The sequence below is a fragment of the Pholcus phalangioides genome, unplaced genomic scaffold, assembly GCF_987345545.1.
Source record: "Pholcus phalangioides strain wild (caught in Gottingen) unplaced genomic scaffold, Ppha-v1.0 ptg000017l_1, whole genome shotgun sequence".
In the NCBI taxonomy this organism is placed as follows: domain Eukaryota; kingdom Metazoa; phylum Arthropoda; class Arachnida; order Araneae; family Pholcidae; genus Pholcus; species Pholcus phalangioides.
The window spans coordinates 6,006,384-6,120,629 of record NW_028301610.1 but is presented as its reverse complement, the minus strand read 5'-3'; the positions used below and the strand labels follow the sequence as shown (position 1 = coordinate 6,120,629).

The following is a 114,246-nucleotide window of genomic DNA, read 5'->3' as shown; positions in this document are numbered from 1 at the left end:
TGATAAGTGCATGGTCGCTCATTTTGATTCGAACAACCCATGGTTCTCTTACGAGTTGAATGGTGTCACTATCCTGGATGCAACTAGGGTCACCGATTTGGGAATTCTCATTGACGAGTGGCTTAGGTTTTTGAACATTGTTCAGCGGTGGTCAAAAAAGTGAATAGAATGCTTGGTCTCATTTTCAAAAAGGTCTCTTTGTGTTCTCCTAAAGTCATTCTTCCGCTTTTTCGAGGCTTAGTTCGTCCTGGACTGGAGTATGCTGTAAGGTTTTGGAGACCATACCTACAGAGGGACATAGACTTGGTTGAAGGGGTGCAGAGAAGAGCTACGCGTGTCCTTATTGGCACACGAGGCTTGAGTTATGAAGAGAGACTTCATTTATTGAATATGTTTACATTGGATGAACGCAGGTGTCGAGGAGATATGATCGAAGTGTTCAAAATTTTCAATGGAATGGATAGGATGGACCATGAACCTTTAGTTCACCGCCAACCGACTGCTTTTACAAGGGGACACCAGTATCGATGGGTGAGGGACAATGCAAGGCTATGGTGTCGCAGGGAATTTTTCTCCAATAGGATTGTTAATAAATGGAATAGCTTAGCCCCGGAGGTAGTAAATTGTAACACAATTGACACGTTTAAAAAGAAATACGATAAACATGTTGGGGTAAATCGAGAAGCTATCCTTACTTAGAATAAGACAACCATAAGTATTCTTTATGGGCATTGTATAATATTTTATCATGTGTATATATTGTTTACAATTTTTTGGTAATTGCATTTTTAATTGGGTTGCTATATTTTTGAAATATATGACATCCATATTTTTTATGGGTATTTTTCCTGTTGTGGCGTTGTATTTATATGAGGATAAGATTTTATCGTTCCCCATCATCGGATCATGTAAATTACCTGAAGACGCATTAAACAGTCATGGTGCTTAAATTTATTTAGTTATTAAAATTTCAAAAGAATTCGATCCGGTTAAGTATAGGGAAAAGTGCGGTTTGTTTGGGCTTACTTGTCAACCCATATGGTTGCCACAACGGCTTCAACTTTCGTTCCTGATAGTACCTCCTGGTATTCTTTCCTCCATGTAGTGATTCCCTCCCCTCTTTGTATTTATATTGTATTTAATAATATCGTTCCTCTCAGATCAGTTCGTTTCATCAATTGGGCTTTTATTAATTCTTCTATCAAGCAGTTCCCTTGCTCTGATAATTGCGACAATTATTTATCAATTTATCCTCTCCCTTTTCAGAAGGCTTCATTTCTCAAAACTCGTACTCGTTATCCTCGCATCAAACTTGGTAAGGAGACCTTCTCCTTGTAAAAAAATATCTTTCTGGCAATATCGTAGAGCCCCTTCTCCGTTTCACATTAAATTTTTTCTGTAGCTCATCGTAATTTTTCTGAACCACTCGACCAGATGGAGTTACTTAAAACGCAACATTATATCCTTTCGTCTCGTTCTGCCCCCCCCCCTGAAGTTTATGGCCCTCCTCGTGATTTCAATCATTATATGAATCGTGATTTTACTGTTTTTGAAATACGTAGAGCGATGAATGAATTCTGGTAAATCAACCTCTCCTGGTCCGGATAGTATATTCCTATGCAATTTTTCAAATTACTTCTGAATCATGGTTCTGAATTTCTCTCTTTTAACTCAATCTGGCACTCTGCTTCCGTTCCATCTCCATTTAAATAAGGGAAGATCATTGTTATTCCTAAGAAGGGCAATCCATTAAATAATCCTAGCTTTTTTAGGCCTTTGACAATGTTCAATACTATTAATAAAATTTTTGAACGCATGATTCTCTTTAGATTTACTTGGATCACATTGCAACACAAGCTTTTCCCCTCATGCGTTTATGGTTTCCGCCCAAAAACCGGTGCTGAATCATGCCTTAGAGATATTATCAAATATGCATTTAACGCTTTTAAAAAGTCTAAATCCATTTATATTATTGGTCTCGACATGAAATCTGCTTATGACAGTGTTCAACACAATATTTTAATTGATAAACTTAAAAAAATTGGCTTCGAGGGTAATTTTATCAATTGGCTCCACAACTATATTGTTAATCGCAATCACTTTATTTCCTGGCGTGGTCACTCTTCTGATCAATTTTCTCCTGGCTGCGGCCTAATCCAGGGCTCTACATTTTATCCCCGATTCTCTTTTCCCTCTTCACCCTTGATTTTTTCCTCAGTTATTTCTCGACATATTAATGTCTTTTGTTATGCAGATGATTTTTTCTTGATGGTTCGCTCTACTGATGGACTTCGGGTGGAAAGGGAGTTGAAGACTGCCCTAAACAACACTATCTCTTGGGCTCATGAAAGTGGTCTTTCGATTTCCATATCCAAGTCACGATTCACTATCTTATATAGGAAAAACCTAACGTATGTGCTTTCTTTTAACGCTAATAGTGAATCTATTCCATATGACCCCTATTTAAAAATTCTTGAAGTTCATCTAGATATTTCTCTTCGTTGCAAAAAGCACATTAATTATCTTCTTCCGCGTTCGACCCATTTCACATTTCTCCAGAAATGAAGCCTATCTTTCTTAATATTATTAGTAGCCTTTTGGGATATGGTGCTATTGTCTGGTTTAATGCAGCCAAAACTCATATCGATAAATTACACTATGTATCATTCTGATTTGAGAACCATTATGGGCTTACCTATCTCTACTAGAATTGAAAAGATGAGAACTATTCTAGGTGTGCCTTCACTGAGCGATCTTTTACTCTTTAGATGTAGTAAGTTCTGCCTATCTGTAACTGCCTCTCCCACTCAAGCTCTTAATAATTTATTTGATTGGGGTTTTAGCCAGTTATCTCCACCTCTCCTCAAAAGGATGAACAACTTCATGTCTTCACTTCAATATTCCCACATTCCTTCACTCTCAGACTTATTTATTCTTTTCTTCCCTGGACTGTCCACAATGTTTCCATCATTATCGATGAATTGGAATTCCAGACAACTCAGGATATTTTTCTTCGTCCCCAATTATTTCAGCAATTTCTGAGTTCTTTGGACCGTTCCTCTGTTCTTATTGCTACTGATGCCTCTAAGAAAAACCATGTGGTCTGTGGCGTTTTCTGCCCTTCGACTAATGTCATGAAAACTTGGTGGATTCATAATCAATCATCGGTTTTTAATGGGGAAACTATTTCTATTGTTCAGGCCCTCTCTCGTTTTTTCCCTGTCAGGGTCAACTTATTTTTGTCTTTTCTGACTCTAGGTCAGCGTTGCTTTCACTCCGGGAATTTTCTATTAATTCCCTACGGTCATTCATTTATTGTATGCTCAGATTACTACAACTAGTCGTTTTTCCAGGCACATCTCACTCATTTGGGTCTCGGGTCATTCGGGCATTTCCTTCAATGAAATAATTAATCACAAAGTCAGCTCTATGGTCAACTGTTCAGTTACCCTTTCTCCAACTAGCCTCTATGTTGAAGATCAGAAAGTCAACCTCAGGTATCTTTTCAGATATTATTATAAATCTCTACTTGAGGCTTCGATCCCAGAGTTACATTTTTTTACAGCTGCTGTAAGAATTTATCACGTTATTTCTCTAAAAGTAAACTTGAACGTCTTTTCGATAGGCATATTTTTGTGACCGTGCCCCTCTTTTCTCTTACCTACATAGAATTAAGAAAGATGATAGTCCTTTGTAAGCATTGTCATATTGATGAAACCTCTACTCATTTTTTATTTCACTATTCAAGGTATGATTTTCTCACGCAATCCACATTCCATAGATTCTCTCCTCTGCCTCATAGTTGGAAAGATTTTTTTCTCTGCTCCACCACATGATATTGTAGTTTGTTTTGAAAACTTTGTTTCGCTTAGCTCCAGATTCTCTTGATTTTTTCCCCTCTTTCTTTGGTTTTCTCATCCTCTTGATCTTTTGGGTTCCTTCTTTTTGCACACACACTCATCTAGGGTCTAGGGACAACCTTAGAGGAGAAATATAAGAAAAATTTATATTTCTTCTCAATGGGGCCAACATGTCATAATTCTCATTTAAAGTGGTCTGGCATCGTCCCCCAGACCTGAAGAATCCTTTATATTGTACACACTCCCCTTTTTTCATCTCTCATTTCCAATCTATTGCCTTTTTGTGTGCCTTGCTTTGTATTTTGATATTGTTTGTATTTTGCTCTGTGTTTTTTGCTCTTTCCCTCCTTTCAGCCTAAAAGAATAACAATCAGGGAATAGCCAGGCTGCTGAGAACCCTGTATAATTAGAATTGAAATGCTACTGTCGCAATGCTTTAAAAGGTTATTTCCATCGAGGAGATACTTCTCCTCTAAGGTTATTTCACGTGACCGGTGATCTCTTCAAAAATTTTATTTTTTTGAAGGGTCGAAGAACTTGTGTTGGTGTTAAAAAGATTCTTACACTAAATAACAAATTCACACTTGGAAAAAGAAAGTGGTTCATTGATTTTCACATTTTCTTCTTGAAAATATCTTTTACTCTTTTTTTATAAACAAGATTTTCGATGAAATCCGAATCCATGTGAAATATACCGAAAAAGAAACTAAATATAGTTCAATCTAATATAATTCATTATTTATTAAATTTGTTTTCGGTAATTAAATTATCGTTCTAATAATGTTCTTTTTAAAGTTAGTGTTATATTATCATGCCAGTATTTTACAATTATTTTTCCGCATCAATATGTACTTTACATATACAAAACACTTTATAGAAAAGTTTTTTCTAAGGAAAAGCTCACTCATCACACCGGATATGCATGAGTATAAAAGCATGAGTTAACTTGTAGCTGGTGAACAATTGTTCATGCATAGGTAATGCTGTCTTAATACGTACACCCACCCATGTATGCAAGATGGCCTGAAGTACATGGAGGAACCTTGTGATAATGAGATTTGGTGCTGATTTTCAAAAGTATGTTTGTGAATCAATTTACAGATTGTCCCAGCTAGGTAGGGGCCCCAGAACACCACTTCCCTCAGTGGCCCACAATGATGTATGGTAAGATGACTCTACGCGTTAGCTCCCTTGGGTTTGGCCCTGGGGCTTCTTAATGCATAAGGGGCCTCTGATGATGCTGCATAACAGTTAAAATCAATTGTGCCAGTTTTAACCCCTCTGCGGATCTCAGTATGTGGTATGTTACAGGGAGCAGGCCTCTTTGTGGTTGACTGTACTGTACCTCTCAGTTGAGATTTTTTTCTGCTGTGCCTCCCCATTTCCGAATATCTATGGCTAGCCTTGGCCTCTTAGAAGATTGAGTCATCAATCATTTCTTTTGCCTAAATTTCTAAACTGGCTTGAAGGGTTAATAAGAGGATCCAGGCTTTTATATTGGCTTTGGCATAGGTGTATGCAGAATTTTCTCGAGGGAGGGTTCCGATTTTTTCCCCTTCCGACGGGGGTTTACGTTTTTTCCTGCAAAATAACACTATAATCTTGGGTGGGGGGATTTAGAATCCTAAAACTGCCCTTTGCGTACACCAATGGGCTTTGGGGTTTGTCAATGTTTGATGGTAAACTGAAATAAAGATGAAAATATATTAGCTTTATCAACTTTATATTCTGATATTTCAAATCTTTTTCTAATTTTGTCACAGAGCATTAAACATTGGTACTTCATGGAAAGTTCTGTGAAAAATGGAACAAATGAACTTGATGTGGAGCCACCTGATAAAAATGGTGTGCATCAAAAGACAGCATCAGAAGGTACATTCTCTTATATTTTTTTTTCAGTGAAAAATACTGTTGAAATCACAAAATTGAATAAATAAGCAAAACCCCATGATAATGTGGAATCAATCATGTCAGAAGGGGGCACTATTGTTTTTTAAGTTATTTTATCGAATTAACAAAAAATCAACTTTTAAATATCATTTTCATTTCATACCATACTTACACAAGGAGGTCATAAAAATACACAGAGAGAGAGAGAGAGTTAGCTACTATATATATTGTCTTTCTCCTATTCTATTATAATTTGCTACCTATCTTAGCTACCTATTTCCCAAGTTTGTTGCCCTTCTGAACTTGCCATTCCCTCTAAGATTAACCAAACCCCATAGATGAACCCTGCCAGACGCAAGCAGTATAACAATGTTGTATCATATACTCATTTGCCGAAATCATAGCCAGAAATTTTGAGGGGATTGATTGCCAAAATTAATATTTTTAGGGTACTAAACCTTTGAGGAGGTATGAAAGTAGAGAAAGAGAGAGCAAAAGTACATTTTCGGACAATTCTCCCCAAGGCATGCTACGGCCTTGCCCTCATAGCTTTTTGTTGTGGTCCGCTGATTATTTTCATAAAATGGTTGAAAACAAAATAAAAGATGATTAGTTTTATAGAATTAAAGAATTAATAAAAAATGAATTTTAAAATTAATGAAAAAAATAATTTCAAAATTAATGAAAGAAATAATTTCAAAATTAATGAAAGAAATAATTTCAAAATTAATGAAAGAAATAATTTCAAAATTAATGAAAGAAATATTTCAAAATTAATGAAAAAATTAATGAAAGAAATAATTTCAAAATTAATGAAAAATTAATTTAAAAATTAATAAAAAATTTAATGAAATAAATAATTTTATAATTAATGAAAGAAATAATTCTAGAATTAACGAAAGAAATAATTCTAGAATTAATGAAAGAAATAATTCTAGAATTAACGAAATAAATAATTCTAGAATTAATGAAAGAAATAATTCTAGAATTGATGAAAGAAATAATTTCAGAACAAATTGATGAAAATTCAGAATTTTTGAAACAAATAAATTCAAAATTTTAGAAAGAAATAACTTGGATTTTTGAATTTACTTTTTTTTAATAATTTTTAAGTTAATTTTTTAAAGTTAAAATTTTATCCTAATTTTTGATAGGAATTTTCTTGTTCTAAAATAATTTTTTTAACAATAAAAAGAAATATTTTTCCATCTTTGGTACATGATATATGGATTCCCCTGCAATCATAATAATAATTTATTTTAAATGGATAAAGTTAATTGGTTTCTATTAACTAAAAAAGCTAATTGAAAAGTTAAATTAGTTAAAAAGAAAAGCATATTAAATTAATCTCTAATTTTTTAAAACTGCTCAGATATGTCAAGTAACCAGTTGTCATATATAAAAGTTGTGTCAATTAGGTTAAGAATCGGAAGAGCATTTAAAAATATGTTAAGAACACACATCTGAACTACTGAAAATTTGTTCGCTAAGGGGAACATGAATATACTTGCAGAACACAGAGATAAATAGATTAAAATTTTTATTCAAAAGTGCAGAAATATTTGTAACCACTTGGTTGTGGAACTAAATTTCAATATTTATTAAAAAATTAACCAGATTGTGTAGCTTATTTAGCATTGTTTTTCCGCAAGTTTAAATGAATGCATCTTTGCATGGCAAACTTTAATAGCTAATATCTGACAGAAAATATAAAAATAATGAACAATTTTTTTATTCCTTTGAAACATTATTAGTCTCCCTTTGACATGCTTCCCATAACAAGCATAGGTACAATATGTGTGTGAAAGCACCATTATTAACAAAAATAATATACCTCCTTGAAAGAATTGAAGTACTAAACCTAAACTGTTGTGTGTTTGCTGGAAAAAACTAGTAAAGATATTCAAATATCTAGACAGACTTTAACAACACACTCTTTCTCTGAATTGTGTGTTTTTCGAGATTTTTAACCACTTAAAACAATTCATAATAGGCAAACTTTGACCTTTATTATCCTATCTATAAGTGTTGACAAAAAAAAATTACGTAGGAATGTGACCAGTAATTCGATATTCTTTTTCAAGAAAATCAAGGAATGATTTTATTTAGACCTATTCTCTTTTCTTTACTCATACCATGTATTCAAAGTATATGGTGTCCATTCATCGAAACTATCATTTCAATATCCAATCTATCAGAGGTATGTTTGGCTGCATCATGTAAAATATGCATTCAGCAGTTTGCTTTAACAATTTTTTTATTGTTTTCTGCATGCAGCTTGATCATGGAATAATGTTTTAAATAATTCATGAGTGCATTATCTGTACACCATGAAGTAACATTTTTTGCACCTACAAACTATGCTCATTATTACCAGAATTTGGCATGCTATGTCTATAGTTAGCTGTGTGATCACCTTCCTCAATGAGGTCCAGGAGCTTGTTTTTTATATGCTACTTAGAAGTCCAAAATATCTCACAACTAGAGAAAACACCATCGAAAAATAGAATTTTAACACTTTTACCATCCATAGTTGCACCTAAACAACAACATGGTTTTTTTTATTTGTTTTTTCAAATGTGTGTTTACAAATGTTATTTTTCACTTGTTTTAGTTAGCGTTTATGAAAGTGCAGAAAACTTGAACTCCAAAGAAGTCGCTAATCCAAGCTTGAACAATAATTTGAATTTATCTGAGGATATCAAAGACTTTGTGAATCCTATTGGAGAAAAGTTGGATACATATGATCATGCTAATTCTTTAAATTTGACTACTCCTGGAACGAAAAGCAATGATTCTTCATCCTGGAAAGTCACTGATAACTGCAATAAAATAGAGGAATTAGAGACATGTTCTATTTCATCTTTTGTAAGTTTAAAAGCTTATGATAATAAATAAATTAATTTATAATAAATCTTGTATTTATTTTATTAGTATGATGAAAAACAGTATTTCTTACCCCAACTCCCCCCCCCCCAGTGAACATAAATTCATATTTTTACAATCCCAATAGTCTTAACTTTATATTCTCGAGCCCTTAATTTTCTGGAATTTACATTTTCATGCCTCTTTATATAATCACATAATGGAAAATTTTTCTGACTCTCGCCTTCAACTTTGCTCTCTTGCACCCACAAGATTGTCCTTCCACACTCATAGGCAGTGTTAGAATTGAAAAATAAATAAGTCACTTTTCCCATGGACCAGTGAATATGAGAACCTACTGGTCCACAGACATCATGAGTGGTCCACTAAACAAAAAATCTCTTCTGAATAATAATAATTCATTTTCCTAAATATATTGTCATTTAGAAGAGTGATATACCACCAAGGGTTTCAAAAAGTCACAAACAATAACTAGAACTGTGGTCAAACCTTATGAAGTCACCACTGTTGATTCTGTGGCTTCATCAATAAAAGAAGTTTGGAGGTTTGAAGAGGCATTCCTTTTTTAATTAGAAAAACATTCAGAAAAAATTTTGCAAAAGGTATTTGCTACTGAGAATGTATAATATTCTGAATAGCTTTTTTGCCAAGATTCAAACAGCAACATTGATTACGAAATAATTAAAACAAAATATCTTCACATAAATGCACATGTATTTTTAGGATATTTAGCAAAAATAAGACATTATCAGGTGTCAAACTGACTGGAAACATTTTTTGCTAATGGTCCCGCGGATCATCACAATTTTTTTCGTAGTGATCTGATTATTTACTCACTGGTCTCGGACCAGCAGACCACCAATGATTTTGAATGCTGCCCAGGAGTGTATGTGTTCTTCTGGTTAAGAACCACTGATTTGAAAGGATTTTCTTATATTGTTGATCATTTGTAGTTGTAATTACAGTGATGTCTCACTTATACATTGGTACAGTGAATCAAGGAAAAACGGATATGTAAACAAGAGAAGAAGGGGGCTGTAAGATAAAAAAAGGTTTGGGAGAACTTGTGTATATATAGATGCTAGTAAATTTTATGGTAATTTAGGTGCTACAGAAAGATAGTTCTTAATTTTCATTTAATTGTTATTTCTAAATGTTATGTTACCAAAATATGGTTTCTAAATAAATTATTCTTTTTAAAAAAAATCATAGATTACTAATTATTTCTTATTCATTCATAATCATTTTTTGCATTTTTATTGACTAATTTTTTACTATCGTAAATTTTTTTTTATAGGAATCTGCTGTATTTTTCAATGATGGTAGAAGAAGAATTGATTTTGTTCTGGTTTTTTCTACGGATGAAACTGAAAATCATGATAATTTCTCTGCAGCTAGATCTATTTTTGAAAATAATTTAAAAGATGAAGGTCTTCATCTGGAACATGCCTGCCAAGTATGGGAGAATAATAATGATTCTCTTAATTGAAATGGAAATATTTCTTTTATCGTTTCAAATTTTTAATAGTTGTTACTAGTTTTTGAAATAAAAAAAAGCAAAGTATTTGAGAGGATTTTTTATTGTTGAATAGTCGTCATTTTTCAAGTTATTGAAAAAGTAGGTTATAGAACATTAAACCTGATAAAAACATTTATCATATTTATAGATAATTAAAGTAGCGAGAATTCTCTCTCTTTCAAAAAAATATAAGAAAGATGTAAATAAGCATTTATATTATTGATATTGGTTTCTTAATTGAGGCAGTGATTCTCAATCTATGGGGTGTAACCCCTTGTGGTGAGAGGCAAGATGATCAAAAAGGGGGAAGCAGAAATGCAGGGAAAAATTGACTTAAAAATGAGAAAACCAAATTATCCCAATAAATCTAAAATGAGAGAAAAATACATTCTGATGATACAAAAATTAAGTGTTACCCTCCATAGATAGTACCTCCTAAATGTGTACATACTATAACTAACTCATAATGTATTTATCAATCATTTAAAATTTGAAATAATAAAAACAATAAAAAGAAACCTGATTTGGGAAGGATGGAGGAGGGGATGGAGAGAAAAATTTAAATTGATATGTGTGTGTTGAAAGGGGGGGGGGTGCATCATGAGTGCTAAAAGGTTGATAAGTACTGGATTAAGGTGTCAAAGTATTCTGCATTTTCTGTTTTTTCAGTTCACAAATCTAAGTTTGCGTTATCTTTTTCAGGAAGAAATGGGATTAGTTTTTGTTAAGATTCATGCACCCTGGGATGTTTTGAGTCGTTATGGTGAAATTTTGAAGTTCAAAATGCCGATGAAAGAAGTAAGATTTTTTCACTTAAATGTATCACTTGATTAAAATATTTCTTTTTTTTATTTTAAAAACCCAAACAAAACATTACATCCAATCATGATAGTTTATCTAATGTTGTTTTTGAATCAGCAAGATTTTCTTTTTTTTAATTTAATGTAAAACAAAACATAAAGTCAAACCAAACATGTTGTATAATCTAACAATTAGAGCACAATCAAGTAATCATTTCCCGAAACCAAGGATAAGAAATTGCATGTACCGAGTTCCCAAATATAGTGAATCTATTATATTGGCATTTTTCTCATTGTAAAAAGTTTAATTATTTCAAGATTTGGGTTTTAACATTTTTCTTACATCCACAAACAAATTCATATAGTCAGGGTGTTGTTAATTACAGGGTGCAGTGGCATAGTAGTAGAGCTTTTGGCTATCATTATAAGGGAAGTGTCAGGGTTTCAATCTCAAAACTGGATGAAAAGATATCTTTCCCTTTGAAACCTAAGCTGACCACAGATGTCTCTGTCCTCACAAGATGTCTGCAAATTTCAGCTAGAAACAAAAGGAATGAACAAACAGAAAACAAAGTTGAAACTGCTTGCGAGAATGTAAGTGCAACTTGGCATGTGAACACATGTGTTACACTATCCAAATCTTCTTGGATCTGGACCTATTGGCATTCTAGATGGATCACACGTAATCCAGTTGCTTAGCAGAAATTCCTTTACTCAGCATGAACCTCTGGTTGTTTGGAAAGAACAATTTTCTTTTATCTGGGGTAAGCTGTTAGTAAAGATATAAGAGAGTCTAGATGCAGGGTTTTTAGAAAAATCCTTTTAATTTTAGAGAAAGCTCTCATTTTCTACTGTGTCATAAGCACAAACAGCAAAAAATAGTGCAAAAAAAGTAAAAATATCATGAATGCATTTTTAGAACTTATGTTTTTCAGAGCTAAATTTTAAGATTAACTAGTGTGATGTTGAAGTTGAAAACTTTATACCACCATACCATAATGAAAATTTTCTGTTGGTACCTTGCCCCTTAGGGGCAAACAGCCAACTTAAAGGCTGCCCTTATGGGCCTATGAAGAAATCAAAGACAAGGCTGTGCATGTATGTAAATTGTGAAAAGCTTGTTTGTGGGAGGAAAGAAAAATTTGGCACAATTGGGAAAAGAAAAAACTCAACAATGTGTGGGACAGAGATATCGTTCACAGGAGAATATTCTTCAGCAATTTATGAGCTGCTTTTAGCTCTAGAGCATGACAAGCACATGCCCATCATCACTAGGCAGTCCCGTCTGCACCCACCATCAGTACTGGAGCATCACAATGAGCTTGATAAGTTCAATAAATATACTAAAAGACTAAGTACTAACTACCTATTCAAAATTATAAAAGAATTACACAATTAAAAAGCTAAAAAAATAATTTCACCACCCCCTCCTCAAAAAAGGCCCCACCGGAACCAACCATAATAATTTAATTAAAAACTAACCAATAAAAATACAATTAAATACATTTAAAAGGAATAAAACTATCCAGCTTTAAGAGAATTTATAAAAATCTCTTGAGCTGTCGTTAAACATTTATCGATAAAAATCTTAAATTTCTCAGCATTTGTACCAACTCTTTGCATTTCACTAAGAGTATCTACCATAAGCTTAAATACTTCCCTTACTGGTAGGGATATTTAATCATCTTTTAACTCATCAATCTTTTCTTCCATCTCTTTATTAATTTGTCTAACCCTATCCTTACAGGAGACGGGAGTTCCCCCTCGGCAGACCACCCCCATTCTCCCCCTGACCATTTGTGCTTCTTTTAGCCACAATATCAGAAAAAGTTTTAGTTGTAGCATTCACATTTGGAGCATTTTGACTATTATTGGCTTGACCTCTTGGCCTACCAACTTTCCTTAAATTTACTGTTTTTGAACACTTATCTCATGAATTTTGTCATTGACAGCAATTTCATTTATATCAAAGCCTTCCCCTGGGACCAACGACCCCTTGAGGAGCGATTTCATTACTCTCTTATTATCCATCTGACGCCTTCTGGGATTTATTACTCTCTGGCCCTTGGACATCCTCTGAAATTGGCCATATGGGGGCCCCCACAATTAGAGCATTTTGGCAGATCTATGCCCTTCAGGGTCTCACAATCCATAGAATTATGCGGACCCGCACACTTGATGCATTTTGGGTCCCTAAAACATAAACTGGACACATGGAACCAGGATTGGCACCGATAGCACTGGGGGAGATTCTCCCCCTTCTTCTATATGTCTCCACCTTAACTTTCAAAAAGTTTAACCATTGCAATTCCAAAATCGTCCTACTCTTAGGGGTTCTGGGTAATTCTACGAGCCAAAGGGGTATACACACCTTTGTGCTTCCCTCGTCACCTGTCTTTCTACTATGCATTTGTGACAATCTTATTATATCAAACCCGAACTCCTCTAGGACATTTTTGATATCATACCTGGTATTTTTTTCCAATTTTTTAATCACTACTTTGATATTTCTGTCATTTTTACTGGGGTAGGTACTGAACTTAACCCCCTTCTGGATCAAAAATTCCTTTACAACATTAAAATTGTCATTATTTTGACAGAACAGGTTAATACCCCTCTGCACAACCTTAGCTTCGATATCCTTACAAATCAATTTAAGTTCTTTTGCCAGGTCACTCCAGACCCATAATCAGTAAGCATTAAGGGGGGGGGGATATTCTTTCCCTCCTATCCATTTCTCCACTAAAAAGATTTTCACTATTTGAGACAGGGGCATCATTTCTACGACCCCCCTGTACAACCTCCATATCACCCCCGAGTTCAATGTATGATCCAGAGTTTTCACGGCGTTATCCATATCCTCAGCCCCCATAGGGTCATCCTCCCTGTTTTCTACATTATTTTCCACAAGATCCTGAGATTCCTTTGTTTTATCAATACAAGACCTATCCTCATCTCTTGAAACATGAGAGAATTTTTTCAGGCTTGAATGCAGAGAGTCTCTAACTTTCAATTTCTTCCCCTCCTCCAATTCTTCTCTATACTCTTTTATATTGTCCTAGAGATCCAGGGCTCTCGTGTCCCAGGGACATACATCATCTAATGCACAATACCTTCTCACATACTTTTCCATATTAAGACCTTTAGTAAGTTCATCAAAACAGTCTATTCCCAATTTTTTGCACTTTTTTTAAATGGGCAGCGAGTAATAATTCAGGGTGTCAGCTGAGTGGGACTCAGGAAGTGCCCCAAAATAATTTTAGTATTCTTCCACAACAGTTCGTTTCTCTCTTTACTTAAAATACTATGATAAAAACAGAAAAACCTTGATTTAGCTTTTTTCGTCGTCTTAGCCACATCATTAACTTCACTCTCATCGTTAGCCCCTTTTTTACATTGCTCATCACTACTAAAATCCCCTTCAAAGCTAGAGTCATCTATACTATCACTAGAACTAGTACTTAAATCATCACTAGAACTATTGCTCATTGCACTACCACCGGCACAGAAAGCGGGTACAGAAACAGGACTTACCCACTTCACTGGTCTTCATTCAAATCTCCAACCGTCGGCGTCCACAGCTCCAGGGAAAGACCACCACGGGGTTAGGCCTAGCAGGAACAATGCGATTTATGCGACTTATAGCTAAACCATACAGCACCAGCACCTCTTTAGAATTTGACACCTGAAATGAAATCAATTCTTGCCAATCATCATGTCTATCTATTTAGCTCGGCTGTTTCCAGAGTCCAGCATCATCATATCCATCAAACTTTCGTGAACCATAGCCCAGTTTGGAGCCCCATTTCAACGTGTGTTCTCTTCAGCTGCAGTGGAGGGAATCCAATTCCAATTCCGAAACTTTATATATTAACTACGTATATATAAAAGTGTTTAGGCCATAGTAAATGCTGCCTGGCAGCTGATTGGCTTGCATAATAGCCTCTAGTTCAATAGGTCTGAGTTTGATAAAAAGTAGTGTTTCTGATGTGAATATTGATGCTAGAGCTAATATATCTCATCTTGATCCTTGAAATGATTGTCATGAGACAAGTAAAAGGCATGTATATGATGAACTGTAAGATTACACAAAAATATTATATTACAACGTAGATTATCAATTCTAACAAAATATTCAAATATATATATGTATTTTTTACAATATAAAAAAATTCCCTCTTTATAACATATTATTTTTTAAATTTTCAAATAAATAGTCTTAATAATTTCACATTTTTATCCTAGCAGCCCTGCTCCAGATTAGAGGAACCCTGATTGGGAATGAGTATATACGTCCTCTAGAAAACTTTTTTTTAACATAATAGTTGAATTTATTTACATTTTCTATCTTGTTTTCTTTTTTTCCTAACATATCATATGTTTAAAATTTTATTTGATGCAATAGGATAGAGGAGATAGCAACAGAGGAGTGAATTTGTTACTAAATTGCACTCCTCTGTTGCTATAAATTTCCTGTGTATTCAGTATTATATATTTTAATTTTTTTTCATTCATAACTTTTTTGTCCATACTAATTTAACTATCATTTACCAAGAATGGGTCATCTTTCTCTTAGTAATTTGTTTTCTCTCTCTTTTCTCATGTTGTTGTATTTGTATGATAATAATGATAATTAACTATTTGAGTTTGAAAAAAAACCTAGATTAAGCATTATTTTGAGGTGATATTATATGCTCCCTCATTATAATGAGTTGAGCAAATTGGGAATTTCATCAAATTTCTTACCATTCAAAATAATCTTCAGTTTTAGAAAGTAGATATATACCATACCATATACAATTATAACTCCCTTTAGACCTGTTGGAAGAACTTGTCAAGTCCCTTGGGGGTCACAAAGTGTTTGTATGTGTACCTTATGTGTATGTTTGTATTTGTTATTTAAAAAAAACAGAAGATGATCTGTGTGGGAAACAAATGTCTGGTAAATAAAAGTGTGAGTAACAACTTTCTTTTTGGTCAGTAGCTGTTGCACAGCTATGGTTTAATCACATTTCTGTTACTCGTCTTAATGTGGCAAAGAAGTTTTAGGGAAAGGTTTTGTTTTACTATTTGAAATGGGTAACTCTCAATCCTATACAAGACTTCAGTGTATTATCTTCGGCAGACACAGTTTGAACAATAGTAATGAATGTGAAGTAAATTATGTAAATGTGTTTTCCATTCTGAACTCATTCACTAAACTTCATTGCCAATACACACACATATATTAACCACAACTCAAATTCCATTATCAACATGAACTTGCAGGGCTCATTATGTTTTTTATAATCAGTATTTTTTTACAGTCCATCTCAAAAGTTTAAATAAACTTTTCTTAAAATAACAAGAAAAATGCAGCAAGTAAAATTAACACTTTTTAGTAGATAATACCTGGAGCATTTCTACATTTATAGAAAAAAAATTCTACGAAAGAACATTTAGAATATTTATGGTATCAAAAATAAAAAAAATATCTGTCTCAAAAGTTTAGAAAATATTCAGATTTACAAAAATTACAGGTTTTTAATAGATAACAGACTTTTCTTTTTTTTTTCTAACAACCTCAAACACGCTATCCTCCATGGATCTAATTAAATTCTGTAGGGTTTCAACATCAAAACTGTACTATGCTTCCTCAATAGAGCTCTTCATCTCTCATCAACAGTTGAATACTGTATTTTGTTTGCAAACATGTTTATCGTAAGTATGCCCCATACATTCCTAATAAGATTCAAGTCAGGATTTCTTGATGGACAGTCTAAAACCAATAAATTTTCACTAGATCTTTGAATAGACACGTTATAATGTTGAAATGTCAAGTTTGGTCCTCCTAAATCTTCTTGAATCAGTATCAAATTGTTCTCAAGGATTTCCTTTAAGAATCAGAGTTTTCATGACCAATTTCAAAAGTTAAGGAAGCCTCACCATTGGAAGCAAATGCTGCCCATACCATTATCGAAGCTTCACCTTACTGTCTGCTGAAAACATGCATCTGGAACATGTGAGTTCCGTTTTGTTTTGCACCACTAAATATGATACCAAGCTATTTGTCTTCATGAAATATATGACTTTGTGCCCATTTCTCAGTCTCTCTTTGGTGCTTCCTTGTGACAGGTGATTTCCTAACCCTATTTTATGAATTGAATACAAGCTTCTCTGATCTGTTTATGAACTGTATTTGTTGAAATTTTCACTCTAGGATCTTTCATAATTTCATGCAAGGTCATTTTTTGCATTGAAGCCAATCTTCCAATGGTTTTGTTTCCACACAAACTTTTACTGAATTACTTACTGCTTTGCCCACCACAACCAGGTTTTGGCTTTTGGGACACGCGTTGGGTCAATACACATCAGACATTTCATTTCTGCCTGCTCAAAGCTATAGCAATGCCTTCTACAGTCTTTTTGCTTTCAAATGGAGTATCCTAAGGATTTCATCATACAAAATATGCAACAACATCTGCCATTTTTTTTTTAAATGAAAACTAATCCAATAGCTTTTCACTTTTATGCTATCACATCTGTGATGCGCCACATAGGCGCAATCTTCAAAATTTGCATACAATCTGAAGTTTTTCCTAAACTTTTGAGACAGCCATTTTTCATAATTTTGAGTTTAAAAAATCTAAAACATTTTCCTCGACAATGACCAAAGTTTAAAGTAGTTTTTTGCATTCTGATCACAAACAAAAAAAAAATCAAAATTTGAAACGGTATCCATGGCGCAGTTAAAAATCTATAGTGTCTATATATAAACTTTTGAGACAGGCTGTCTTTCTGTGAATGCAACATTGTAATGTTTTTCCAGTGAATGGTTTTTGATTTGAATTTCATCTATTAATGTTTATCACTTTCTTCCCTATATAGTGCTTGTTTGATGACTTTCAGAGAAGCGAACGTGTAAGCATGGTTTTAACTAACCAATTAACACAACAAATTTTGCATGTCAGTTATGTGTATGTTGAGATTCCCTAATATTTTAAACTATCATGTTGCTACCCTATAGAATAGAATATATGCTTTTGGTTTTATTTATTCCTGTGCCAATATTCCTTTTGCCAATCCTGTGCTCATATTTTGTCTTTTTATTATGTCAATTTTTTGCTGAGTTACCATTATTTCAGTTTTTTTTATCAAGCCTGAAATGAAGTTAGTTTTTCCAGTGCATCGAAGAATTATGCTATGAATGAATTAATGTTATCTTACATCATAAAAAAAGATTGGCAAAATAAGACATTCTATAACTGATACTTTTATTTTTATTGCATACTTATGTATTATTTTCAAGAAAATTTTCCATGTTAATATTTCACTTACCATAGAACAAGTCTTTCAACTCTACAAGTAAAAACATGAAAAAAATGATGCCCCCTAGTTCACACTTTTTTTTCTTAAATACAATGCTTTAATAGTATCTCCCCCTCTGATTTTATTGTTGGAACAAATTTGAAGAAAAGTGTCATTACTCCATGTTTCCCCTTCCCTTTATATTATATTATATTCATATTTTTCAGGTGCCTGATTTCGATTATTCAAAATATTATCCTACAAATAACTATATGACTGCATTCGATCACAGTGTTTCTGATATTTATCTTCCTGATGATCCTAATTTTAAAGGCAAGAGAGTTGGTGGATATTCAACTGTCTACACAAGAGACAAAGAATATTTGTGAGATCTATTTTCCTTTTTATGCCCCAGTTTTAAAATGTCCCATGTAGTTTTTATTGCAGTTGAAGCAAAAAAAATCCAGTAAAAACTTTGGTCTATAACTCTTTAACTGTGTGATCAGTTGAAAATTCAGTTCCCTTTCAGTAGCAAAAGAGAAAAAGGTATTTTCTAATTTTGTTCTATCTCAATTTCACTATATTTATTTTCCTAATGTAGAAATAATTGAAGCATCAGCCAATATACAGAATGTCCCATAAGTGCTAATGCAGCCTTTATCTTATCAACCGTCCATCGTAGAGGTATGATTTCAATTTCAAAAATGCTCAAAAAATGTTAAAAAATTATCCTGTATCAGTTTTATACGGTTCACTTGTCCTCTAACTTTCAATTTGAAGTTGTTGCCTTGAGGCCAACAGAAAAAATTCAATGTTTCTAAGTGCAATAATCGCCAAGATATTTGAATTCAAAAATTGGAGAAAAGTTATGAAAGAACAGCAAAACCTAAGGGATGACGCTCCTGTCCCTCATTTATGCTGTCCTTCCCCAACTTTTCTCAGATTTTTCAATTCGAATATCTCAGTTAATATTGCACTTAGAAACTTTGAATTTTCTTTGTTGGCCTCAGGAGAGCTAGGGCAGCAACTTTCTAATTAGAAGTTAAAGGACAGGGTGACTATATAAAAATTTAGATTTTTTTTTATTTTGTTATACACACTGTATTTTCACTCTCAAAACTGCTACACAGTATTTTTGAACGCCTTTTAAGCTTTTTTTAAATTGAAACTATACCTTTACGATGGGCGGTTGATGAGATAAAAGCTGCATTATCACTTACAGGATGCTCTGTATATTTCCACTACTAAGCATTCATTTACTTTCATAACTGCTTCCTATTTAATGAGTGTGTCTTACTGCAAATTGTAAATAGGTAATGGGAGCAGTCTGCTGCATCTATTACTTTCACACAAAATATCTTGGGAAACCATGTCAAATATAGTTCAAAGTAATTTAGCCCACACATACCCACACGCTTGTCATATAAAAGCTATTTAATGTAATAAATTACATGGATAATTTTTAACATTTTTGTACGTCTAAATAGCAAGATATTTAAATGCTTATATCACCTGAATATGGCAACAGTAACTGATGGTAACCAATGGGATATGTAAAATGAACGTCTGTGAGTTGCTGAGAAATGCTTAGCAGGTTTTATATTTATGTTGTGTAGCATTTTTTTTTTTTTATTATTATAACATACAAACATATATACAAGCATATACATAAACACATTCAACATACACTTTTGACCTCAAGGGACATGTCTGTCCTTCCAGTAGGTTTACAAGGGTTTCTCCGTGGATTATTTTTCTTGGCAACAGCCTATTATGGTTTAGGTTGTTTATAATTGTTCAATATAAAGCTTTTTTTTTTGTATTTATGTAACAAAGAAATTTTACATACAGATGGATTGTATTATGTAGTTGTATTATTGTTGTAATATTGATTCTAGACTGGTATTCATAGAAAAAGTGAGTATATTGTTATTAGATCTTCTGTCATTATTTGTATGATTGATTGTATGGTATAGATTCATTATTTTTGGAGCGGTGTATCTATAACTCTTTTGAAATAACGTTTTATTTGTTTTTGGCACTTTATATATGTTATTTAATCTAGATGATGTTCTATTTTGTTTCATTTCTAACCAATAATTGTTTAAAAATGAAAATTTTATTAGTCTATAAACATGGTTTTGTCTTATAGTTAGCTTATGGCATTCTGTTTTGTTGGTGTTTATTGTGGTGCTTGTTATTTGGGATCTTATCTTGTTATATATATTATCTAGTTTTTGTATATCTGTTTGATATGCACTTCCCCAAGCAGTGATTCCATATGTTACTATTGAATATATCCAAGCATAAAATAAATCGTTTAGAAAGTTATTGTCTATTGTGTCTCTTAGTCTATGTAGAATTGCTGCATATATTCTTAATTTTTTTATTATTTTTTCACACTCTGATTTCCATTTTAAATAATCTTGTATTATTATTCCTAGGTATCTGTATTCATATACTCTTTCAATTTCTTGACAGTTACATTGTAAAATATGTTGACACGGACAATGATCATAACTTTTTATATTTAAATTTGCCAAACTATTTATGTTTCTTGTTTTTAAGCATATGTATTTAGTTTTCTGTATATTTAGTTTTAGTTTATTTTTCTTGAGCCAGGTACTGATTTTGAATAGGTCCTCTTCAACTTTTTTTTATTAAATTTGTAATTTCAGTGTCTTCAACATACAGTACTGTGTCGTCTGCGAATGAGATTAATTTACCATTTATGTTGAGTTTGAATATATCATTTATGTAAATGAGAAACAATATCGGGCCAAACACAGATCTCTGGGGGACACCTTTTTTTACTTCTAAGAATGTACTCATTTCTTCACCTATTTTAACTGATTGTTTCCTATTAGAACAGTATGATTTAAACCAGCTCAATATGTTTCCACGTATACCAGCTGATGACAATTTTCCTGTGATTATCTCTAAATCTACATTGTCAAAAGCTCTTTTTAAATCCAGAAATATCGTTATAGAAAATTTATTGCAGTTGAACACGGTATTTAAGTAATTGCACAGCTCTAAGATGGCCATTTCTGTATTCTTACTTTTCATTTGGCATGAACTGACAAAGTCATTTATCAGAGTGTCTGATATGTGAGTGAATAAAAACTAAAAAAATCTTCCTCATTCAATGTTTTTAGACTTATTTTTGACTATTTTTCTAATCAAATTTTTTTTTCCATTATTATATTTATTATCATCATCATTATTGATAGAAAGACTTTTATCTAGATATTACACTGAGGTGAACTTGGCAAGAAATGTCTAGTGATCTCCATCAGGAATTGAACCCAGGTCCTCTTGCATACCGGGTAAGTATGCTATCTGTATACACACACACCGCAGGAGACGCAACCATTCTTTTCTTATTTATGCACTGGGGCATGAAGCGTTGAAGTAGAGGTTCAGTAGCTTCCCTTAACTTTGACAAATGGCACCAGGTGGTGGCAGTAGGAAGAATGCAATGATTTTATGATTTTCTCTCAGTCCAATGTATGATAGAAAGACTTTTATCTGGATATTATGCTGAGGTAAACTCAGAATGAAAAGTCTGCTAGTATTCACCAGGAATTAAACCCAGGTCTTGTTGCAAACCAGGCAAGTGTGCTATCTATATAGATCACAGGAGAAACAACCATTTCTTCCTTATTTATACATTGTGGTGTGCGATTTGCTTGAGGACCCTGGTTCCATTCCCCAGCAGAGATCAATAAACTTTTCTTTCTAAGTTCACTTAACATAACATCCAGATAAAAGTCTTACCATCATCCATTGGGCTGAGAAAAAATCTGAAACACATCTCACTCTTGCTACTGCCACCACCTGGGAACCATTTGCTAAAGTTGAGGGGGGCTACTGATCACCTATTTCTCAGTGTGTCATGCCACACTGCATAAATAAGGAAGTAATGGTTGTGTCTCCTGTGGAGTGTGTATACAGATAGCATGCTTGCCCAGTTTGCAAGAGGACCTGGGTTCAATTCCCGATGGAAACCAGTAGACTTTCTTTCTGAATTCACCTCAGATTAATATCCAGATGAAAGTCTTTCCATCATACATTGGGCTGAGAAAAAATAAAACATGTCATCATTGCTTTTTTTTCAAAAGTAATTTTTTTCATCTATGCTTATTTTTTACAAAAAGCTATCTGATGATACAAAAATTTATTTTCATTTACTGGGAAGTTAATGCTGGATGAAAAATGTAAAGTATTTCCCATATTTTATCAAAAGAGAGAATTCCTATTCAAGTTTAATTCTATATTTGATCTATATATTACACAATGGAGTTGACTCAGTTTTAATGCAGCATGAACTGTACCTGTATATTCATCTCTGCATCAGTATTTGAGCAATTCAAGCAGTGATCTTATAAAAATTAATGATAGATTTCTTTCGAAGGTTAAAATATGCATAAACAATTTTTCAGTAGATATATATATACAGTAATTTTATGCATAAGCAGAGATATACTTGAATGGCGTGGGGGGGGGGAATGATGATGACTATGGACAATCCCAATTCATGTATATACATATGCATTCGATAAGTCAGCTCTGTCACTGATGTTGCTGAAAAGAGAAGGCAGCAGGCTTTCATGGCCAAAGTTTATAATAAAGTTCATACCTTTCAGGGGCTATTATATGGTGTGTTTCAAAATCCATACATTTGAATAATAATTAATTATATTTAACACCATAATTAATGAATTTTTATTTCATTTATATAATTTCTTGATAGATTTGAAATTCCTTCAAAAAAAGAGGATTTCTTCTCACCTGCTCAAAGATCAAGAATTGTGCAATTTATTTTGAAACGTAAGAATTTTACTGATGACCCAGCAGATGTTTTTGGCTTTGGTAAGTGTGAGAATGATTTTCTGTTTCTCTTATTTTGTTTTTTGGCTTCTAAAATTTTATCATCATCATCATCAACAACCATTTTCAATCCACTGCTAGATGAAGGTCTCCTCTAAATTTTTCCATTCTGCTCCTTCTGATGCTTTAGCCATCCAGTTGACTCCTGCCACTTTCCTGATCTCGTCAATCCATTTTGCGTGGGGACGCCTTCTCTGACGTTTAACACCACAGAGGTACCACTGTAGAATACTTGTGGTCCATCTGTTGTCCTGTCTTCTTGCAATATGTCCAGCCCATTTCCATTTCAAACGTTTGATTCTTTCCATGATATCATATACTTTTGTGTGGTTCCTTATCCAAGTGATTCGTTATCTGTCTCTTCTTGTGATGCCTAACATACATCTTTCCACGCTCCTTTGCGTTGTCTGTAGCCTTTGTATCGTCTTGTTTGTAAGTGTCCATGTTTCAGCTCCATAAGTCAGTGCTGGTAGTACACACTGGTTAAAAACTTTTCTTTTTGGACATAATGGCATGTGACTCTTCAGAATTACGCACTTTTTGCCAAAAGTGCTCCATCCAATCCTGATCCTTCTGTTTATTTCATTAATGATTCCGTTATCCATGGTGATTTCTTGTCCCAGGTTTACATAGCTTTCTACTTCTTCTATCTCTGTGTTGTTAAGCAAGATTGTCCTCTTCAACGCAAAGGGGTTGAACATAACTTTAATCTTTTGCAAATTCATTTTCAAGCCCACCTGAAGACTTGCCTTCGCCAATTCTTGTATCATTTCTTCTAGTTCGTCTGGATTACTGCTGATAACAACAATGTCGTCTGCAAAACGCAAATGGTTGAGAAACTCTCCATTTACTTTAATTCCTTTTTATCCCAATCCAGTTTTCTGAATACTTATTCTAAAACAGCGGTAAAGAGTTTTGGTGAGATAGTATCACCCTGTCTGACTCCTTTTCCAAGTTTAATTTTTGCTTTTCCTTTATCCAAACGAATCGTTGTAGTTGCTTTGTCATATATTTTTTTGATGATATTGATGAAAGTCTTCTCTACCACAATTACATCTAGAGCTTTAACAACAGCGGATGTGAAGACAGAGTCAAACGCTTTCTCAAAATCAATGAAGGCCATACACAATGGTAATTCGTATTCCTTATGTCTCTCTATAAGTTCCCTGATTATTTGGATTGTTCCATTGTACTAAATCCACTTTGAAATCCTGCCTGTTCTTTTGGTTGAGCTTCGTCCAATTTGGATTCAAGCCTATATGTCAGCACTTTGGTGAAGATTTTATAAATTACTGATAGGAGACTGATTGGTCGATAGTTCTTGATATCCTCTTTTTCACCCTTTTTGTAAAGAAGAACCATCATTGCATTATTCCAATATTCAGGCACATCCGATTTTGTGAGACAATTTGTGAACAAGGCAGCTAGCATACTGGCAAATTCTTCTCCAGCCTCTTTAATAATGTCTATTGAAATCCCATCTTCACCTGGGCATTTGCCTTTTTTCATACATCTTATAGCCTTGTAGACTTCCTCTTTCAGCACAGGTGTTACTTGTACAAATTTGGCTTCATTTTCTTTTCTTTCTGCTCCCTTTCCTCTGTCCCGATCCTGTTCTTCGTGTTTGTATAGAGTATTATAAAATTCCTCAACAATACTAATGATTTCATTTTCATCTTTTGTGATGGTTCCATCTTTTCTTTTTAGTGCAAAAATTACCTTTCTCCCAACACACAGTTTTCGTTTCGCTAATTTTATAAGCTCCTATTATCTTCCAATGCTTTCTTTACAATATCAAAATTAAACTTCCTGACATCTTCTGTAATCCGCTTTTGTACTGTCTTGCACTTGCAATGCGAGGATCCGGGTTCGAACCCCACAGTGGTGGTCGGCTGAAGTTGGTTTTCTGTGGTTCCCAACTTCAAGGCGTGAATGCGAGCCGATCTTCCCATTAAAAAGTCTCGCCACAGAGAGCAACAGGCCTACAACGTTACAAATATTCAATCATTACACTTCACTCACAATTTGAAGTATAGATGGCAGCACTGAAATATCATACACAACACTAGCTACACGCTCAGACTGTTAGGTGCACTCACTTTGTTCCAGACTCTGCCACGAAGCTGGGCTGGAAGAGATCTCGGCAACGGGATAAGTCCAGTGGCAGAGACCCTGGCGTTCATTCATTCATGTACTGTCTTGCAAAGTTCTGCATATTCCACTTTTGATTTAGGGCCATTCTTCTTAATCTGAAATTCTCTCCAGTCTTTCATAAGTTTCTTTTTTTCTTCTGTTATTTTCTTCACCGGTTTGATTTCTTTTTCTCCAGCGACTTCTTTTGCTACTTCTTTTAGGGTAGTGGTTAAAGTTTTATTCATCGTGGTGACATCTTGTTCATCCTCAGTGGTGTTATACAGCAAATCAAATCGGTTCTTCAGCTCTAACTGGAATTTATATCGATGTTCTTGAAGCTTTACCATATCGATGACAATTTTTGTATTTTTTATAAGTTTCGCTCTTATCAAAAATACAATATCCCTTATTCTACATCTCACCAGTCGATGATCACTTCCTGTATTGAATTTGTTGAGAACACTGCATTCTTGGATCATATGCATCGTATTAGATGCATCTTATTACGAGTCGGTTTCCTCTGTTGTTTCGTACACAGTAACCATGACTTCCAACTGAGCTTTCGCCATTTCTTCTCTCTCCAATTCTGGCATTGAAGTCACCCATTACTATCTTGATATGATGGTTTCCTTTACTATGCAGCTTGTCTAGTTCTTCATAAAAGTCTTCTACTTCTTCCTCAGAATAGCCTGTTGTTGGTGCATAGATTTGTATAATCTGTATCCTGTATCTGCTTGATGTCACTAAAATTTTATATTCATTTGTATATTGATATTGTTCTATTGCTCTGGATGGATCTTGCTTCTTTATATATACATTATATTTATATTTTTAATCTTATATTTCTTAATTTTCTTCCCTTTAAAAAAATTTCTAGTCACCTTTTTGAGCAATTTGCCTGTTGTGCCTTTAGAATTGGTGGAAAAATAGTCTTTTGCATATATATACTCTCAGAAAGAACCAACAAAAAGAAAAAAACCACGAAATTCCTAACAAATTTTGACATACAATAGGTGCTGTCTAAATATAACCACTATCATGCTGACTAGGGTACCCACAGAAGTTGGTTACCAAATCTAAACTCCAGGTTGCTCAATGGAAAAAGTATGTCCGCCTGAGTCAGACGTCATGGTATGTTCTGACCATGATGTCTTGAAAGAGAAATTGAAAACATGATTCTAATTTCAATAATGAGAATAACTTGCTTCTCATTGTTGGAATGAGAATCATATTTTCAATTTCTCTGAGGACAAAGTGATACAAAGAATAAAATTCAAATATCTACTGGATTTCTATGATGGAATATGTGTCAATAATTCATCACCGGAAAATTCACTGATAATAATTACTGCCACAGAATTCACAGACATGACAATTTACCACTAGGAAAACCCACTGACGAACAATTCATTAATAAAGTGACATAGTGAGTGAGTGGATGATCAAGTGAGTCAGGGAGTTAGTGAGTGAGAAGCAAATGATTGAATGAGTGATCAAGTTACTCATAAGGTCACTCACTCAATCTCTTGATCACTCATGCTGTCACTGACTCGCTCAATTGCCCATTCGCTCTGTCACTGGCTTGTTCAATTGCTCACACTCAGCCATTCACCGGTTTATTTATATGGTCACTAAATTTCTCACTCATCTAGTCACTCACTTGATCTCTCATATGGTCACTCACTTGATCATTCATATGGTCACTCACTCACTTATCTGGTTACTCACTCAATCACTTACTGGCTCATTCGCTAGCTCAATCACTCAGTCACTCACTTGTGATGAACTTTTGGTGGTGAATTGTTTGTCTGTGAATTTTCCCAGCTGTGATTTTCCATCTCTGAACTGCTTGTCTGTGAATTTTCCTATCAGTGAATTGTTGTCTGTGAATTTTCCATAAATCGTATACATCAAGATCTTCAAGAACATGTTAGTGAATGATATGAAATCAACACTAGCAATTCCATCACCATTGCTGACTTTATTTTCCAGGAAATGCATGCACCAGCTACAGGGTCACCAAGTGGACAACCAAATCCAAACTATCCAATTAGATAATCAGGATGATGCCCAAGTAAAGCAACAGATGTTTCTTTGGTAGAGTGACAGTTGCAACTCTCTCTTTCATTTAGTTATAACCTTTAATAACGGCACCCAGGAGTGCCAAAAAGCATTAGGTCATTATTTTATTTTATTTTTCCTCTTAAAAACTTTGTGTAGAACGTGTTAGAAATTTCATGGTTTTTCTTTGGCTTTTTTGTTGGTTCCTTCTGAGGGTTTAAAAATTTTATTCACTGTGATTATTGAAGTTCATTTTACATCATTAAATATATATATATAATATACACAATATTATTAAGTGTGATGATGTATCGAGCCCAGCAAAGATTTTTATGGTGAACTTAAGGTTTCTTCAGAAAATGTGATTCACATAGACCTTGCATGATTTATGGGACACTCAATCCTTTTAATAATTATCTGCTTATGCACATCTAGCAGCATATTTTTGGTGGTTGCACCACCATTTGTGATATCTTCAGCTATCTTTTCTCTATCAAAAAATCTTCCATGCTGGTAATACCAAATGTGCCAACCACACCTCAATATCATGATTTCTACATTTTTCATGAATTTTTAAAGTTTTTATGGACTCTACCTGCCTGGTACATAATTCATGGGATCCAGTTAGTCTTGCTTACACTTTTCTTTCAACTAGTGTTAAGGTGGAAAAGAGAAGGAGGGAACGACATACCTTCCATAAACAAAATTTCCCGTTAACAGTTGAGGTCTCAATGTTAGTTTCTCTAATTAAAATTGAAGCAATGAAATATCTCTTCTTTCATTCACACATCCCCTTGACAAGTTTATGATGTGTTCCACCAAAAAGAAAATAAAGTACTCAACCCAATACATCAAGGAAATTGACATTTTCTAGATATTATGCCAAGGTAAACTTGGAAAGAAAAGTCATCTGGTCTCCGCCAAAAATCAAGCCTAGGTCTTCTTGCAAATGTGGAAATGTGCTTGCCTGATTAAGTACAAAAGTGATAAAGAATTAATTATAATGAAAGTAAATAAGTTTTACAAATTTTGAAAGTTTATTTCTTGATTTTTATTGTTTCTATATATTTTAAATGTTTTCTTCCAATCTCACTTTGGCCATGCCAATTTCTGTAATCTCACTTGGACTGCAAATGTTAGAAAATCCTGAAAGTTATCATTAAAAAGTCCATCATTAATAAATGTTTAGCTGTTTTAATTTTTTTTTTCTTTTATCCAATGTGATGTATTTCAGCTTTTCTCGAGCAAAAGTTGCCAGAAATGGAATATTAGATTAAATTTACAAAACTAGGGTAAAGAGATGAATGCAGTGTGCAGATAAATGTTTTTTTGTATCTTTTTTTTGTTCAAGATGGGCTATAGTTTTACTGATGTGGAAACCATCAAATACAAAAGAATAGTGCTAAAAACCACTCTTATTTTGAACTATAGCCCCAAATACTAAGATGAGAAGAGGAAAAAAAAATTTTTCACCCATAAAAATTCATGGGATTGTCTCAACTTGTCACGCACATTCTCTGAAATATTAACTTGGCTGATACCAAAAAATGAAATACATTTCTTTTATACCACTGCTGAGATCAAAATCAACCAAGAAGTTATAAAATGAGAGGAAATTAAGAAGTTGTAATAACTTTTGTTTGTCTCTCATTCAATCACTGTACAATCTTTGTCACCTGTTGCAGTTCTTTTGCTTCTTTGTTTTTCTTGTTCAAAAGTTTACATATGTTATTTGTCTATATTTACAGGAATAAAGAAACTTCTTGCTGATGGCATATATACTGCTGCATATCCATTACATGAAGTAAATGAATATATTCATTTTCTATTGACCAATTTCACATTAATCAAAGTCATTAAAACTAGAGTTTTACTCTAGGAAAAAGTTTTTTCTCTTGCCCCTTTGTCCTCTTGAGTTTTATGTTTTGATATTGGTTTCATATTTCATTTGATTTAAATTTCATTAGTTCTTCAGGAAATGTGTTGTTTTTCACAAAACATCAACAATTTTCATTTATTTCAGTGTAGAGATGCGACATAAGAATATTCTCGGAAAACAAGAATATTCTCCTGGATGTAAAAATTGGAGAATAATTGAGAATGTTATTTTTTCTTTTAAATAATAAATTTTTTTTACTAATTTTGTTTATATTATGAAATATAATTCAGTTTTCATTGCCTGAAACATTTAGAACAATTTTTTTTGGCATAATCACCTCATAATAAAAAGTTTTAGTTCAAGAATATTCTGAGAATATTCTCTGTCATGGTGAGAGGTTTCAAAAGTTTTTGTTATGAAGATATGGAAAATTTCTTTTAAAATTAGATACATTTTCAGAAATAAGTTCAAAGCAGAAAATATAAAACCAAAGTTGATTGACAAAGAGAGCCATTCTCATGATCACCTTCATTCTAAAAAATATAGAGAACTGTCATTTTCTTCAACAAACTCAAGGAACATAAACTCACATTTTTTATCACTTGTATTTCTTTGTTCAATTCATCCATGTTGTTTTCATTTTCTTGCTTTAAAGGTGTAATAATATAGGCTGCAAACTTTAATTTTCCTCTTTTTGCCATTGGCAATTCCTTTATGCTGTATTTATGAGGTTCTGAAAGTTCTTGCAGCAATTTTAGAATGCAACTTCTGTTAAACTCATTCCAATGCACGCTCCTGTCCACCATATAATAGCACCAATGTTTTCTGTAGAGTTCCTATAACATTTGTCTTTCCAGAAAGTCCTATTTTTCTGGGTATTTGGGTAATTTTAGAAAGAATTCCTTCTTGTAGCATTACCTTCGGCAGTTGCCAAATTTTGAATAAATTCTGATCCACGCTCATCTCTGCTTAACCCTTTATCTACTGATGGTACTTAGAAGTACCAGGTTAGCTAATTTTTTATGTACCAACATGTCAAGTATACAAGGTTTTTCTCATCATTTCCTTTTACTATTGCTTTTTCTTTACTCTATTGAATTTCAAGCTATTGTGAATAATTAGTCTGAATACCCGTTTTGAACAGTTCTGTATCCTGTGAGAATGGGAATATTTTTTGTGCAGTTACACTTTTGTTTGAGGAAAATAACAAAATACAGCTTACCTCTTTCACAAATGTAAATATAATCAATTTAACATTACTTGTTATTATATATATATTTTAATAATTCATAAGCATGTAAGCATATAACAAACATATATATTATTTTTTAATTTTGGAAACATTCATTACCAAGCAAAAATAAGGTAAAGTTATTTATTGTAACTTCTAGAATATTCTCAAAAATCGTTCAAAAGATTATTACAGAGATTTTTTTACATGTATAAAAATAACTGGAGAATATTCTCATTGAAAATAATAAGAATATTTTCAAGTTATTTATAATATTTACAGAGAATATTCTTGAATGGTGGTGGATCAACCTTATTATTTCCTAAAGATTATTCTCGAGAATTTTACATCTCTATTTCAGTGTTTTTGTCAGCCCTAAAGCACATTTTGAAATTAATTTTAAAAGTTTTTAGTTTTTTTAACACTTCTAATTTGCCAATTATGAATGGTTGGGAGGGTTTTTCTATTTTTATTGTTTCATGTTTGAAAAGAGAAAAAAATGTTATTTCTCTCTTTCTGTTAGGTTATAAAGTGTATGAAGTACACATGGCCCCTTGTGGGGGAGGATGCTGACAGGTTTTTGGCATTGGGGTGGATCAACCTTATTATTTCCTGTTTTTTTCACAATAAATATATTGGTGGGGTGGGGGCCTAAAGAGACTCAATAAAATTCTGTCCTAAAGACCCTTGTCTGGGAAACCTGGTAACCTGGTGATAAAAAAATCACGCCTCAGTACTCTAAAGAACTCGCTGTATTTTACCTAAATCATATAGCTTTGCCTGAGACTATAAATGAAAGAAGAGGCTATGTAAAATTGTAAAATGATGAATTTTCAATACTTTCTTTTCTTTCTTTCAAACTGAGCACAACTCAGGTCTATCACAATCTATGGGCAATTTACTACCTAGTGAGTTGTGCCAGAAGTGTAACTGCATGTGCACCTAACAGTCTGAGTGAGTATGTAGTGTTGTGTTTGATTTTTCTGTGCTGTCATCTATATTTCAGAAGTGAAGTGAGTGATGTGTTATGATTCAATTATATTTGTACTGTTTGTAGGTCTGTTGATCTCTGTGGCGAGACTTTTTAAAGGGAAGATTGGCTCGCATTCGCGCCTTGAAGTTGGGAACCACAGAAAACCAACTTCAGCCAACCACCACTGTGGTGACGGTCGGGTTTAAACCTGGGACTTCGCAACGTGAGTCTGTCACTATGACCACTCGACCACCACAGTGGCAAATTTTCAATACTGGCATATATTTCAACACACACGAATGCTGTTTTCAAGGTGAAAGAAAATCATTTTCTGTACCAAACAAAAAACATGGATTACAACCATGGTTTTGTTTGGTGCATGGTTTTGCATAAAATAGTACCCATGAGTGCCAAAACATATGCCAGCATTGAATATTCATAACTTGTCAAATGTGCCTCGTCTCTTCCAATAAATTTGATGTTAAATACATAAGTTGTAGAATAATGGGAAACATTATTTGTCATTCATGTTTTGTAAGATACTGTAGTTTGCTTAAAACTTCTGTTTGGTCAAACAACACATATGTAGCATAAAGTATTGCTCAATTCTTTTGTTCTATTCAACAAAGGGTGATTTGGCTGACAGAAGTTCATCTAATCCAAGATGGTTCCTTCTTCAACACTGGGCAGGTTTTAAATGCATATTCAGGAAACAACCTTTGAATGAAATCAGGTTTGATTTTAATTAAGCTTTAAGCTTTTTGTGTAAAATTCGGTTAAAATGGAACAGCAAAATTTTTTAATTGGTTTTGAAATAGTGGTTCTGAACTAGAATGTGAGATGGAAAAAAATTATAATATGTTGACTGATTATTCAGGAAAATTCTTAAAAAAATATGAATCATACAAAAAATTTCTTTTTTGGCTAATGATCATACTTGTATACTTTTTTTTATTTTTTATTTCAATTAAAGAAAAATACTGTTAATAACCAAATTATTTTGCTGTTTCTTCACATTCATACCTCGTTTTGTCAGCACTTGGATTTGATTCTGTCATTAATGCCTCAGGAAAAATGTCAAAAAATTAATTAAGTCCCAAACAACATATGTATATTGTTGTTGAACTAGAATTAATAAGTGAAGAACAATTCACATATTCTCAATCTTTTTCTCTAAAATATCAAGAAATCTTAGAAAATTATAATTTTTTGGTTTATTTCTTTAATTAATTTTAGAAAAAAGAAGCCAAAATTACCTATCAACCATAGCTAAAAAGGGAATTTACTAATGTGTAAAAGAAGTTATAAAAATTAATTAATAGATAATTAATGTAATTTATTATGAAAAGCTAAATTTTCTAACAAATAGGAAACATATTATCAACATATTATCCAAGGGTAATCATTAAAAAATTAATGATTTTATATATCTACATCCTTTTTTTGAAAAAAATTTAATACAGTTCATCAGTACCCGCAGTTTGGAATTTTGATTGTATTATTTTTATGTGTGTATTTCAGTGATGGTTATAATTATGACTGATTTTACCAGGCATTATTTTGGTGTGAAGATTGGCCTATATTTTGCATGGCTTGGATTTTATACTTACATGCTCATTCCTGCATCAGTAGTTGGAATTCTTTGCTTTATTTATGGTTGTGTCACTGTTCATACCAACACACCAAGGTAAATCTTCAATATTCCATGCTGTGAAAATAAAAGAAATTGTATTTGCTTGTTTGTTATTTTAATTAGTGAGAATATCAAGACAGGAAGCGCTCTGATTTCCTATAAAAAGTTATTTTAGGAATATATTTTGTTTTATGGTTGATTAGTTGCTGCATTCCGCAAATTACTTTTGCTATGTAATTTCAAAATTAATAAATTATTTTTCACTCTGATTATGGTGAATCATGTGATCATCTAGCTATTACATTTGTGCATTGAACATGCTAACATTGCATTTATTGATATTTGAATATTTGAGTGTAATCATAAAATTATTATTGTGAAAAAAAAATTCATATTTAAAATAGCTTGCTAACATTATTTTCAAGTAATGAAATTTGCACCAGCGATCTCTTAATGTGTCCAAGATGTGATGATGAATGTCATTATTGGTACCTAAAGGAATCATGTACAGCTGCCAAAGTTACATATCTTGTTGACAATGCTGCAACTGTATTTTTTGCTATCTTCATGTCTCTTTGGGGTAAGTTTTATTTACTTAATTTCATCTATATTTTACTTTATGAAGTTCAATGCAAAAATGTTTTAGAGCATTGTTCTTCAATCTTTTTACAATTGCAGACTGCTGAAAATAGTTGAAGAACTGTGCGTACTCGCAAAAAATATGAGAATAATTCAGACTAGCAAATAATAAATAAATAGGAGAAATAATTTGGGGATCAGCAAAAATGAAATAAATAAGAGTAATAATTTGCAGACCTTCTGATGCCAAAGACAAAAAGAAAAACCAATATAGGGATGGTAGTTTATTTAATTAAATCGACATTAAAAGATTATGTAGCAGTTACATGAATTAGGCAAAATGTTTCCTTAGTGGCTCTGATCTGTGGACTAGTGGTTGAAGAATGCTGTTTTAGAGAATCAGTCACTATGAGCCAAAAATCATTTTCAAGGTTGAAATCCTGTTCAGTCACTAATATCAAAATGAAATGATTGAAAAGACAATTTTATGCAGGTAAAACACAGGAACGTTCTACAATTTATTATATGACAGACAAAAAAAATTGAAATTTGGTTACAAGATTATAACAGCAATTTTTCCCATGGTTGTCAGCTCTCATTATGATGAACTTTTACTATTGTTTTTTTTTTCGTACTTTTCAGTCATGGAAATCTCAAGATTCTGTGATTTTGTTAAACTGTTATCAACTTAAATATTTGTAGTTATTTTGTCCTGTGACTTCATACTGCTATATAATCATGTGTCTGTTCAATGAACACATTTTTTTTATTTTTAATAATGATACCAGTATCTAGTGGCTTTTTGTTGGAGGTGTGGTGCTGGAGGTTGCTGCTGTGGTGGTCGAGTGGTTATAGTGACGGACTCGCAATGCGAGGATCCGGGTTCGAACCCCACAGTGGTGGTCGGCTGAAGTTGGTTTTCTGTGGTTCCCAACTTCAAGGTGCAAATGCGAGCCGATCTCCCCTTTAAAAAGTCTCGCCACAGAGATCAACAGACCTACAAACAGTACAAATATAATTGAATCATAACACATCACTCACTTCACTTCTGAAATATAGATGACAGCACAGAAAAATCAAACACAACACTACATACTCACTCAACCGCGGGAGGTGTGTGGGCGGGGTGCATGTGTGGTGTAGCAGTAGTAGGTACGGCCTCCAAAAAATGGCTCAGGGATCCATGATGTTCTTAAGTCAGCCACCTCGTTGGGCAATTTGCCTGTTGTGGTGTTGTATTTGTATTTGTGTCTTAATGAATCTAGAAAGCCAATTTCCTGTGTATTATTATTCTAGTATACAGTTCGTTTGAAGCTCATGAACAACTGCCAGGGCCGTAACTAGATGCTTGGTCAGCCGGGGCAATCACAAATTTTGGCGCCCTCTTGTAATCTTGAGGTAGAGGTTAAAATGTGAAATTTTGTGCCTTGGGCACCGGACCTGCCTGCTCCCCCTAGTCGCGGCCCTGCCAACTGCTGTGAAAATTTGTAAGACTTCACACAGACATGAATAAAAACATAAAATTGTTGAGAAAAAAAAGCTCCAACGGTAAAATTATAAATGAAGGGAATGCTGAATTTCAATAAACCCTTGAATTGTAGCTCCACTCATTCTAACTAGGAAATTTATTTGTGTCTCATTAAATTTCATTATCATATTTATCGGCCATTCTAACCTTCATTGCAATGAAAAATTATAATTACTTGTTTTTTACAAGTACATTTATGTTGGCGGGCGATTAATGAAAAACTCCCCAAAAAATTTTGTGATCGAATCTCTAACCCATAGGTGCTCATTATTACTTGTGCAGTTCATGGACAATTCATGGACAATTAATGAAAAATACTGATAAAGTTGGTTTTGGTGTACTTTCTGCATAGTTATCATTCTACCCACACAAATCAACAAAGCATTATATAACTCTATTTCATATACATAAAGCATTTAATCACACAACCTAAAGCATATTTTGTGGAGTTGGGGAGAAAAAGATGTTTTTCAAGATAGTTGGCAGGCTGTGTAAAATTCCCAGATGGGCCAGATCTGCCCACAAGCTGGAGTTTTTGCAACCATGCTCTAACCTGAAAAACAAAATGAGAGAAAGTTACTGTTCTAATTGAAGTTGCAGATTTATTATAATGTTATTCAGATTTGTATAGCTTGTGTTTCCTGAGAGTCATCCATTTTTCACAAATCTTGGTACTCAATTAATTCAAATGAACACAAAACCCAAGAAAATATAAAAATAATATTGATTCCATCTCTTAGAATTCGCATAGACAGATCAAACAGCCTCAACAAAAATAATGGTGTTTGTGTGAGTGTATCACACATCGTTATAATTACAATAATAAATTGCAAACATTTCAAATCCTAGAAATAAGTTACCTTTCCAGTGAGATAATAGACATAGGAATAAAAAAAAATTTACATAAACCCAAAATGTGAAGAAAACAACAGCTAGATGCATTTTGGAACTGTATCAAGTTCCTTCTTCAGTAACTAACAAGAAACAAAATGAAAAAAATGACAAAAAAACCCATATAGTAAACTCTGCGAAAAGCTGGGTTTTTTTTAAATTTTGGGTTTACTTATGTTGTTATTATTATGTCTTCCAAATGGTGTTAAAAGTTTAACTTCCATGTTTTTTAGGTGCAGTCTTTCTAGAAATGTGGAAAAGATATTCTGCTGATATCACTCACCAATGGGATTTAACTGGTTTTGACACCTCAGAAGTAAATTTGTTGCATTAATTTCCTGGGAAATTTTGAAAAGCTATAACTTCATATAGTTTTTATTCAAAAAGCAACCTATTTTTATGTTTGTTTCATGAAGCACTAATTTTTATTAATTGAAATCATTGATTCCTTTAGAAACTTAAATATACATGAATTGATTGACATCGCAAAGCAATAGTTGATTATATCATATTCATTAAGGCATAGAGCTTTCATACTCCTTTGCTCTCATTAGAGCTTTGAATTAGATCTGATGAAAATAGTATTTTATACATTACATATATCATCATAAAAAACATGATTCATTAATGTGAAATCGTTAATCTATACATATGTATATATATATGTGTGTGTGTATATATGTATATATATAATAACATGTCTTGACCGACTGATTCACTGATTCATCATCGCCGAGCCGAAACCGCTGAAGCTCTAAATATCAAATTTTTTGAGTAGTTTTTTTTCATGACTCACTAAGAAAAGGTTTTTCAAAATTCGACCCCTAAGGGGATCATAAGGGTTATATGAAGCAATATCACTGAGCCAAAACCGCTGAAGCTGTAAACATGAAATTTGATCAGTAGTTTTATTTTATAATGTAAAGACTTATTAAGAAGGGATTTTTTTTAAATTAAACCCCTGAAGGGGTCTTAAAGGGCAATTTTCTGATTACCAAATCCACGTGAGCAAAGCCACGGATAACAGCTAGTAAATCATGTACAGTCAAATCCTGATATAACGCCACCATTTGTCTTGCAGATTTTTGGTGCTATAACGAGTTTGGCATTATATTGAATCACAAATTAACGTGTGTAATGCCTAGATATAGAAGATTTGTTCACTGAAAAACTTTGGCTTTAAGCGAGGTTGGCGCTAAATTGGGGACGCTACAATGAGGTTCGATTGTACTAACAATTGCTAATTTTCTATGTATGATAACAAAAATTTTATGAAATCAAGAAGGTATGAACAGTGGGTATCACTCATATTTACCAAATTATGATCGAATTGAAGACTTAATTTAACTATAAAATATGCGTCCAGTATTTTATGATTCACATATAATTCTTATTTTTTATCATTATATAATACCTTTATGATATGAATATTGCAATCCAGTATGCATTAGTTTCCATGGTACAGTTCATGAACATAAAAATGAATTTCTATTTTAACCATTTAGTAGTCATTTAAATGAAGTAGGTCATGAAAAATTTTATCCATAGCTAGATTAGCTTGAGCCTAATAACAAAGTTGAGAATCATCAGAATTGAAACAAACTAACATATCTTGAGTCTTGATGTTTTGCCATATTTATACCCTATTTGTTAAAAACTATAAAACAAATGGTTTATATATAGGAGCACTAAATACTGAAGCACTGCAAAAGCTGTATTTTGAGTATTATGTGATTATGTAATTGAGAAGCATTACCTATCATTTTTAGTAAAAAAAAGATTATATGGAAATCTATATCATTATCAAGTTACCAAGATATATTTTGTGATGCGTAGGCGTTAGGTTATTGGAAATATTGGGAGGGTTGAAAAAATGGGAACAAGAGAGCTCGAAATCAATATTTTTATAGGTATTATGGAGATGGGGTGACAAATATTGGAGAGGTTTCAGGCCCACAGACTGGATACAAGTTTATGCCTATGTTTCTATGCAAATCCTCAATGTGGGCTGTGCTTTTTTCAGGTGCTTTTTTCTGTCCAAGGTGAATCCTTATATTTTTACTTACGCTTGAATTTCTATATATAACTTGAATTTCTAATATCTCTTAGCAAATTTAATTTTATTAATTCAAATCAAATTTTTGGTAACTCAGAGCAATATCAATTGCTAAAAGCTCTTCAAGGTATTGAAGCACCAACTGCACTATAATTGGTACTCTGAAAGCACCACTCAAATAGGATGAGCTTATCAGAATTTTAGTATTTCAGCTTAGAAATGTTTGTATTATTGAGAGTTTCCCATAAATATAATAGTATTAGATGTGCAATATGGTTATTTCATAAAAATTGTTCAAATTGAGCCTTTGAAATGCTATTTTTAAATTAATTCATTTCCATTTCTACAGCGAAGGTAATAACAAAAAAAAATTAATTAATTGAGACCACTACGAAAAACCTACAAAAGCCTAATGGAACATAAAAATTGGAGAAACACTTTACACACGTGTGCTAAAAATGCACTTGGCATGTGCTGTTACCTTGGTCAAATTAGCATTGAGTGCACATAGTGTTTTAATCTTCTTTTTTTTTTTGGAACATTGTTGGACTGTCACATATTGTGTGAGTTTATTAATTTGGAAAACTTTCCTTTGATTTATGCTTGGAGGTTGCAAAACTACGAAAAATCTTCATCGGCTGATGTACAATCACAGGCAGCAGTTTGAAAAAAAATTAAAGAATTTTTCCCTCCTATAAATTCATCATACTTAACCCTCCAATGCACAGGTGAGAAAATGTTCTGTGAGTGCACGAGCCCATGCTGAATTATAAATTACATAAAATATCTATACACTTTCTTTTTTGTATTTTGCTACATTTATTATTACATCATTTTAGCTACAATATGAACATGGACGGAGATACGGGGGGCGTGGGGGACCCCCCCCCAGAATCAAAGGTGAAGTCGACAGATCTAATGTATATATGTATAGATGAATCAACATCATCATCATCTTGCCCCCCCCCCCCCAGACTTCCAAGTCTATCTCTGCCTGGCTATCTCCGCCTATTAATATGAATGCAATTACCAATTGCTGCACTATTTTATAGTAAATTTCAAATTAACAGTTTTGGATCACTCATAACATCATATTAAAGCAGAAACTCAATAATGAAAACAATAAAATTACTATTTTTTTAATTTACTTGAAATAAACCTCATAATATGAAAAAAAAATGTGAACATTCATATCTTTTTTGCAGTCATTTTAAAATAACCATATCAATCAACATTGAAAAAAAAATTGCTTGACTGCATGTGTTGAGTCTGACAGACTTTGGTGTAAATCTTTCAACAGTTTTGGAATATCCATCACGTCTGAAGTTGGCACAGTAGATAAACCAGTTTCAATAGGAAATTAGCGAGAACCTTAAGAAAATTGCTCCTGCACCAATCAGTAAATGAAACAAATGCTCCCAACCTGTGCACTTGAGGGTTAAAGACAATTTTAATCTAGGTTTTTAATAACTCAAAATTTTAACACCTAACGTAAAAACTGCTATTTTTTCATGATCTAAATCACTTTATAAAAAAATTTAAAATTTATATACGTGTGCACGTACACAAAAGAAAAATAGAAGTGGGAAAGAATTGAATGTAGTTTTACCTTTCCTATTTTTTTATTCCATCATTGTAATTTTGACCTTAAAACTGTTATCATCTGTAGATGATAAGCGCAATCGCCTACCCAATTGCTTTCTGGCGATTTACGATATAAGGAAAAAAATGGATTTTTCTCATGCATGAAAGAAAGCATAATTCTGACTATATGTGCTGCCAAAGGATTAAAGTTGTATATTGTATTTATTCCTGAATAAGTAATCAAGACTTAAATGAAGTGGTGATCAAAAGTTATGAGAAATATAAGGTTGTCAAAACTAAAGATTTTATTACAAAGTTTTTTATAACTGTTATTACATCAAAAAAGTTTAGTTCTGGCTTCATTTTGGATTTCAACTTTTTTTTTCAGATTAGTCATGTGAAAATATAGTTTTAACTCTGAATAATTCTAATTTATCTCAGGAGCATCCAAGACCAGAGTACTTGGCTCGGCTCTCTAATGAACGTAAGAAGAAGATGAATTTCGTAACTAGGGTAATATATCATTATTGACCTTATATATTATGGAGAAAACCATGAAATTTCATCTCACATATGAATACTTCGAATTTATACAGTTTTTTTTTTTCAGATGTATGAGCCACATGTTCCATTTTGGAGAAGGCGTCTTCCTTATTCGGTGATGTCAACATCTATTGTTCTCTTATTGGTAACAATTATCTTTATCTTTCCACAGACTCTATATATTAATGCTTCTCCTTTACAAATTTTCTTCAGTTAACAGTTTTTTTATTTTTAAAAAAATGACAATGTCTTTTAATTTTATAAATGTAAGACCTATGTTTGCCTTTGATTTTTTTTAAAATTTGTATCATATTCAAATATTTTGATTTAACAAAATGTGAAGAATTCTTTTTTGATTTTTCTTATATAGTTAAAAGAAATATTTACTATTATTGTGATAATATTTCTGGTCTTATGGTTATATGTTCTAGATAACCATAGCTCTAGCTGCTGTAGCTGGAGTAATATTGTATAGGATCTCTGTCAATGCTGCCTTGCTTCTCTTGGATGACAAAAGAGTCACTACTTTTGCCAGCATTATTACTTCTACAACTGCAGCCATGCTGAATCTCATCTGCATCATGATTTTCAATCAGGTCTGCGTATTTTTAACAATTTAGAATTTTTGGTTTTAAATAAATAATTATGGTATGCAGTGAAACCTCCCAAGAACAGACTAACAGGACCACAAAAATGTGGTCATTATTGGGATGTATGTGCATCTTTTTTTTCATTTCCATTTCCAAAAGTTGATGTTGTTCCAAAAATTCTTGTTTGGAGGTCCACCTCAATATTAATTCAATGGCATGCATTATTTTCCATGAAAATGTGACTTTTGTTCAGAGTTCACTATGTTCAGAGGTAGCTGTGAGACTGGGAGGGCTCCCATTTGCACCTCAAATGGGTTGGAAAAGTACAGAAAACCAACTTCAGCTGACCAACACTATGCCAGCTGCAGGTTTTGATAACAAAAAAATGTATAATATAAAGTTGTAATGTGTATAAAAACTGCAGAGAACAGGAAATATGTTTTTAAAAACTGTTCCTATTTAGTACTGTACTTTCCTGCATGCAATATCTGTCTTATTTATTCGGTTATTTTTAAAGAATGGCTAGGTTATTATGATCCAGAGATCTTTTTTGGCCTGTTAAAAACACTTTTTCCTATTGTTTTATGAAAGCTAGTCATGCTTATGATTCATCATACTCTTAGAAAAAGTAAGAATGTATCAAAGGGAGCTGATGTTGTGCAACACTAGTTGTCATTGTAATAAAATGTTTTCACAATGAGAGGAGTACATTTCACTGGTGTACATATCATAGACCTATATATTTTTTCAATAAAAGCTTCAGTTCAGGAAAAGTGTCACAAAAAAGCTGTTGTTCGATGAAACTGCAACATTCATGCGATCTTTCAATAAATTAAACTTCCATTCATATCAAACTGAAGGGGTTTGTTGGTAATATGGATGTTTGAGTTAACTTTATTATATATATATATATATATATATATATATACAGGGTGCATAGGTAACAGGACATATAGTATTTTACTGGTGAACCGTTTAATCTAGAAGACATACTTCCAATTAGAAATAGTATTCATATAACATGTATGTCATTCATGTTGCAAAGAGTTGTGTAGTTATTGAAATAAAAATGTTAACTTTTTAATGGGCACTCTGTGTTTTAGAACCCAATTACACAAAGTTGTTGCCCTTTTTCTCCTTATGCCAACAAAAATAATTTCACATTTCCAAGTGCAATATTCCCTGAAATATTTGAATTCAAAAAATGGAGAAAAGTTGAGAAAAACAGTGTTAAATATGGGTAAACCATTCTACCTGTCTAAATGCATACCCGCCATATCTGAGTGCTACACATTATTTAGACACTTTTTCTAATTAGAAGTATGCCTCTAGGATCAACAGTTCACCAGTAAAATGCCATACGCCCTGTTACCTATGCATCCTGTATATATATTATCTTTTTTTTTTGTTATTACAGTTTTACACAAAGATTGCTTCATATTTAACTGAGCTAGGTGAGTATAGCATTCAGTTTGCTCATTCATCATATTCACTGAATGATTAAAGTATGAGTTATAACAATATTAGTGAAAGTCAGCATAATGCATAAGTAATGACTTGTATATAACTCAAACTAGGACAAACTATTGAATAAATATAACAAAGTTTAATTAAAAAGTAACTTCTATGAGTGTCCCTCTAAACCAGTGTTTTCAAAAGTGGGATGGTCCAGGATGGTAAAAGCTGTGGTTTTATAGTATGAGGTCCTATGGGCAGATTTGAGTTTGGGGGTGATGAGAACAAAAAAATTTTTGAAAAGGGGGCGAGGGAACAAAAAGTTCGAGAAAGAGTATAATGGCACAACCTTGCACATAAACAATGGCATACAGCTATAAGTCATTTTAACTGCTTAAGTTTTTATTACATAATGAACTTAAACAAAGACCCACACTCACAATTTTTTTTGTATTAAAATTTTTTTCATTACATATTTTAATGAAAATGTGTATTTCTTTTTCTTGCACAACTACTTTATTTGTTCAAAACTGGAATTGAATCTGTTGCATGAACTTGATTTAGATTTCATACAAGCAAATCTCATCAAAACTAATTCATACTTAATGCATTTATAGTTGACAGATCGGGTATGAATTTTTAAGATAAAGTAAAATAATTTTGGTCACTTAGTTCATTGTTTCAACAATCAAATCAAAATTAATATCTTTTTTTCTGAAAAGTAATAGCAGTAAAATAAAATTCATTCAGTACACCCACTCAAACATTTTACAACCTCATTTTTCATTTTCTACCTATGAATAAAATAAAATTTTATTTTAAGATATTTGCATTAAAATTTCATTATTTTAATCACAAAATCAAGTGATACATTTCAATTGTAAAGAAGATTGCTTAATTTACATCAAATTTTATCATAAACAATAAGAGCAGGGAAAAAACAAATTTATCGGTAAACATTAAATCTCATTTATGTATTAAAATATTTGGGTTTTAGATTTGGAGGGAGAGAGTTTTCACCCTTTTTTTTCTTTTAAAATAAGAATAAAATAAGAATTTCTAATAAAATAGGAATTAGTTTTTAAATACTATTTTTTATGTATACAACTAAAATTGCAGCCTCTTGCTTTGTATTAAATTCTCATCTGGTGAGTTTGAAACTAAGAATGAATAAAATAATCAGTTTTACAAAGGAAATCATTATACTCCTCCTACTCAGCATCAGAGCATACTGCCATCATATGCATGTGTCATGCCCAGACTAGATGACTTATAATTTAAGAATTTTAATCAGTAGGTAGTTGTAAAATACTTTTAATCATTTAAAATTGTGTGTGGTAACAATAGGCTCTTGAGCCGTAAAGACATGTTTTTTAAATGTCCTTTGTTTATTATGCACTATGCATATCTCATCTATAAAGCAAACCCTGTTGAATCCAAATCTCTCACTCAAGTTAGAAACCTTCAAGCCTCTTAGCAACCAATGAAGAGCCGCCATGTAATTGTAATACTAGCAATCACTTGTCTCATATGACATCACAATTCTTCCATATCTCTAGCTAGTAATTTATGGTCCTCTGAGTAGATTACATTTTTTCTGTGCCTGCCACCAGGACTGCACTGATAATGTCTGCCATCAAAATGACTACACCATGATATAGCAACCTTGAAAGTGATAATAGTTCAATATAATATATACAGTACTGATAAAATTATATATGTAATTAGAATTACGTTTTTTATCAAAAAATTATGAACTCAAACCTCGTAAAACATGTGATGTATTTGAAAAATATGTGCATCTTCATTGGTGTCTTTGAATAACCACCGTATTTTAATCATCATAGCTACTTAATGCATATGATATATTTATGGTTATAGAAACGCCCTCTCCACTTGTCAATACAAGATTCATCGAAAGACTGGTTATTTGTGGAGATGAAGATTACAAGGAAGAAAATTCATCACTGCCCCACGGGGACTCGAACCCTGGTCTCTCGCTTGCCAGACGAGTGCTCTCGAGAGTGCCGGCGAGAGACCGGGGTTCGAGTCCCCGTGGGGGCAGTGATGAATTTTCTTCCTTGTAATCTTCATCTCCACAAATAACCAGTCTTTCGATGAATCTTGTATTGACAAGTGGAGAGGACGTTTCTATATGCATATGGCCATCTGGTTGGCTTTTGTCATTCACGAGGTATTAGTTGATTGTTGATGCCGTCCATGTACGGTGCCTTTCAACACATATATACGCTCCAAGGTTGAAATATTCTATCTGCTTCCATAGCTTAGATGGCAGAGCACTCGTCCCGCAAGCGAGAGACCGGGGTTCGAGTCCCCGTGGGGGCAGTGATGAATTTTCTTCCTTGTAATCTTCATCTCCACAAATAACCAGTCTTTCGATGAATCTTGTATATTTATGGTTATTTTTCTGAGGTGCATAAAATTTAAATAGGACACATAATTTTTGGCACATAAAATATCCAGGTTCAGATATTACAATAATGAGTATATATTATGTATATTTTCAGAGCTTCATAGAACTCAAACTGAATTTGATGATAGCCTAACTTTGAAGATGTTCTTACTGCAGTTTGTCAACTATTATTCTTCAATTTTTTACATAGCATTTTTCAAAGGAAAGTACGTACAAATAGACTTTTTTCTTTCATGACTTAATTGTCATTTTGATTTAATATAAATTTAAAACTTTCCATAATATATTGATGTTTTGATTCCTAACAAAACCTCATTGTATTGCTTTTAGTGTGAATTTTTTGGAAAAAAAATTTGGACAAAACATCTCTATAGTATTAAGATTTTGAGTTTTTGTCTGCTTGTGTTTACACACCTAAACAATTTATTTGGAAACAGCTTGCCAAACTTAACTAAACACTTTCTTTTTCAACAAATCATCAACATCATCCCATTCACTAAGGGCCAGAAAACAATCTTTAATTAGAGGGCTTAAATAGAAGAGTTTCAATTTAGTTATCAAACATTGATAGACAGTACTGATATATTGTTCCCAATATCTAACAGCACTTAATATATGCTTCTGACATGCATATGTAAGTATTGTCTTTATCTAAAAATGCAAATATACCCTGCAACTATTATTGGTTAAGTTTACAGATAAAGAGTTGAGAGTATTTATTGATAATAACCTTTTCAATCCTGCAAATCTAACAAATTTTTTAAGCATTTTTGTCATCAGATAGCTTTTGGTATAAAATCAGCACAGATAACAGATTATTTAAAATTTCACTTATCCTATTGATTAGCAGCAAGAATTATTGTCATATTTAAATGAAATAAAAATTAGTAGATTTATAAAGTAACAAATGCAACAATTGAAAAGATTTTTTAAAAAATCAATCTTTATATAACTATAAAAATGTTCATTAAGACATAGAAACCATATATTCAACCAAGTTACATGTTCTGTACTGTAAATGTAAAACTATGATGACTTACACATGAGACATACATATAGAAAAGCAATTCTATGTATATCCATTATTTATTTGTATTATAATAGTCTAAAACAGTAGTGCGCAAACTGGGGGTTGCGATCCCCCACATTCCCCACAGAGTCGTGCCAATGAACCGGAAGGGAGGGGGGGGGGTCACAAGAGATTCTCCAAACTTCCAAATAAAAAATTCATTTTTATTTAAAAATATGTTAAAACTAAAGAATGCCTTTATTCGGGTGAGCTAATTACCAGGTATCATACAATGTGATTTTATTATCAAATTTTACTTGTACAATAATCAATATATCGGCTCTGTCATGCCAGAATCAAGAATGTGTAATGTCCTTGCAAAAAAAAGTATGTGGGAGAATCACCTGCTTTCAAAATTGTATATTTCTTAAAAATTAAAAACACAGAATAAAATGATAAGTAATATGTGAATATATAAGAGAAAATGTGTCTACGTTTTATGAACATATTTTGTTTATGGTTGATTTCAAGTGTAGAATCATTTTGAAATCAGATGATTCTTTCTTAGTCACCCTGTATACAAAAAGCAAGGACCATACACTTTGCTGCACTTCCATCTTGCATAAGGAACACCAAGTACATCAATACTCTGGATGTGAGACAGGTGTTGGATGACCTTGATGAGAAACATTGAATATAGTATAAAATAATATGTGTATTGTTATATTATGTTATATTAAATTATAAAAAAGTGATTATCATAATAATGATATGATAGTAATTTTAATGATGATTATTATAATTAAAATTGTGTTATAATTATATTATATACAATAATTATTATATACTAATAACAATCATTGTTATCATTATTATCATTTTAATATGCAGTAGAACCTCAATTATCTGGGCTAATGGTAGAGAATAGAAACACAGATAACTGAAAAACAGTTAAACTGCTGGAAGTGAAAAAAATATTTTAAAATAATAAAATTGCAAAAAAAGAAGGTATTTATGTATTTTACCCATTTAAAATAAATATCCAGTGTATATAGTATATTATCCTTGTGAAAAAATCTATTAAATAGGATTACAATAATTTTGATGGTTTTGTAGCCACAATACTTCCACAGGCTTCACTGATGGCAGAATCCCTGTGCCTTGTCTTTCCAGTTCTTAAAAAAAGCAATACATTTTGAACAACACCTTCTATACATGAGGAAGTTTTTCCCGGCATTGGCTGTTCATCTTTAAATGTGGATTGCCCCAGGGCAATGTCCTGCCCTTAGATCTTTATGTGTGCACATGGGGGCTGCCGTTTCAATGCATTGACATGGGACCTCTGAGAATGGGGAAGGGAGTTCTTTAAAAAGAATGAAGAAATATAGTTCTACTAGATTGAAATGTTTGTTTTCATTACCACCTTCACAAAATCGTACATTACTAATGAAAAAAAAAAAAACATTAACAACAACACAGATAGGTAAGAGCTTAACATGAAATTAAAACTTCCATGCACAGTTAATCTGCTCCCAGATAATTGAGGTTCCACTATAATATCACCTCATTGATATACCTTATTTCAGCCACCTCAATAGGCAATCTGCTTGTTGTGGCTTTTGTATTTGTATATTATTTTACATTATATTCAATATTCCTTATCAAAGTCATCCAACACCCATTTCACATCCATAGTGTTGTAAAAAATTAGTTTTTCAAAATTCAAAACAGTAGTAGCAGCTATCACACCAATTTACACTTTAATGGTTTTACATCGACTGATGGGGTAGTGCATCTCTTAAAACATCAAAACAGTGTCAACACTGTATCATGTCTGATATGATCCCACACCATCTGACCTGACATGAACCCATTTCATGTCAGGGTAGTGTATATGTACCTTAACACTCTTCTCTTCATCCTGATGAGGAAATAATCATAATTGATTTTTATATACTTGTAATTATACTGATACTTTCAGGATTTTCTTGTTACCCAAATTTTTTCAGCTTTAATTAATAGTTTCTCAAAAATCCAGAACAATTTGTCAACTATTAGAAAGCTATAGTTAAAACTTTACTATGATTGTCGGGTGCTCTATTCACCAAATCCACGTTCCTTTAAATAATAGGATATGCTACAGATTCTTGCATGATTTTTTTAACATATGTAACTTGCATCTGAATTCATATTCTGCAACTGAGGTGAGTTTGATTGTGACTACCTTGTACTTCTCTTGAATAGCTTGAAGCTCTTTAAAATGCACTTATTTATTTGACCAATCACTTACGTGAGAGAGAGATTTAACTATTATCATTTTCATATATTACATGTCACATGTGTGCAGTGTCTAGAGTCTTATAGAAAATTTAAACCATTATTTGGTTTTTAAATTTAGGTTGGTTGGACATCCTGGAAATTACAATTTGTTATTCGGTTATCGTCAAGAGGAGGTGATTTTTTTCTGTTTTTTTTTCTTTCATTTTACTGAAAAATATTTATTGTAAGTATAAAAGTTTCATCAAAAGTTTTCAATGCAAAGCTTGAGTCATTTTTATTGTAATATCATTTGCTCTAAACTCAACTAAATGTTTTCTTCATCTGAGAGATATATGAAAATATACAGGGCGCATACAAAAGTCGTTTTTGTAGAAATAATTTGCAAATATACACTGCTGGCCACCGTAAATGCAACACCCTGAAGGAAGCATGCAAATAATATGAAATTTACAACATGCATTAGCAGAGGTGAGATATGCAAATGATTAGAATTTCAGCGCAGACGCACATCACGCGCGCCTGTGGCGCCACTTCAAAGCGCTATTTAAGGCTTGGAGATTTCGACGATTTGAAGTACGGCAATTGTGTTTTTCTTGTGGTTTTTCAAAAAAAACGATCAATTATGCCTCGTAGAAAACAGCGATCATCTTTTGATCAAGTATCCGAGTTCGACAGAGGAAGGATAGTGGCCTACCGAGATTGTGGATTATCTTTCAGGGAAATCGGTAGTCGTGTTGGACGAAACCAAACAACTGTATTGCGGATATGTGATCGTTGGATGCAGGAGGGTACGACGGACCGACGTGTTCGATCGCATCCACCTCAGTGCACCACTTCACGTGATGACAGGCGTATTGTGCGTATGGCAGTGACGGATCGCTCAGCCACATCACGAACCATAGCACAGCACATTCAGTCTGTACTGCATCATCCAGTGTCTGCGTGTACCATTCGACGCCGTTTACAGCAGAGTGGTCTGTCCGCAAGACGTCCATTGCTTCGTCTACCCTTGACGCAGAACCACAGACGTCTCCGCCGCCAATGGTGCGATGAAAGAAGGATGTGGACGGCACAATGGAATGAAATTGTCTTTACTGACGAGTCACGCTTCTGTCTGCAACACCACGATGGTCGGATTCGAGTCTGGAGACACCGTGGAGAGAGGATGCTGAACAGCTGCGTTATGCACCACCACACTGGTCCTGCACTGGGTATTATGGTATGGGGCGGTATTGGATATCACTCTCACACTCCTCTAGTACGCATTGCCGGTACTTTAAAAAGCCAGCGCTACATCTCAGAGGTGTTGGAGCCAGTTGTCCTTCCTTACCTTCAGGGCTTGCCCACAGCCATATTTCAACAGGATAATGCGCGACCACACGTGGTGTAACGTCCGATCCCTCTACGTTAATGGTGGTCTTGTCGTTATGTGGGAAATTCCTTCTTATTTTAGACCCCAGGGACCTCTCAGTTACCGGAAACCACCCGAGGACCCACTGGCGAACCGGTAAGGGCCAGAGTGTTCGATTAGTTCGGCAGTCGGCGGGTGGGGTCTTTCGGCTGTCGAACGAGAACGGGCCAGAGGTCGGGCTACTGATGTCCCACATAAATTAATTCCCCTCATGACGACGATGCCGCTATTTTCGTGGAGGGGTTTGATCCAATATATGTATAGTTGGGCGAGGCTTAGCCCAGTTTAAATTATTTTTATCGAAGAACTTCCCGGGGGAGTTGTTGCAAGTCTCGTTGTGCGGATACGAAAATATAGTGTTGTACTCACTTATTTTCGGCGGGGGGCTGCAGACCTCCGTCGGAACAATTCATTTCATATTGTTATGTTAGTAATGTTTACATAATCGGGAGAGTCTGATCAGCTCTCCGGATTATGTCATGTTGCCAGATTCCAATGTAATTAAATTGTAATGTTTATAATAGTGACGCATGAATATGCAAATTCGATAATTTTGTTGAGGCGAAAAGGCCATGCGAGGACATGTGGTCCCAAACTTCTTGTAAAAGGGGAGTATAAATTCCTCCCTCTTTGTCTCTCACATTGCGTTCGTCTAATCTTGTTCTGTTCAACTGAAGCCCTCTAGTAGGACGGTTCACCGTCTTACTACCGTACCTATTGGCCTTAGGCTGAATTGTTAAAATGCAATAATCTACATTATTTGAATCCGTTTTCCGGCAGGTCCGGAATCAAAATATAAAACAATCTTCACAGTCAAAGTTCTTCATTGCTGATCGAGGTGGTCCGGCCCTCAACCGAGAGGCCCCCGGAGCTGATCAAGGTGGTTCGGCCCTCAACCGAGAGGCCCCCGGAGCTGATCAAGGTGGTTCGGCCCTCAACCGAGAGGCCCCCTGGAGCTGATCAAGGTGGTTCGGCCCTCAACCAAGAGGCCCCCCGGAGCTGAGCAAGGTGGTTCGGCCCTCAACCGAGAGGCCCCCAGGAACTGATCAAGGTGTTCCGGTTCTCAACTGAGAAAACTCCTCTGGTATTTACGGAAAAGCTAACAACATCGGATGTCCGATCACTGCACAAGTTGACTGTTGTTGATCATCAATTGGTGAGCCAGTATCTTTACTGTTAACGTCAAATAGAGGGCTCCAAGATATACTAATCCATTGTTAAAATTAACTAACCCATATAATTGAATAAATAATAATATTTCATGCGAAAGTTTGTTTCTAATCATTTTCCACTTGTCGTTTGCCACTTTATTGCTGGATATTTCGAACCGGGCAAGCAACTCCCATAAGGGACGTTGCAATTTTGGGGGCTCGACCGGTTCTCAGTAAGTGTGGCAAACCGCGGGTGGAAAGTATTTTCGCTAAAAAAAAAAAAAAAAAAAAAAAAAATTTTTTTGATATTTAACATTGATTTTAGAGATGAATTCTAATAATCATAGTACGCCTAGAAATTTAGGTGATGATGTTCGTGTACAAATTGAACCGGAACCAAGTGGTTCACAATCGAATAATGGTTCACAAATGAACTTTACTTATCCAACAATGTCAAATCCTTATAACGAGACGCATGTAATACTTCCCCCGGCATTACCTTTAAATCCCGCAAATGCTTTGGTTCCATTGACCCAACGCAGTGTTGGTAGTCTTATATTTTCAGGTAGTGGAGAAGACGTTAGAAGCTTTTTATTAAAATGTGAATCGTATTTTAATCTTTACAGTGTTCCTAATAAGATCGAGTTAGTTGTAAGCACGTTTGAAGGTCGTGCTCAGGCCTGGTGGCAAACGATAGGCAGGCACGAATGGGAAAAATGGGGCCCCCATAAATCGTGGGAAAGTTTCAAGGGCTTGTTATTACAAACCTTTTCAAGGTATCATACCAGGGTTGAATTAGCTCGTGCTTTATTCTCTGAAAAGTTTTCGACGGGCTCGTACCTTGATTTCGTATTACATAAGTTAGATCTTTTTCAGTCGTTCGATTTAACCGTTCCGGAGTCGGACAAAATTGAACTTATAATGTCACAATTACCCTATAATGTGAGAACATTTTTGGAAGTTAGGAAGCCTAATTCTTTGCAACAATTATTTGTAATGTTAGATCAATTTCTTGCAACGCGTGAAAATGTTCAAATTGAATCTCGTAAAAATTTTGAATCTTGTGAAAATTGTGTTGAGAAATTTCAACCTGAAGTTAGAAAAAATTGTGTGGGACCTACACAAAATGTAGTACAACCTTCAAGACGGCCTTTTAGGACAAATAAATTTTTTCGACAAGTTACCTGTTTTGGTTGTGGTCAAATCGGCCATATTGTAAAAAATTGTAAATCAAATGGGAATCAGGGAAACTAGACCTGGGATACATGAGAAGGGGTAGTGTATCCATGGGTAAAAAGACCCCTAGTAAAAAATTTAGTTTTCTTAATCCAGTTGTGAGAGTTAACAACAAGATTTTGACAGCAAAAATTGATACCGGTGCCGATTGTTCAGCGATCAGTTTCGATCTGGCTCGGCAGGTTGGTTCACCCACTAATCAAGTTAGACCCTATCACGGTGATAGATTTCAGTTGGCATCCGGTGAGTACTGTCAGCCTGTGGGGATTCTTCGGGCCCAAGTGGAGATACGAAACAGTGTCGTGCACACAGATCTGATAGTGCTCGCCAGGGTCCCATTTGGGATCTTGATCGGCAGTGATATTTTGAGTAAAACTGAAATTATAGTTGACTTCAAAAACTTTGAACTTAAAGGAGGATTGTTGTCGTATAAAGGAGATGTCGATCAGGAAAAAATGCAAAATTTAGTAAGTAAATCGGAATTTGATTCCGATCAGAAAAAAAGGTTGTTTGAATTGTTAAAACAATTTCCGAATTTGTTCAGAAACACTCCCGGTAGAACTCACGTTGCTGAGCATAAGATCGTGACTGACGGAAAACCGGTTTTTCGATCCCCTTTTTCTCTTCCGCGATGGAAAAAACAATTAGTAGAAGAACAGGTGCAACAGATGCTCTGTGATGACGTCATTGAGCCAGCCTCCACAAACTGGGCTTCCCCGTGTTTTTTAATCAAAAAGAAAACTGGTGATTGGCGATTTGTCGTCGACTATAAAAAGGTGAATAAAATTACGGCACCCGATCGGTACCCTTTGCCTTTCATCGATCAAATTCTACAACGAGTGGGTGACGCACGATTCGTCTCTACGTTCGATCTGGCCTCAGGGTATTGGCAAGTTCCAGTGCGGCTAGAGGATCGGGACAAAACGGCATTCATAACCGATTCTGGAATGTACCGATTTAAGGTAATGCCCTTTGGACTCAACAATGCCCCGGCCACGTTCCAACGCATGATGACTACAATCCTGGGCCACTTAGTCGGTAAGTGTGCCGATTTTTATTTGGATGACATTGTCGTTTACAGTTCGAATTTTGAGGAACATTTACAAAACTTGAAAACAGTATTTTCGTGTTTGGAAAAAGCAGGCTTAACTCTTAAGCCAGACAAATGTAATCTCTATAAAAAAAATTTGGAATATCTAGGTCTCTGTTTGACCAAAGAAGGATGGCACGTAAAACAGGACCAAACCGACGCCATTTTGAGTTTTTCTAGGCCTAAAACAGTAAAACAGGTGCAACGTTTTCTGGGACTCTGCGGGTGGTACCGGCAATTTGTTCCCCATTTTGGTGATGTCGCTAACCCCCTTTACGGCCTGACAAAAAAAGGGCAAAGGTTCAAATGGGACAAAATACACCAACAGGCGTTCGAAAAATTGAAACATCTCTTGTCTTGTGCTCCCGTTCTAACCACAAGAAAAAAAGATTGTGCCTTAAAAATTTACACAGATGCCTCAGGAATTGGGCTTGGAGCCATTTTGCAGCAAGTTGAGCCTGACGGGGAAAAGCCGTTAGCCTATGCCAGTCGTACCTTGAATTCAGCAGAAAAAAATTATTCGGTAACAGAACAGGAGGGACTCGCTGTTATATGGGCGTGTAATAAATTTCGAGCCTGGTTTTCAGGAGAACCTGTTACTATAGTAACGGATCACAGGGCAGTCGCCTGGTATTTTGAGGCTAAACAATTGAAGGGGAGGTTAAGCCGATGGGCTCAATTACTACAGGAATATCCTTTAAAGTTTGAATATAGAAAAGGTTCGACCATGCAGGCCCCTGATGCCCTGTCCAGAATGCCCGCTGTTGTCACCGCCGAAACTGATTTCGAGGAAAAAATTGATAATAAATTATATTTGTTCTCGTTTTTGGATTTACCTGAGTTAATTGTTCAACAGAAAAAAAATTACCAAGATATTATACAGTATTTTAATGATAAATCTGTCGGAAGACAAAAAATTGATGAAAAAATTGAAAAGTATTACCTTTTCGAAAATCAAAAATTGTTTTTTAGATTCAGGAATAAAAAATTGCTAGTAATTCCTCCACCATGTAGAGAGAGATTTTTGACTGAAATGCACATGCATCCCATTTCAGGTCACATGGGAGTCAATAAAACTCTTCAGCGATGCCGACAACGCGCGTTCTGGCCCGGTATGCGTAAAGATATAAAAAAATTTGTCCTGTCCTGTAAAAAATGCCAAACATGCAAATTCGACAATACGAGGCGATGGGGAGGCATGGTGTCAACCTCTGTTGATCATCCAGGAGAAATGGTTGGGATTGACACCATGGGTCCCTTTCCCGTTTCTTCCAGAGGGAACGTGCATCTGTTAGTCGTCGTCGATTATTTCACAAAGTGGGTAGAGTTATTTCCACTAAGACGAATTACGACAAGTGCAGTTGCTAAAAAGTTTGTTCATGAGTACTGTATGAGATATGGCTTTCCAAAAAGATTAGTTTCCGATAATGGTTCTTGTTTTATATCAAACCTTATGAGGGAAACTTGTAAAGTTCTCCAGGTCAAGCAAAGGTTCACAACCCCCTATCATCCTCAATCAAACCTTACCGAGAGATTTAATAAGACAATTAAACAGATGATCTCCTGTTATGTTGGTGATAAACATAAAGACTGGGACAAAAATTTAACCTTTTTTGGTCTTGCTATTAGGTCGGTTCCCTCGGAAACTACGGGTCAGTCGCCAGCTAAATTGTTTCTTGGTAGAGAATTAGTTTTACCATTTGACTGGGCTATGGACATACCGGTTTGGGAAAGGGTGAGTTTGCCCGAAAACTTACTTAAGCAAGTTAAGGAAAATGTCAAAAAACAACAACGGAGACAAAAAAGATATTATGACAAAAAAAGATTATTGCACACCTTTAATCAGGATGATTTGGTATTAAGGAGAACGCATTTCCGTTCTAGTGCGCAAGGCAATGTTATGGCGAAGTTGAAACCACGATGGGACGGCCCGTGTAGAGTCCTGGAAAAAATTTCACCTATTGTCTACCTGATAGTGGATTTATCCAATGATAATGTCTATAAAGTCAATGCTTGTGACTTGAAAAAATTCGTTAGTAGTGACCAAATCGTTCTTGAGCCTGTCCCGCAGTCACCTGAGAGTAGAGAGGTCCTTGTACAACACACTTCCAGTAATCCGAGTCGACATCATGTTTCACAAACGCCCTTAAATAGTGCTAATTGCAATAACTCTAGTACGTCCTTTAACCGGCAAAATCCCGAGGAGGACACCACTCCTAAGATGGTGAAAACGAATTTCATTAAATCTTCCGTAGGTTACTCTAAGTTTTTGGTTCCGATTCAGAGAGGGTGGCAAAGGGTTCTCGTTAAGAGGAAAAAAGAACCTCGTATTGACGTCTATTATTACTCTCCCGAAGGGACAAAATTCAGAAGCAGTGTTGAAATTTCGCGATACTTACAAAATCAGGATACTGATTTGGCTGTCGATAACTTTTCCTTTAGTGGGAAGTTTAATATACCAGGTGATATGTTAACATAGTTTTTGCAAGTATTTCTGTAAATTAACTTTTTTTGACCTATAGAATTTTTTTTTTTTGGGAAAAATTCTTCCGTGGTGAGGGGGAATGTAACGTCCGATCCCTCTACGTTAATGGTGGTCTTGTCGTTATGTGGGAAATTCCTTCTTATTTTAGACCCCAGGGACCTCTCAGTTACCGGAAACCACCCGAGGACCCACTGGCGAACCGGTAAGGGCCAGAGTGTTCGATTAGTTCGGCAGTCGGCGGGTGGGGTCTTTCGGCTGTCGAACGAGAACGGGCCAGAGGTCGGGCTACTGATGTCCCACATAAATTAATTCCCCTCATGACGACGATGCCGCTATTTTCGTGGAGGGGTTTGATCCAATATATGTATAGTTGGGCGAGGCTTAGCCCAGTTTAAATTATTTTTATCGAAGAACTTCCCGGGGGAGTTGTTGCAAGTCTCGTTGTGCGGATACGAAAATATAGTGTTGTACTCACTTATTTTCGGCGGGGGGCTGCAGACCTCCGTCGGAACAATTCATTTCATATTGTTATGTTAGTAATGTTTACATAATCGGGAGAGTCTGATCAGCTCTCCGGATTATGTCATGTTGCCAGATTCCAATGTAATTAAATTGTAATGTTTATAATAGTGACGCATGAATATGCAAATTCGATAATTTTGTTGAGGCGAAAAGGCCATGCGAGGACATGTGGTCCCAAACTTCTTGTAAAAGGGGAGTATAAATTCCTCCCTCTTTGTCTCTCACATTGCGTTCGTCTAATCTTGTTCTGTTCAACTGAAGCCCTCTAGTAGGACGGTTCACCGTCTTACTACCGTACCTATTGGCCTTAGGCTGAATTGTTAAAATGCAATAATCTACATTATTTGAATCCGTTTTCCGGCAGGTCCGGAATCAAAATATAAAACAATCTTCACAGTCAAAGTTCTTCATTGCTGATCGAGGTGGTCCGGCCCTCAACCGAGAGGCCCCCGGAGCTGATCAAGGTGGTTCGGCCCTCAACCGAGAGGCCCCCGGAGCTGATCAAGGTGGTTCGGCCCTCAACCGAGAGGCCCCCTGGAGCTGATCAAGGTGGTTCGGCCCTCAACCAAGAGGCCCCCCGGAGCTGAGCAAGGTGGTTCGGCCCTCAACCGAGAGGCCCCCAGGAACTGATCAAGGTGTTCCGGTTCTCAACTGAGAAAACTCCTCTGGTATTTACGGAAAAGCTAACAACATCGGATGTCCGATCACTGCACAAGTTGACTGTTGTTGATCATCAATTGGTGAGCCAGTATCTTTACTGTTAACGTCAAATAGAGGGCTCCAAGATATACTAATCCATTGTTAAAATTAACTAACCCATATAATTGAATAAATAATAATATTTCATGCGAAAGTTTGTTTCTAATCATTTTCCACTTGTCGTTTGCCACTTTATTGCTGGATATTTCGAACCGGGCAAGCAACTCCCATAAGGGACGTTGCAGTGGCACGCATTGTCCAAAGGTTCTTCGTCAATCACCAGATTGAATTGCTTTCCCTGGCCAGCTCGCTCTCCGGATCTTTCGCCAATAGAAAACATGTGGTCCATGGTTGCTCAACGATTGACCCAGATTACATCCCCAGCTGCCACACCAGATCAACTTTTACAACGTGTGGAAGCTGCTTGGTCTGCTGTACCCCAAGAACACATCCAAAGTTTCTTTGAATCAATGCCGAGGCAAGTGGCAGCGGTGATCTCCAACAGTGGCGGCTACTCTGGCTACTGATTTTGGCAGGAACCACACTTCACAGAAGTCTATAAATTTAATCATTTGATGCTTGGTCAACATGTTATCTACAAAATAAATATTGTTGCGATATCTCTTGTCTTTCTTGGTGTTGCAATTTGGGTGGCCAGCAGTGTATATGGAGAGAAATACAGCTATTCAACTTGGAAAATGGGTATTGTATAGAGACCATGCCTGCTCAAATGCAACAAACAGCAGTGAATAAAATTAGGGATAAATATAAAAATTAAAATTTGTATATGGCTTCCAACTCAGTAAGTCTAGTAGTAAAATTTGTTCTTTTCCCTATTATATCAAAAGAAACTTACCATGTAATAGATGAATATTTACATAGATATTGGTGATTAAAATTCTCTATGTTCTACTTTTCAAGTACGAAAATAACCAAGTCGTACAATGATCATGAAGGTAATTGTAAAACACATGACAAAAACCAAGAACTTCAATTATCATTACTTTGGCAAATGTTTATCCAAATAATGTGGAGTCCATTTCTTTCAGTATATATAATAAAGAAAGATTCTTTATGGCATTATAGACATGCTTTTAATTGCAGACTATACACAAATTCAAATTTTTTATTCTCTAATAATTTCTTTAGGTTCTGCTTTGTTATATCTATTATTCACTTCATTATCATTACTCTCTTATCTATGTTGCATAGCTGTAGCTCTCTCTTCTGTTCACAAATTATTTTTAAATCAAAAGAACTTTTCTATGCACCCTGTTTATCAGTGGACATTTATTTATATGTATGTGATACAATATGTGTTCTCTCTTTATATACGCCAACTGGCTGGAAATAATTTCTCATAATATTCAAGATGCATGCATATCATCAATCATTTCAATCATGATACACTTTTAGTTAGACCATTGCGACTTCTACATGTGGCTACCTGATAATTCTGATAATTTCAGAAAGCTATACATTCTAGAGTAATTTTAAATTACCTTGAGCAATTTAAAAAGGAATCTTATTCCAAATTATCCTGTTTGTTAAAGCATGTTTATTCGCCCTGATATTAACTTCCAGAACCCATATTACCACCTCTATTGATACCCAATAATGAAAGAAATATTTATTACATATTTAATGCTCCAACTTGCTCATTGTTTTCTTTTGATCGATTGTATATAGAAAAATCAGCAGCCTGCAAGCCATAAATCTCTATTGCTGGGCCCACATTAGGGAAAAGCAAGCAGGCCTGGAGTCACTGGACTGGACCAAATGGGACACAAATTCAAGTTGAAACTGTTCAACATTACATTGGGGACCAAAATGCAAGCTTGCTCAACAGAGTGTTTAGTTGCAATCCTGCCTTATTGGAGTATTTTCAGCAAACTACTGCATGTCCCATGGATATTATTGTTATCTCAGCAAGCCATAAACGGATGCAGGCTCTTCAAATGAAGGGGGTGAATCATAGAGGGTGTGTGTATAGTGACCGTGAGGAGCAATTGTCTTTCTCTGCCCTTCTGTCTAATAGTACAATTTTTTCACTGAACGGAAGCAGGTGATTGGCCTCTGTATCCACATATGCAGTAAGCTTTGTGCAGCATTTGAAGGGATGCCAGAAACTGACTTTAAAGCCTACTTCCTTCAAAGAATAGAGCAGGCTAATTCGAATTAAGGCATTCTTTTGCCTTAATTTCTCTGAAAAATTATCATTGTGTGTAACCCATCCTTTCACTTGAGGACTACCAAATCGGCAAAAAATTTGAAGCTTGTGTATAAGCCACATGAGTTTATCATTATTTTTAAACAAAACTTTGTTTATGGTTGCATTACTTATTTATCATAATGACATAACTTCATGCTAGGTATATAAATTGTATCTGATTTTCTTAAATTATCTTAAAAACATCAACCTCAGTTGTAATGTTATAAAGACAAAATTTGTGTTCTCTTTTGATGTCATTATAACTGAGTTTGACTGTATTAAAAAACTAAAAACCAAAATTAGCAGTGAAAAAAATTGTGTTTTAACATGTTTTTTTCGAAAAGTGAGACTTTCAAATTTAATCCTTAAATTAAGAATGTTAGTTGCTATCAGGAAGCAAGATGCTATTGATTTCTATGAAATTCTGTTTGGACCATTTAATTTTATTGTTAAATCTTGGAAGTCATTTAATGAGGAATTGATAAATCAAGGTTTCATTGTAGTACAAAAAATGCATTGTGAATAATAATGTCAAATAATTTAGATCACAAACATGGTCTATCTTCAATTACTTAATATTAGTGAAGTTCATAGGTATTAAAATTCAATGAAAATTATGCAGTTCTGCATTGAAAGCAGATAATATCACTCAAGGAATTAAAACTTCCGTTTTAATGGTGTTTCCTGCTTCTTTTTCTCATTGGCAGTGTGGTACTGGTGGGTGTTTGATGGAATTAACTATTCAACTTGCAATAATCATGGTTGGTAAGCAAGCACTGAACAACATTGTAGAAATGGCTGTCCCGTAAGTTTTCTATATTCTAAGCTTATTACTAATTTGCATGCATAATTATGTTAAAATAAGGTATGAAATGAAAGTAAATAAATAAAAGAAATAGTGACTTAAAAAAATGACTCTCTAACCACTTAACGATCAAGGACGTAATATTGGTCCAAACATCAGTGGAGTAAATTCAAACAAGTTCTTTGTTTTTTCCTCTCTCCTCATCATTGCAAAGCTTTATTGTAACCCAATGAAACTAAGGTTGTTCTTTTTACATCTCTTTAATTCTATACTCTTATTAGTGATTTTTTCCCCATATATATATGATGTGTTGTACTATATATATGTAGTAGAACACAATATATATAGTAGTATACATATATGCATTGTTTTACATAAAAAACAATACAATTTTTTATGTAAAACATTTCAACCATGTCTTTATGTACTTTGATCTGAAAAGCTGAAAGAAAAAAATACTAAACTTGCATATGATGAGTGTAAGCATCACGGTTATTTGCATTCCATATTCTGTTCAGAATTTCAACCTTCTTATGCATATTAGTATTCAGGCAGTTTCTGATTTATCACCACTCACACTTGAGACCAATTTGATTTAGTAATTATTTATACAATATAAAATAATGGAATAAAAAACATTTTTTTAATTGCAGTAAATATTACATAATTTGCTTGAATTCTGATCTATTTCTGTCACAAATGCCTATAAAATATACAAATGAACCAAATACATACATGAATATAAAATAAAACCTACTTGCAATAAATCTGTGACCAATCATTTATAACATAACCTGGCTGGTAAGTTGTCTGTTATCTGCATATACATTTATAGTCTTGAGTATATTATTGACTCAACAAAAAAAAGTTCTGATCATGTAGACCAAGCAGTTCATCTTCACCTCCTGATGAAGCAACAGTTTAGCTCAAAATTGACTCAATTTCTGTGTTAACTGTTAAAATTTTGAATTTATTAAAATCTGTTATGTTTAACCAATGTATAATTTCATCTTATTTTTGAGTCAGATGCCAGCCACAATAAATGTTTCAATTATATAAAAAACAATATTTCTTTTTCATGCATTTAAAAATACCTATGCATATATCTGATAATCATAAAAAATGCTTATTTTTTAATCTGCTCTGTAATGCCAAGATTACACTATAAAGTTTTAAAAAGTTCTTTCACACACACAAAAGTTTTTTTATTATACTTGAAAATACAACTAATAAGTGTATGGTTATATTCGAGTGAATGTAACCAATAGCCTTATTGTTTTTTTTTCAGGTTTAGTAAAAGATCTTTTGTCAAAACTTTGTTAGTGTAATCCCGGCCTTAAACACTTTTTTGAATATTTAAATTTTCTTTGAATATATTCTGTGATCAAATTAATTATCCATAAATTTGTTTCTCATTCATACATAGATGGTTTTCTTGGCTATATCAATGGTACATGATAAAGAAGCGGCGCTGGGGAAGTCGAAATAAAAAGAAACATGTTAATACTCGCTGGGAAGAAGATTATGTGTTAGCGGATTGGGGTCCTACTCATCTGTTCTTTGAATATCTTGAAATGAGTATGTGAATTCAGGCAATGATTTCATTCAATCCTTTGAAAGTAGAAAGAGTTAAAAAAAAAAAAAAAAAGGATATTACTAAAATTTTTCTTCCCTTATAAATAAAGTTGGCAATGATTAACAGCCTATAAAACGAAGAAATAAGTATTTTCTTAAAAAAAGAAAAATTTATTTATTTATTTTTTCATTGCTAGACATTTTGCACAACATTGAATGTTTTATAAAAATTTTGAGTATAGTTTAGATCAGTGGTTTTTAACCAGGCATGTGGGAGCACAATCTTGGGGGTGTGAGAGAGTTTGGTGAAAGCTGAAAAATGTTCCATGATGTACAGTCAAATTTTGATAATGAATGTGCAGCGGCCAACAGAAAACTTCGAGTTACAGTTAGTTCGACTTATTGAAATTCGATTTCAGAGTGGTAAAGGAAGATACTGAAATATTTACAGTACTATTTACAAATATCATATTACTAAAATATGTCAAACTACTTTAGATGAAGAAATTTGAAAAGATAAGTTGTTTCATTTAATCATATTTAATTATTGAATGACAAGATATAGAAATAAGCTAGACAATCATATTGTATTATGGAAACGAACACATACATGATACTCATATAAATGAAGTGAATTAAATAAAATGTATACAAGATTATTTCTGTCAAAAATGCAATGATTTTTGACTGCCTCTCTATTTTTTGTCCTTTCGTGAGAAAGTCATTCACTTTTTACTAGCAGATGAATGAATCTGCTGAGTGCTAAATCTTATTGCTAAATGATAAAAAATATGTACTAAATTCTATTTCCAAATGCTAACTTCTGTTTCTCTAAATGCTAAATTACATTACTAAATGCTATTTCTCTCATTCCCAAAAACTTTGAATTAAAGGAAGAAAACTTTGAGTTGAAAGGGAAAATTTTAACACTAAAATACATAAAAAGTTCTAGGACTGAGTGAAAACTTCGACTCAAACAGATATTTGAGGTATCAGAGTTTGGCGAATTGACTTATCTGAAGAAATGTGAAAATGTATTTTAAGTTTACTGGGGTGCAAGAATGTGATTCAGAGTATACTGGGAGTTGTGGTCCAGTAAAACATCAAGAACCACTAGTTTAGTTAGAGTTTTATTGTTTTTATTTAACCTTGCATGTACAATGTAAAGTTAAATCCTTATACACCTTTATCTTGAATAATTTATCATGGAAGTGTACTTTCAGTTAGAAAAAGTACACAAATAACCTGCCCATCTTAGATTTGTCATTCAAGTGTAATTTGTAATCAATTTTATTTTCTTTACAGTTCTCCAGTTTGGTTTTGTGACTATATTTGTTGCAGCATTTCCTCTTGCCCCTTTTTTTGCACTGCTCAACAATATTCTAGAAATCAGATTAGATGCAAGGAAATTAGTGACAACGTACAAGAGACCCGTGGGTGTTCGTGTTAAAAATATAGGTTTGTGTGCATATTAAATTATAGTTTTGCTTTAAAACATTATTAAAAAGCAAAAAGTGTATCGCATATTTCATGAACTTGTATTTTTTAGGTAAAAGCATTTAAATGAGTGAAATTGCTCAAAGTTTAAAATTTTTTATTTTACTTTTGCAAATATTTAATTTTTTGCACACTCCAAGTTTTTAAACCATTGTTTTCTGAATCTACAAACAGAAACTGGTAGTTTATTTGGATTTTTTGCTTACTCTATTGAGATAGATGAGGAAAAATTAACTTGCAAGAAGGAAAACAAAAATGCTACTATCGAACCTTGTTATCTTAAAGTTTGCAGGAGCGGGAAAAAATAAAGATGAGAGAATAAATATCAAAGTTTGATGTTTATCATAAGCAACTAGTATTTTAGATTGATATAAGAAAAAATATGATAAAGAAATTGAATATATCCAGCTTAAAAAAAAAAATTGAAGAAAAATATTTTATATCAAACTTTTTCTATTGCGGTCTAAATGGCCACTTTCCGTTGTTCCAGATAGTTTGAAAAATTTTGGTTATTCTAGTGTCACCACTACCAAGTTCAATTCATTCAACAGGTTGTTGAGTGCTAATGTATTCATTTGAAAGTATGTATCTTGAATTAAGAGGTATGCAGGGCTCCCACTCATCCTACTTTTTGGTAAAATGTCCTACTTTCTCGGTTTTGTCCTTTCTAGTTTTTGTCCTACTTTTCCACCAAATCCTATTGACAAAATTTGTGTAATTGATTTTAATTGAGCAGGAAATCATTGATATATTGCCAAATATTACAAATGTTGAAGAATGCAATTAATGATTCTGCCAAAGCAGAAATTTTATCATTTTTTAGGTTATTTTGGGGGGGGGGTGTATGTGGACTATTTGGTTGATTAATTTTTCATTTGCTTAGTTTGAGGGTTCAACAAGTATAGTAGTCATTAAAAACTTCTGTCTGGATGGGAAAATAATTTTGTATTTATTACTTCATGGTCTTGGACAGTAACTAACATTCTTCATTCAAAATTACGGTGCAAATAGGTGAAACAACAGTTTGCATTTCAAAGAAGTTGGATACATAGGCCTATTCTAGGTTTGATGATTCTGGTGCTACCCAATAGCATTCAGTGGTCTTCTGTATTTTTAAGGCATGAAGAGGCATAAACAATATTTACAATGCTCAGCAAAGAGCTAGAAATGGAAGTGTTTCATTTGTCAACACTGGCATTGAACAGTAAAATGTGAACAAATCCCTTTAAAAAATTATGGACAATGCAGTAAAACTATCTGGTTCACCTTGCCTTATTTATATCGGATCTTGTAATCTGCACATTTTGCACACTGTGTTTTTGAAAGTGGTCTCGAAGGAGCATCATTCTTAAAAAATGTATGTCTTCAAAATTTGCTGTGCATTGTCGAAGAAAGTCAACAAGCTCTGCACTTTGGAAGACTCCAAAAAAAAAAAGAATGTAATATAATTATATGAGGAGAGACAGCAAAGAATTATCTGTGGTTGCTAGTACACTGTTTTCGCCAAAAATTGGTTTTGTAACCAAGTCATTTATCATTTTGCTTTGGTTTGAGTCAATCTTATAGGAAACTGAAATAGTGCTAGGAAAAAAAAAGTTAATTGAAAATTAAATTTTTTTTTTTAAATTTGAAATTTTTTTTCCTTCAAAAAAAAATTGTTTTTCCACTATGCTATGATTATGTTGTCTAAGGGGGTTACCCTCCCCCATTCTACTTTTTAGTCCTGCGTTTTCCTACCTTTTCTCATTTTTTGAGTGGGAGCCCTGGGTATGGTTAAAAATCAGTCTGATATTGGCAAGTTAAAAAATCACAAATCTCAGGAAAGTTATGATTGATCTTCAATCAGTATTTATTATGCAAAGCAATTGTGTAATCTTTTTATTGTGCTTATCATAAAAGTCTTCATGAACACATTTCACGTCTCATGTTTTCAGGTATATGGTATCGTATTTTAGACTCAATTGGAAAATTAGCAGTTCTGTCTAATGTAAGTACCACTATGCATTAATTTTTCATATAAGATATCAACCAACTTGAGAGAAAATATTATGATGAAATATATTCAAAATAAAATCATATGAACTGCTAATTGAGAATTCCAACAAATTGAATTTCTTTTTTCCAGGGCATAATAATTGCTTTTACATCTGATATGATACCACGCTTGGTCTACAAGTGGACTGTAACTGAAGATCGTTCTTTGACTGGTTTTGTCAATTATAGTTTAGCATACTTTAATACAAGTGATTTTCCTTCTTATGTCACCCCCCGACCCTTGTTTGTAAACAGTTCTGGTGCTGAAGTTCAATTATGCAGGTGATTTTTATAACTTCTTTTTTTAATGTAAACAGTGATACCTTGGATAACGAATGCTTCTGCTTACGAATTTTTTGGCTAACAAAGATTTTCCTCTGCTAACAAATACAGATTGAGCTAACCAACATTTTTGTTGATATGAAGGCACATGGTAACTTAACACAGCCGCACTGTGCGCTGAAATTTCGCACAGATCATCATCAGAATTACTGTCACACTTGAGCCTAATAAATCCATTTTCCACCTCATAATCACTTTCTAGATGTGTATTCACTTTTTTATAATGTTTTTGCACCATTTCATGTAAAATAAAAGATTAAGCTGAGAGAAAATGCATTAAAAAAAGGGATGCCTAAGCTTGAATGATTTCAGTACACACAGTATAATTTTTGACATCAAACTGAAGTCTGGATACACGTTCTTTCAGTGTAAGACTCTTATCATCAAACTGAATTGTGTATACATTCTAGAATCTTCTCTTTTTCATCTGCATGTATGAGACACAGAAATGAGCTGATCAAATCGCAAATGGATGTCGATGCCTATGAACCTGAGTCACTAATCAGCCTACATAGTATAATATAAAATGTTCTTCAGTTTCTCATTTTCTTTCAAATTCTTATATGTCCGATTTTAGATTGCCTCATAATCCTGACTTTTAGTCAGTTTTGGTTTTATTTCATGGTGCTTCTTCAGTGTTTTATAAGACTTATCTTTAAATTTTGTGCAGTGCTTCGAACAAATTAAATTATTTTCTATAAAAATCTATGGGAAATCACATTTTGGCTAACAGTTTTCGACTTACGAGTGTATGGAACTAATTAACTTCATTACCCAGGGTGTCACTGTATTTTGGTTTTGTATTTGTGCTTTATTCAAAATCAAACTGAATTGGAGTATATATGCCCCACATGTACTTTTTACTTTATTTAGAAATATATGCAGCAAAAAGTTTTCAAAGGAAAATTACAAGGAACTAATTACATATGTACTTTCCACACTGGCTACCTTCCTGTATTATACAGATTGCAAAAAACTTACTTTCATTCAGAAGTTTCTGTCTCTCCATTCCATGATTGAGTAATGAGACTTGGCATTGTCAGTTATTTGTATGTGTACTTGAGAAATAACTCTTTTGGCTACTGAATTTTTGACTTGCTAAATCATCTCGGACTTGTTTAGAGCAAGGTACTTTATCATCTTTTGTCTTTAGTTAGCTCGCAGGAATCCTGTTTAATATTGTGATATATGCTTCAGTAGGTAATGGCGTTGAATAATAGAAGTAGAATATGGTAGTAGAATATAGTAGAATATGGCGTTGTTTTTTGTTTAATTTTCAAGACAAAATCTTCAGGACAAAAATTAATAAGCCCCTCTCAAGTATACCTTCCAATCTCATACTTGGCCTCGATTTGTAACCTTTTTGGATACAATTAAATCTTGCATTCCAGGGATCAGAAAGTTTCATAAATTTCCGATATGGGATCATTTTGATCCCAGTAGATTTCTATGGTTTCATGGCTAACAATAAAATGAAATGCTAGTATAAAATAATCCACATTCATTAAAAATATAAAAATTAAATTTCTTTTGATCATTTTCCAGAAATTAAAAATAATAATCAAATTTATTAATTGAACATTAAGTGAACTTAATTGAAAATTACAAGAGAAAAAAGGTTATTGAATTGGCCGTATATCATCAAATTATCCGCAAGAGCAAAAAATTAACTTTTAAAGCTGTGTGAGATGCAGCATTTTTACAAAAAAATTATGGTACAATTAGAAAAATAATTCAAGTTTATATACTAAAAACATAAAAAAAAGATTACAGAAAGGTACTTTTGCTCATTTTTTAAATATTTATAATTAGTACCTGCTTGTTTATTTATTTCTAAATGGTAAAAGAATACTATAGAATTTGTTCACGTTGAACAATTTTTCCCTTTGATTTTCTGTGTTTACGATCATGCTTGAATGTGGAATCAAAAAAGTTCATTTGTAAAAAACCAGTTGAAATAAAAAGAATTATAATAATAATAAATATTAGTTGAATCAATAATTATAAAGTACTAATATATCTAGTAACACCAGAAACCTAAGTATTACAATGTAGAAGATGGCAACAGTAGCATGAGTGGTGATCAACAAGCAGGTCACACGTAATCATTATTTCAGTATTAAACCAGTTGAAATTTATCTGTCTGCATAATGATTTGTCAAAATAGCTGTCTCAACATCAAATTTGTGACACCTCACATATTCAACAATAGATAATTAATAATAATAATTAAGTAAATGTTTCTTTCATACAAGCAATTGAAAATTATTTATTGTATGTAATTTTTTCACAATTCAGATTTATATAACTTACTCTTATGATGCAAACTAATGTTAGTGTAATTCAACAGATATAGAGACTTTCGTGATCCACCATGGTCTAACGACAAATATGAATTTAATGAGATATATTGGCATCTTCTTGCTGTGCGCTTAGCTTTTGTCTTAATATTTGAGGTAAAGTTTTTGTATTTTTGAAAAGTTTTGATCTTTTTTTCTTTTGGTTCTGTCTTTTGTATAACTGTCATGTTTTTTTTCAAACAAATTTATATATATTGGATGTGTATTTATTTTACGCAAAAACAAATATATTACTCAGAGTTTGTTATCAATCTTGATAAATTATTTTCATTCACCTTTCTGATTTATTTGTTCAGAATGTTATCCTGATGACAACTACTTTGGTGAGATGGCTGATACCTGATGTGCCAAAAAAACTCAGAGAAAAAATAAGGCATGAAAATTTCATTACTAATGAAATAATGATTGCTCAAGAACTTCGACGTGCCAAAGGTTTTCGCCACGTTCAGGAATACGATGTCCGTCCAGAAAATGAGCAGAGAAGTGATAATAAGACGTTCAGATCTGAAGATGTGGATATTCTTTAAAACTTACTTAAGACAAATTTTTATCTTTTTTTAATTAAAGTTTATAAGTTTTATTTAAAAGTGTTATGTGATATTTTGTTTGTTATCACGGTTGTTGTTCATATGGCTTATATGTTGTCAATTTTTGCAGTACAAAACAAAGTGATGTATGTTACTATAGCATTTATTATTTAAGTTAATATTTTAACTTCTATTCATTTTGGAAAGTGTTTATATTTTCATTACCAAAGATTGATCCTAATTTTAATAGTCTATTTTTTTTTTCAGGATAGTTTTTCTTATAAAAAGAAAATTGTTTTGAGAAGGAAAAATGCTCAAATTTTTTGTTTCTATATGTGTGTTTATTTTTATGTGCGAAGATATTTTCCTGAAGAAATGTTTTCTAAGCCATTTTTTCTTGGGTTTTATAATTGAACTTTATAATATCAATTTATAATTTTTCTCATTTTAATATTTATATAGACAATGTAAAACCATAATTTTTATAGCTTTGGGCTATAATTTTTCATTGTCGTTATTTGACATTAGAAAAATTAGGAATTTATATTTCTATACTTTAGTGTTTTTTTATTCATAACATCAAATTGCTTGTTTATTATAAAAGTGCAATAATATTTTAATCCCTTTTGGAATGGGAGCCCCATTGCATTCAATGATAGTTGCAACAGAAAACCATATGTCTCATCAAGTGTTTTTAATACACATCAATCTATATGAATTATTTTTTCCCCACATGTCTCCAATAAACTAGGTCAGCTCAAGTTATATAAATCCACATATTATATACATGATTTCTAAGACAATGCTTTTCTTGAAGCCCTTTCAGGAAAAGGATCAGGACCGTAGCATGCCTTCTCAGGGCCGACTTTTTCTTGGGGCCTCATTGAAAGCATTACTATTATGTGAAATAATTGTATATTTTTCTGTGAGTGCCTTGGTTGAGAGCCTTGATAACGTTGAGAAGAAAGAAAACTGATATTTTCTCTAGTAGGGAATAAAAAGTATATGATTTATATTATACAGTACATATAGCATCAAATGGACATATTCCAATCTATGACCTATGTGCAGTAAGAATCAGGTTATGAAAAGACCACATGGAAATTTGAGTTTAAGATTTTTTTGTGCAAAATCGAGAGAGATTTGCATTGAACATATACAAAGAATGACTATTTAACTGCACAAGAGAGAAAATCATATGCTGTAGAAGGCATCAACTGAGTTTCTTCATGATCATTGTTTTTACTATTTCTATTTATTTAACCAAGGTTTGCTTATTCAGTGCAATTGTAAAGCATCTGATAAAAACGCACAACACAGTGAGCAAATATATACAGATGTAATATGCATACAAGCTATTTCAACAAAATTAAAGGGGTGATAGCATCCATCAAGACAAACAATATTCACAATGAAGCTCATGGCCGCATTCTACTCAGAGCGTCAGAAAAACTTAAAGTTAAATGTCTTAGTTAAACTTTCAACAGTGAAAAATAAAGAGAATTAATGAAATCATAAGTTGCACAATCCCCCATTCAGATCAGAGAAAGGCTTAAAGAAGATGAACAAAGTAGTACGATGCTATGACACAGCTCACAATGGCAAATGAAAGATTCTGCCACCTGATTTGAGTGAAAGTAAAAGTAGGAAAGCTTAAAGTCAAAAGATTATTTACTGAGCTTGTGTGGGTGGAGTCCAGCTTGAGATGAAGATACTAATGAAAAATAAATTTTAAAAATAAATTCAAAAATATATATGAGAAGATAAAATTTGACAATTTTTTAAAGTGCACAAATCTGTATTTTTTGTGTCATTTCAGAACTTAGCAAAAAAGAACGCCTTGTTGACTTTGCCTATGTAATTACAGTCAAGCTTCTATAAATCTTATTCTTGGTACAGTATCTGAAAGTAATTCTAGTATTCTGTGTTACATGTTTGCCATAAATCAGAGTTTTATAATTAAAATTTGTGATAACTCAATGCAGGGCTGCAGGTGGGTCTGGTGCCATGGGTGTGAGACCAGAGGGGGCACAAATTTGTCAACATTTTAGTGAGGCAACAAAATGTATGCTTGCCCTGGCTAATCACGTATCTGGTTGTAACCCTGAGCACTGACTCAAAATCTCAAAATAATATCATGTATATGTCGTAAAGCACTTTGAGATAGATATAACTTTGACTGTTTTTTCATAAAAAGTGTAGTGCCTTTTTTCATAAATACATTCAAAATAAAATACATAATTGCGTAATGAATAGATTGAAATGTCATATTTTTGCTTTAAGCTTCATCTGCATGTTAAAGCTTATCTTACTGGCCCTTATATTCTTTAATACTAACAAATTTGCCATTTTGAAAAACATAGTGCTGTATAAATTTTGTGAAATATATATATAAGAATTGTTAAATTTTTTAACAATGTTCATGAAAGACAATATTTTTTTGTCAAGACTCTGTAACCAAGTTTCTAGCCATTAATTTTTATGCTTATAAATGGAAAAATAAAGCTTTGACTTTTAAATTGATTTTGTCTGTTTAATGGCAAAAAGAAAAAGTGATCATTTCAAGCCAGCTGTTTATCATAATTTTATTCTGATAACTCAGTGATTCTCCTCTGCTGTTAATACCATGATTCAGAGTTTGGAGCAAGACCATCTCCAGCAAATAGCAGTAATCACAAATCTAAACAGATATTTCTTCCTCTTGATTTTTTAAATGCACAAAAAATTCTTTTTTTCATTCACATTATTTTTTAGTTAAGGAAGATTTACTTTAAAGCATATTTCTTGAGTAATAAACTGTCTCTCTGTGAATTGCAGTGCATAAATTTTTAAGAAGTCACAAACTTTTTTTAATTAAAAATTTAGTTTTTACAATACTGTGTCAATTCCTTTTTAATTGGAGTGTTTCTATATATCTTGGCAATATGGAAATGACAGCTCTTCTCTCTGGTTTTCTAAAAGACCTTATTTGGTCTTATTTGTCTATCATGAGCCTTATTTGGTCTGAAATATTCAAATGCTTATATATCACTGGGGCAATTCAAAGAAGTGGAATATTGGGCAGTTTTTGTAGAGCTTGTATTTTCAAATGAATATGTAGATCCACACTCCAAAAGTATGGCCTGCCACTATTTGCACTGACCTAAGCAATAATCTACACCATGAAAAAGACAAAACATTTTGCCACAAGATGAATAAAACTAGTAAAAACAACATTGCTTGTCAAATATGAGAATAAATAGTTTCAAAACAAAGGGATAGTTTTGTAAGGATAGTTTTTTTTAATAACGTGATCTCTGTGTATTCCCCAAGGGATCTGCACGATTCATCCAGGGAATTTGTTAGTGTTAAGTTAGCAGAAACATCCATGCTCAAACCGGGATTTGAACCCAGACCAGCACAGTGAGAAGCTAGTTCCCTAACCACTCTACTGCCAGGCGGTTTTTAGTAACTTTTACACTATCATTTGGATTTAATTTTCATATTTGCCAAGACGGCATTGTTTTTACTGGTTTTAATCTATATTATGTTTGGCCGCATGTTTTACTTTTCTTTTTTATAGTTGTCATATAACAGCCACACAGAGAAATAGTCTTGGACATATTATTAGATGTCACTGGGTTTCTAACATGTTACACTGACTGTATTAAGCTACTAATTTCTTCTAGTGTGTGCGAAATTCAGTGTTCCTCTGAAGAAGCTGTTTATATAAGAACCACAAAAAGAAGTGTAAATACATATGGTATAAAACACAAAATAAATTGTTGCTTATAGGTCAGTGGAAAGGTGAAATATTGTCATGTAGAAATCCACAAAATCCATTTTCAAGATAAAGTACTCTTTCAAAGACAGTTTGTCATTCCAGTTAACATTTTAAACAAAAGAAAATGGACCAGTAAAAATTTCTCAGTCAAAACTAAAATTCCAATCATTTTAACCACAAAGAAGAGCTCAAACTGAATAGGCATCAGATCTCGCTTTGGAAGATTCATTGGAAAACAGTTGGAACACTCCAATCAAGAGGAAGAAATATTGTTATTAGGATTTCTGATTATTGTGTGCTAACCACTGAAGATGTTTGCTAAAGCTGCAAACATTCTTCATGAAACATATGGCTCTTTTCTCAATTTTTGATCATGGCTTCATTGGTGTACGCAGAGGGGGAGGTTGTAACCCCCCACCCCCTCAAGCCCAGATTACAGTGTTATTTTGCAGGAAAAAAACATACCCCCTCTTCAGAAGGAAAAAAAATTGAACCCCCAAACAACCAATAAGCCTATTCCTATTGATTAAATATGTTGAAATGTAACCAATATACTTATTGGTTGTATTTTTAAAGTTTTATAAAAGAACTTTTCTAAAACTTTTATAATGTAATGCTGTTCTAAAACTGTTTTTTTTCTAAGTCATGTATGCAGCTTGAGCTTACTTGTGTCAGAATTTGCTCATATTTTTCTGCTATGAACAACCTTTTTATGTTACAGTTTTATATGTAAATATTCCTGTTATTTAAAAAAAAATGTTAAGCAACCAAATTGTTTCATGGCGTAAGTATGAAATGTTATTTTTTATGAACAAAATTTTAAATTTATCTATTAAAAAAATTGTTCACTTTTGCAAACGGTAAGCTTCTATAGTATTTAAATGTGTTTATGTGTGTGTGTGATTTCACAAAAAGATTTATTTTAAAGATATATTTTTCAAAATCAATAACTTTTTTAGTTATTATTGCATAACACTTTTTATTTCCAGTATCATGTGATTTTTTTCTAATCTTAATGATACATGATGCATAAATTATTTCAGGTTTTTGAAATAAACCTGTTTAGTCATATCCTACACAAACATTTGCTGCGAAAGTGCAATAGATTTTTAACTATATAAATACCTTCATTACTTTTTAGAAAAATTTATTACATGGTTTTATATCATATAGCTAGTCAGTGCGGAATGATAATTTGCTCTCGTATTTGTTATAATATGTTATTGTTTCATGTTTCAAAATCTAATGTTATGCAATTACCAATTTATAGGGGATATATTTATCAAAATATAATGTATGCGCATCCATCATCGGTTTTGCCTCCATTTTTATATTTGTAGATTATTGACGTATTGATATATTAACAGCATACTTCATCTCCATTTATTTATTTTTTTTTTGATTTAAACAAATCAATAGTTTTATACAGGGATTTTAATAGAACAAAATATTTCATATTTTAAATCTCGTGTTTGTTGATTTACTCTCTGCTCCATGGGCACATTGTCTTCTCATCTGAAAACAATTGTTAGTGGGAGGAACTACTGTTATGTAAGTCAAAATAATAAAGCACTGCTCTATGTAGAGCCATTGAAGGTTACCTCAAAAGGAAGATGCTTGAACTTATATGTCTATTTGAAGACTGTTTGCTGCAATAAATCTCAATTTCAGCATTTATGGATCACATTTCATGGTATTTTTTAGATGGAAATTCCATAATTCTTGAAAGATGTCTATGTTTTTTAGTAGTGTCAGTCAGCGCATCTTGATGCATCCAAATCATCATAACCAAAAAGAAAATAAATGTTTTTTTTGTTAATTTAATGCTCCAGAAAGAGTAATCAGAAAATTATTTAGAAATATTCTTATTTTTGATTACGCTTTTGAAGGTACCATCTGTTTCTTTTCTTATAACAAAACAAATTTTCCATCCTTTTAGAAATTCTGTGCCAGTAGGTAGACTCGCCATAACCATGGCCTGTTAGAAGTTAATTTATCACCAAAAATTAAAGTGGATATTCAATTATTGTCTTAGGCTGGCATTTAATTAAACATGGTCCAAGCGATTCATTCAAGAAATTCACTTACTTGCCTTTCACCCACATCTGTGGCAGGCATAGGCGTAAACTTGTATCTGGCCCATGGGCCCAAGCCCCCCCAAAAATTCGTGTGAATGGTTTCCTCATTTCGCTATGACCAAAAAAAATTTTAACCAAAAATTGTCCTAATTATGAATTAGATAATGGAAACAATCTGCTCAAAATTTCATTTCTTTTAAATACTCCCGATGGTCTTTGGCTTTCTTGTTCATGCCAAAATTATTCTCTCTCATTTCTTTCTTGCCGCTCAGTCCCCTCAGTTTCACTCCCCCTTTTACCATAGCCCACTAAACAATGAATGTCTAGTCGGCTGTGCTGTTACTGCCAAAGGCACGACTGACTCAAAGAACTTTCTTTGAGTGGGGAGGGGTCTCTTCTCTCTCTTGTTTGCCTGGAAAAACTCAAATGTGTCTCTTCTTTTGTTCACTGTGACCAAGGGAAAGGGGGCGCATGATGCCAACATGAAAGGAAGCCCAAAGATGTGTGGTGGAAAAGGCACCGACACAAAGAACATTGGGGGCTAAAAGATGCTGGTTGTCCTGTATATACAGGACTCGGCGAGTACGTGGGAGAGAGAAGGCGCATTGCATTGTTTTTTCGGAAATTATTGGGGGGACTCAGCCCCCCCCCCCTTACAAAATTTATTGTGGGGGGGGCGGCTCAAATGTCCTCATCCCATAGGTTCCAGTGCCTATGCGTGGTGGTGGTGAGAATCGGAAGGTAAATAATATTGAAACCAAGATAAGAAAAAATGACACTCTGTACAGGATAGGCCCCGGAACCTAGGGGCTGACGCCATTTAAGCCTCCACAAGAAATTTTGTAAGGGGGCTGAGTGCGCCCAATAATAATTTCTGAAAAAGCAATGCAATGCATCTTCCTTCTCCTTCGTACGCACTTGAGTCCCGTATATATATACGGGAAAACCAACAACTTTCAGGCCCCCCACCCCCATCCTCCCAATGTTTTCTTGAAAAATATTTGGGGGAAAACAGTATTCTAAATGTCCATTCACAACAGAGAACCGAATGGCCGATACCAAAACATTTTTCTAGCCTGGTGCAACAAAATTTGACTGGGGAGGGGGGGGGGGAAAGGAAATAAAATAAAAACGAGTTAATTATAATATTGATTTATAAAAAATGTGTGAAATAAAACATAAATAAACAATTTTCAAAGGTTCAAGAGCCCCTCGGGCAGGACCTTTATAAAATTATCGAATTTGAAAGTTGTGAGGGCGACGAAATAATGTTTGCCCCAGGCTGCAAAAATCATAGTTACGTCCCCCCCCCCCTCTTCCCGTCTGGTTGGGTGCTTCGAAGATGAGAAACAAAACTAAAATTCAATAAAAAGCTGGTGCAGGGGGGGGCTATAAGTTGGCTACAAGACTCATTCATAAGAAAAATATCGCTCACAAATTAAAAATAATTTCTTCAACTGAAAAAGTAAAAATTACCTAAGGACCTTCAATTACCTAAGGAAGCAGGATGGCCACCCCTTCATGAACAGTGAAATGCATGCGCAATATGGGCACAATAAGTGATATGCAAAACGTATCTGTCTACTTAGAATTCAACAAATCATAAATAGTAAGTCCTCGGTATAACGTCACTAGGGAACCACATAAAAATGACCATAAGGGGTGATAACTTGATAATGAGTAATCCAGATTCACTTATGCTGGCAGGCACTAAAAAAATGGGACGATAATAGGCATCCCCAATACTGCAGCAGGGTCTCAGGCTGGGTTCTTTGGTGGGCCATAGCTCACGGGCCACTCTATAGTGAATTTTTTGTGTGAAAAAAATAATAGATAGGAATCGTCCCGGTCCCCTGAGTGGTGAGGGGCATGTTTATAGTGTAATGCAGTGGTTCTCAGCCTTTTTTGACTCACGGAGCCCTATCCAGTATATAATTTTTATGGCGGAACCCTGTTTGACTCGAGGAGCCCTTTTTTGTACATAATTTTTATGGCAGAGAGAACCTGTAGGCCTCTTTTATTTATCTATCAAATTTACTGATTTATATTATTTTCCTCGAGTCGCCACGGGGAGCTCCGTGGAGCACCGGTTGAGAACCCCTGGTGTAATGTATGCTTGATGACGTTAATTAGTGTTGATGTTACAACGAGGTCTTTATTGTACTTTGTCAAGCCTCTCTCGCTGTCATCCTTATATAAGATTTTAAATTGAAAATTAATTACAAAAAAATTATGTATTGATAGATTATCTTTCCATGTTTAGCGTGACCTTTTTCTTCTATGAACACAGGGTCGTAGCGTGCCTTCTCGGGGCCCCAGGACAATGCCTCGATTGCTTCAGCCTAGTTACTGGACTGTATGAACATATAGTAGTTTATTCCAGACAACTAGCTTTCCTGGGTAGATAGAACAAGGCAAAGCGCTTGGACAACGGCTATCGTGCGGAGTGATCAAAGAAAAGCCGTTGGGTCACAACAGGCAGGATTTAACCATTTTGAGGAAAACAAAGCACATGCTTAGGGCATCAGAAAAGGTCCATCACAAAAAATATTGAATTTTTTTCTTTGCTGATTGTAGATCGACTGTGACAGGAGAAGAAAATGTCATCGATGAATAATAAATCCTCTTGAACGCTCTGTACTATGGCTGTGGCAGATACCTATATTATAACAATAGACTCGTCGACCAGTTCCCACCACCCACCATTTAACAAGTGAAGTGGGGAGGGGGGGGATTCGACGATTCTGTTGAACAGTTTTCTCCTTTCTTTTTTTATATATCGCTTCCTATACGATCTCCTTCCTCATTGTGTGTACAGTATACTCCCCTGGGGAGGTCATTTATGGCGTCCTTTCAGCAGCGCTTTGATCATTGAAGTAGCCTGTACTGCAGTAGCATGACGTCTCTACAACTACCCCGGAGCAACACCTTCTAAAGGAAAAGATTGCTCCAGAAGGTGTTGCCCGGAGCAAGGCGGAGTATACACAAACACACACACATATATATATATATATATATAGGCGAATTCCGAAAAAAAAGCCATGCCAATTTGTGTGAAGAACACAAACACACACACGAATGGGCAGCCAGATGTATTGGAAATGTTTCCCTGAGGAGGCGCGAGAACTTTCTTGAAATTTGAAATTTTGTCATAGATCCATCCTCCAAGGACGTAGCGAGGAGGGGGGGGGGAGGTCCTCCTCCCGAAATGGGACAAAATGTCTGAAATAGAGGGGAAAAGATGGCCTATCCATATATTGTTCTACCACTTTGGTCCCCCTCCAAACGAAATTTCTGGAAACGGGGCTGCCGCCATCTATGCTTAGGCCTGTCGTTGTATCCTTCATCAAGGCTCAACTTGTATTAGACAGTATATTGGACAGTATTTCTTGGTAAGTACTATAGCTCATTAACAGTTTCTCTAATTTTGGGAGCATTTCGCGAGTATGTTAAAGGCTTATACAGATATTCTTGAGGCCAAAAGCTTTTATGACAAACATTGTTTGGAACAAGAATTGTTATCGAAATCCAAAGTACAATAGGACCTCGATTATCCGAGGCTGGATTATCCGGAGTTCGAAAATTACAAAACTACGGAAGGTGAAACTATGAAACTATGGAAAGAGAGCAGAGCATGAAATTATTGCTCAGACAACTCAAGTAGTTGGGGTAATATTATTCGGTGATGGTGATTAGAAAAATGAGAACAGAATATTATTATTGAAGTTATTATTATGAATATATTATTATGATCAGTTAGATCAGTGTTTCCCAAAGTGGGCAATATCAATCGCCTCTTGGGGGGCGATGAGAGAAAAAATTTTTCAGAAGGTGGGGATGGAACAAAAAGTTTGGGAAACTGGAGTGTTACCCACCTCCTTTTCTCATGTCGAAAGGCACACTGCAGTGAAATAGGAAATTCTTTTTGTCATCCTGTGATTTTCCAATCTAGCAATCACATGCAGAGAATGTTTGGTGCCAATATCGATTTTCTAGTCGCCATGATGTCCTGGAGTCTGGGATTTGTCAAGCTTTGGTGTATCCCCCTAGAAAATCCTTGGGAAAAAAGTTCATTTTCAAGTCTTAAAAGTCCTTGAAAACATTATAATCATTTTCAAGTGCTTTTAAGAGTGCTTGAATTTTTTTTACGTGAATTTCTGCCATCAATTTTTGTCTTACCCTCCCCCTAAACTATGTTCGGCTGAGATGAAAATGAGTGGAACAATAACTATGAGTTACGGCAGTGTTTCCTCAAAGTGTGCGCCGTGGCTCATGGGGCGTAGCTATCTTGTCAGGGGCAAGGCTGTAACTAGGATTTTTGCCGCCCCCACCATTTTAAAATTCGATAATGTTTAAATAGTGTTCTTTGTTTCCACCTGAAATTTTCCACCCCTTAAATTTTTCCACCTGGGGCAGTTGTCCCCTCGCCCCCCCCCTCCAGTTCCGTCCTTGGTCAGGGGCGTCGCGACAAGCTGGAGATATTGATTTGTATGCTTATTTATTTATTTTTTTTTGAAGTGGTTCTTTTATAAGTAAAAGTTTCTACCAAACTATTCTGGGGAGCCGCAAATGAACCATGAATTGGGCAAGACTGGGCCGTTGGTAACAAAATGCGGAAAACCACTGAGTTACGGGACAATGTTCAAATCAGAATATCATTTGATCACTTTTGTCGCACCACGGTCATTTTCTGCACACGAGGGCTAATTAGACCGGGGCCTACAATTTATTGCCGATTTCGAACGGCAGGCTTGTTTTTTATACTCATCGAGAGGTTGGTGCGCTAACCCCTCGATGGGGGACTCCCTGTGGTAGCAATTTTTTCTGCGGTCATGTCACCATTTTTGTTGTACCCCTGTGTCTGGAAAGTTTCCTGACAAGGACGAACCGGGTATCAAACTCGTGACACCTCTAAACATCCTTTGGCTCTTTAGGCGAGTGTATCTTATCGACCTGGGCTAACGCACCCCTGAAAACAGAATATATGATCACGCATACCTGAGGTATTTCTCAACTTTGAAAGGTGTTGCTAAAATCTGACAGAAAAACACTGCACTTACGATCTTGCTGCGAAATTATTTCAAACTTAAATTTATGAATGACAGTTTCATACAGGGCCGCAACTAGATGCATTGTCGGCCGGGACAAGCACAGGCCCCCTTTTAATGTTGTTTACGCCCCCTTTTTAATGTTGAAGGAGAGATTAAAGGGTGAAATTGGCACACCCTCTAGTCCAGCGATAGCAGTACTAGACCCCATTGCTCTCCACTAGTTGCGGCCCTGCTAAAATTTTCTAAATTTTTCTTAAAACTCTTCTAGATTGTTCTGCAGTAGCACTAATTCTTCTGTGCGTACGTCGCAGATTTCGGCATATTCTGCTTTGGGGATTGTATAAGAAACATTAGAATTAAGTATCATTGTAAATAATTGTTGAAAATTTATTTCCCAAAATGAGAAGCGAACATCAGCTAGACGCGTTTTGGAACTGTATAAAGTTCCTTCAGTTGCAAAGAAAAATATAAATATTTAGGATAAACATCCTTTTTCGACTCTGTCTTGAACAGCGTGTAACTTCCACTATAAGGAGTGTTTATCTTTTAATTTTTCTTTGCTACTGAAAGAAGGAACTTCATACAGTTCCGAAACGCGTCTAGCTGTTGTTCGCTTCTCATTTTGGGTATGGTTACGTTGTTTCCCTAGTAACCTTTGTGTCTCACTTAAAAGGTGTTTCATTTCTATTTACTGTAGTATTTTCGAAAGAATTCATAGTTATTGTAAGTAACATCAGAATTCAGTATTATCTATATACAGGGTGTCCTGTAAGTGCTAATATGGCCTTTATCTCATCAACCATCCATCGTAGAGGAATGATTCTAATTCGAAAAATGCTCGAAAGGCGTTCAAAAATTACCCTGTACCAGTTTTGAGAGTTAAAATACAGTGTGTCACAAAATAAAAAAAATCTGAATTTTTGTACTATCCCCTGTCCTATAACTTCCAATTAGAAAGTTGTTGCCCTGTCTCTCCTGATGCCAAAAACAAATTCCATGTTTTCTTAGTGCAATATTGACAGAGATATTCAAATTCAAAACTCGGAGGAAACTTTGGGAAGAACAGCATTAAATGCGGAAAAACCATTTTACCCGCATTTAATGTTGTTCTTTCTGAAAAAACTTGATTTTTTTCAAAAGAGCTGAGCTCAATGCTTTGTTGACTTTTTGCTTTTATATAGAAACAGAACAACAAAACATGATTTTTTTGTTTAAGCTTTTATATATAAAGCATTTTTTTTATTTTAAATCTTTATCAAAACTGGGTAATTTCAAACGAACTGCCTATTTTCAAATCTTTATTCAAAACTGATCAAAAACATCATAAGTGTGTTTGAGATTTAAGAAACAGTAATGCATGTCAATCTTAGCACGGTGTTTTGAGTAATTTTTTTGTAATGAAATTTTTCTTGATTTTAATTTTATGAAATATGATTTTAAATTACAATAGTTTTTAATTTTTGATTTCGAGATTTCTGTAGGGATATTTTTACAGAAGGGGAGGAGGGGGGGTTTCATTTCCAATAAGGTTTCAGTTATAAGATTTTTGCATTTATACGACGCTTTGACCCGCTGTTTCGGCGGCATGATTGAAACCTTGTTTATACGACGCGTCGTATAAATGAGGTTTTGTTGTATAGGACCTGAGCCACCCCCCCACCCAAACATTTTCAATAACTTTACGCCTATGGTGGCAGGCATCTTTAGAGGTTTAGTAGCACATAAGTGTCTGTGATAAAACAAGACTATGCCTTTCTTGCTTGTGGGTGAAACGTTCAAAGTTAATTTTTTGGATCATGGTCTAACAATCCAGATACTTCACGTATTCCATATTATAGTCTATATTTATTGATCTCGGGAATCTCTTCGTGTTGTTGAAAAAATAAGTCGGATATATCTGAGTTTAATATTTATAATCATAAAGTGCTATGCAAAACAGTTATTCATGATTTCAGTTAAAATTATAAATTCTAGTAAGCATTGTTGAAAAACATTACATCATTATAAAAAAAATTCAAGAGAAAAAAATTCCTGTAAAATACGGGTCATTTGGTGACTGAATTACACAATCATTGCACTCATATAAATATAAATCAGGTAAAGTGTATACTGATAGATTATTGTTCCAGACTCTGCCACCAAACCAGGCTGGAAGAGATCTCGGCAATGAGATAAGTTTGGAGGCAGGGTTCTGACATTCATTCATTGATGATAGATTGGGATGATTGATTAGAGATGATTGATTAGAGATACCAGAGAATTTTCCAAGAAATGTTGAGCTCCCAACTTTCAAAAAGTAGTTTAAAATTAAAATAAATACTTTGAAGCTACCTTTAAAGATAGTTCCTTGTGGTATTTTAAATTTTTTTTTAAAAACTATAATGGTGATCTTGGGGGGAAGGGGCTACAGGAGATACATTCAGAGCTGGAACCAATGTTGCATTAAGAGTTGACTTTCAAGTGGTTTGGCTGAAACTGAAGGACGAAATCTGCTCCGAGTGGCAATCGTGGAGAGGTGGCCGCATTTATATTTTCCCTTATGTGGAAGCCAAATACACTGTGATTTTCACAATACACTGAAATTTTATTTTTATCTGCTTATTGGTTATGGACAAAATTGCTTCAGAAAGGCACCATTTTTCATGGTGAATAAATTTACAAAATATGGCCCTTTAGAGTATGAGAATGCTTCCATGTACACACAGTTTTTTGCTGCGCAGAAAAAAAATTCCCTATATTGTACAAGGCAGAACATTATTTTATCATTCCGCACAGATATCATAATTCTGCGAGCAAAGAAACAGGTCTGTGCAGATGTAATAAAAGGCAATGTGGCCCCCTATCTAGGATTACCCTATCTTTTACATTTCATGTAATAACATTTTTCCTTTTTATTGTGAGCACCTTGGTGCTGATCATCCCTCTCCCCCACCATCATGGAGCTGAGCTCTCGCCTACAGACAGACAGATTTTTGGTAGGGCCTCCTTTATAGTGAATTTACAGTGTAAAAAGAAACAAAAAACAATGAGGTTTGTCCCGGGCCCCCGTGCTAGAGCCCTGCCAGCCCTACCCTTGTAGGGGGTCATAGAGCTCACTTAAACCATTGAGGATGGATGTTTGATTTCATACTCAGCAGATATTCACTGACAACTCAGATGAACACCCTTTCAATGATTAGCATCATGATTATTTCAGTTAAAGCCATATGTCAAAGTTCTTGTGTGGGCGCTTTCTTATGGTGAGGGTTATAATCAAAGCTCTCGTTTCGTGAATATGCCTCCCAGTCATGGGCGGAGATACGGGGGGGGGCATTGCTTCCCCCCCCCAACGTCAAAGGTGGAGTCGACTGATCTAATGTATATATGTATATAAGAATTGACATCATCGTGCCCTCCCCCCAGCAATAATGTCCGTGCCCCCCCCCAGACTTCCAAGTCTATCTCCACCTATGCTCCCAGTAGGTTCACAGGGCTCCAACCTCGTGAATCCCAACCATAAGTTCAACCAGGCGCGGCATGCAGACCCGTGGCCCTCACATCCCGTAGTAGGGGCCCTACTACGATGTTTTTGGTGGGTAGCCAGTTCAAACTCTTCACGGGCCCCCCCTCTAATATGAATTTTTAGTGTGAAAAACAAAAATAGGATCACATTTGATGAGAATTATATCAGGCTCCTGTTGTGTTTTCTTTAACACTTTGTTAGCCGAGTGGATAACACATGGGTATTTATTTTGATGAGTATTTATTATTACGTTAGACTTAGATAGATTACATACATATAGATAGGAAGAATTTATAAAGCGGAAAGAGCAGAACATTTAGACATCTTGTCTACTTGATGTCCGAGGTGGAACTCACTAGTTCCCCTTACACAACACTAGGTGGCGTTGTATGTTCTTATCAGTTTAGTTCTTTTAGTCATTTCTTATAAGGACACCACATTCCTCCCCGCTAATTTAAAGATCCAACCGGACAGGAGCTTTCCTGGTTCGTTGGGAACGTCGCAAAGGAAAGGAAGTACTGGACGTCGCTGGTGCCTTAGCTGGTTCATTGGTTGGTAGATCGCTACTGATCTCTGCCGGAGTTGTCTGTTCTTCTGGAGCAAACTGCACTTCGGAGTCAGCAGCGACAGGAGTTGATGAAAGTTTGCCTGGAACTCGGGGTATCACCAAGCTTGGCTGGACTTGATTGCCAGCTGCTCTCATCTGGTCGATGTGACGTCGGAAGAGAGTTCCATTTACATCTACAGTGTAGTGCAGAACTCCGTCTTTGTTGAGAACAGTTCCGAACTTCCACTTGTTATTGGCGGATCTGTAATCTCGCACAGCCACACGATCTCCTGGCTCGAAAGTTCGGTCATAGAAGTCTGTGACCTCATTTCTGATCCTTTCTTGAACCCTGTTCTTGATATTTGGCAAGACTAGGTCTATCCTAGTTCGGATTTCTCTTTTTAGGAATAACATTCCTGGGCTTTGCATGGTAGTCGCATTTGGCGCTTTTCTGTAATTCAACAGAAACGTGCTCACTTTTTGGTAGATGTTTCCGGGAAATCTTTGCATCGCCCGAAGGGATTGTTTTAAGGTGTGAACGTATCTCTCTGCCTGCCCGTTGCTTGATGGTTTGAAGGGAGCACACGTTTTGTGCTTTATTCCATTATTCCTCATGAATATTTCAAACTCGTGTGATGTGAACTGAGGACCATTGTCACTCACTAACACTAAAGGCAGTCCAAATCGAGAGAAACAGTCCCGTAGGCATTCAACTGTCTTGAACGTGTTTGTTGATTTCATCGGGTATACTTCCATCCATTTAGAATGAGCATCGACTACGATCAAAAACATATGCTCGAATATGGGACCTGCGAAATCTACGTGAATTCTCTCCCACGGAGCACTCGGGTATTCCCAATGGTGTACCCTTGCTTTCACCGGATCGGACTTGAATCTGGAGCAATCTGGACAGTTTTTAGCAGCTTTTTCTATGTCGCTATCAATGTCCCTCCAGTAGACGTAGGATCGAGCAATTGCTTTCATTTTAACAATGCCCAGATGGCCTTGATGGAGTTCATCAAGAATTTGATTTCTAAATTTCTTCGGAATAAAAACTCTTTGGCCATGCATTATACATCCGTCCTGCAAGGTATACTCGGCTTCCTTCCCTCCTAAAGGTTCACCGAATTTCAATTTCCTCAGCAATGGACCCAACTCTTCATCATTTTGTGTCTCTTTTGCTAAATGTTGAGCTTTCACTGGTAGTGTTTCGATTTGATTCAACTGGAAGAGTTCTATGTCATCCTTGACAACTAAGTCTTCCGACCTCAAAGGAAATCGGGAAAGACAATCTGCATTTCCATGGTTCTGTGTGTTACGATAAATGATATCGAATTGATATGCTTGTAAGATCAAGGCATAATGCAGAAGTCGAGTAGCCGTCAACACTGGTAGACCTTTCTTCGAGCTGAATATCGCTACCAAAGGATTGTGATCTGTTATGAGAGTAAATCTTCGGCCTTTCAAGTAAAGCATAAATTTCTTTACTGCCCAGATAATTGCCAAAGCTTCTTTATCAATCTGGGAGTATCTCTGTTCCGTTTTCGTCAGCGTACGAGAAGCGAAGGCAATTGGTCTTTCTGTTCCATCTGGTAAGACATGTGATAGAACTGTTCCTATTCCCACTGGAGAAGCATCCGAAGCAAGAGTAAGAGGTAGTGTAGGATCATAGTGCATCAAGATTCGCTTTGAGCAAATTTCCTTTTTGATCTTCTTGAATGCAGTCTCACACTTTTTAGACCAACGCCACGGAACGTCCTTTTTTGTCAGCTCATTGAGAGGATAGGCAATGGTTGCCAGATTAGGACAAAATTTCCCGTAGAAATTTACCATGCCCAGAAAACTTTTTATTTCCTGAACGTTTTTCGGTGCGGGAACTTTCAAAATTGCTTCAGTTTTCTCATTTGTTTCACTTAGGCCATTTTCATCAATTTTGTGACCTAAGAAATTTATTTCTTTTTGAAAAAATGTGCTCTTTTTCAAATTTAACTTCAGCCCATGCTCCTGACATTTTTTGAAAAATTTTTCCAAAGCCCTGAGATGTGACTCGTCATTTGTTCCGGTCACTCTGGCGTCATCCATAAAAACTTTTACACCATCTATTCCTTGGAATAGCCCATCAATGTACCTCTGCCATATTGCTGGAGCTGCATTTAGGCCGTACATCAATCTTTTACAGGCGTATAACCCCTTATGAGTGTTTATGGTTAGGAGTCGTTGACTGTCAGGGTGCACTTTCATTTGCAAATATGCATGACTGAAATCCAATTTTGAAAATCGTTTACCCCCATTTAAACATGAGAATATTTCCTCAAACGTTGGTAAGGGATGCTGAGGCACCTCTAGCTTAGGATTTAATGTGACAGAATAATCTGCACATAACCTTATGGATCCGTCTGGTTTCACCACGGGAACAACTGGTGTAGCCCAATCTGAAGTTTCAACTCGCTCGATAATGCCTTCTCTTTCAAGCCGGTCTATTTCTTTTTCAACCCGGTCTTTTAATGCGAAGGGCACAGTTCTCGCTCTACGAAACTCTGGGGTAACATTTGGTTTTAGCTTTAGTTCCACTTCATGGTTATTTATCTCACCCAATTTGTTGTCGAAAATTTCTTTATAATCATCCAACAATTTTTTGAGATCCATGTCATTAGCGGTCCTCACAGCCTTAAGAGAGTTCCAGTCTAGATTGATTTTGTATAGCCATTCACGGCCAAAAATCGTGTCTAAATTTTCCCTCACCAAATATAAGTTCAAGTGCAACTTTTGTTTTCCGTACTCCACTTTCACAGTGACATATCCCGCTGGGACAATTTTTTCTCCATTGTATGTCCGGAATACTAAATTCGTAGGTTGAACTTTTTTCTTCGAGATTTTTCTGAATCTCTGTAAGCTCATTACTGATACTGTTCCACCCGTATCAACTTCCATACTCACTGGTTTATTGTCTATGTTGACAGTAACCATCATCGGAGGCTTTTTCGGCTCTTCACTCAATACCCTCTCTAACCCAAACATGGAAACGTCATTTTCGTTTTCCTCAACTGAAATCTGTTTCTGTTTGTTAGGTGTCGATTGAGTCTTCTTTGCCGCGTAGCAGGCTTTTTCTATATGCCCGATTTTTTTACAGAAGCGACATTTGCTAGCAATAAATCTGCAGGAGTCTTTATCGTGATTTGTCCCTGTGCATCGTATACACGGCGGATATTTGACAGCGGCGGCAGAGTAGTTTCTGTTTTGCGTGGGGAGTTTCGTTTTCCTCTTCCCCGCTTTCACTACCTTCAATTCTGCCGGCTTCCCGATAATCTCATTCGCCCCCTGAACAGCTTTCTCCATCGCCAGCGCGATCTTTATTGTTTTGTCTAGCTCGATGTCATCTTCCTCAAATAAACGATCGAGGATCGCTCTATCTCGGAGCCCACTAACGAAAACATCCCGAAGCATGGTGTTCAACATCTCTTGTTTATAATCGCACGCGATTGCGAGATGTCGCAATTCGGCTATATACGAACTGATGCTTTCGCCTTCGTTCTGCTTTCTGTTTATAAACATGTGCCTACTCGGTATAATCAATGCTTTAGGATTCAAATGGTTCTTCAAAACATTCTTTAAAATGGCGAATTCTTTCTCCGCTGGATTGTCCGGAGACAATAAATTTTTTAACAAGTTGTAGAGCTTTGCAGAAATGCTCGAAATTAAGACTTTAGCACGTTTTTCTTCTGGGACATTTTGAATGTCTAAAAACGCCTCGAAACGTTCTATAAACGAATCGAAAGTCTCTGAAGCTTCATCATATTTATCAAACGAAACCGTCACTTTTTGGTTTGTTGACGTTGAGCCTCGTTGCTCTTTGAGAGCTTCCATTAGAGCTTGATTCTGTCTTATTAACTCTTCAACTAAATTTTCCATCGTCAGAGATGTATGAAAAACTTTTTCTCCTACCTTTTGCAGTCTTCGAGTAAATACTCTATCCAACTTTTAAGATGGGCCTCGTCGCCACTTGTTGTGTTTTCTTTAACACTTTGTTAGCCGAGTGGATAACACATGGGTATTTATTTTGATGAGTATTTATTATTACGTTAGACTTAGATAGATTACATACATATAGATAGGAAGAATTTATAAAGCGGAAAGAGCAGAACATTTAGACATCTTGTCTACTTGATGTCCGAGGTGGAACTCACTAGTTCCCCTTACACAACACTAGGTGGCGTTGTATGTTCTTATCAGTTTAGTTCTTTTAGTCATTTCTTATAAGGACACCACAGCTCCCGTAGGCAGGAGCCCTTCCCGACTCACTCTTTTTGTAGGGGTCATGCAAGGACCTCAGTCCTGCGTAGAATAGCAGCTTCCACGATAAGATCAGGCACAATGATTTATGACAATTAATATGTAAATTAAGATGTGCTGCCTAGACCCCCTTTCATTTTCCCCTGTAGCTATGATTTTGGTGGGGAAGCAGTAAGGGCACACTTTTTTTTGGATTGAATGTACAAAAATTTGTGTTCTGTAGAACAGCCTCGTTATCATCAAGGGCTCCGCGAGAAACTTTATCCTGGTATACTGGGTGATTCAGAAAAGATGGGAAAAGCTTTAAGAGGTGATAGTACAAACCAATACAAACAATTGTCATCAAAGAATACATGGTCTACGACGGCCGCTGCGCAAACGTTAAAACGACATTCCTGTTGAAATTTATCGGGAGAAAAAGAATACCATGCCTGCAATATAACCTGGGGAAGAAGAAACCATATGCACATCTGTGTCACAGTGAATAAAAGGCGCTGACGCCAGCCCTGTGAAGTTATTCCAGCGTGCAACCGCGCGCGTTCTAATAGTTGTAACGTACGGGATAATGGCGCACTTTGATAATACTGAGTCCGCGCCTTTTATTCACTGTGACGCAGATTTACATACGGTTTCTTCTTCCCCAGGTTACATTTGCATTCATGTGCGTGTGTGTGGTGTTCTTTTTCTCCCGACAAATTTCAACAGAAATGCCGTTTTTAATGTTTGCGGAGTGGCCGTTTCGAAACGCGCTAGCTTGTTTGCTTTTCATGTCAGACCATACATTCTTTGATGACAATTGTTTGTATTGGTGTGTACTATCACTTCTTAAAGTTTTTCCCATCTTTTCTGAATCACCCTGTAGAGAACAGATATAGGTATACACATTGGCGTACGCAAGGAGGGTTTTGGGGTTTTAACTCCCCCCGAGTCAATATTAAAGTGTTATTTTGCAGGAAAAATCGGAAAACCCTCCTCAAGAAAATTCTGCGTACGCTTATGGGTATACAGAAATGAGACAATTGAATGAACGACATTATTTAAACCCAAAATTGCAAAAAGAGCCACAGCTATACGCGTTTCGAAACTATAGGAAGTTCCTTCATCAGTAGCAAAAACAAAACAACATGAGAAAAATAACGAAAAATACTTACAGCGGGTTTATTGTTTCTACAATAATTATTCTTCTCGATCACTATCACGTTCTCATTTGCGATTGGCTCTGCCATTTTTCTTTTTTTCTGTCCTCTGCTCTTGTTGCCGGTTCATTTTGAATTCGACTCTTTTGTCTACAACAGCGAGTAACTCCCGCTATATAAGGAGTATTTTTCGTTATTTTTCTTGTATTGTTTTTGCTACTGATGAAGGAACTTCCTATAGTTCCGAAACGCGAATAGCCGTGGTTCTTTTTGCAATTTTGGGTTCAAATAACATCGTTCATTCAATTGTCTTATCTAACCCAGGTAATTCATTTTCTATACAGAAATGGGCAGTCAGAACATTCCAGAGCCAAACAGCACGGCACTAGAGATTCTTCCATTATGGTGTTGGCTGAAAGAGGCATCCAAATTTGTGATGGGGAAATTGACTAAAGAAAGGAAAGTCATATTCGGAAAATTGTTGATAAAGATTGTAAAGATCTTTAACAAAAAGCGAAAGAACCTGATTTTTTTTTTTTTACAAACCAGCTTCTCTAGAGATAGGTGACACTTTTTGGAAGTCAAGAAAGGAGGTGTGTTGAGATGAATTAAGCATTGAATAGCAAAGAGTTGAATAGAGCATTTCAACATTGAAAAGTATTATATTTACCTGCCCTTATTTATCCACGCATTCCTTTCAAAATTACTTCGATGTGTAAAAATTTCCAAGAGTGAAAACATCGTCATAATAAATCTTTCACAAAAAATGCCACCCCCTATAATTATGCCGCCTCATGCCTGGCGCCGGTACTGCACAAAGTGTCCGAGAACGACAAAAGAGTTAAGAACCCCCCTGACTTATTTTATTAATTTTAATTTCCATGCCATGGTTTGAAAAAAGACTTAGAACTAAAATGTAAAGCAAGCAAGCTGTTATAATAAGTAGAGAACGCTCAAAAAGTACTCTTCTCTGCTAACAAAAAAAAACCATCCAACTCTTGGATCAACTAATAAGAAAATTTCATTTATTTTTACAGTACGTGTGGTATAGGCTTAACGGATAAGTAAATGAATAAGAGAATTCAGTTCCTAGTTAACTGAGGAGTGTTAGTATGTGCTAGTTAGTATTAGTGTAGCTACTTAGTACTGGGGAATGTTATTTACAATGTGTGCAAAGAATTCAGACATGGTTTATTAACTACAGCGGTACGCACTTATCTCTCTCGCTCTCTGGCCTCTTCTCTTTCTCCCTCTCTCTCTCAATATTCAATAATCACGGATACGAATTCACAAAGCTTTTTTTTCATTTTAAAAGAAGTTACTTATCCGGATTATTCTCGGAATCTGGGATGTACTTCCAACAATACACAGGACGAGTAGAAGAGCGATCGAGACAGCCTTGAGTAAGTATCTTCATCCATTCTGAGAAAATTGTACCAATCTTCCGATGAAAATCTCAATTCCTGTAATAATTTAACGTGCGAATATACGGTATATATATATTGTTGGCTTTTCCTTAACCAACCTTTGCACCACGTTACCCGTTTTTTGAATTAGTAACTTTTAGAGCAGTAACCATAGGCAGAGATCGACTTGGAAGTCTGGGGGCATGCCCATTATTGCTGGGGGGCACGAGGATGATGTCAATTCATATATACATTAGATCAGTCGACTCCACCTTTGACGCTGGGGGGGGGGGGGGGCGGGGCGGCAATGCCCTCACGCACTCCCACGACCTCCTATACAGGGGCGTAGCCAGAAATTTCGTTCGGGGGGGGGGGACCAAAGTGACAGAACAATGGATTTGGCCATCTTTTTCCCTTTTTTCGGCCATTTTCTCACATTTCGGGGGGGGGGGACCAGACCCCCAAGTCCCCCCCCCTCGCTACGCCCTTGCTCCTATATAACCTGTCTAGGTGGTCGTGCCCCCCCCCCGTATCTCCGCCCATGGCCGTAACCAATCCAACTGCACCCAAAGCATCATCTGTGGAAATCATATTCGAAAACTGAATTTTAGAGCGTTCATATATGAAAAAGACCGCGAAGAAAGAGATCGAAGGATGAAAATATCCCACAGATCACCTATATATAGGGTGACCATACGTCCCGTATTTCCCGGGACAGTGTCCCGGTTTTTCCCGTATTTTACACGAAGCCTACTTGAATTTTTATTCTCTATTGAAGTCAAAGATTGACATTATTTTTCAACTCAGAAATTATTTTATGATAATTACTACTATATATGAGAATATTAATCTGAACGTTTTTTTTTTCGTGGAATACATTTTAATCCACTGCTACTTGTGGTAATGCATCATTTCCCGCCATTGTGATTTTCCGTAATCTCAACAATATTTGGCAACTTTGTTTGGTTTTGGCGTCGTTTTTGGCGATTATTGGCAATGTCCCGTATTTTCCCGTATTTGGAATCCCGATGTCCCGTATTTCTCTCGAAGAAATATGGTCAGCTTTTTTATGACTAAATTTCCCCCCCCACACAATCGGAAAAATGTGCTGCCATCTAGCGGGGAACATACGTAATCAAGTATTTTACAATAGAAATGCATTGCACTGCATTAATTTTTTATTTTTTGCAAAAATTCTTTGTTTAATGAACTCTCATAATTTCCCACAAATACTAAGAAATTTCCCATTTGGGCAAATTTTAGCCAATTTTTCCCACGAGTTACCATCACTGCAACCCAGTGATGGTAACCTCCAAAGCGCTTGAAGAGTCGTTCTCTGCAAGCGCTTTGGTAACCTCTTCCAGCGAAATTTCCCTCAATAATTTCCCTTTTGACTAAATTTTTCCCACACATTCGGCAAAATGTGCTGTCATCTAGCGGGGAAAATACGTAATCAAGTATTTTACAATAGAAATGTATTGCACTGCATTAATTTTTTATTTTTTGCAAAAATTCTTTTGTTTAATGAACTCTTATAATTTCCCACAAATGCTAAGAAATTTCCCATTTGGGCAAATTTTAGCCACGAATATGGGAAATTTCCCACGAGTTACCATCACTGCTGCAACCACTGCAACTAGATGCTTGGTCAGCAGGGGCGCATATTTCGCACCGCTATTCCGCGATTACACGATTTTTTTCGTAATTTTTTCCACACAGCCAATCACGTTGTTTCAGCCTCTCCGATAATTTGCGTAACTCTACGATATCTTCATTTTCGTATCTGATCGCGGAACAGTGGTGCAAACAAGGTAGACATTTCCACTGATGTTCCGCGGGGCATTTCAAATGTGCAATCGCGCTATTTTCAATTTTATAAAAATGATTTTATTTTTTAAACCAACAAATTTATGCATTGAAAGCTAACGTAAATATTCAAACAGTTAAAGGAGGATAACGACTTCGAATTTCAGAAAATGCGATAGAAAATCCTTGTAAATTTTAGTAAAAAATTTCTCCAATTTATCAATACATTTTTCGATAGTAAATCGACTAAAAATAAACCGATAAATTATAGTATGAAAAATATATCGTGCATGTTAATAATCGCAAACAACTATGAAATATTTAAAGATAGAACTTCAGAAGAGTAAAGATATGCTAAATGGAATTACATTTTTTAGAGCATTATTATTGGTCTAGATAATTTTTTCTACATATTTTTTGTTTTAATATTTAATTGATTTATTATATACCAAAGTTTTAAGATTCGGCAAAATATAAACACATTATAAATTCGGTACAAATTGAAATATTCAAACAGCTAAGGGGGCGGATCACGAAAATCTTTTCGAATTTTAGTAAAATATTTCGATCCAATTTATCAATGCATTTTTCGTTAGCAAATCGACTAAAAAATAAACAGGAAAATTATTGTATGGAAAAATATATAATATGCACGTTAATTAGTCATAAAAAAAAACAGCTATAAAATATTTAAAAATCGGAACTTAGGAAAAGAAAAGACACTAAAAGACAACAACGTTTTTTATAAAGGGCCGTTCAAGTATTACGTCATCATCGATGGAGGGACGGTTTCCGATTTGCTGACTCTTGATGACAAGGGGGGGGGGGAGTTTGGATAATGCCTACGTCATCAACCACCCTTTATGAAAATATGAAATATTCTTAATGGCATCTTACTCGGTGAGCCTAAAACGAGAAAAACCTTTCGATAGTTTGTGGGCACTTGAAGTAACATCCCCCCCCCCATTGATAAGTGCCCTACAGAGTCACTTTAGTGATCTCTAAATTTTTCGCGCATCCAAGTGATTTGGAAATGTGTCCGGGCCGCTTAAGTGCTCTGGAACTGTGCCACTCATCACTCAAGTGATCCGTAATTATATGCCGCAATCACTTAAACAATCTGAGAATGTGCCGCGGGTAACTTGAGTGATGTAGAACCGCACTGGGGGGCCACTTAAGTGCTGTAAAACTACCCCCAGTAGCACAACGATATAGTACAATATTTGGACCATATCGTTATATATCGAAATGTCAGAGGAATATCAGATGTCATAACTATGATATAGAACGATCTCGTCTTATATGGTGCAAATTATTTATGATTTTAATTGATCAAGTCTTGATTATTTCAGCGAATATGTATTTGATTCCATGTGAATAATCTCTACTTTGAAGGACAATAACTTGGGACAATAGATTATTTTAATATAGTTTGAAAAACATAGATCTATATCGTGCACCTGACAAAGATCTATATCAGATTTTCGATATAGACCTGATAGTAGTGGGAAAAGGGGGTTTCTGGAACAAAGGACTTAGTACAGTCAAGGCTAGGACCGGAAAAAGGCGCAAAAGGCGTTCGATGTACGCATCCCGGTTTTACTCCCCCCCCCCCATTATAAAAGAGGAATGAACCCGTGTTCCACTTTCACTCCGATTAAAAAAAAAAAATGGAAGATGTATATCGAAATCCGAAGAGTGAGGGTAGTTATGGGGGTGTCGAACCATTATATCGAGCTCTAAAAGGGGAATTTTCTCGAACAAAAATAAGAAAGTGGTTAGAAGGGGAAAAATCTTACACACTCCATCGTGAAAGAAGAAAAAAGTTCCCCAGGAACCGTATTATAGTTGGTGCAATGAATCAACAATTCCAGGCTGATTTAGTTGACATGAGAAACCTGGTAAAATACAACGACGGTTATCAGTATATCTTAACGTGTATTGATGTGTTGTCTAAATATGCTTGGGCCATCCCGCTCAAAGACAAAACGGGGCGGAGCGTGGTGAAAGCGTTTGATCAAATATTTGTCGAAAGGCAACCACATGTTCTGCAAACGGATAAAGGCACCGAATTCAAGAATAAGGTCTTCCAAAAGTTTCTGAAGGAAAAAGGGGTCAAGTTCTTTACGACAGAGGATGACGTCACAAAGGCTGCGATAGCAGAAAGGTTCAATAAAACGCTGAAATCGAGGATGTGGCGATACTTCACAGAAAATAACACGCATAGATACATAGACGTGTTACAAGATCTGGTTTTTGGGTATAATAATAAGTTTCACAGGAGTATAATGATGAGTCCTACCGAAGTTAATAAAGAAAACGAAAAGAGGGTGTGGGACAACCTCTATGGGAAGAAAAAGGTTAAAAAAGTAAAACAAAGGTTTTTTATCGGTGACCAGGTTCGTATTTCTCGTACGAAACACCCTTTTGAAAAGGGATACGAGTCTAATTTTACACATGAAGTTTTCGTGGTGGATGAATACATACCGAGGGAGATACCCGTCTACAGACTAAAAGATTTGATGGGTGAAAAAATTGAAGGGACATTTTACGAACATGAAATGACGAAGACCACACTAGAAGACACCTTTCCTATAGAAAAAATTCTAAGAAAAAGGAAGAGGCAAGGTAAAACAGAGCTACTCGTAAAGTGGATGCATTATCCAGAAAAGTTTATATCATGGATATAAATACAGCGACTCAATCCATCTTTACTCATTTCAACAAGATGGCTTCGTTCTACTTAACGCTCCCAAGCGATTCGAGCATGAATTTCTTTCCTGATAACACCCTTTCCAACTTCGTCACAAAACTCCCCAGCGCGTTAGAGTTTGATTCGGATATGGAAGTAGCTCTATCAGAGCTGATATTTCCCCATTCTTTCCACAACATAACGGAACGGTCTAACAGCTTTGAATTTAATTCTGGAGATGGAGTGATAAAAAAAGGTGTCATCCCTTGTGGTTTCTACGAGAGTACCACAGACCTGATTAAGGTGATGACGAGAAATTTTAGAAAGGAAGATATTGATTTGATTTTCAACAAAACCACGAAAAAAGTGAAGGTGGCTACGAGGAAAGGTGCTAAGTTAATTCTACATACAGGAATAGCAGAGAATCTAGGTTTTGAACCCGGTGAGATAAAAGGAATGATGATAGAGGGGCCTTTCACGGCTGATCCGAAACTAGACTTTCATCTGTTGTACGTTTATTGTGATTCGAACCGCAGATTGTCGGCAACACCTTTGCCCCGTTATTAAGAATCGTAAAAACCGAAGGACACGATGGCGACATCGTCAACGCAGCCTTCGAGAGGGGTCACTACATCCCTCTAGCCCGAAGGAGTTTTGAAACAGTTCACATTCATATAAGGACGCACACAGGTCATCTCGTGTCATTTGAACGTGGGAAGGTGATAGTTAAACTCCACTTCCGACTGAAACATTTATGATGTCTTACCGCCCGTATCGCTGTTGTATAGACAGCGTAACTGATTATTACGTCAACCAAGCGGGTCAAGGTCTTGGATATTATCAGGGTATACCACTGCAACGGGGTTACGGTTTCGGTTCAATATTCAGCTCCCTTTTCCGATCGGCTATGCCTTTGTTCAAAAAAGGAGCGAAGGCTCTTGGCCGTCAGGTTCTCAGGTCAGGTGTAGATTTTGCCAATGACGTCGTACAAGGTAGAGATTTGAAAACAGCTGCGGTGGAAAGAGCAAAAGAGGCTGGTCGCTTGCTGAGTGATAAAGCTTCTACGAAAGTTAAAACAATGCTCGGAGGACATAAAAGGAAACGCTTAGCGAGAAAAAACGTCATTCGTAAGAAAGCTAGGAAGGCAACAGCACCCGATATTTTCGATTGAGAAGATGGCTCTCATCATGACAAACTCACCCGAGTGTCTCAAAAGCGAAGTAGATTTGTTCGCTTTACCCCCTACTCAAACCGCCATAGAAGGTGGAGAATGGATTGAATTTCTCCCACTTTCCAGTATTAAAGACGGTCCGATTGAGTTCAACATTACAGGTAGCACCGAAGATTACATAGACCTATCTTCCACACAACTACACGTCAAGTTGAGGGTCACAAAGAAGGACGGTAAACCACTTCTTGATACCGACCTAGTTTCTCCTGCGAATCTACCGCTACATTCCCTCTTCTCCCAAGTGGACGTCTCTCTCAATGGTAGGAATATCACGAATTCGTCTCACACCTACCCTTACAGAGCCTATATCGAAACTTTGCTGAACTATGGTCGAGATGCGAAGATGGGTCCCCTCACTATGGAAGGTTTCCACAAGGACACTGCAGGTTCCATGGCCGACCACGAAAATAACGAAGGTATGAAAGAGCGGTCAAAACACATTGCAAACAGCAGATCTTACGACCTATTGGGAAGAGTACACTGTTCACTTTTTTTTCAACAAAGACTGTTACTCAACTTGGTAGATGTTAAACTTAGATTAGTGCGTTCGAAACCATCGTTTTTTCTAATATCCTCGACAGCTGATTATAACGTGCACATAGATCATGCCAGCCTCTTTGTAAGGAAGGTGAGAGTTAACCCAGCTGTTGCCATCGGGCATGCTAAAGCATTGGAGAAGACCACTGCGAAATACCCTATCAATAGAGTACTTTGTAAGGTTTACTCTGTGGCACAGGGAAGCATGTCATTCGTCCAAGACAATGTGTATCTGGGTGCAATGCCTCAACGAGTTATCATCGGCCTAGTTGACAATGAATCTTTCAACGGTACATTTAGAAGCAACCCGTTCGATTTCAAGCATTACGATCTCAACTTCGTCTCCGTATATGTTGATGGTCGACCAGTCCCCCACAAACCCCTAGAGCCTAACTTTGAGACCGGAAACACCGTAAGAGCCTACAATAACCTGTTTCGAGTCGAGGAAGATCGTGGCATAGACATAACCAGAGAAGAATTTCATAGTGGTTACACTCTATTTTGTTTCTCCCTACTCCCCGACCAGAGCGACTGCGGACACTTACACTTGGTGAAACATAGTAATCTACGTGTGGAACTAAAGTTTGCGAAAGCACTACCTAAAACCATCTCGGTAATCATATATGGTGAGTTTCAGAACCTTATAGAGATAACAAAATCGAGAAGTGTATTGTGCGATTTCTCTGGCTGATGGATTCCGAACAGATTCGTCGAGCACTCCGCAGAGACCCGAAAACGAAAAAAGTTTTCAGGAACGTTTACGCTAGTGACGCGTTGCCTTCGAGAATACGAAATTATCCTACAGCTCTGATCGTTAACACAGATACCAGTGCAGAGTCTGGAACACATTGGTTGGCTATATATCTTCATGACAATTTGACCGCGGAGTTTTTTGACTCATTCGGAAGACATCCTTCAAACTTTCAGAAAGGTAATATCACGAAATTCCTGAGAAGATATCAACGACTCACCTACAATGACGTGGCGCTGCAGTCAGCTGATACCCAAGTTTGTGGCTATTATGTTATTTATTACGTGTACTGTAAATGTATGGGTGAAAGTATGAATTCTATTGTATCTCGCTTCAATGTGAACAACGATTTACGTGTGTTTAACTTTGTAAGAAAATACTTTTCTTTTTAATAAAATTGATTTGCACAACTCATGTCTCATCATTTTTCACGATGGAACCGTTAACGTTACACCATCCATTCACTGCCGTCTGTGCAGGTGCAAGCGGTAGCGGGAAAACATATTTTTTAAAGGGTCTGCTCGAACATCGTGAAAGGCTTATCAAACCTTTACCGAAACGCGTGATATGGTTTTACGGAGAATCTCAGCCACTGCACGAGGAAATTAGAGATGTTGAATTCCGAGACGATTGTAATTTCGAGGGAGTCTCCAATGCCTTACTGATTTTCGATGATTTTATGTCAGAGTTATCGGGAGAAGAGAAAATGGTTAAGCTATTTACTAAGTATAGCCACCATCGAAATTTATCGGTTATCTTTGTAACTCAGAATTTCTTTCATAAGAAACTGCGGGAAATAACGCTAAACGCGCATTATATTTTCCTGTTTAAAAACCGGAGGGATTTGAACCAAATCACCCATTTGGGGAGACAGTTGTATCCTACGAAATTAAATTTTTTCGAAGAAAGTTACGCAGATGCAACGAAATCTCCGTATTCATATTTATCGATCGATCTTAGGCAAGAAACGGATGAAAAAATGCGTTTACGCACCAACGTGTTACCCACGCAAACGCAGTATGTCTATCAACCGAGACGTTAAAAGACTGGGTACGTCAGCGACACTATTTATTCAACGATATGTCCGCGAGGAAGCAACAAGTGCTGAGATTGTTAAGCGGATGTCCTCAAAGACAACGTAAAGAATTATTGAAGCGGTTACCAAATTCTGACATCAAAACCGTTTGTGAATGTGCATTGAATTTACTGCATGGTAATATCCCAATATCCACCCTCCAAAAAGCTAAACTTCAAAAGTATAAAGGTTTGCTCCGTACGTTAGCAAAGAGGAAAACACCTCTTTATAAAAAGAGAAAGATCCTCATACAAAAAGGTGGTTTCCTTCAAGTTCTTTTACCCGCTGCAATCGGTTTGATTTCAAGTCTGATAGGACATGGAATTCGCTAAAAAAGTTATGGTACTTGTTCCAGAAGATAGAATGAACCGCCATGTTATTAAAGAGCCGCAGCTTACGGAACTAGATACTGAAATGGCGAAGATACTGAACAGTGAATTACCGAACGAGGTTAAAATAAAGTTTTATCAACAGATTTTGAACAAGAGGAATACTGCCTTAGGAAACAATTCGCCACTCGACCGTTTCGATGAAGAAGAAGAAGAACCTAAAATGCGCGATCTCAGTAAACCGCCGTTGAAGAAAAGTGCATCATCTGATATATTGTTAAATTTACCGAAATCTCACCGTGAAATATCGGGAAAAATTATAAGTCACCTTAAAGATTACCCAAATGTTATCAAATGGTCACCGAGCGGTCAGCTTGTGTATAAAGGGGTGGAGATAGATAATACAAATATTTCCGAACTGTTATCCAGTGTCGTGAGCATTCAAAAAAAGAAACCTGTTCCGGGTGAGAAAGAGTTTCTTCAAGGTTTATACGAGATAAGTTTACCGCATTATTACATAAGAAATAAAAAATATATGAAAAGATGGCTTGAGTTGTAAAAAACGTACTGGAAATAAAGATTTTCTTCTCTGAATTGTGTCTCCTGTTGTTAAAAAAAAAACACACACACACAATCGTTTAGAAACATGTACAATAAGCATTTATTTTTCTGTTGGTTACATCAACTTTCTTCTTCTCCGTGGGGATTAATCGCGTGGTGTCCATAAGCTAATGTTGAGACCCCATCATCTAATATATAGCGTTTGTCATCAAGGGGACAAAGACTTACTTTTCGTACCATGGTTGTGTGGAGTTGGTGCTTAGTGTTCGTGATTTTTACCATCGTATGTCTGTACCGCACTTGATCGAAAAGCGAAGACTTGTACAGCTCATGATGCAGTTGATTGCGGGAAACGGTTTTGCTGACTCCCTTGGCCGTTTTCTTGTTTTCCTTAGCCGTAACAATGCTGTACATTTTTGAACGAAGACCGACAAACGATAGAATGGGGTCACCGGGGCATTCGTCCTTCATCAACCCGAGCACTGCTTTGTTATGAGGGTTGTAAAGGGTGTGATTTGGAGGAAAATTGGAAGTGTCGAATTCGTCCATGTTGGATTTTATCACGCGGTGTAGATTTTGGGTTTCGATTGCATACGTTAGCGAATCTGTGTCGGTGAAGAGAAGTTGCGCTTTTTCTCCGAACCGTGATTTAACCCACCGATAGTGAAAATCATAAATTTTGATTTTACTCACGTCCAGAACTACGAAACCCACATACATAGGACGAACTAATTTCAGTTTTAACCTTTTCATTTTTATGGCAACCAATCCATTGCTAAAAATTCTGAAGGCTTCAAAGGCTGGGGATGCAATTAATTTTTTAGCTTTTTTCTCTTTATGCACAATTTTTACGTTAACATGCTTCCGCTGGTTTTCCATGGTTTTCCCGAATACTGCATTGTTCATCAGTTTGAAGAACGATTTTTCGAAATCGTTCGAAGCTGCTTGACGGCGTTCGGTATTAAAGTCAATGTACGGTTTCAGCCACGGTTTTTGATTGAACTCTATAACCCTTTTTATATATTTTATTTTGAGACCGAGGGTGAGGTAGAGTTGGAGGTTGCGATAATGTACTACATAGTTTTCTTTGTCGTATAAATTGGGAACTAGCTTTGTGCATTCGGACGGTTTCCCCTCCGGGTTAATTTTCCCCCACACGCTCTTCATATGGTTTGAAAACAACTTTTCTGTTATCACCATGTTTTCAGGTGCTAGCGGATAATCGTTATGGTCATTGTGAAGTTCTTTGGGGTATTCTAGCCCGACTTCCAAGACATAGCCTTTCGGAGAGTCCTCGGGAACGTTTGCGATGTCTATGTTAGATATTTCCTCTGTGCTCAACCATCGGAAACCTGAATATGGTAGGTATTGGGACATAGCGTAACCATAAAGGTTATTTGCATCCCAATACACTATTTCTTTGGTCGGTTGATTGGGTTCAAACTGTTCGCTGTATCGGCTGTTAGCCTCAGCGTAACGATGGGTGATCATAGAAACACCTCCTCTAATACCGGATTCAAAAAACAAATGCATGTCTATGTCTGTGAGAAGTTCCAAATTAATATCGGTCATCCTCAGACATGCCGAAAAAGCCAAACCAGGGCCTGTATACATATGCGCAGGGTCAATTTTGTAATAGCTCATGCTAAGGTTCCTGAAACGTTCGAACACGTCTGCTAGTAAAAGCACGTCTGATTTTACGTAAAGGTCATGATAATCACCGAGATGTTGAATGCCGAATTTTTCCCATACGAGTTGTGCATGAGTGTAATCATCCACACTTATATCGGTTCCAGTTAGACTGCTGAAGAAAGCTTCGCGGGGTGGTAATTCAGTCTCTGAAAATCGAGAGAACGAGTCGATGTACTCGTACGGGTACACCCCTTTCCTCACAAGTAGGTCAGCATCTTCGAAAATGCTGTCAGTCAATCGAAAATCTGAACGGGTAAGATTGCCAACCAACTTATCTAAAGAAGCCGGTAGGAATTGAAATGAGTCTAAGAAACGTAAATCCCCAATCGAGAAAGAAATGTATTTCTCCAAATTATTAGGGATGACTGAGATATCCTGATCTTTGAAGAGCCCTGCCGCCTGCATGACTAGATGACTGTCATACCCTCTCAAATTATGTATTATTACAGGTACATGGTTAGAATATTTCAGCTGTAAATTGCACGCGTTATGCAACGCTGCAACGAACTCACCCGATATGTGGTCATGGTGTCGAACTCTATCACCACCCAACGGTTTCTCACACGTCATACATACAACAGCATCCTGAAATTTTTTCTCGTCTTCTTGGGATATGTTAAGGGGCTTCACGGTGTTAAGAATGTTTTGAATGCTAGCGTTCTCCTTCACCAGCATGTGAAGGAATACCTGCACGCAATCTTCTCCTCTATACACCACTGGGGGTTTATAAAGTGTGGTGTCAGGGCCTACTATAATATAACTGAAACCACTTGGTACATGTTTTTCTGTGTGGGTAGTGGATGAGTGTGTTGGGTTCGGAGTACAGCAAGAAATTTTCTCTAAGATACACTCAAAGTCAGCGTAAATCGTGAAAGGAACACGTAGCTGATACTGGTGCTGAGTGAATCTAAGCCATTTTTCATCTTCATTAGGCATACATATTCGTTGTAGACCGTGAGGTTTGCAATACTCTTTATGTTCGACCAACAAATTTTCTCTAGAAAACCTGTGTAGACAGTAAGGACAATAGAACCGAGCACCTTTATGCTTAGTTAGAGGGGATAACAACCTACTCATGTTTTTTATTAGACTGTAATGACTGGTATTTTCGTTACATATGTATAGCAAGTCAACGTGGTGAAGACGTTGGGTTGCCTCTGTCACCCTCATCGTGAAGATTTCATTATCCGCTAACCCATAGACATTGACAGAAATGTGTGGGTTCTGTTCTTCAAAGCGATTTATTTGGGTTATTTTGACTGGGAGCTCTATCCCACCCATGTTCAACTCATGCTCGAACTGTAGATATTTTGATACTCGTTGCGGATTCTCGTCTTGGGGGTGAAGGGCTGCTAATACACTCCAAATAAAACATTTATTATCCGTGTTTGAGATGTTTATAATCGCTTTTCTGTTCACGATTGATGGAGGTATGGGTAAGTAAGAAGCTGCTGCTAATGGGTTGTAGGCAGCTATATTCAGGTCTAATTTTAAAACCTTATCAAAGACCCACCCGCTGCCCATTCTTGTAAACTCGTCGAGCGAAGACAGAATTTTTTTGATAGCTGAATCTATCTTATCACCGAGTTCATCCTCAGAATGTATGAGTTCCACTCTCGAGCGGAAAAAAGGTTGTATAAATTCAATTTCATTGGATTCTGTTCTTCTTGAGAAGAGAACGTTCAGCACAATATAAAATTTAAGAGCCTTTTTCACACCTACTTCCCGGAGTATGATGTTTTGTATTTCGACTCGAACCTCGTTAAAGAAAAGAATGGGGTCATATGCGTTATCGGAAGTTGGTTCTATCACTATAACTGTGAAAGTGTTCAACGCATCTTCCTGTTGGTTTGGGGGAGCACCCGCCCCATGAAAGCATTGCCGCTCGTGATTTCGTCTGTTATCGCCTCGGGAAAAGCGTCTGCTGCATTTTCTACAAGTAAAAATTTTTTCTTTTGAGTGGATTCTTGTATGTCGACGTAAATCATGTAACCTTTTAAACACCTTACCACAAGTCTTGCAAGAGTTCGGTTGCGCATCCTGAAAGCAGAAATGCAACAACGTCTGAGAAATAATAATAAAATTCTCGAATCCTTTCATGTGTTTAAGTTTTTCCCTCAGTAATCTATAAACTTGATTACTTACCGTCTGTTTCGATGTGCCCGGCAAACAACCATCTTGTTCATGAGAATTCGATTGCGCATCCTGAAAGCAGAAATGCAACAACGTCTGAGAAATAATAATAAAATTCTCGAATCCTTTCATATGTTTAAGTTTTTTCCTCAGTAATCTATAAATTTGATTACTTACCGTCTGTTTCGATGTGCCTGGCAAGCAACCATCTTGTTCATGAGAGTTCGATTGCGCATCCTGAAAGTAGAAATGCAACAACGTCTGAGAAATAATAATACAAACAGATAAAATACCTGACGAAGTGGGTACAAAAAATCTATTCATTTTATCTAAAATAATACACTATTCATATAAATAAAATTAGTTGTCTTATGGAAAAACAAAATACGTAAACATCAGGTACCCATAAGATTAAATGGCAACATCAAACACTATAATGAAAGAAACGGTCATGGTTGACGATATGGGAGAAAGACATTAATTTTATCGTTATGTGATTTTTATCTCAATCGATTCTTATGTCAGACATATCATTGACTATCCATACTGAAGTTGCCTTGTGCAGACATGGTTAATTATTATCTGTTTAATATGCATAAAAATGTGGAATTTTGATTTATGGTTTTTAAGTTTTTTCTCTTCTGGGAAAAAAATATTTCTGACCTGTTCTCAATTAATGTAACTCTTAAGTTGTTCACATCTCTCATATAGCACATCGATTTGAGTCACTGAGTATATAAGCGACTTTGAAGTAATATTCACAGGAAAACTCTTAGGGAAACATTGGAGTTCATTCTCCAAGATCAGATCTTGGTTTACCAGAAAATACCGGTCCTTTTTTATAAAACTTTTACTTCGTTTCTTAACCCATTAACGCCGGTTGGTATGGAAATTTGCCATTCGAAATTTTAATTTTTTCCTTTGTCAATAAATGGCTGAAGTGGTATCCTCATTATTTTTGTTATTCTCCGTTAATGGGTAAATACGAATTTTGAAAATATGTCTAATAGATTTGATTAAACGAGTAGAAAAATCTAACGCTAACAAACGTCAATCCGGAAAAGTTTTGCGCTTCATAAAATACTAGCTATAATACCCGACGTTGCCCGGGTTTTCTTCAATGAAGCTTTTTGGATCACTTGATATCTCCCTCTTTCTTTGAGGGACATGCAAACCGTGTCTAAGTTAACCAATATGATGACTCAGAAACGTAGAAATGTATATATATATTTTTTTCCTTTCTTAAAGAGAGCTAGGTATTTCGACCCTTCTTTTTGAACTTCAAGTTATCCATCTGCCTATTTCAGCTTCCGCAAATGCTTGGTTAAAGCTGTGGAATTTCTTCGATGCACTTTATGGGTCCATAATTAATTTTAAAAACAACTTAAACTATATGAATTTATGCAGTTGAATATTAACGGAGACATTAATTTTCATGCTTGAGAAGATATAAATGAAAAGTTGAAAGCAATGTTATTGCATGAATATCCAACTCGAAAATAGTCCCGACTAATTACTTCGTATTTAATTTTTTTTGGGCTTCGTATCTCTAAACGGACTCAATATTTCAAAACTTGAGAATTCAATACAATTTTTTAAATGATTTATGTGGTGAAAAACCCCACTAAATTTCTGCATTTCTATAGTAAAATCAGCAATTTTAACACTGATTTCAATGAGGATCACCATTTTCCAGGTCCTCAAAGCGATGATGATTATAACGTCTATTCGAAAAGCCTCATTACTGGGAGTATTGAAAATGTAGCAAACCATTATAAAGGCATAAACTATTATACATACACTGACAGAAGTGACAAACCATTAATAAAGGCATATCTGAAACGTATTGTTAGGGAACCACGGTAACCAAAGCAAACGTTCTGAAAGTAATTGTTGAGACCCAAAACCCATTTGTTGCCAGACAGTTTTTCACCCATTTACCCAGGTCTGACAAAAGTAGCCTATTGTTTAAGTCGGGTCCCATTTGGTACATATGCAAAATTTGACGACGATCGATCTAAAATTGTAGATTTCCATAGAGAATATATACACACACAAAATCAATTTATATATAATGATATCCCCCCAAATACTTCAGATCTCATGTGACCAAAGTATGATTATTTTGAATCAAACTAGCCCCCTCCCCATTATAAAACCCTTTTTTCGGTGTTGATAAATATTTATTGTTCAATAAAATATAAGAGAATTTATACTCAGTTGGATACATAATATAGTAACCGTCAATGCTTTGCAATGTTCTAGAAACTTGGGAATTCATTGTCTATTAAAATATTTTGATTCAAATGCACAATGACAGAATTTCATAAATTCTACGAAAATTTTTTTTTCTTCCTATTATTTGAACTCTGATTTGTGAAAGTTAAAATGTTACTGGGTTGGATCTAATGTTTAGAGTTCAACCAGTCTTCCATATGGGTAACGTGTAATCCAGTATTAGAGAAAAATCCCTGTATTTGAACCGGAAAATTTAAACATTTCAAAATCAAGTCTTTCTTCAAACCCAAACATAACATATACTAATAAGTAATACTAATTAGAATTAATTGTAAAATAAATTTAAAGTAATAATATCAAAAGAACTTACAGTAACTTTCTGCTTTTTCGGAGAAGACGGTGTATCGAAGAAGTCTGGTTGCACTTCGCTAAAATGTTCTTCGATTTCGTAGAAGTCGCACAACGCGTTCAGTTCGTCAAGAGGTATGCCAAAGTCCAGAAAATCTTCGTTAAGATCCGACATCTTTCAAGTGAGGAGAGTTCATCAAGCGGATGGGGTTTTTATTCACCTAGGGGGGGGGGGAAGAAGAAAGTTGATGGGGCTATTTCCCTCATAGCATCCAACAGGGTAGGGGATCTTTACGTGAATAGAGGTCCTTCACGCGTAAAATAAAGTTTTCAAAATCTAACTTGTTTAAAAAGTTCGGATGAACATTCAAATCCCTAGCAATACTCTTCATGTTAATTTTAGCGAACGCCCGGTTGAAATATCGCACGAGTCGTATGTCAAAAGATTGGCTTAAACAATCATGAGAACTCTGACCCGGGGCATCAAGATCACATCCATCACACTGGAAGATGTCGTTGATACATTCCTCGAGCATGTCACTGAGTTTTTCAGCATATACAATTTCAGGATCCACGGTCTCTGAAAATGATCCGTTTTTCTTCATGCAATCCTGCATGAAGTCGATGCACTTCACACGTCTTAAATACGACGAGCACTTCGCTGCCGGATCAGCTAACTTCATGAAACAATCGCGGTAGATTGTTATATAGTTCTTAGCCGTATTGAATGTACCGTCTTCTTTTTTGTAAATCGGTTGAAGCAACACCTTTTCTCCGTCTGACTTCACCAACAGATCTTCGCATACCACAAAAAAGAATACTTTTCGGGGTTCATTCGACATCATCTCCCGTAAGGTCTCAAATACGTAGGGCGTCATCGATATCCCTTTCTTTGTAGGGATAAGGAATCCATCTCCACCAGATTCAAACATTCGTAAGTGAACTTTTAAAGTATTTTTGAAGATGACTACCGATAGGTGTACGCCATCACATACGGGAAACATGCTCACTTCGCTGGGTGCTATTTTCGGACGTTTCATCGAGTTGGTCTCATCTTCCTTCTGAACACGTTTTACGGCGTTCATAGTATCCTTGCTGGATGTTGTTTCCATGGCAGATAACTGAAAATATAATGAAAAATATTTTATCGTCTATCTATAATTATTTAAAACGAAAATAAAATAGAATATAAGAAATATTAAATTTTTACTTACACGAGAGTTCGTGAAGACGTGGAACTACTTCAGGAGCAGCAGATGAAGCAACTGAAAATGAGGGTAGCACCTGTATAAATAGGTAGTTGGCGTTATCCGCTTGCGGAAGAAAATGCAGTGATTTAATATGAGAATGCTAGTGCGTTAGCAGGTGTTCGGACCGAAAGTAAAAGTGGCTTTTTGTCAGCGGTGAAAGTTTTCTTGGAAAAAAAGTATATGCTATATTCCCACAGGTTAACAGGTGTTCTATATCCAAAGGAAAGGCCAGCAAAAGTAGGTCGAGCAAGGTGCATCTTCTGAGAACGCCCCCCTTGAAAAAAAAGTATATCCCATATTCCCACAGGTTAACAGGTGTTCAATATCGAAAGTAAAAGTAGGTCGAGCAAGGTGCACCTTCTTGAGAACGTCCCCCGGGTGAACAGGTGCATAACGATCTTCTCCGAAAGTGAAAGTAGGGGACAGGTGCGATTTTCTTGAGAACATCATATTGGGTATTCTTTTATAACGGATCAATTATAATTTTCGTATGAAAAAAAGTCCTGTAGAATATATTCCCGAAGTTCAAGGACCCTATGAATAATCCCCCCCAAGAAGCACCTGACGCGCATGCGTACATCGAACGCCTTTTGCGCCTTTTGCCGGTCCTAGCCTTGACTGTACTAAGTCCTTTGTTCCAGTAACCCCCTTTTCCCACTACTCCTGATATAAGAAGACATAGCTCTATATCCTGAACATGACATACATCTATATCGTGAACCTGACAAAGATATATGTCAGATACACAATATGCTGATATATCACCATATTGTGTGCCTTTAAATAAAAATATTGCCTTCAAATAAAAATTTGGAGAAAATTTAAAGTCGAGCTTACAATTTTTTGTTTGAATTGAAATTTAAAACGTTTGAATGAATAATTTTTCACATGAAATTTTGATTTAATAGGATTAATTATGTTGATATATCATTTCGTCAGTTATAATTGAATCCTTACTGTGTATGTTTTACATCGTAGATGTTGGTATGTTAGAAGGAGCGAGAACTTATCCACCGTAACTTTAATTGCCACTTTATAATTGCATATATTTTTTAATTAAAAAAAATTGCATTTGTTTTTGTTGTATGTGTGTTTTTCTTAAAATTATTTATTTTTTTCCTTTGATGCTTTCATTTTTACCATACTTTGAGAATTTTAACTCTTTTGTGATGCATATTTTTTATTCTGTATTTTTCGTTTTATTAGCATATAAATTAATAATTTTAAATAAATAATATACTACACAATACATTAATTTGTTTCTTGTGTTTTTTGTAATATATATAATTTAATTAATTATAATATAATTTTTCAATTATCTACGTCAAAATGATAAATATGTCTCACAATTTCTATTTTGTAATTTTTATGCGTACATGAAAATGAATAAATTTGATTGAAAATACAATAAAAAAAAATATTACTTGTAATTTAATGTTATAATAACAACCAATAACCAGTGCTGTAGTGGTGGATTGGTAAGATACGGAACTAGAGATAGGAAGAGTGCAGGGTACATGTGTTCAAACCACCCTCCAAATAATTACACTTTTTTATTTCTTCCGAAAGGGCGCCATCTATCGTCCAAAATTTGAAGTATTTGAATATATCACATTCACGATATAGATCTATTTATCTCCGACTATGCCTTTTTTAGCCAGAACGATATCGTGGCCCGATATAGATCTATATTGGAAACTGAAATTTTACGATATAGATCTATATCTTTGTGCTACTTGGGTACGTCACATCACTCAAGGGATCTCTAAATGTGTCACGAATCGCTTAAGTGCTCTGGGACTGTGTCCCGGGTCATTTAAGTAATCTGAAAATGTGCCGCGGGCCGCTTAAATGTTCTGGAATTGTACCACGGGACACTTAAGCGATTTGTAAATGTGCTTAGTTCATTTTTCACAAAATTAGGTTTGATAAGGGCAGGCCGCATCAGATAACCTCCAGGGCCATATTTGGTCCACGGGCCAAGGGCCTTTATGCGATTTATCATTATATGGCTTAGAGGGTGGGTCGCAATGAATTTATTAAAGATAAATTTTGAGTTCATAGCCTTCAAATAACATTGAAATTAACAGAAATTGATTATAATAACATATAAAGGTATTTTCTTCCGAACTTTCAATTTAAAAAATTGTTTTTGCATTAAAAAAATAAATTTTTGATCGTGGGGAAGGGGGGCACGAGCCCACCTATGCCCCCCCCCCCCCCGTGTACGTATCAAAGGCATCGTGCATAGTATATGTATATTTATTTCTAGTGAAATAAATTCATGCAATATGTTTTATAACAAATCAGAGAAGACTAGAAATATGGCGAGTGATGAATGGTACAGACTAGCGCAGAGGTTCGCAAACTTTTTCCATCCGCGGTGTCCCGTTACTTTGATCAATGCTTCTCCGCGGCTCCCCAGAGCAGTTTAGCAAAGAATATCTTTGAAAAACCTTCGGGATGCTCCGCGGTGCCCCCGACAAAGGTTGGTGACGCACAGTTTGAGAACCCTTTGGACTAAAGTTCTTGGATTTTCCCCCCCGTAATTTGACCAAGGGCCTTCGGGTAAGTGCTGGCAACCTTCACGACGCCATAGTTCATATTAGAAAGTATCGTAAGCCCTCGGATAAGTGCTAATTGAAAAACACTAGGTAATTTTTAAGAGTAGACTAAACGTTTCGTGGACACTTTTTATTTTTCTAAAATAGTATATGTATGTATCTTCAGTTTTTTAATCTTTCCTTGTAATATATGGACAATTCCAGACCCGGTGCAGGTGCCTCAAGTGCAAAAGGGACTTCATGAGGATATCCAATTAAAATTTTCGAAAGTGAACTGTTAGGCAGCCATTTCTGAACAGGTAGAAGGCCCTAGAAAAGTCACTTTGATGCTCATAAGACGGCCCTGCGTAGACCACCAATGGTGGAAAATAAAGAAATAAATAACGCCCGGAATATTATATATTCTGATTTAAAAAACGATGAGTATGTATATAGTGCATTTATATTATTTTATTTCGGAAATATTCAACGGATTCTCAAAGTTTGCGTGCTCGTGGCTCATCACCACCCTGTTTTGAGGGACGTCTCAACACGTTGGTGTATTGATGTGTGCTTATTCAGTACTTAGTAGTGGGTTTTTTTTACCTTAAGCCAGAGGGTTCTCAAACTGTGCATCGCGACACCCTGGTGCACCTCCAATCTCCGTCAGGGGCACCACGGAGCAGTGACCCTGACAAAGGTTTTTCGAATTTTTTTTTTTTTTAAACAGCTCTAGGGAGCTGGCGGAGCTCGCGGATAAGCATTAAATTGGGAAAAGGGGCACCTCGGGTGGAAAAAGTTCTAGAAACCCCTGCATCAGGCTATTCTGGGCAGTCACGGATAAATGATGACGAATTCGAAAGAAGCACTGGATTAATTGGAGGGGAGATATACGTGTCATGAGTTAGCAAACACACCGGCCATAACTTTTTCCAGGGAATAATTTCTCCGATTCGGCACACTGCTGTATATGCATAATGATGAAACAAACAGTGATATTAATAGAAAAGAGAAACTACACCATGAAAAAAGACAATGTTTCTGAAAGTCACATTTTAACATAAAATTATGCATTATCACCGTATATAATATAGTACAATATATTGTCGTACAAATATAGAAGACTATAATTTCCTCTCCCATTCTCTACATATCAGAGCGCTATTCACCCAAGATCATAGGTTTTTTATCTACCCACCTTTAAGAAAAACTCTTCCAGAACCCCCTTTTGTGCTCCAAAATCTTGGGTTTTTAGGGCTCAAAAGCTCATAGCAGTTTTCTACCTTTTCTTAGTCTTTGACACTGCACTATACACAAGCTAGTAGCTCTTGCCAAGGCACCTGCAGATAACGTGGCATTTCTAGACACTATGAATCTAGCTATGTCCCCCATACATAAAATGGTATTTCTAGGAGCTCAAGCTCTACCTAAGGCATCCATAGAAAAGGTGATACTTCTTGGAGCTTGAATCCTAGCCAGTACTTCATAAGTTCAGTGGTCTGTCCACAATAGGTTCCGTGCCTAATTTCTTCAAAAGGTGCCTTAGTCAATGCTCTTGGTGGCCCTTCAGAACAGAATGAGTATTTCGTGAACGCCATATCCTCATACCTATGAAAGGTATTTCTAGGAGCTCTACCGAGAACGACCAATAGCAAGAGAAAAAAGTTACATCTAGAAGCGGGCAAGAGATTCTGCCCTTTGATAAAGGTGGGGAACAGAGGCTGATCTGAACATGCTTCCAGATGAAGAGCTTCAGAGCAATTGGTCAAAAATGGTAATGAAAAAAACCTCCACTTTCTTTTTTCCTTCTTCTCTTAAGGATTAGTACAAACCCAATCACTGTAAAACTGCAAGAGACGCAAATATAAATGTAGATTATTTATTATTTATTACTCATCATTTTAGTCAATGAAGGTAAAAAATTAAAAAAACTTGTGAAATTATTCACTTTCTCAAGATCGAAAGTCATTCAGAAAAATAGGCGCAAATGTAGGAAAAATTTCGATTGGGGGAGCAATCGCTCCCTCTGCTCCCCCCTGGCTACGCCACTGTATAGGATCCCATAGAAAAAAGACTAGACTTCCAAATTTTCAAGATGTCGATGTCGCTGTCTTTTCAGGACATTTGTTCAAAACATTTTCAAGAAACATGTGGTTTCAAGACACCTGAAATGCACCAGTTACCAGCCTACTCATATGAGAAAAGACTGGAATTTGCATGTACTTTTGCATGTACTTTATGCGAAATGTTTCAAGTATTGCATGCGCTTGCGTACGCGTGTACTTTAAAAGCAATTTATTATGTTTCCTCAACTTTTCACAATACTTGTACAAAAGAAAAAAAATACGGAAACTATTTGTTTTAAATATGTTAAGCAAGGAAAACGTATAAGAAATTCAATGCCTAATTCAGACCTGCCAACTCTCCCGATTTAGGCGGGAGACTCCGGATTTTTCATCCTTCCTCCCGCTCTCCGGATTTTGGCAGAAAATTAGATTTTATGCGAGCTTTCACGTTGTCGTGGCGTCAATAATTACCGTCGTCGCGTTAGGGAAAACATCCATAGATAGGGTGACCATACGTACCGTATTTCCCGGGACAGTCCCGGTATTTTCTGTTTTTTTGGCCGTCCCGACTTTTTGGCAAAAGTGTCCTGGTTTTTCCCATATTTCACATGAAGCCTACTTGAATTTTTATTCTTTATTGAAGTCAAAGTTTGAAATTATTTTTCAACTCATAAATTATTTTATGATAATTACAACTATATACGGGAATATTAATCTCCCACATTTGCCTTGTTAAACGTTTTTTTTTTCGTGGAATACATTTTAATCCACTGCAATTTGCAGTAATGCATCATTTCCCGCCATTGTGATTTCAACAATATTTGGCAACTTTGTTTGGTTTTGGCATCGTTTTTGGCGATAATTGGCGATGCCCCGTATTTTCCCGTATTTAGAATCCCGATGTCCCGTATTTCTCTCGAGGAAATACGGTCAGTCTATCCACAGCCGTAGTCGTTTCCATCGAGAAGTCTTAAAAAAGTCTCTGTGGCCGCATTTAAGCAACTGGCAAAGACGCAACTTCGTTTTCGTAGCGTTTATCGGCAATCATTTATCAGGGGCACATGACCTTAGTTGCCGAAATTCCTGTATAATCGTTATTGTATTCCATTAACAGCCGTGCGGTAAACACAAGTTTTTTCATCGGCAGCTTTGTATTTTGAAGTTTTTTTTAACTTTCCTCTGATTAAATATGCCTTCAAAAAGAAAATATAAAACGTTAAGCTATATAAAGCTAAACATCAAGCTTTTAAGAGTTCATATACTCAGATTATCAATCACTGATAGCATCCACGAAAAGAAACACTTATGTTTTATGAACAGTATGTAGATGTGAGTTCTCTATTCTGCATGGAAAGACTGACATGGAATTACATTCTGCTCAGGGGCAATGCAGAACCTGCCTTGGGGGGGGGGGGTGTAACTTTTTCTTAATTGATTAAAAAAATATTTTTTTTTTTTCGAAATTTTTTTTATGAACTTGTTTTTGATCGAGTCTATGAGTGTCGGGGTGGGGGGATCTCCGGATTTCTGGATTTCAAAAGTTGGCACGTCTGCTAATTTGTTTGCTTTAAGTTATTTTTGAAACTTAACTTCATTCTTTTTTATCATCTTGAAAGTAAATAAATTCCACAGCAATAAAATTTTTCCAACGAATGTTAAAATTCGAAATATTGGAAATTCCTTTTTAACGAAATTCCGTTACAACGAAGTGATTTCTTCGGTCTCTTGAAGTTTGTTATAACGGGGTTCAACTGTATGTATCGCACTGGAAATAATGTCAACTCGTCAACTTACAGTTATTGAGTTATGAAGATTACCCGTGTCGCAATTTTTTGATGAAAATAACAAGTTCAATTAAACTCTATTTAAAAAACGGAAAAACTGGGACATTTTTGCAAAAAAAGTGGGGGTGGCCAGAAAAACAGAAAAAACGGAGACTGTCCCAGAAAATAGAGGACGTATGGTCACCTTAGTATAAGGCAATCTGGATATTATGCCGAGGTACACTTTGGAAAGAAAATTTAGTTGTCTCCACAGGGAAACCCGGACTCTTTTGCGAACCGGGCAAGCGCGCTAACCCAGGTTATTTTGTAAGTAACTCACACTGGTGATCCGCTTTGAAGAAAGGATTCAACAGTGTGGAAGGCATTCCAAGTAGGCGTCTGACGTCAAATATGATGTGGAAATTTTGGTCATTTTCTCTAAATGAATGCAGTAAAAAAATAATTTCATTTCAAAGCCATTTAATGACCACGAACAATGAAAGTCAGGAAATGACGTGATACTTGATGATTTTTATGAAATATCAGGTCATTTCATGACTTTCATAACCAATGAAGGTCATGAAATGACGGGATATTAAGTGGCGTAAATGATTTTGCGTCATAAAAATCACGAATTTTCTTTGAACCGATAAGTTCTTTTTCCCGGATGAAAATATAAAAAATTATCCAAAATGTTTGTTAATAAACCTTGGGAGAGTGTTTCAAAATCGTTAACCTAGGCCCATAGATTTTGGCGCCCCCTTGTAATGTTGAAAGTGGTTTGAGAATAAAATTTGCGCCCCCTCTGGTCCAGCACCCGGGGCAGGAGACCCGCCTGCTCCCCACTAGTTGCGGCCCTGATCACAGAAAACCAAATTCAGCAGACCACCACTGTGACGACGACGACGGGGGGGGGGGGGTGGTTCAAACCCGGACGATGCGAGTCCGTCACTATGACCACTTGACCACCACAGCGGCACTAGAGATAGTATGTAGTATCTCTAGTGATTCAAACAAGTCGCGTGTATGTGCAAAACTGCTATAGTTCGTAGTAATTTTCACTGGATGACCATCCTTAAGCCGGATTTTCCTAGGAGTAGAATTTCTGCGCCGTGTGCACGTGAAAACATTGACTGGTTATTCAGATTTTTTAACCAATCAGCGTTTTCACGCTGCACGCATGCTAGAAAACCTGCTCCTAGGAAAACCCGGCTTTAGTTGTTGGTCACCTGGGGCGGCTATTGCTGTTTAGTTGAGGAGGCTACAATGTCTTCACTCAGCACATCACGCTATTAATACTTCAAAGGCCGCGCACATAGTGGGACGACCAAGAAGTAAAGGAGTGTATAATAGAAACTAGCGACGAAAAAAAACAATGTATTGTTTTATTCTACACCGTACTCGAGAAGCAAGACGAAGGAGACAAAGAGGCCACTCAACGAGATGCACGATTTGAAAAACATGTTTGTTTTCACTTCCATCTGTTGATTTTCGCTATTTGCTGATTAGTCCACGTTT

The 114,246-nt window shown here is 35.5% G+C and overlaps 3 protein-coding genes and 1 non-coding gene across 7 annotated transcripts; 3 read left to right on the top strand and 1 right to left on the bottom strand.

Annotated features, from left to right (window-relative positions):
- The first annotated feature begins 4,300 nt into the window (after positions 1 to 4,300).
- Positions 4,301 to 70,463, top strand: LOC149072158 (anoctamin-5-like). 2 transcript variants are annotated; one of them, XM_089246174.1, is made up of 26 exons: positions 4,301 to 4,617; positions 5,624 to 5,732; positions 8,365 to 8,618; positions 9,934 to 10,092; positions 10,858 to 10,953; positions 17,823 to 17,855; positions 18,470 to 18,627; positions 22,999 to 23,117; positions 29,078 to 29,133; positions 32,042 to 32,145; positions 32,965 to 33,099; positions 33,471 to 33,625; positions 36,277 to 36,359; positions 40,125 to 40,196; positions 40,294 to 40,371; positions 40,658 to 40,822; positions 42,234 to 42,270; positions 44,800 to 44,911; positions 48,113 to 48,167; positions 59,508 to 59,605; positions 61,032 to 61,183; positions 62,486 to 62,638; positions 64,612 to 64,664; positions 64,803 to 64,993; positions 67,404 to 67,509; positions 67,710 to 70,463. In XM_089246174.1, the coding sequence occupies exons 2-26, from the start codon at positions 5,645 to 5,647 to the stop codon at positions 67,938 to 67,940; spliced, it is 2,943 nt and encodes a 980-aa protein (XP_089102300.1). In that variant the 5' UTR covers positions 4,301 to 4,617; positions 5,624 to 5,644; the 3' UTR covers positions 67,941 to 70,463. The 2 variants fall into 2 exon arrangements, with proteins under 2 accessions (XP_089102300.1, XP_089102301.1); XM_089246175.1 differs by lacking the exons at positions 4,301 to 4,617; positions 17,823 to 17,855 and having other exon boundaries at positions 4,628 to 5,732.
- Positions 44,546 to 44,617, top strand: TRNAA-CGC (transfer RNA alanine (anticodon CGC)). Its single transcript has one exon. It is a non-coding gene; the product is annotated as a tRNA-Ala (tRNA).
- A 24,923-nt stretch (positions 70,464 to 95,386) lies between the features above and the next one.
- LOC149072157 (uncharacterized protein F54H12.2-like) lies at positions 95,387 to 96,670 on the top strand. The gene has a single exon (XM_089246763.1). The coding sequence runs from the start codon at positions 95,387 to 95,389 to the stop codon at positions 96,668 to 96,670; it is 1,284 nt and encodes a 427-aa protein (XP_089102889.1).
- Positions 96,671 to 98,767: 2,097 nt separating this feature from the next.
- On the bottom strand, positions 98,768 to 105,318 carry LOC149072156 (uncharacterized). Of its 3 annotated transcripts, XM_089246350.1 has the most exons (4): positions 105,129 to 105,318; positions 102,698 to 102,757; positions 102,533 to 102,592; positions 98,768 to 102,427 (listed from the first exon to the last, which is right to left on the bottom strand). In XM_089246350.1, exons 1-4 carry the CDS (start codon positions 105,279 to 105,281, stop codon positions 98,816 to 98,818), a joined length of 3,885 nt encoding a protein of 1,294 aa, XP_089102476.1. In that variant the 5' UTR covers positions 105,282 to 105,318; the 3' UTR covers positions 98,768 to 98,815. The 3 variants fall into 3 exon arrangements, with proteins under 3 accessions (XP_089102476.1, XP_089102475.1, XP_089102477.1); XM_089246349.1 differs by having other exon boundaries at positions 98,768 to 102,592; XM_089246351.1 differs by lacking the exon at positions 102,533 to 102,592.
- Positions 105,319 to 114,246: the final 8,928 nt, after the last annotated feature.

Bases quoted from the DNA above. Each gene is read 5' to 3' on its own strand.
- LOC149072158 (XM_089246174.1), top strand. From the start codon at position 5,645: ATGGAAAGTTCTGTGAAAAATGGAACAAATGAACTTGATGTGGAGCCA. The intron at 59,606-61,031 runs GTAAGTTTTCTA...ATTCATACATAG, and splicing joins ATTGTAGAAATGGCTGTCCC to ATGGTTTTCTTGGCTATATC. The intron at 67,510-67,709 runs GTAAAGTTTTTG...TTATTTGTTCAG, and splicing joins CTTTTGTCTTAATATTTGAG to AATGTTATCCTGATGACAAC.
- LOC149072157 (XM_089246763.1), top strand. From the start codon at position 95,387: ATGGCTCTCATCATGACAAACTCACCCGAGTGTCTCAAAAGCGAAGTA.
- LOC149072156 (XM_089246349.1), bottom strand. From the start codon at position 105,281: ATGTCGGATCTTAACGAAGATTTTCTGGACTTTGGCATACCTCTTGAC. The intron at 102,758-105,128 runs GTAAGTTCTTTT...TTCTACTTTCAG, and splicing joins CGAAAAAGCAGAAAGTTACT to GATGCGCAATCGAACTCTCA. The intron at 102,593-102,697 runs GTAAGTAATCAA...TTCTGCTTTCAG, and splicing joins CAGGCACATCGAAACAGACG to GATGCGCAATCGAATTCTCA.